The sequence below is a fragment of the Bufo gargarizans genome, chromosome 6, assembly GCF_014858855.1.
Source record: "Bufo gargarizans isolate SCDJY-AF-19 chromosome 6, ASM1485885v1, whole genome shotgun sequence".
Classification (NCBI taxonomy): domain Eukaryota; kingdom Metazoa; phylum Chordata; class Amphibia; order Anura; family Bufonidae; genus Bufo; species Bufo gargarizans.
Window position 1 is genome coordinate 89,319,072 of NC_058085.1, and position 144,179 is coordinate 89,463,250.

At 45.8% G+C, this 144,179-nt stretch overlaps 2 protein-coding genes across 2 annotated transcripts; both read right to left on the reverse strand.

Moving 5' to 3' along the window:
- Positions 1–2,074: 2,074 nt before the first annotated feature.
- On the reverse strand, positions 2,075–14,386 carry DYNLRB1 (dynein light chain roadblock-type 1). The gene is made up of 4 exons (XM_044299915.1): positions 14,307–14,386; positions 12,855–12,930; positions 5,828–5,995; positions 2,075–2,599 (listed from the first exon to the last, which is right to left on the reverse strand). The coding sequence occupies exons 1-4, from the start codon at positions 14,307–14,309 to the stop codon at positions 2,556–2,558; spliced, it is 291 nt and encodes a 96-aa protein (XP_044155850.1). The 5' UTR covers positions 14,310–14,386; the 3' UTR covers positions 2,075–2,555.
- Positions 14,387–20,904: 6,518 nt separating this feature from the next.
- On the reverse strand, positions 20,905–107,051 carry ITCH (itchy E3 ubiquitin protein ligase). The gene is made up of 24 exons (XM_044296775.1): positions 106,930–107,051; positions 78,119–78,206; positions 58,392–58,533; positions 55,785–55,909; positions 52,940–53,068; positions 48,522–48,567; positions 46,548–46,699; positions 42,932–43,109; positions 42,558–42,653; positions 41,736–41,913; positions 40,972–41,032; positions 40,375–40,459; positions 39,124–39,252; positions 38,930–39,002; positions 38,670–38,741; positions 35,807–35,895; positions 35,567–35,726; positions 34,989–35,122; positions 32,832–32,972; positions 27,619–27,739; positions 27,424–27,528; positions 26,821–26,917; positions 24,658–24,730; positions 20,905–23,842 (listed from the first exon to the last, which is right to left on the reverse strand). The coding sequence occupies exons 2-24, from the start codon at positions 78,183–78,185 to the stop codon at positions 23,743–23,745; spliced, it is 2,553 nt and encodes an 850-aa protein (XP_044152710.1). The 5' UTR covers positions 78,186–78,206; positions 106,930–107,051; the 3' UTR covers positions 20,905–23,742.
- Positions 107,052–144,179: the final 37,128 nt, after the last annotated feature.

The following is a 144,179-nucleotide window of genomic DNA, read 5'->3' on the forward strand; positions in this document are numbered from 1 at the left end:
ACACGCTAAATCTCCGGCTAAGTATAAAGCTAATAGTACTTTGTTTTTCTGTACCTAGTGCTAAAGCCGGTGACACTACTTGACCCCACGTGTCATCGGGAGCATTGTTTAAGAGAGCAGTGATATGCCAAAAGAACGCTGTCCACCACTGATGGCGTATGGATCACAGCACACGTGCCCGGCGCTAGGATGTCCATACACAGCCGCTCCATGTGTGGGTCTGAATGTGGTAAGCTGTGTGCCTCCGGCCGCCGCTACGCCAATCAGGAGTATGGGCGTGTCAGCCGACTCTGCCCCCTGATGACGGCGTGCGCAGACAGCGCTGCAGGTAAAGGGAGGGGGGGGGGGGGGGGGGGGACAATAGGTGGCTTGAAAAGCAACCTCCAGCACATGTACAGTGGTTCTACCTAATTGGCACCGCAGACCCAGTTACAGGGGACCAGGGAGGGTGAAGCCACTTTTACAAAATGGTTTGGGACAAGGAACTAAAGATTGTCCTTGAAAATTAGACACAGGGGCCACTAAACTATTAAGCCAGACTTATCGGTGTAAAATATGGAGAAACATAAGAAAAGGAGAGTGGGTGACCACTATAGATTTGGAGTCAAAATTCACATAACTCATAACAAGTTGCATGTAAATAAAGTAAAACTTGCCAACCCACAATCTGATAAGCCCATGTATCAAATAAAACATGTGTAAGAGATAGCATCATTAAGCCCTTTAGGAGACACGGTCCCCAAGTTGAAGATCCATTGGGCCTCTTTACATAGGAGTTTCACTTTAATATCCCCACCACGTTGGGACCTCTTGACACTCTCTATGCCCTGAAACTTGATCATTTTCACATTTTCATCATGGTGATCGCCCACATGATGTTCAATCGGGGTCTCCTTTTTGTTTCTAATATCTGACAGGTGTTCTCCAATCCTTTACTTAAACTCACATTTAGTTTTGCCTACATACTGTATGCCACATTTACATGTAAGTAGGTAAATTACCCCTTTTGTTCGACAGTTAAAGGATCTGATATGATATTTCTTGTTCGTAGCGGAGTTCCTAAACAGTTTGCCTTCTGAAATAAACTCACAGGCCACGCAGAACCCAAATGGGTAAGTCCCTTCTTTGAATGGAGCAGTAGTGTAGATAGTGGTCCACCTCTTCATTTACTTTTATGGGACTGATGTAGACAGCGTTCTGTCAGTCTACAGAAAGGGAATGGAGTGGTGGATTCAGAGAGGGGAACCGGTTCCTAAAGGTTTGACTTCTTCCATCTGATATTTATCACCTGTCCTGTAAATAGCTAATACTTTTTGTAGGGTTTCCTCTTCATGGGCCAAAATTAGGACATGCATTTTTAGCCAAAGCCAGAAGTGCTTCATAAAGAATGGAAATATGTAAAGGAAAGACTTACGCCTTGACTTGTTTTTATCCACTCCTGACTGCACCAAAACTGGATGTGTTAATCCAAGGTGATTATCAACTAACTTTCTAAAGAACATCAAAATGTGTAATAGGGATCAATATGTAATGAAAGACAACTCCAGTGGAAGCCGTTAGGGTAGCCAAATCCAGTGTAGTAAATATGTTACTGCACCACTGCTCGTATCGAGTGAATCAGACCAGTGCTGCAGTAACCAGTTCCCTCCGCTAAACATTTTAGAAACAGCTGATAGGCAGGGACGTGGGGTTCTGGACCCTTGTCAATCTGGGCCTGTCCTATCCTGCGCCAGTTACAGGAGAAAACCACCCCCTGTGGTGGTACTTTACACTGGCAGAGCTTATCTGGGTCTGCTAAGACCCAGCAGCTCTGCTTTGCCTGGAGAACCTGTCAATCATGTAATAGTCAGGCCCAACAGAGTCAGGGGCACTGCAACTACCTCTATTTGCTACATAGGTAAAAATCTTCCTTCTCCTCTATGTCCTGGCTGTCTCTGGCAGCAGAGATCCAAACCTGCTCCTGTTGGACTGCAGGAGCAGGAGAGTTACTGCGACGATGCCAAAAAACATAATTATTCTTTTTTTTTAATCTAAGATGATACAGAGCAATAAAAAGTGGCTGTGAAGGTAGATATAAGCTCTACACATCTATACAGTTTATTTGACAATAAACCAAATCTGTACAATTATTGTAGATTTAATGCAGATTAAATATTACACGACTTTTTGCTGCAACGGGTGAAAAAAAATGTATGCAATGACTTGGCAAAAAGGTTTGCAAATAAAACAGTTTACAGTGTCATAATGGCTGCTGAAAGAAAATGGAAGAAGACAGGAAGAATTCATGGCATGAATGATCTAATAGGGTTAAAGTCTGTATGCAATCCCATCCCTCGGGGCAGCTTTCTATATGGGCCTGGGTAGGATGCTCTTCGTGTATATGGTTCCTCCTTGCAGCGTTGTCCAGGAGAGCAAGCAGTAGATACATGGGTGAGATCTGTAGACCTAAGTCTTCATTCTGCGTCTCCAGCTTTACACCAAGCAGGGCCATATCCAAGCGACATGGGAGGAATATATAACAAGGGGATGAGGAAGGGGGGCATCCGTCGGGGTGATCACTCTGAAGGCTGCTGGATAACAACTAATATGTAGTCTTTATCTGAAAATAAAAGACAGTCAAAACATTATTAAAAAGTAAAGCAGTATATGACGTCTACAATATAGCGAGGTAGGTGTAGTGTGGAAATGACGTTATAGATTGATTATAACTATAGATGCGTTCAATTCAGTCTGAGGATATTCAATGAATAGACCCTTTAAAGGGGTTTTCCGGAAGATCAATACTAATGGTCCTCAGGATCTGATCTGTGGGGGTTGGACTCCTGGTACCCAGCTGCCAATAAGCTTGTTTGAAGAGGCCTCAGCACTCTTCCTAGGCCAGCGACGTCACGTTCATCAGTCACATGGCCTATTCGCGGCTCAGTACCAATCAAATGTATAGGCCTGGACTGCAATGCCAAGCACAGCCCCTATACAATTTGCGGCGCTGTCGTTGGCAGCATTATGTAAAGGAGGCCGCAGCACTAAATCAGAGGAGTAGTGGTGAGGAGGACCTGACCATCATAGGCCATCGATATAAAAAGTACCAGTTTTAGTGTAAAAGTCCTTTTTACTGTACAGCACGTTTTCTTTACACTGGGAGATCTATAGGATCTCTGTAACTGGTTGCACTAGCGGGTGGGGGGGGGGGGGGGTGCACTTACTACACAGCCTCTAGAATGGACATTCCAAGGTGTACAGATTTTTTCTTAGGCCTCATGCACACGACCGTTGTGTGCATCCGTGGCCGTTGTGCCGTTTTCCGTTTTTTTTCGCGGACCCATTGACTTTCAATGGGTCCGTGGAAAAATCGTAAAATGCACCGTTTTGCAGCCGAGGCCGTGATCCGTGTATCCTGTCCGTCAAAAAAATATGACCTGTCCTATTTTTTTGACGGACAACGGTTCACGGACCCATTCAAGTCAATGGGTCCGTGAAAGAACACGGATGCACACAAGATTGGTATCCGTGTCCGTGATCCGTGGCCGTAGGTTGCTTTCATACAGACGGATCCGAAGATCCGTCTGCATAAAAGCTTTTTCTGATCTAAGTTTTCACTTCGTGAAAACTCATATGCGACAGTATATTCTAACACAGAGGCGTTCCCATGGTGATGGGGACGCTTCTAGTTAGAATACACTACAAACTTTGTACAAGACTGCCCCCTGCTGCCTGGCAGCACCCGATCTCTTACAGGGGGATATGATAGCACAATTAACCCCTTCAGGTGCGGCATCTGAAGGGGTTAATTGTACTATCATATCCCCCTGTAAGAGATCAGGGCTGCCAGGCAGCAGGTGGCAGACCCCCCCCCTCCCCAGTTTGAATATCGTTGGTGGCACAGTGTGCGCCCCCCATCGGGCCCCTCTTCCTCCCTCTAGTGTAATAAATCGTTGGTGGCCAGTGTGCGCCCCCCATCCTCCCTCTAGTGTAATAAATCGTTGGTGGCACAGTGTGCGCCCCCCATCGGGCCCCCCTTCCTCCCTCTAGTGTAATAAATCGTTGGTGGCACAGTGTGTGCCCCCCTTCGGGCCCCCCTTCCTCCCTCTAGTGTAATAAATCGTTGGTGGCCAGTGTGCGCCCCCCATCGCCCCCCCCCCCTTCCTCCCTCTATTGTTATAAATCGTTGGTGGCACAGTGTGCGCCCCCCATCGGCCATGGTTACTTAGCAATAGTACAACAGTAGAAGATTCATACTTACCTGCTTGCTGCTGCGATGTCTGTGACCGGCCGGGAGCTCCTCCTACTGGTAAGTGACAGTTCTTTAGCAATGCGCCGCACAGACCTTTCACTTACCAGTAGGTGGAGCTCCCGGCCGGACACAGACATCGCAGCAGCAAGCAGGTAACTATGAGTCTTCTACTATTGTACTATTGCTAAGTAACCATGGCAACCAGGACTGCAGTAGCGTCCTGGTTGCCATGGTTACCGATCGGAGCCCCAGCGATTAAACTGGGACTCCGATCGGAACTCCGCTGCCACCAATGATCGGGGGGGGGGAGATGGGAGGCCGCACACTGCCACCAATGTTGTTACTGCTATAGAGGAAGGGGGGGCCGATGGGGGGCGCACACTGTGCCACCAACGATTTATAACAATAGAGGGAGGAAGGGGGGGCCGATGGGGGGCGCACACTGTGCCACCAACGATATTCAAACTGGGGAGGGGGGGGGGGTCTGCCCCCTGCTGCCTGGCAGCCCTGATCTCTTACAGGGGGATATGATAGTACAATTAACCCCTTCAGGTGCGGCACCTAAGGAGTTAATTGTGCTGATCACGGCCCCCTGTAAGAGATCGGGTGCTGCCAGGCAGCAGGGGGCAGTCTTGTACAAAGTTTGTAGTGTATTCTAACTAGAAGCGTGCCCATCACCATGGGAACGCCTCTGTGTTAGAATATACTGTCGGATCTGAGTTTCACGAAGTAGCTCATATCCGACAGTATATTCTAACATAGAGGCGTTCCCATGGTGATGGGGACGCTTCAAGTTAAAATATACCATCGGATTGGAGAAAACTCCAATCCGATGGTATAAAAGAACTCCAGACTTTACATTGAAAGTCAATGGGGACGGATCCGTTTGAAATGGCACCATATTGTGTCAACATCAAACGGATCCGTCCCCATTGACTTGCATTGTAATTCAGGACGGATCAGTTTGGCTCCGCACGGCCAGGCGGACACCAAAACGACTTTTTTTTCATGTCCGTGGATCCTCCAAAAATCAAGGAAGACCCACGGACGAAAAAACGGTCACGGACCTACGGACCCCGTTTTTGCGGACCGTGAAAATAAACTGTCGTGTGCATGAGGCCTTAAGCAGCAGGATTTGGCAGTCGGGCGGCACAGTACGAGAGGAACATCCAGATATGTTTCCCCAAGGATTGCATTTTAGAAGATTACTGCAGCTCACGTTTAACCCTTTACTGATTTCTTGCAAATATCCATGTTTGAGGTGCAACTGTCTCCGAGGTTTCTTCTCACAGGGATCTAGCAATCCTGTGATTTGCTCTGCATAATTATGTACCATTCTGGGAAAGAGGAATACATTGTGTCCATATTCCTCTCCCAGTACAAGGCACATGAGCACAGAAAGGACTTGCGTTCTTAGGAGACCCATTTTCCTTAATTTGTTTATAGGGCTCATCATGCTGCAAACAAAATCAGATGACAAGGTCACAATGCCCTGTTGGATTAAACTGGCACCCGGTGACTGACTGCTCTAGTGAACTATACGGTGCGAGTGTGGGAAAAAAAATTCGGAAACCAAGCTTCTTGCTGCGGTAATACCTGGAGCAATCATAATTTCATTCTTCTTGGATCGGACCCTGAGGAATGTCAGGTCATTCTGGGGGTCAATATCCCGCAATGAAAATCTGGCCTTTGTCACTAACTGATGCATTAGGCCTGCATATTGTGCGGTGGTGGCATTATCCATGGTGCTCTTTATGGGAATTCCTGAAACGAAAGAACAAATACATTGTATAGAGGTCAAAAGATTAATTTGGCTAAGATTTGTTACCCCCGACCCCACTATACACATGCAAACTCAGCAAGGATGGGGGGCAGTCACAAAATCGTTGACTCCAAAGTTACAAAACATACTTCTCCAAAGTCGTTGACTCCAGCAACCTTTGGCACGCCAGCTGTGGTAAAACTACAATTCCCAGCATGCACACTTGCTTCACTGTTCTCAAAACTCTCAATAAAGTGAATAGAGCATGCTGGGAGTTGGAGTTTCACAGCAGCGGAATTTGCCGGCCCCTGATATGGGATATAAAGAGGACGGGAGATGGGTGGCTACCAAACACCTCTGGCAATGCTTTGACTAAGGGTCCACTTTAAGGTCTGAAACGTGTTATCACCTGCTGTATGCTGCTTTAAAGCATTCAAATAGGGGGGTGGAGCCTGACCTCTATGGCGGCTGCTTTGAGAGAAGCACTCCCGCTACCAAGCTCCTAATAAGCCTGTACCTGAGCACTATCTCACTGGCATGGGGAAGATACAGCCAAAGGATAGCCCCAGGGACACATCTGGCACCCAGAAAGCTGAGAAACTCCAGTCTGAAATGGAGAAATACCTTCATAAACCTCCAACTCATCCAACTGCACAGACACCCAAGATGGCGCAGCAGCGTCCCTGCACGGATCTTCCTTGCGCACAGAGGCTCAGCGGGGACTCTGACGCTGATAGAGTCCCAGAGCTGCCCGGGTTGAGCGATTTTTCATCCCTCACCCGAGATTACTTGAATCAGGCCCTACAGCGGGCGTTAGCCCCATTAGCTGCAGATCTCACGGTCATTAAGGCGGATGTCCGCCATATTGGAAACAGGGTGGAGGCCCTAGAACAGGCGCAAGAAGAGCTGACTATTTTTAACTCCGCCATTAGAGAGCCATTACGGACACATCGTGCAGCCATCAATAACTCTCTGATGCTACTGGAAGATCAGAATAGGAGCCGCGGGAGGAATATTAGGATACATGGTTTGCCTGAGGCTGCAGAATAGGAGGCCTTATTTTCTGTGATGCAGGCCTTATTTACTATTCTGCTTGGTCCTGAACTGCGGCTGTAATTGTAGAAAGAGCGCACAGGGCACTGCACCCCAAACCGTCTCCCACAGAGAACCCCAGAGATGGTATATGTGGGTTCCTGAGCTTCCAAGATACTGAAGCCATTCTGCACAAATCTAGAGAAATGAGGGAAGATTAATTTGAGGACACAAGTTTTCCAAGACCTGGCTCCATCAACGCTCCAGAAAAGGAGGATCTTAAAGCCTCTTATGGATCTGCCGTGCACTTCTAAGATCCCCTACCGTTTGGCTGTTCCCTTTTGGACTCCTTATCGCATCTGGGAATCAACGCCTCACTGTCCGCACACCGGAGGATCTACATCAATTGGATGCCTTACTGTCACTGCCTGCCCTGTGAGAGGTCTGAGAAGATCAGATAGACTTGCAGCACGCGAGTATCTGACAGGTCTTTCTGTTTTTCCTTGCTGTCTGTTGTTGTGGGCAGGATCTCACCTCTCCACAGGTTCTGCTCATTTGTTGTTTAGTGGCTCTATTTATGCCCGCAGACCTTGCGGTTGTTAGTTCCTTCTGGAGTTCTAAGCTGGTTATTAGAGGTTCTCCTGCTTCTTACTCATCTCAAGCTAAGTCTTTTTGTTTTTACTTTGTGTGTGTGTTGTGTTTAGGTCTCAGGGAGACGCTGATCCCTTCATGGTGGAAGGTCCCGGCAGTCTCATCCCCGCTCCTTAATTTAGGGCTTGTGACAGTTCCAGCAGGTCTTAGGTTCCGGTTTATGAGTTCTTCCAGCATTAGGATTTGTTCATACTGTCAGCAGTCAGGGAAAGGCTCAGGGATAACTAGGAGGTTACCATCCACCTCCTCACTAGCTTTGGGGCCTAGTCTGTGTTACTGCTGTAGTTTGTTTATTTGGTGTTCTTCCTTTCCCCACTACCGTGACACTTACGTTTTCCCCCTGTTGAAGTTCCATGATGGCTACCTATCCCTGAGGAGGAGGAGGACTTATCCCCTTTACCCGCTTCAACAGCATGGTCAATTGCCCGGAAGCAGAAGAATCCGAGATCAAAGAGATCTTCTAAGAAGGGTTCATCTACCTGAGCTACAAGATGTTATATGGGGGCCTCCATTTCTTGAGCTAATTTATGGTAGCATCTTACTTTGTGATGAGCTTTCCGCCCCATATCTTTCTTCCCCCTCCTCACGATTCTTCTAAGGGTGGCAGGTCACAGATAGTTACAGCGGTTTATTTTACACTTCAGGCTTACGTTGTGGAAGATTGGCAGATGAGGTTGTACAGATATGTGTGTTTACCTCCCTCCCGCTGGCTCCTTTGTGTCGCCACTTATTTGCTCTGCCTTTTCTGTTTGTTCTAGATTGTTTACTGTGGTTTGTTTTTTGTTGGAGCAGACAGACAGTTCAGTTCAGTGTCAGATAAAGATGGCGGCTCTACAGCTCGAGTTCGCTTCTTTTAATGTACCCGGCTGTAATAACCCTGTTAAAAGGAGCCATATTTTTCAAGTCTTAAAAAAAAAAGCAGAGGCAGATGGTTTTTATGCTCTAGGAAACACACTTTGTATTCCCATCACAGACAATTGGGGCATATTGCCACCTCTGGGACCCCCACCGAGAACGGAAGGTGGAGGATGGTGCACTGAAAGCCCTGGCTTGGGCTATTTTCGTCTGCCCCACAGAAATTAATGAGAGCAGTGGCCGTGCAAACGCGGTGCGCTCCCATTCACTTGCGCTTGGGCACCACTCTCCGCGTAGGTGTGGGTCCCAGAGGTGGGACCCGCACCTATCAGACAATGGGGGCATATCCTAGCGAAATGCCCCCATTGTCTGTAATGGGAATACCCCTTTAAGCTTGGCCACGTACCAAAGCTTTCTCACTCTTTTTACCAGTTTAGGTACTATTCCTGTTATGACCGTTCTGCATCTAGGGGTGTCAATATGGGGATTCCACAGAATTGTGCCTTTTACTAAGACCTCTGATCTGGCCGATCCTGAGGGGCAGTATCTACTGCTGAAGGGTATGTTGGCCAGTGCTGAGGTCATGTTTTATACACATTCAGGAAAATTCTTATAAGCTAGTTACGAAGTCGTATCATCCTCCGGATGTCCATCATAGGATTAACCCATCTCTGCCCACAGAACGTTGGCGGTGTCATAGTGCCGAAGGAACTGCATTACATATTTGGTGGACATAGCCCCCTGATGATTTTTGGAATGCCGTTTCCGATGCCATTAATCAAATTTGTTCACATGTAGTTCCTCGTTCCCCATCTTTAGTTCTTTCTAAATCTATCAGAGTATGCACCTTCTGTAAGCGAGTGCACCAGAAAGGTTCAGGAAATCAGTAGATTGGAGGAGTTATCTAGCTGGGAATCTTTTTCTCACAATAAGTTTCACACTTTGTGATCGCCATGGGTTAAATGGAGCAGAAAATCTACTCTATAGTTTGTTGCATTGAATTGATACCGCCCAGTCCTTTTTCCTTGCATTACCAATGGTTATCTCCATAAAAACAGGGATGGATCCAGGACGTTCATGATCCAAGACAGCCCAATAATTTCCATGAGAGATGTGCAATGTCCTCAAGAGGACCCGTCCCCTCTCCCGACATGTCTGTTTTAGTAACTACTTACATTCCCCATGTTATACCCATTCTGGAGCATCTTTTCTACTATCTGTATGGCATGTCTTTCCTCTATTATTACTACTAGAAATCTACGAATTGTCAGCAGTCTGGAATAAAGGTACACCTGGGTGTTACCATTTAGGAACATTCCGACACTGGCAGCAATGACTGGATAGTGTCAAACTGTGCAGAGAACCCCCCCCCCCCCCTCCCCACCTAGTTACACCCAGTTGTACCTTTATTCATAATCTCCTAGTAGGAATAATAGAGGAATGCCACAACATAGAGCCATAAGAACAGATACAACCCTATGGTAATTTAAAGGGGTATTCCCATCACAGACAATGGGGACATATTGCTAGGATATGCCCCCATTGTCTGATAGGTGCAGGTCCCACCTCTGGGACGTGCACCAACACCGAGAATGGAGTGGGGAAGGTGGCGGAGGGCACACTATGCACGAGCAGCCACCCTCCATTAATTTCTATGGGGCCGCCGAAAATAGCAGAGCGCTGGCTCGGCTATTTCCGTCGGCCCCATAGAAAATGAATGGGAGCGTTGGCCGCGCAAGCTCGGTGCGATCCCATTTACTTGTATGGGGAGAGCGCTTGGCGATAGCCGGGGTCCTCCAGCCACCACTCTCCCCTCTCCGTGTAGATTCTAGTGATATGCCCCCATTGTCTGTGATGGGAATACCCCTTTAATGTGGCATAGAATTATTTACTAAAACAAACAATGTCAGAAGAGGTGATGGATCCTCTTTAATGCACATTAACAAGAGAACGATAAAAGGACTGATGACATCTACTTAGGTGTTAGAAAAAAACTAAGTAGTCCTCTAACATATTGTTCAAAGTTTCAACCCACATAGGGGTCTTTCTCAAGCACATTTGGGTACATACAGGGTATGTATAGGTGCACATAGTAATCATTATGGCATCGTGCGGTCGCAGTCCTCCCCCTCCCTGCCATATTATACTATAGACATAACATCCGATCACAGCGCATCCCCAGAAGACGTTCATCAAAATTAAGCCTATTATCCTTGCTCATTCATATGCAAAACCTGCCCATAAACCTATACTCGGGAAGAGCTTCCCTCACATCATCGTCCCCTTGGCCCTACTGCAGATGCTCAGCGGCCAGATGTCCTGCATATAAATGAGCATGGGGAAGGGGTTTAAAGGGGTTGACTCCAGCAAATAGCATTTATTATGTAGAGAAAGTTAATACAAGGCACTTACTAATGTATTGTGATTGTCCATATTGCTTCCTGGATTCATTTTCCCATCACGTTATACACTGCTCGTTTCCATGGTTACAACCATCCTGCAATCCAGCAGCAGTGGTCGTGCTTGCACAATATAGGAAAAGGAGCCGGCCACTTTGATGGATGGGACCATGGGATTGCACATAGACATGCATGCGCAGCAGCTCCCACCCGGGCCACTTTGTATCTGTGATGCAGGGTAGTCGGAAATGAGCAGTATATAATATCATGGAAAAATGAATCCAGAAAGCTAATGAAGCAACATAGACAATCACAATACATTAGTAAGTGCCTTGTATTAAAGGGGTTTTGCCATCACATACAATGGGGGCATATCACTAGGATATGCCCCCATTGTCTGATAGGTGTGGGTCCCACACCTACACCAACAACGGAGCAGGGAACGTGGCGGAGGGCGCACTGCGAGCCCTGGCTCGGCTATTTCTGTCTGCCCCACAGAAATGAAAGGGAGCAGGGGCCGCGTGTGCGCGGTGCGTTTCCATTTACTTGTACGGGAGCAGATCTCCACCTCTGGGAACCTATCAGAGAATGGGGGCATATATTAGCGATATGCCCCATTGTATGCAATGGGAATACCCCTTTAACTTTCTCTACATGATAAATGCCATTTGCTGAAGTCAGACAACCCCTGTAATTTAACTCCAGGTGGCCATGTGCTGTGACCAGATGTTATAGGTCTACACGCTTATGTTCACCGACAAATAGGGGCCCATTTACGTACAGATATACGCCATATATCGGCGTATATATCGGTCGCAGATTTTGTCAAAAGCCATCTTGCAACAAAATCTGCAACTTTTCCCGGCTCACGCCACTTTCCTGACAAAAACTGGCAACAAAATGACTTAAATATATACACCGACAAGGGAGCTGGCATAGATTTTAGTTTGTCGCACGTCCTGCTGGAGGAAGCAACAAAGTTATGTAGAGGCATGCGGTTCCGCATAACTTTGGCGCTTCCTCCAGCAGCATCGGAACAATTAAGACTGGCGTCTAAATTGCCGGTCTTAATAAATGAGCCCCATACTCTGTATGTACACATACGGTTGTGCTTGAGAAAGCCCCCTATGAGGGGAGGAACAAATACTTTTTGTTTTTTTTTGTACCCCAAGTAGATGGCGATGCGATGTGCGTTTGCCCTTAGGTTCTTTTACACAGGCCAGTAAGATGCTTGTTCACAATCATCACCCCACACACATATGACCAGCGATTGCCTGTTTGTGGGTGATCGTATCTTTTACGTGGGTAGCACTGGCACATCTCCCCGGATGACCAGGGGACGTGCTGCCAACAAATAACTGCAGAAGGGGTCGGAACGAGGGAAGATCATTCATTAAAAACCCATGAAAATTAAAGTAAGGGTTCATACACACGACCGTATGTATTTTGCGGGCAGCAAAAAATATGGATGACGTCCGTGTTGCATCCATTTTTTTTGTAAAACCATGGTAACAATGCCTATCCTTGTCTGCAAATCGGACAAGAATAGGACATGTTCTATCTTTTTTTGCTGGGCTGCGGCACAGAAACACGAATGTGGACAGCACACAGTGCGCATATCCGTTTTGTGATCCGCAAAACACAGATACAGGCTATGTGCATCCCACATTTTCCTTTCCGTACGTCCAACCTTAGGTTAGAGATGTCTATTGTCTGCAAAACGGACAAGAACAGGACACGTTCTATCTTTTTTGTGCGGCCGCGGATCGTACATAAGGATGCGGACAGCACATGGTGAGATGTCCGCATCATTTGCAGGCCCCGCTGAAATTGCAGATCGGATGCAGCCCAAAAATATGGTCGTGTGCATGAGGCCTCGGGAACGGCTGATCTCCAGCAGTCAGAATGACGGGTCACCACTCACCCTCCGAGTTGACAATAATGATCCCCTGCACGCCCTTCTGGCTCTGGATCCTCTTTAAAGTTTCTTCGACGTCTGCCTGCAGAACACAAGCAAGAAAAGATGGCTGCCAAACTCATGGTCTCTGAACGTTACGCTGCTATAGGCAAGGGGACGACATCTAAAGCCTAGTTCATATTTCCATTTTCCGCGGACAGCACACGTACCCCTTGATTTAAATGTCTGTTCACATTTCAGTATTTTGTTACTGACCGTGGGTCAGTAAAAGAAAATAACAAATTCAGGGACATGCACTACTTTGGTCCGTGATACGGACCAAGCACACCCATAGAAGTCTAAGGGTTCGTGACATTCACTGACACACCCTGGATGGCCTCCGCGTTGTGTCCGTGGTGCGTCTGTTTTTCACTGAAGACTGAAAGAAGATTCTTTAGAAATAAATTTTCAGCTGAGCAACTTCTGTGAATTATGGATGACACACGGATGCTAAAAAACAGACACGCGGTCCAACCGCAGATCCTTCACGGATGAAACACATACACTTTTTTTTCACGGAAATGTGAACGGGGCCTCAGTGTTTGGTCAGTGACTGTGAGACAACACCAGGCCTGGGTCTGAACACAGAACAGGCCAGATCTTTCCCTTATCTCTGTGTAGCCTACAGGTCTGGTTTTGGCCCCACAATCACTGATCAAACACTGATAGCACAAATATACGATTGAGACTCTGTAGCACTATGAACAAAAGTGCAATGTTTATAAGGATATAAACAGAACTTTTATAGATCAATTTTAACAAACTGCAATATTTTATACCTGACTGAGATATTATATACTTTGTATTTTATTTTATATTTCATACTGTCTTATTCTATATTATGTATGACATATTGTGATATAATAAATAATTTATTACAAATTGGACCTGATATATAGCAACAGATATTGAGTGCCCACTATTATATCCTTCAAATTGTATATAAGCTGCCTGTCAAGTCCCAGTCCGTAGATGTATCGTTTATTGGAGGAACCCGCTGGCACAATGGGCATGATTCTTCATCTCATCTATACTTGTCTCTCAGTAAATGGTAGGAAGGGCATGCCCCCCAGATGGTGAGTGCCAGAGGGCATCAAGGAGCCATTTCCATTATGCTTTGGCCGAGTGTAGCAATCTGAACCACGTGATACTGGACCAACACCCACCAACCAGCACAATAAAGGGGTGGCTGCTGCCAGCTGCACCCAGGCATTCCCAGGAGCCTCATCAGGAAGCCTGTGACTACTGCCCCCCAGAGGATGCTGCCATAATGGTAGATACACAGTATACAGAGGGGCGGGATATGGAGAGCTCCCATCTGAGGTGACGTGACGTCATCCCCCCGGTAACCGTCTACCGGCGGCTCTAACACCCCGGTGCTGCTGAACAGAACATATCCCGACCACTGACATCACTCACCATAGCGCCCGGCTCCCCTCAGTAAGGCTGTCACTAGAATACACCGCGCATGCGCACAGACCAGCGTCACCCAGCGACCAAACCCTCAGTAGTTCCGCCCTGACTGTGACCAGTGCTGAGCGTTGTCTGCTAGAGAATAAAGTGTCCGACGTGTTGGAGACATGTTGTTGGAGCCGCGGCGCATGCGCATTAGCCACTGCGAAAATGGCCTTTTTTTATTTTATTGTATAACGATCTGTTTCTACTTCTAGGGGTAATAGACTGCTGTACATAACAGAATCTTCATATAACTCCCATTTTTTTTTATACGACTTTCAAAGTGCTATAAAATCTCCGTATACAGTATCTTGGACACATTGAGCTGTGTTTATCAATCCCATGACATAATTGCCAATAGCAGCCAATCAGCTACAGGCTGACAGTTCCAAGATGGCCTCTGAAAAATGAGAGCTGGATTCTGACTGGTTGCTGGATTCATTTGCCCCAGTTTAATAAATATCTCCCTTTAGGATAAGTCTACGCGGCGACATGTTACTCGACAATTCGTGGAGTGAGACTTAGGGCTCGTGCACACAAACTTATTTTTGGTCCACATCCGATCTGCATTTTTTGCGGGTCGGATGCGGGCCTATTCACTTCAATGAGGCCACAAAAGATGCAGACAGTACACCGTGTGCTGTCCGCATCCGTATGTCTGTAATGCAGTTCCCGCAAAAAAATTAAACATGTCCTATTCTTGTCCATTTTACAGACAAGGACAGGACAGCTCCATACAGTGTAGGACACTCAGTTCCGCAAAATGCAGAACACACACGGCTATTATCCATGTTTTGCGGACCACGAAACCGGCCGTGTGCATGACCCTATAATTTGATGTGTACCAGGAGCAGTCTCTTAGGGTGCCTTCACACATGGCAGAATTTTCCACAACAAAATCCACATGTGCAAATTTTTCAAAGTTGCAGTTTTTGTTGCGGATGTGAGTGGATTAAGGCTAGGTCTACACAACATTTGTCGCGCGACCGATAGGGCACAACTACACTGCAACATCTGTCGCACAACAATTTTTATAATGCTAGTCTATGGTGTCGCACTGCAGCAGTCGCAGAAAAATCAATCTTGAATTGATTTTTGTGCGACACCATAGACTACCATTATCAAAATTTGTTGTGCGACAAATGTCATCATGTAGACCTAGCCTAAGGCTACATTTACACAAACCTTTTTTGTTTCTGTGTCTGTTCCGTTTTTTTCTTTTTTTGAGGATAGGATGCAGACCAATTCATCTCCATGGGTCCGCCAAAAATGCCGAGAGCACACCGACACAGTGTGCTACCCGCATCTGTATGTCCGTTCCGTAGCCTCGCAAAAAAAATAAAAAAAATAGAACATGTCCTATTCTTGCTCGTTTTGTTTTTGTTGGACATGGATAGGCATTGTTACAATGGATCCGCAAAAAAATAAAATAAAAATACCATACGGAAGGTATTCAGTTTTTTTTTGTGGACCGCAAAACACATACGGTCATGTGAATGTAGCCTTATTCTATGGATTTCTGTGCAGATTACACCTCCATTGAAATGAGTGGGACATTCAGCTACAGGAAATCTGCAACAAAACGTTATTTGTGTTCCGTTCCTCTGCAGAATGTTAGAGGTTCTCCGGGTGTTTTTACTACTGACAACCTATCCCTAGGCTAGGTCATCCATATCGGCAATGACCATAGACCGCAGCAGAGGACAGGAAGGGAGACGGCACGTGTCTCTTCATACAGCTGATCGGCTATCTGAGGATTGACACTTTTCATCCCCATAGGTGAGGTCTCCCATGTTCGCCTGACATTATGGTGAGGATTTTGTTGCAGAAAATTCATCAGCCGTTGAAGCCACTCTTAACATCAAAGGAAAATAATAATAAAAATAAAATCGGCAAGACCTCAAAAAGAAATGTGGCCCTCCACAAGTCTGGTACATCCTTAGAGCAATTTCCAAAACGCCTTTCTGACAAGCGAGTTTCCCGTCCAGATGTGATGTGTGTAGTGAACGCACAGCCTCCGGACGGAGCGTCAGTTTTCACCCATCATCTGTGTTCAGGAGAAATCGCAGCATGTTCTATATTGTGCGTTTTTCACGCAGCTCTAGCTCCATTGAAGTGAATGGGGCTTGTGTGAAAAACCATTTCACTGATGGTTGCTGGGAGATTATTATTCTGCAGCGTTTCTTCATAGGCATAAAAAAACACATACAATCCGGACAGAAAAAAAAAATGCAACCGCAGACAAAGCTGGTTGAACAGATCCTGACACAATCCATTTCGGAGGCCTAAAAGGTGCCACATTTATCTGTTCAAAGTAAACGCTACTAAATTTACACAACGTCCGTTAAAAAACAGCAAAACATTATTACCAGATTTTTTTTTTTTTTTTTTACTGATGCCTGTCTGAGAAACAGACATTAAATAAAGTTCTTTTCAACTTGTACGGGGGCTGTCGGTCCAGGAAAACTGACTATCATTGGAGCACGCAGTCATCAGTTCTGGAAGGAGACACATTGGGGTTAATTTACAACGTTCGGCACTGGCAAAGAGAATACCTAATTTAGGAGGAGCAGCAGGCTTCACCATAAGTTAGGTTCACTCTGCCAGTCCATGTCCCTGGTCAAAACTGTTCACCTGACTGTTTTACTCCAATTTTACACCTTTATCTAGTTGTAAAGGATAATATGTGTTGGGCCCAGTGTCCCTGCCCTGGACGCTTGCTGTTACCACAGTTTTCTACGATTTGACATTCCCACCATTGTGTACTTCTACATTCTTCTACCTGTTGGGAGTCACTTGTACCTATGAATTTGTCATGGTTTGGTTACAGATTTTTTCCCCTCTTGAGTTCAATAGAAAGTCAAAATCTGCACTTTACCTGCAGATATATATATATATATATATATTAGGATAAATTTATATCTGCGTTTTCCCTGGATTGACAAATCCATTATGTGTGGACACGTCTAACGCTGGGTTCACACCTGAGCGTTTTACAGCGCGTTCCTACGCGCTGTAAAACGCACAACAGGCAAGAACCAATGATTCCCTATGGGAAGGGTTCACACCTGGGCGTTTTACAGCGCGTACGATCGCGCTGTAAAACGCCCGACGCTCAAACAAGTACAGGAGCTTTTTTTGGCGCGTTTGGGCCATAGACTCTTTGGACAACACTGCTGTCAATCACCCAAACGCGCGTCACTATAAAAAAAAACGCGCATAAAACCCGCGACAAAAACGCGCATAGAAACGCCTAGGTGTGAACCCAGCGTTAGGGCACCTTTCACACAAGCGAGTTCCACTCATTAGACTTGCAGCGCGAGTATGCGGCAGCTCCCGTCCTGACCTCCCAGCACCGCTGGGGTCGCAAAGCATTGTATTGATTTATCATTTAATGTAACCCTTAAAGTTCTGGAATGTATTGTATAACACTGACAGTATTATACAATACATTCCAGACCTCTAAGGGTTACATAGCATAGTAAATCAATATAATGCTATGCGACCCAGTCAGTGCCTGGAGGTCAGGACGAGTGCTCCCGCTGACACACGGTGGGGGGGTCCAATGTGTGGAACTTGCTCGTTTAAAAAAGGGGCCTAAGTATATCTTCTGAGCTGTAATATGAGAGGATAGTAAAGTCTTGATAGTTTAACAACATTTATAGCACCAACAGGATAGACCATAAAATGTCTTGCTAGGTGGGTGAATGGGTATTCACCCCAGTTGGGCAGCAGCCTGGCAATGCCAGCTGCCAAGTGGAGGAAAAGCAGAGTAGAGCCGGCAGTACTTTAGCATGGCACCCTATTAGTCACTTTACAATGGATATAATGGATTTAAATGTAGTGGTGTAGTTGATGTCTCTCCTCCTGTGTCCTCCACTGCATTTAGATTGTAGGCTCTTACAGGCAGGGACCTCTCCTTCTTGGATACTGCCCCAGTTGTAAAGCAGTGCAGAATATGTAGAGTCTATAAAAAAAACACATTATAAATATGTTGGATTGCAAATGGCCGATCTTTATATTATGTCAAGGTCTTGTCTCTCCCTCCCCGCTGATGTCGCCAAACAAGTAGCAAATATACAAACATATATCAGCTCCCACTCCCAACAGTGTATAAAAACCCCAATTGCTTAGCTGTGTGTATTAAAGGGGTCGGGCCCATCAGACATTGCTGGCATCTGACTAGAACAGAGCCGGCAAAAGGAAGGAAATTGGACCGTGCATGACTGGCTGCACTTCATTCATTTCCATGAGAAAATTCCAGCAGAAAATTTTTGGAAGTCCCATAGAACAGAATAGGAAGCACAACACACAAGGGCAGCCACTGCTCATTTATTTCTCTGGGGCTGATGGAAATAACCGAGTCAGCAGCTTAGCTATATGGGGGTGGCCGAGAACGCGCGGTCTGCCCTCCTTCACTTTGCAGGCTTTGTTCTAGAGATTCTGGAACCCACAGCTATCAGACATTGGTGGCATATCCTAATAAAGACCAATCCCTAGAAAATGTTTACGGCAATCTATAGAATATGGAGAGGGAAGCGTTCCCATAGCATGCCCCTCATTAGGCTTCTATTGAGCCAGTCTCCTGCAATAAGAAGAGCGAGAGCGCCAAGCGCACGCTTCTCTCTCTTCATTCTAGCGATCATGGGGATCTCAGCACTCAGACCTCCACCTATCAACACCTTTGATATGTTGCTATGACATACCAAAAGTTTCTGGAAAGCTCGGTCACACTTAAAAAAAAAAAAAAAAAAAAAAAGACCTGTCAAAACAAAAACACAAATTACACAACTGGGTAAAATTATAATTTTTTTTATTTGTAATATTTTTTATTTTACTGATAATCTCTTTCAGTAGATCAAATTTTATTCAATCAGACAAAATTTGAAAACAAAAAAGAGGGAGCAGGGAGAGGGATCGAGGATTTAAAAATATTTTGTTACCAGGGTCAACACCTTACCTACAAGAAAATATCTTGCAATTAAGGAGTAAAAAAAAAAAAAAAAATATCCATCTCCCTGCCCCTCTTTAGAGACAAAAGTCCCCCTATATATATATACACATGTATATATATGTACACAAGCAATTATAACGTCTTCCTATATCAATCATAAAAATATTGTAGGAGCCTACCCTATAGAACTAGGGAGATGTCCATATTAATTATAACTTTACTTTGTGTTAAAAATATAGGGCAGAGCGCCGCTGTATCAGATCTGCAAATGATTTACACACCGCTTTAACCAATGTAAGATGTGCGTGGGTTAAGACGTATAGTGACAGAACAGAAATGACGTGAATGGAAGGTGAACGACTACTGGATGCCATATATACAATTACTGCTAATGTCCTTTTCACACAGTTTGGTAGAAATAGATGCAGCTACAATATTCAATGTCTAAGGTTTGAGGTGAAAAAAAAATAAAAAATCCACAGGTTATCGGTAAATTTAAAGGAGCACTAAACTTAAAAGTTCTTTGGATGATTGAGATGTAGTAATCACAGAGGCAGATATTTATCTCACGAGCTGCCCACACACGATGGATGTGCATTGACTGAACTGGCCAATTTCACCAGGACAAGACGCCATCCAATGTGTATGGAGGGGGCCTCCTGACTCTCCCTGCATATAGGGAGAGATGGGGATCGGCTGGTTGGATTTCAAATGCTTGAAACTTTTCTTCTTAGGGACATAAGCCACCACCGGAGGTATCTGGCATTTGCTTTCTCCCATCTCCCCATTGGCCACACATGCCCACTCTGCCAAGCTTGTATGTGTATGGAGGGGTCGGCATACATCAGCCTTAGACTCTACCCTGCCTTCAACTACACAGCGTGTGAAAATAAGACAGAATTTAGGTTTAGTGTCCCTTTAAATGTATGAGGGAACACAAGTAAATGGAGCGCACTAGCTGACATACTGACTGGCGGCTTAGATAACGTCTAATTGTAAGTGTTCCCTGGAGGTATACGGGGTTATACATGAGGGAAGGACGTTATATGTAACACAATTACATGAGATGAACTGCTCTTGCTACAACCAACCTGCCACAGACTGCAATGTACGGTAATTCCCTAATATACTACCCTGTACAGATCCGAGCAGAACACCACTCTAAGGCTGCGTTCACACGGGCGAGATTTCCGCGCGGGTGCAATGCAGTAGGTGAACGCATTGCACCTGCACTGAATCCTGACCCATTCATTTCAATGGGGCTGTGCACATGAGCGTTTTTTTTCATGCATCACTTCTGCAATGCTTTAAAATCGCAGCATGTTCTATATTCTGCGTTTTTCACGCAGCCCTGGCTCCATAGAAGTGAATGGGGCTGCGTTAATAACGCATTGCATCTGCAAGCAAGTGCGGATGCAATGCGTTTTTCACTGATGGTTGCTAGGAGATGTTGTTTGTAAACCTTCAGTTTTTTATCACGCGGGTGAAAAACGCATCAAAACGCATTGCACCCGCGCGGAAAAAACTGAACAACTAAACGCAATTGCAGCCAAAACTGACTGAACTTGCTTGCAAAATGGTGCGAGTTTAACTGAACGCACCCTGAACGCATCCGGCCCCAATCCGTCACGCTCGTGTGAACTCAGCCTAAAGCAGGGATCAGCAACCTCCGGCACTCCAGCTGTTGTGAAACTACAATTCCCAGCATGCTCCATTCATTTCTATGAGAGTTTCACAATAGCTAGAATGCCGCAGGTTGCCTACCCCTGCTCTAAAGTATGTGTCTGCCTTCAAACACAATTTTCTGTTTTTCACCTATAGACTATTACCCATCTTGTACTAGCCCATCCATACTATAGCTCAGAGCGACATTCACAATCAGCATTCCTTGTTGGATCAATCACTGCACATAATTTGTCCTGATAATTTGCACCATGCAATGATGTAGCGGAAGTCTGCTGTTGGATGGCATTAAATGAGCTCAGCTAAGCCATTTAAAGGGGGTTGTCCAAGTTATTTAAATTGATGACCTATCCTCAGAATAGGTCATCAATATCTGATAGGCGGGGGGTCCGACACCCAGGACCCCTGACGATCATCTGGTTGAAGTGGCAGAGCTGCCTTCTCTTCATTGTTTACCTGCTCGCCGTTGCAACAGCAGCGGTAAGCAAGTGTAACTACAAGAAGCTGTCCCATTCACTTCAATGGGACCGCTCCCTCCTATTTAAGTGTATGGTGTCGGACCCCCGCCAATGATGATGGGTCATCAATAAAAATAACTTGGACAATCCCTTTAAGGAACAATAAACACATATAAAAAAAGAAAAATCCCACAACTTCCTCCCTCATTGTCTCATATTACAATGGCAGACATATAAAGAAATCTGCTGTGTGTTGTGGCTGGCTGTAAGACAGCTGGCTGCAGCAGGAGCTTCCCCCCTCGGTCTTGTCTGCAGTGCAACAAAAAGATCCATGTGGACATTTACGACAGCTGCAGGTTACCAGAGGTGGGATTGGCACCTATCAAGAAAATAGGGCTTGGACGCGCACATGTGGCGCTCTCCATTCACTTCGCTGGCATTTCTGGAAACAGCCAAGTACGTTAATTGATTATCTCATATTTACTTTTGTCCTTCATTTCTAGGTTTAGTGTTCCTTTAAGGGTTTGTCCTACTAAAAGGTTAATGCCTGTTTCCAACAACAGGATATAACGCTAGTAGTAATGCAATGTATGTACCAAAGTAACTCAACTTTAAAGGGAATCTGTCTCCAGGATATACACTGATGAAGCAGGCACAACGCCTTGTAGAGCTAGGTTAGCGATCTGTTACATCAGCAAATGGAAGTTAATACAAGGCACTTTCTAATGTATCCTGATTGTCCATATTCCTCCTTTGCTGGCTGGATTCAATTCAGCAGCGGTGGCCGTGCTTGCACGCTATAGGAAAAAGCGCCTGCCTCTCTGATGGTGCGCAGCAGCTCCCTTGTATCTGCGCAGCAGCGGTGGCTGCAACCAATGTGGACAATCACAATACATTAGTAAATGCCTTGTATTAACTTTCTCTACATGATCAATGCCACTTGCTGAAGTGAGACAACCCCTTTAAGTGCTGTGAGGAAGGCCTCCCAAGTCTTTACTGTCAATCAGGAAGGAGGAGGGGGAGCTGGCAGAGGAAGCAGGAGGAGCAAGGGTGCACAGGGTGACTTGGGCCCTCCCTTGGTGCACTTCACTGATCTGCATATGGATTAGAAGTACCTTTTCCTCCAGAACGACGCATCGGATCACTAAGTGAAAGGTATGATCACATTCAGCATATCTAGCTCTACAAGGCATTGTGCCTGGTTTATCAGTGAATTTCCCGGTGACAGGTAACCTTTACGCCACGGACGAGTGGTATAATCACCTCGTTAATCAGCTGTCAGTCACATCATCATCATCTTGCTATATATTTTCTCGACAGTCCAGACACAGTTGTAGGCTAGGAACCATAAGATCCTGCAGTTCTAAAGGAGGTCTGGTTTGGACCACATTCACCGACATCACACAAGTGAGGTTCATGCTCAGTTGTCAGACACATAAAAGCAGGTTATCAGCCTCAAGTAAGAGTACAAAATACACATGGAGTACAGACAGATCTAAGAGCTTAAGACTTCATTCTTCAGACGTTTGCTCTAAATCTCCAGTCGCCTATAAAATGGTCCTCTATGAAATAGAAAGCATGCGCGTTTACGTGATATCTGTCGAACAAACGTAAAATGATCTGTATGAAAGTTACAGTGCTTTTATGTTCTGTACAAGGACCGCAGACAATCCATACAGTAATAAACTAATGGGGGATGAGATGCCTATTAGAAGTCTGCTTCCCGAAATAACCAGTGACTGGAGGCCACTCTGTGCAAGCTCTGAGGTGACATGATCAAGTAGACAAAGTCCCGCTTTCTACAGGTGTAAAAACAACACCCCCTAATTCGAGTAGACCTCGGGGTATTGCTTTCATTAGAAAGCAGGAGAGGTAACTTTCCTCTTGAGCGTCTCTCCGCAGGACACCCTCCCGTAGTGCATAATAAATATGGCTATATACAGCTCAATGGGCTGTGGGTGTCCTGCGGCAGAACTCGGGTAAAGTGGACAGAACTCTGTGAATGTTATCCCCACATGGGATGCATAGTGTCACATCCCTGGAAGACTGTAATAAAACCAAAGCCTCAGCTACATTTACAGAGAGAGCCATGTATCTCCAGGTGACAGATCACAGATAAAGATGTGCAGAAAACGGTCCGGCTGAGAAGGACGTAAAACAGTCTGGAAGATGTCTTGAGACCATATGCCGTCACTGAAGACTGGATCCTTGAGGAAAAAGAACTAATTGGAGAACGGAGGAGGCCAGGGAGGGGATCAGCAGTATACACACTCTCATTGTGCCAGGAGGATATGTCAGGGGCTTCTCACTCTTGACCAAATCCTTCTGTTTCTTCTATTGCAAAGAGCAATTTTTCCTTAAGTTGTTCAAAGCTTTTATAAGGTGGAAGATCCAAACGGTTAAAGCTGAAAATAAGAAAAAAAATAAAAAGTGATTGAGTTGACATCATTGCAGACTGGCTACAGACTTGTTAAAGGGGCTGTCCAATCTGTCAGACTGTAAGGGTGGATTCACACGACCGCAAGTGTTTTGCAGGATACCAGCCGTGCGCGTTCCGCATTATGCAGACCACACATGGCCGGCGCTATATAGAAAATGCCTATTCTTGTCCGTGATTGCGGACAAGAATAGGACATGCTCTATATTTTTGCGGGGCCGCAGAACGGACCTACAGCCCCATTGAAATGAATGTGGAACAGATGCAGATCCATTCATACAGTCATGTGAATGCACCCCAAGACTGGAGGTGGGTGTGTGTCCCTTATGTGGAACATGCACCCCCAATATGAAGGGGAGCACACTGTGTACATGAAGCTTGCTCTTTATTCACTGTTATGGGACTTCTGAAAATAGCTGAGCGAGCATGGCTCTATATTTGTAAATCTCATAGCAGTGACGAGAGAAGTCTCATAGCAGTGACGAGAGGGAGGCCACGAATGAGCGGCACACTCCCTTCACTTCAGGGGGTCTTATTCTGTAGATAGGAGTGGGTCCGAGAAGTGGGACCTGCAACTATCTGACACTAATGGCATATCCTTGCGATGACCCAGATGGGAATACCTTTTAATTATCAGTAATCAGATCAGATGAGCCCATAACAGTTACAGAAGGAGACGCACAAGAATGCTGCCTCCTTGACTTGTTTTTGGTCTAGATCAAGTGATCCCAAAACCTGCTTTCGCCGGTATAAATCAGATTCATGTTAGCACAGTGTATTTACCATGTGTGACTTCTAGGTAGCCAGTTTTCTTTCCCCACCTTCTCAATGCAGAATTTCTGAGGGCCATTGCTCCCTACAAGACAAGAATTTATGTTGGAAGAAAAAAAAAAAAATGTCAAAAGTGGCAACTTTAAATGCACAGCCGTTTTCTCAGTCTTTATGTCATACCTAGCCATTTGATCTAGTTAAAAGGACTGGCTGGGTGACTGTGATACAGTCCAGCAGGCAGAAATATGTCTCTACAGAGTATGCATGTCTGATAGGGGTGCACCGAAATGAAAATTCTGGTCCGAAACCGAAACCGAAAATTCAGGATGCCCTTGACCGAAAACCGAAACTGCCTTTTTGCCCAAATACTTTTAAAATACTTTTTTTAAGTAAAAGAAAAGGAAAGTGAATTAAAATATAAAGTTAAACAGATACATAGATATTATACACACAATGCCACCCAAAGTGGTTATTTTTAAAAAAAATGTCACTCTCATTCTACCCCCCCTCCCTTGTCACTCTCATTCTACACCCCCCCCTTGTCACTCTCATTCTACACCCCCCCCCCCTTGTCACTCTCATTCTACACCCCCCCCCCTTGTCACTCTCATTCTACACCCCCCCCCCTTGTCACTCTCATTCTACACCCCCCCCCCTTGTCACTCTCATTCTACAACACCCCCCCTTGTCACTCTCATTCTACAACACCCCCCCTTGTCACTCTCATTCTACAACACCCCCCCTTGTCACTCTCATTCTACACCCCCCCTTGTCACTCTCATTCTACACCCCCCCCTTGTCACTCTCATTCTACACCCCCCCCCTTGTCACTCATTCTACACCCCCCCCCCTTGTCACTCTCATTCTACACCCCCCCCTGTCACTCTCATTCTACACCCCCCCCCCCTTGTCACTCTCATTCTACACCCCCCCCCTTGTCACTCTCATTCTACACCCCCCCCCCCCCTTGTCACTCTCATTTTACACACCCCCTTGTCACTCTCATTTTACACCCCCCCCCTCCCCCTCCCTTGTCACCTCTAGTGTAGCCTGGCCGAGCGCTGTTCGGTCCGCGGTACAGGAGCATTTGTTTCTTGTAACCGGCCGGACTGAAAGGAAGTGCACACTAAGTGAGCACTTCCTGTCAGTCCGGCCAGGTACAGGAAACAAAAGCTCCTGTACCGCGGAACGAACAGAGCTCGGCCACGCTACACTAACAACAGCAGTAGCACAGAGCAGACACAGCAGGCTGCGCAGCACTGAGCCGGAGATTCTTTAGAGCGGCAAGCGTTTAGGAGACACAGCATGAGGGGCGCCGCCGGCCGGCCGCCCGAACGTATATAACCAACCATATTTTCTGCCGATATGTACCAATATCGGCCGAAATGGATTAGGCCCATTTTCGGCCAATATTTTCGGCCGCCGGAATTTTGGTGCACCCCTAATGTCTGATCATCCGCCATTCTAAAGCCAGACAACTTGAAACCAGGACAGTACATTAATTCACCAGCCGCATTAGCAGCCATGCTGTATAAGCTTGGTTTCCATCTGCGGCCACAGGGTAGTAGTGTGCAGTGCAGCCAAGAACCATGCAGCAGGGGCACGGCGGTCTACTGTGAAATGCCATGGTTTCATGGCAAGCACAGATGAAGCACATGGTCCTGTGATTTTGAATCCCTCATTTCATGAAGAATGAAGCGCCGGCGCCCCGTTCCCAATCACATAAGCCAGGGATGCTCAACCTGTGGCCCTCCAGCTGTTTTAAAACTACAACTCCCATCATGCCCTGCTGTAAGCTGTCAGAGCATGCTGGAAGTTGTAGTTTTGCAACAGCTGGAGGGCCACAGGTTGCGCATCCCTGACAAACATAAATTCAGTGGTCATGGGATGTTGAGCCCCACAGACATCAATAGCAGTGTCATATAAGCCTGTTAAACCAGTATTCCAAGGACATGTTTTGTGGAAAACAGGTTGGTTTGGAAAGATTTCATTCTACGGTTTCAACTGAAGACAAGGTCCTAAAGCAGATTCTCTCCAGCTGTGTATTAAATGTGCAGACTCAGCAAAGTGCACATTATATCAGGGCTGATTATGTCGGCTGAATGATGGTTTAACCAACAGTTACTTCATCTGCACGGCTGCCTTAGTATGGAGAGAAATAGATGATCTACATACCCATCAAATCTGCAAAGCCTCCAACTGGTAATCTGCAAGTCCCAGTGACAAACTGAAGGAGTCTCATGCGCTTCTCATTGTCAATTTCTTTAGCAAACTAAAACGAAATAGAAAAAAATAAATAGTAAATGAAAATAAAGGGAAATTCTTATAAAAAATAAATAAATAATATTATGTAAAACCGTGAACGAATGAGCTGCAATACTGAACACAGCCCATGGACTAACCCTAAGTTCACACCTGAGCGTTTTACAGCGCGTTCAAACACGCTGTAAAACGCTCAACACATGAAAACCAATGCTTCCCTATGGGAATGGTTCTCACCTGGGCGTTTTACAGCGCGTATGTGGCCATAGGACACTGCAGTCAATCACACAAACGCGCGTCAAACGCGCGTTTACTATTACAAAAAACGTGCATAAAAACGTGCGACAAAAACGCGCGTTTGAGAAACGCTCAGGTGTGAAAGCAGGGTAAGTGGTTCTGTTTCTGGGAGAGTAAAACAAGACTTTCATATTCTAATCTCATACAACCTATGTAACATATATGGGGCACTGGATTGTCATATACCTATATCCTATCAAAGCAAGTAAAAATCCTCACCTGCCAGAACCACACTATTTGCTTGCTGGTTCTTGTGTAGTGTCGGTAGATTGCGTTTCGCTGCCAATCGTTCAAATCAATTTCCTGCATCCCACATAGGAGAACCTGTTGGGGGATGAGAAAACAGATTATGTACACATTGTTGACCGCACAGCAGCCTTTACTTGGATTACCATATTGCTATATTCAACTTACTTCCAATTCTTTGGCATCAAAATACTGCAAATACTGCTGGGGTAGAATTTCATTAAAACCCTCAAAAAATGCCTGCGTCTGCCCCTCCACTCCTCGAGATAATCTCCACTCTGCGACAAGCCTGCAGTAAGTGGGTACAAATGGTCAATTGGGATCAGTATGTGTATCAGGAATGCTACTTATTACTTACACCATATATCCTGAGCATTGCCATAGTACAAGAGCTAGAAAGCTATAGCGTGGCAATGCCTATATTAATGCCTGTAAGTGTGCAATGAAAGCAGTAAGCAATACTTTAAAGGCTATGCACACTATTTGGTGGCAATAAAAAAAAAAAATATATATATTACTGCATAGTACACATTTTGAGCTAAAAATCATTTTTTCACTTGGTCTTGAGCCCCTTTCTCTGTACAGCCTTGAGATTCTCTAGTAGCAGGCTCTGCATTTTTACTGTTTTCCTTAAAGGGATTCTGTCACCAGTTTTTGACCCCCACATTCAAAAATATGGTTATGTGCATGGTGCCCTTGTGATTCCTAATGTGGTCTTATAAGCTAAATCTGTAGGCTCATTGAGTGTAAAAAACGTTTTATCTAACCTGTCATTCATCAGATTAAGGTGCCCAGGAGGACGCTCATGTCTCCAAGATGCCGCCCGACGCCGCCGTTCGTGCCTAGCTCCTCCTTTGCTTTCATCAGCGATGTGCCCAGCGCCTCCTTTGCAGTCCTGCTCCAACGGTCTTCAATCTGCCCAAGGGGCGGCGTTTCACCTCTCTTGCGCCCAGCCAGCCTCCCCCAACTGCCACTTTGAAGCGCCGCCCAGCTCATGCATATTCAGTTTGCTGGGCGGCTTCTGCGGTCCCCGCTCTGAAGCGCTGCGCTGAACAGTGCCCGGCGCATGCGCCGGATCTTGTGAAGTCCGGTACAGTAAGCGCCACCCAGCTCATCAATATTCACTTCGCTGGGCGGCGCTTACTGTCCCCGACTTCACAAGATCCGGCGCATGCGCAGGGCACTGTTCAGCGCAGCGCTTCAGAGCGGGGACCGCAGAAGCCGCCCAGCAAACTGAATATTCATGAGCTGGGCGGCGCTTCAAAGCGGCAGTTGGGGGAGGCTGGCTGGGCGCAAGAGAGGTGAAACGCCGCCCCTTGGGCAGATTGAAGACCGTTGGAGCAGGACTGCAAAGGAGGAGCTGTGCACGAACGGCGGCGGGCGGCATCTTGGAGACATGAGCGTCCTCCTGGGCACCTTAATCTGATGAATGACAGGTTAGATAAAACGTTTTTTACACTCAATGAGCCTACAGATTTAGCTTATAAGACCACATTAGGAATCACAAGGGCACCATGCACATAACCATATTTTTAAATGTGGGGGTCAAAAACTGGTGACAGAATCCCTTTAAGGCAGCTCAGCTGACAGGCTTATCATCTCTTAAGTTACAAGCACTCATTATAGCTCATCTTACTGATAAGAATGTGGCTTAAATAAGCGTCAATGACCTTTACAGATAAGGTTTATTATGGCACAAAGTGAAAGTACGATTCAGGTAGACAAACCTTTTGTGGCACAATAATTTTTCAAAAGACCAATTGAAAAATAATATTTTAGCCCAAAATGAAGAAAATGCAATCATAAAAAGAAAGGTGTAGTCTCGGAGACATTGGTGTAACAGCGGCCAATCATTAAAAAGGAGATTTTTGTATAACTTACCAGTAAAATCTCTTTCTAGCTCTTCATTGGGGGACACAGGAGCCGTGGGTATAGCTATGTCCTCTAGGAGGCGTTGACACTAGATAAAGCTGTTAGCTCCTCCCCTGGCAGCTACACCCCCTCCAGCCTGGAGAGAGAGCTTCAGTTTGTGTACACGCAGTAGGAGAAGCAAGCCAACCAAAGAAAAAACATGGAACAGCCACCATGCCAAAGGACCCAATGGGGTTCAAACCAGCAACTGCCCAACTGTGGTCGACATCCAAAAGCAGTCTACAGGGAGGGAAAAACCACAGACCCATGGAAGCAAGCATCCCTGCAGGCATCTAAGAACTGCCGCCTGCAAGACCATGCGGCCTAAGGCAGTGTCCGCCAATGCAAAGTATGCACCTGGTAAAATTTTGTGAATGTGTGTAAGGAGGACAAGTAGCCGCCTTACACAATTCTGCAGCTGAAGCGCGATTCCTCCGAGCCCAAGATGCGCCCACCGCTCTGGTGGAGTAAGCCGTGACACCTAAGGTCGGAACCCTGCCTCAGGCGCGGTATGCTTCAGCAATTGTAGACCGAATTCAGCGTGTGATTGCCACCATGGAAGCCGCCAATCCCTTTAGAGGACCCTCCGAAATGACAAAAAGGGGATCCATACGGCGGAAGGGACTGGAGGCTGCTAAATAGATTTTCAGAGCTCTGACAACGTCCAAATGGTGTAACTCCTTTTCCTTAGGGTGTGAAGGAGATGGGCACAGTGAGGGAAGGACAATTTCCTCGTTAATATGGAAGTCAGAGACCACCTTCGGAAGAAAAGAAGGGACAGACCGGCGAACCACCTTGTCCCTATGAATAACCAGGAAGGGTTCTCTGCAGAGAGCACCGCCAACTCAGACACCCGTCTGATGGAAGTTATAGCAACCAGAAAAACTACCTTCCAGGACAGGAGTCGGAGAGAAATCTCCCGCAAGGGCTCCAGGGGAAGCTTGGAGTGTTGAGAGGACTAAATTCAGATCCCAAGGTGGTAAAGGGGGAACCATATGTGCCACTCCCTGAAGAAGGTCCTTACAGGCCCAGGGGGGCCAGAGGGCGCTGGAAAAGGATAGAAAGCGCCGGCACCTGACCCTTCAAGAACTCCGGGTCAGACCAAGGTCCAACCCTGATTGTAGCAAGGACAGGACCGTGGGGAGAGAAAAACGAAGTGGCAGAACATTTCGGCTCCAGTTCCTGACTAGATCCTGGACGATGCAGGCTTACGGATGACATCCGCCGAAAAAACCTCTTTGCGTAGAATAGCGGTCTTAATAGCCACGCCGGCAAACAAAGAGATCTTAAATACTAACGGAAGACCAGACTCTGCGAAAGAAGGTCATCGCTGAGTGGCAGTGACCAAGAACGTCTCCTAGGAGAACGAGGTCGGCGTACCACGTGCGACGGCCAATCCCAAGGGCGACTAGAATAGTCGGAATATCCTCCATCCTGATCTTCCGTAGAACTCTGGGTAGGAGGGGGAAGGGAGTAAAACGCAAAGGAGGGAGAACCCCTGCCAAGGGGAAATCAGGGCGTCCACGCCGCAGGCTTCCGGATCTCTTTCTCAGGAGAGAAAGGTGGTAAGCTTCCGAGTCAGTCTCAAAGCCCTCAAGTCCACGTCCGTGCAACTCCAATGCAGACAGATCGCCTCGAACACCTTCCGCAGTCCCGAAATACAGAAAGGAGAGGCCGGCAGCCATTCTCTTCGAGGAGGAAGAAGAAATAGAAGAGTGTTCCGTTCCAGGAATGGAACGTTTATCAGCGTGGCAAGACGTGACAGCAACTCCGCTCCGTCTGGTGTGGGGAGTCTCGTAGCCTACCCACGGAATGGGCGGTGGAAAGTATGATCACCAGAGGGCTGACGTGACCTAGACATTAGTCATGTGTTGAGAGGTAATGTAGATACAGGTAGCACACCCATTGGATCGTGCAGGTGGAGAATTATCAACCAAAGGGCCCGGAAGACTGATTGAGAATCCGGAGGTCCTGTACTAAAGTGCGATGGAAAACTATCAACCACACGACGCAGAGGGTGGATTGGGAATACTTCAGCTGTCCTCCATGGATCTGCGCAGGTGGAGGATTATCAACCAACGACCCTGGAGGGCGGATTGGGAACTATGAGAGGTCCTCCTTTGTCCGATATAGGACACAGGCCCAGCCTGGTACCACACAGACAGGGTGGTCCTGCGGTGATGAGGGCTGAGGAGGGGGAGGGGGGTCCGTATGAACGCGCATTTTTCTATATATATTTATTTTATGAAACTAGGATGCCCAGCGTCAAGTAGGCAGAGAGACAGTTAGGGGTTAACTGTTTTAACCTTAAGGCACATTGCACCTGCATGGTCCCGGTCCACAGCGGGGGATAAAGCTGTGACCTGGCATAAGTTTTCGCGCACGGCTAACCGGGAGCTGTCGGTCGGCCAGGGCGCATAGGGACCATGAGCAGAGAGCAGAAGCGGTCGCTTGCGCCCACCGGCCGGGGGTGTTCACCCCGGAATGGGAATATCGCGGGCCGGAATCCCTTGCGGCGGTCGGCATCGTTCGGGCGTTAACCCTTCCGGAGCGGCACTTCATGGTGCCCGTTCGCGAAAAGGGTGGATCCTGGTGGTAGCTGCGGGACCGGCCGGGGACACAACAGTGTATGACCCTGGCCGGCCGAGAGGGCAGCGCGCTCACCTGAAACCGGCTCCCGGTTCGTAGCGGAATCACTAATCCTCTGTGCACGGCCTCCCGCTGTGTTAAGCAGTGCCTGCCAGGATATTATTAACCCCCCAAGTGGCCACGTAGCCGTCGGCCTAGAGGGGAAGTGAGAGGGGGTCCTGGTGCTACAAAATAAATAAAGCCTCATGCCTGTTTCCTGGCGCCCAACCCTAGGAAACTATTGCCACCAAAGAGGGTTCAAACATACTTACCTAATCCCGTGTACTCACCTCATCTTCATCCTCTTCTCTTCACCCTCCTTAAGTGAACCTGCAAGGTCACCTTTTCCAGCAGGGTCACCTCCTCAGCAGCTGGCACTGGAGTGGCAGGAGTCTGGTATGGCGGGAGGGTCTTCTCTTTGGCGGACCTAGGTGACCCTTCTGCTGGCGGGATGCAGGGTAGCGAGCTGGCCTGGTCCACCTTGTCTTCTTGTGGGGGAGGAGGCAGCGTGGCGGACCAACGCTGGTGTGCTCCCCCGGGAGAACAGGAAGGTGAGGCAACCGCTGTTTCCCACCTGAAAAGAAGGAAAAAAAAATAAAAAATCTGCAGGGAGGTCTTGCCTCCTATTGACACTAAAAAAAACTGAAGCTCTCTCTCCAGGCTGGAGGGGGTATAGCTGCCAGGGGAGGAGCTAACAGCTTTTACTAGTGTCAACGCCTCCTAGAGGACATAGCTATACCCACGGTTCCTGTGTCCCCCAATGAATATGGGCGAGAAATGAAGGGTAGTAAAGTAGAGTGCCACTTCATCTTGTCAGACAACAGTCGAGGAATGTATTTTACCTGATGTACTCCTCTTTGTTTTCCTCGGTCACCTGGATATCGCTCCCATCTGGTTTTAGGTCATGGCTTTTAACTTCACCAAGCAGTTCCTTATCCACTGAAAAATACATTTCCAAGCCGCACTCTTCTATGTTGTTTTCTCTGTGAAAAACAATTAGGTTATGCTTTTTTGTGGCGGATTTTCATGAATTTTATTTTTTTTCTATTTCCAAGTCTTAGCATTTTTGTTTCATTCTCGACAACAATGAGTCTAAGGGCTCTTTCACACTTGCGCTTTTCTTTTCCGGCATAGAGTTCCGTCGTCGGGGCTCTATGCTGGAAAAACCCTGATCAGGATTATCCTAATGCATTCTGAATGGAGAGAAATCCGTTCAGGATGCATCAGGATGTCTTCAGTTCAGGACCGGAACGTTTTTTGGCCGGAGAAAATACTGCAGCATGCTGCGCTTTTTGCTCCGGTCAAAAATCCTGAACACTTGCCGCATCGATGGATCCGGAATAATTGCCCATTGAAATGTATTATTCCGGATCCGTCCTAACATCTTCAGTTACGACGCAACGACGGATCCGGAAGTTGCGTCTGCGCCAGGAAGTAGGAAGGGCTTGGCTGGCGCGGAAATCCTGAAGCCAACATCAACGTTTTTTTTGTTGTACGGATCCAGCCCCATACCGGATCCGTACGACGGATCCTGAAAAAAAAAACGTTGATGTTGGCTTCAGGATTTCCGGATCAGTATCTTACCAAAAAAGCTGGAAAGTCGCATCCGGAAAGAAAGAAAAATGCGTTCTTACGCATTTTTCTCGATCCGGCGTGTAATTCTGGCAAATGGAGTACACGACGGATCCGGACTTTTTTTTTTTTTTTTTTATAGTGACATTCACAGGCAGCACCCTGCCATACCTCTACAACCATGCGTGACCCCACTGGGGCTTATTTATCAAAAGGGATTGTGTCACGAAACATGGTCTACATTTTTCAAACCAGCACCTGGATCTGAACACTTTTGTAATTGCATGTAATTAAAAACTTAGTATAGCTAGTGAGCTATTCAATAAAATATATCTGCATAGCGCCACCTTTGTTCTTTTCCTTATTTTTGGTCTGTCTCGCTGAGCTGTCTCGCAAACATAGAAGAGGATTCTTTACGGTAAGAGCAGTGAGACTATGGAACTCTCTGCCTGAGGAGGTGGTGATGGTGAGTTCACTAAAAGAGTTCAAGAGGGGCCTGGATGTATTTCTGTAGTGTAATAATATTCCAGGTTATAGCTTCTAGAGAGGGGTCATTGATCCAGGGAGTTATTCTGATTGCCTTATTGGAGTCGGGAAGGAATTTTCCCCCCTAAAATTAGGGTAAATTGGTTTCTACCTCTCAGGGTTTTTTGTTTTTTTTTGCATTCCTCTGGATCAACTTGCAGGATAACAGGTTGAACTAGATGGATGTCTTTTTTCAGCCTTCTAAACTATGTTACTAATAAAACCTAAACCCTTTATTAGAAAAAATTATAAAAAATTACAAATTGCCATTTTCGGCCTAAAAGTTACAGACCAGGCCCCTGACAAATTTTGCGGAACGGAATTGCAGACCCATTCATTATTTCCGGGTCCGCATTTCCGTTCCCGAAAAAAACAGAACATGCCCTATTCTTGACCGCAATTGTGGACAAGAATAGGCATATTCTATTAATGCCGGCGATGTGCGGTCCGCAAAATGTGGAATGCACATTGCCAGTGTCCGTGTTTTGTGGATCCGCAAAACAGACACGGACATGTGAATGGACCCTAATAAAGGGGTTGTGCAGGCAGTATTTACCGATGACCTATCCTCAAGATAGGTCATCAATATCTGATCAGTGGGTTCCAATACCCGACACCCATGACTATCAGCTGTCTGAAGAGGATGTGTCACTCCATGCGAGTGCTGCCTCCTCTTCCTTACATTGCCCATCGTCTCAGAAGTGAGTGTAATTACAAGTACTTGCTCCATTCACTTGAATGAAGGGAGTACTTGTAATTACACTACGCCACTGCAAGGAAGACAATGAGTAGTGTAATGAAAATTAAGTACCACTCACATGGAGCGACAATATAAATATAAACTGCTTGCACAACCCCTTTAATAAAGAGAAATTATATAGTATTTTTAAGTCAACACTTACTTGATCCAGATGAGAGAATTGTAAAACTCAGGATCCACAGATTCCAAGTCCTTTAGCCCCACCGGCTTATTTAATATGCGTTTGTAGAATGGCAAGGAGAAACCAGTGTCTATAAATTTGCCATGAAATAATGCCTATAAGGAGGAGATGAATCCAACATGACCACATAAGAAATCTTAACTTATTGTACATGTGGAAAGAACTTGGATTGTTTCCAAGTACGTTTTTTAATAATGCACGGTTAATTATTCCTGAGGAAAATTATTATAAAATTGCATCTTACGGTGTTTATCACTTAGAGAATATTAGTTTTCAGTCATTGGCGAGATTCACCACATATCACCCAACACTCTTATTAGTTAAGTTTCCAGCTTCAGGATATATATGGTCTACCCTGAAGATAGGCCACCAGTATTGGACTGGTGGGCAGCTGACTCGTGGAGAACCACAACCCTTTAAACAGCTGATCGGCTGTGGGAGCTGGGAGATGAACCCCATGAGGCCAGGCCATCGATATCCTGAACTTTGAAAACCCATTTACAAGGGTTCCTCATAGACCTTCAAAAACCTGAACTCACCATGGCAATGAACCTGCCAATAAAGCGGAAGTAGCGCAGATGGTCGGGGTTGATATAGGAGGCAGGGTTAATTTGCAAGCAGTAGTTATCTTTTCCAGCATACTCAAACAGGCAATACATGGGGTTAAGGACTTCATGGGACAGGAGGAAAAACCACTCCCTGTGGAGAAAAGAATAAGGTATGAAACATGTATGGGACTTTTCAGTCTGGATACTTCATGCCATAGCTCAGGGTGTTACCTTGCAACTCCTCCATAATCGAGCCCCTCCTCTCCGGGGATGATAATCCAAAGTCTTCTCCTCAGATCTTGTGGGTTAAAGCTCATGATCTAAATGTGACAAGGAAATCAATGGGTAATTAACTAGTCCTACACTGTACAAGTCTATTATTAACAGGAGCAGCATGAAATCCAGGCAGGGCCCCTTTATTACAGACAGCTAGTCATCTGGGTGGCTCCCTAGCCGGCTTGACTGGCAGATCTCTATTTATGTATAGGCAGAGACCTGTTAATCAGGCATAGCCAGGCAGTGGGCCACAGAGATGACTATGGAAGAAAAAACTGCACAGGCCAAACCCTGAAGGCTAGGCTCATACATGTTATACAAAGTAAATTACGTTTTACAAAGTCCTATTGACAGGGGAAGGAAGAATTCAATGTGGATTTTAGGCATGCTGCCCAAATCCACAGCACGCCCTACACATTATATTTTTCTTTTGGATTTTTGCTGTGGATTTCACCCTTTTGATACAGAGGATGAAATGCAAAACTTGCCATCTAATATAATCAGTATTTTGTTGGGGATTCCAGACCATGTGCATAGAGGGAATTATGTGCCACAACTGACCACGGTCTTAAAGTTTCTCCTTCCCAGCTAGGAGAACTGTCCTGTTCCATGGCAAGATACCCCAAGGGATAAATAGGTGATTTATAAACCGCTAATGGTCACATTACAGCAACATTTTCCAACGTAATAATACATTTACAAGATCATTAAAGAGGACCTTTCATGGGATTATAGGTTACAAACTTGTATGCTTACCAGATAGAGCGGCCCCTACAGATGCCAGCTCTTTTTTTTTCTAAAATACCCCTCCGTTAGGTGCCTGATATGTTAATTTACAGTATCGGTACAGGGAGGAGGAGACTGCCGTGTTTCTCAATGGGCATCTCCTTCTCCCTGGCTGGGAGAAGGGGAGCTGTTTTTTCTCCCCATTGAGAAACCCGGCTGTCGACTGCTCCCTGTACCTATACTGTAAATTAAAATATCAGGCGCCGGAACGTAGGGGTATTTTAGAAAAAAAATAAAAATAAAAAAAGTGGTGGCATCTGTAGGGGCCGCCCTATCTGGTAAGCATACCAGTTTGTAGCCCATAATCCCACGAAAAATCCTCCTTTAAAGGGACACTGACAGGCCCAATTAGCATATTTAGGTATATATATGTCAGTACAGGTCTTCTAAAGTCTATTAAAATCATCTAAGTAACCCCCCCCTGTCCACCTTATAAATACCGAAATATAACGTTTTATAACCTGCTTGTCCGGTCACCAATCTGCCCAAGGGGCGGTGTTTCATGACTCAAGTGCCGGGCTCATGCGCTGAAGATTGGACGGAGGACGTGCCCAGAGGATTGAATGGGCCATGCGCAGAATCGTGAGTCGGGAGAGTTGTAGCCGCCGCCCAGCGAAGTGAATATTGATGAGCTGGGCGGGGCTTCAGAACGGCAGTTGGGAGCGGCTGGCTGGGCGCATTTTGACATGAAACGCTGCCCCTTGGGCAGATTGGTGACCGGACAAGCAGGTTGTAAAACTTTATATTTCGGTATTTATAAGGTGGACAGGGGGGCTACTTAGATGATTTTAATAGACTTTAGAAGACCTGTACTGACATATATATACCTAAATATGCTAATTGGGCCTGTCAGTGTCCCTTTAAGGGTTAGCAGTGTTGAACTTTCTATTTAGTCCAGCCAATTGCTTAGTTTTAGCTGTGATATCTTGGCAAGTATGGATGAGCAGACGACATACTGATGTAAAATAGGCATATGGTAGTATTCTAGTATTTAAAGCTTGGGAAACTCTGCCCTTATCAATAGCTGGGCGAATCAATATAATGACCCTTCTTCCCAAAGGTCAGGGGAATATCCTTCCAGACTTCTAATTGCATTTCCTGGCCAGCCAATTGAGATGCCCATCATCCTGGGTTACTGGAACTAACTTACTTCAGAAAGTCCAGACGATATTTAAAGGCCACTAACCTTTGGCCAGTGTGGGAATCAGTGTCTATAGACAGAGCACAACTAGGTGTGGAAGGCAGCAATGCTGTTATGTCATTATCAGGATTTATTGGAAATGATATCTTAACCGGTCCCCTGTGTTTCTGAGATTTGCTCGTTAGGTTTTTTACCAGAAGAACAATGGCCCCACCATACTAGAAGCTTTCTTAGAGACACTGTTTTTAGTCCAGAATAGCCCTGCTCTGGATGACAGATTGCCCTAGTAAATGAAATACTCCTATATGAAAAGGATGTGTTCAGAAAGAGGCGGCCACAGAAGTTTCGGAAAGGTGTGTGGCACTTGCCTCCTTTACCTGTATTTACCCCCGAATGTGTTGATTTTCTTTCTTATACTCTATCTGATATACCAAGAATGATCTCAAGATATTGTAAAACCTTGCCTTGTTCTCTGTATATACCACTCAATAAAACGAGACCAAAAAGTAGAAACCCAGTCAATATGATCATGTAAACTCTTTCGGCACTGCACTGAGATTTCTGTCTAACTTTCTGATGAAGTTGACATGGGTTTGAATGGTCCTTTGCTTTGCAGTCCATCATGTGCAAATGTAAGCCACTACCCTTCAGTAATGTCAATCAGTTCACATTAGGAAGGGAGCTTCTGTACGTGTGTGCCTATGTGCACTGCCATGGTCCTGGCCACCAGACAGACTGGCCCGGGAGGCCAGCTGCGCACCCCAGAGCTCTGGCAGGGGACTCTGACCCCTGCCAATCTGATAATGATGACCTATCCTATGGATAGGTCATCATCATCAGTACCTGGATAACCCCTTTAAAGTGGAGTTTACTTATTTCATGGTTACAGACCTGCTGAAAGGAATCCTCAAACAAAGTTTTCCTATTGACTGTGATCTTGATGTGCTGCGGCATGAAGAGTTGCTGTAATGAAATAGTGAAAACTTTTAATTTAATTGATAAAAAAAAAACAAAAAAAAACAATAGCTGAAATTTAATGCATAATAAAGTTACTATAAAATACAGTGCAGTTGAAAAATGGGGCGGGATTGGGTGCAACTATCTTTGCCCAGATTTAAAAGCTCTATTGACAACTACAAGCATGTACTTACCTGACACCAGAACCTGAAGTACTGCACCTTGGCCTTGAAATCCCTCACATAGGCGATCTGGGGTCCATTATCTCTGTACAAAGGGAGAAAGGAGAGGACTAATGTTTTACGGTTTGTTTTTGTTGTCAGAAAACTAGTAAAAACCAGCACGTGACAAACGAGCGTCACTCTCATGATAAACGATGACTACTCACAAGGCAGATTTTCCAGTCCGAGGATCAATATATGTAGTGGTTCTTCTATTGTGATCTACAAAATATGGAACACCATCCACAGTGAATCTCATCTCCCAGCCCTCTGGCAGTGGTTTTTCATTCAGTTGCCTGAAATACACAACAACAAATGAATACAATTAACACTGCACCAAAAACCAAAACGTGCTGTGAATCCTGGACACATTTTCTGGCACTTGTGGTTAAAAAAAATCCAAATCTTTATTTCAAGCGCATAAAAACATCATCATGCAATACAAAAAAAAAAAAGCTTTGTTTTTTTGTATTGCATGATGATGTTTTTACGAGCTTGAAATAAAGATTTGGAGTTTTTAACCACAAGTGCCAGAAAATGTGTCCAGAATTCCCAGCACAGAGGGTGGACTGGACTGACACAGTCCTGTGGAAATCCAAGAGGTGCGGTCCTGCTGCAAAAGGGTGAGCGAATACACGTCTATTTACTTTACCAAAAAGGCAAACACTAGGCAGGGGAGCTCCTCTATGTGCACCAAAAAAACGCCAAGTGCCGCACAGATTCTGTTTCTGCCATTGTTTTCAATGAGAGGTTGTGCTGCGATTCATGCAGCAACGGTTTATAGCCACGACAAGAAAGGCCACGTTCTTTCTTAGCATGGTCACGGCTGTAAACTGTGACAATGGAAGAATGATTCTGAGCGGCTGACGGCAACGTTTCGGTGCAGAATCCAGGCGGTCTTTCTTTTTTATGTAATGAATCCAAATGTAAAGGGAACCCTTCATTACAACAGACTTAAAGGGAACCTGTCACCGGGATTTTGGGTATCAAGCTGAGGACATGGGTTGCTAGATGGCCGCTAGCACATCCGCAATACCCAGTCCCCATAGCTCTCTGTGCTTTTATTGTGGAAAAAAAACTATTTGATACATATGCAAATTAACCTGAGATGAGTCCTGTCCCTGACTCATCTCATGCACAGGACTCATCTCAGGGTAATTTGCATATGTATCAAATCGTTTTTTTTTTACACAATAAAAGCACACAGAGCTATGGGGACTGGGTATTGCGGATGCACTAGCCGCCATCTAGCAACCCATGTCCTCAGCTCTATACACAAAATCCTGGTGACAGGTTCCCTTTAAAATAACAATATCAGTATGCGAGTTAAAAAATTAAAATAAAATACGCACATACAATGAATACTATGTAAAATTTCCTGTTCCACTACTATTGTTAGTAACGGCCACTTGACTTACCCCTGATTTCTTGGATCCTCCCATTGAGTTGTCCGTGTAGCGTGATTCACAAAATACACCCTGCCATTCCCATCTGTCCGCTTTTCTACAATAAATGAAAGCATAACATTTCATGGTAAATTCAGAGGTCAAATAATGAGCTGGTTACCAGAAACTTCCATTTTTGTGCATTGTAAATAGGGTTTAAAGAGGACCTGTCACCACAACATGCAACGCAATCTGAAAGCAGCATGTTATAGAGCAGGAGAAGCCGAGGAGCAGATGAATATATGTTTTTTTTATACATTTATATCTTTGCTTTTTCTGCCTGAACACCTAGGGGTCATCAGTGACTATGCATTGTCTGTACAAGTGTGCATAGAAAGACATCTGTCACTGAAAACACCTTCCTCTTGTACCGATCGGTATTCACAGGAAGTAATAAAAACCAAACAGGTTTTACTGAATATTTTCATACAAAAATATGTATATCAATCTGCTCAGCTTCTCCTGCTCAATATCATGGGGCTTTCAGATGGCACTGCGTTTTGTGGTGACAGGTCCTCTTTAAAATACCCAGATGTAAACGGATAAGTAGCATCTAACCCGTGTACTTACCCCATCCAGCAGGTAAGGGCCCCAGGGGATCATACTCTTTATTTTGACTATAATCTTGGTTCTGGAAGAAATAAAACAGCAAATGCTAAAACATATCTGTACTAGTATGCACATGTATGTCTTTCTAACACTGCTCATTTGAAATATATGAAAAATTAAAGACAAAGTACCTCTAAAATCAACAGATCCTCAGGACAGGCTATCAATATCATCAACAGGGCGTCCAACACCCTGCTGATCAGCAGCCAGAAAATCAGCTCCAGTGCTGGAGCCACATAGCGCCATCCACTTTGTAGTGAATGGTACTGGTTACTGCAGAGCTGCTCCTGGTCACTTCAATGGGGGGAGAGCGCCAGTATCCAGCTCTGTCCACTACAAAATGGACAGAGCTGTGTAGTACAGGCAGCAGAGCTACTGCAGAAAAGCTACTGTCAGAACCCCACCGATCAGATACGGATGGCCTATCCTGAGGATAAACCATCAGCAGCAAAATCCCAGACATCTTTAACTATATGCACCGTTTCACCCAGCCAGTTATTGGCACCATACTTGTTTTTTTTTTGGGTCCTGCTTTATAGAATAGTATTTCTATGTAGAAAGATCCGGGGGGGGGGGGGGGGGGGGGGAGGGTGTAGACCACAGTATGTCTATGCAGTGACATAAGTTGTTAATCAAATGATGTTTTGCCCTTTCTATATGTGACCAAAGGTTAGCACTGCAATTCCTAGTACAAACACTTCACTGCGGTAATATCAGACACTCACCCCATAGATGAACCTCTGGTTGAACTGCTGCTGCATTGCCCCTTGCAGCTGGTTACGCTGAAGCTGCCACTGCTCGTAGTTACGTACAGATTCAATGGTGGGCCTCTGCCATGTGGTAGTCCGTGTTATGTGGTCTACATAGTAGATTCGCGCCATGTTATCTACACGACGCTCCCACCTGAAAATTAAAACACAAAAAAACCCAAAACTTTTTATTCAAAAGAAAAAAAAAAAAAAGCAGTCTTGGCAATTGAAGAAAAGTCCACAAGAGTATTTGACATTTATTGGCAGGGTTGCTCCACAGTCGGCATTTTGGCTCTGGTAGCAGTATTATACCGTTTTTGACACATGCAGTGCTTGGGGAAAGCAAATGGGTGCCACAGAGCATTGTGCCTTCTGTTGTGAACAGAGCCTAAAGCCTGTAATACACTGCACGATTTTTCAGCAGATAATCGCTAAAGAGCGTTCGCATGAATGCTAATTAGCGATCATCTGGCAGTATAATACTGCTGCCGATTGCACAATGAACGAGCAAACGCTTGATCATTGGGCAATCCCAATCTAATGAAATGTTAAAAAATTCAGGCAGCAGATCGCTGTGTCTAATAAAGATCTGCTGCAGTCAAACCACTATACAACATAGGGACGAGTGATGGCATAGCGATCGCTCCTCCCCATGCTGCAGAGGAGTTCACTGCATGTAAGTGGTCTCTTTCACTAGCTGGGAGGAAACGCTCGCCTCCCAACAATCATCTGCCACATCAGGCTGTGTAATGCATCCCTTAACATAACTGCAGCCTAAACGGATCAATCAGTTCTTACCCAGGGGGGAGAGGCTCTGGTCTGTCCCAGGTCGTCCTTTTTGCCACATGATCCACAAAATACACACGTCCCTGTTGATCCACTCGCTGCTCCCAACTGTGAGAAGGGACAGTAGACATAAAATATCTACACATAGAACACATTTGTGCTTCCCATTGTGAATTCCGTGTATGAACGTGCAAGACATGAAAACCAACCAAAGACTTTCATAATCTTACAATTACAAATGAAAACTTTCACATGACAAACACTGTCCAAATACAGGAATACCAGGCAATCACTGCCTTCTATCATGTATTCCCTTCTACAGAAAGTATGCCTATGCTGGTTGCCAGAACAGACAATATCAGTAAATGACACTTATGCCTTCATACCCGGGAGGAAGGGCTCCTTGGGCGACATTGCCGATTCTCTGGCTATCAACGTTGACAGGAAGAACCTGACTGGAAACAGGAGGGATGCCGGGTGTCGCATCTGTCTCAGGAGGAGGACCGCTGCCTGCCAGGTTTGCAGTGGTTTCTGAATTACTGAAGAGGGCGTTATTAGAAGGGGCTGGAAAAAAGCAAAGAATCACTCATTTGAAGAAAAAATAAAAAATAAAAAAAGGTTTAAAGGGCACCTGTCATAGCATTATACCGATTTATACCTATAAAACTAGCTGATTGTAACAGGTCAGCCGGTGTCATAGGCACAAATCTGCCGACATAGGCCCCTTTAATTTTTTTGCTAATTATCAATAAGTCAATGCATTTATGTGATACCTGAACATGATCATAGAGATGGGAAAGTTGCCTCCATTGTGACCCGAAGTCTGATCATTTTAACACCTTAGCAATCATCTGTCTTGACAGGATAAAATCTGCCATACTGTCTTTCAGTGTCACGTCCAGTAATGTTCCCACAATTCAGCTAGAGTAAGTTGGATCCCCCCACTATGGCCACTTTCAGGCGAGCCGGTTTCACACTGCGGACTCGCAGCGCAGCACCCTTCCTGACCTTCCAGCACTGCCGGGGTCACATAGCATTATACTGGTTTGGAATGTACTGGATAACACTTGGGTGCTGCGCTGCGAGTCCGCAGTGTGACACCCGCTCGTCTGAAAGGCGCCCATCAGAAACAGCCAGAGACCCAGTCTCTGAGCACACAGAGGCAGCTTATTCCAGCTTCCGTCTTCTCTTGCGCTTAATGAGCTCTATGTAGTGGACAGAGGAAGCACAATGCTGCGGTCCCTACAGGACCCTGCAATCACACGACTGCCAGGTGTCCCCAGACAAAGCAGGCCCAGATCAGCTCCGCCAATAATCATGATCACGACAGAGGGCTTTTTATCTCCACCGCCACACACTTCTTTCACTATCTATTTAGTACACCACCTCACTATTAGTACTATTAGTACTCAGTTTCAGCAGAGATCAAGTGAGTACTTGAGCTTCCTCAGACTGGTACTGCATACTCTTTTCTGTATGGGGAATGAGCCATACTTACTGACCTCAAACACCCACAGGGCCGGTCACCCTGCATTACTGCACAGCTGGGCAGACATGTGATCCACATATCTGAGAAAGCAGGGAGACGACTCTTATGGGTGCTTGAATGGTGGCTCTCATCTTTATTTGAGGTCATCCAGCTTTCTATGGCAATATTAAGAAGCAGATTGAGGGTGCTGCCACACGTTGCGGCTATGCTGCGCTTTGAATGTGGGGGGGGGAGGGGGGATGCTAGGTTTTGCAGCAACATACCTACAGTTATGGCGATTTTCTTCCAGGTAGGGAACACACAGCAGATTTCAAATTACACGAATGTAACTCCAAATTTTGTAATTAAATATCATTCAGTTTTGCTCTGTGTGATTTGCCTTTTTCGCATGTATGCTGTTGCGCAAATGGTACGCTTTTTTATCATATTCAAAATGCAGCAGAGCCTCGACGTGTGGCAGCACCCCTATAGCATTTTCCACAATAAGGAAGCAAAGGACAATTTAAAGGTAATCTGTCACTATGTTGTCCAAGCTGAGGGTGGTATAAACTGGTGAAAAATACCCTTACCAAAACGTGGGGTCCCTTACTTGAACTCGCCCAGTTGTTTTGCTAAAATCTGTATTGAGCAGCTCTTGCCTAAGCCCAGCACTGGAAGCCACTCAGTACACAGCACATACCAGTCCTCACAGTCATGAACTCCTGCTCTCCCTGGCTCCTGAAGATGATTGCAATAGGTGAAAAAGATGTCAACTCTGTACAGATTTTTTTAATATTTTTTTATCGTTTGCTTACAAAATGTAAAATTAAACATCTTACTAAATAGTTTTTAGTAAGAAGCTGCTACCATTGCGCATCTGCAGAGTGTGCAACTGCTTCACATGACTGGTGCTGCTGCTGAATTTGACAAATCTAAGTGCTCTCCCTTCCCCCAGTATGAGGCTTCTTGCATACAACCGTATGCCCTCCGAGATATACGGTCCGTGAGCGGGCCATATGTCCCGGAGCAGCATTGATCGTGCGCACAGGATCACACAGCATCATAGATTACAATGATGCTGTGCACATCTGGCCGCCCGCGGGGCTATTGTCCAGCACTCATTTGATCTTATGAGTGCGAGACAATAGTTCCGTGTGTGGCCCGACGTGCACAGCATCGTCGTGTGCAAGAGGCTTTAAAGAAAGCAGCAGGGAGGAGTTTGTACACCGTATGGAGAGGCAGAAAAGCATCACATGGGTTGTAGATAAGGAGGAAAGCAAACACAAAGCAATTTACAGGGGGGGAAAAAAAAAATCACCCAGGCCGCGTTATGAGAAAGAAGAGCTCCGACTGCAGACTCTGCAGTGGGAGGGGAATGATATACTCTTCAGCATCAGCAGGAAATCATTTCAGGAATTAAGCAGTCTTCATACATGAGAGATGGTGAAGAGAGCAACATCCTAAACACACTGAACCAGCGTGTTTTGCTGGGTGGGACACGGCCACGAGAAAAATCTGAAACTAGGAGCAGGTTGCAAACTAAAAATTTATGCAACTATTTAACTGAAGGTAACCATTAACATATGTAATAAAAACAAAACATGTCAGATTTCACTGAGGGTCACATGACCTGTGATGTCAGCTTCTCTCCCTGCTCTGATAAAGTTAGTTTACAAGCCTGTAAACCAGATGTCACTGTGCTGGCCACGCCCCCCTCACTGCCGTCTACTCTCTCTCCTAAGATTCTTAACCCCCTCAGCTGCACATACTGGCTAGCTGCAGCAGTGACAATTCTGGGCACAGGATCTGACAGACTAGAGAGCATTGCACAAGAAGTTAGGGAGAAGAGCCTGTGTGTATTAGCAGTGTCATTATACAAGTGCGACTTGTAGTGCTACACATGCAACATGCTGCTGATTCTCCCAGCAGGCAGACATGTCACTCAGGGCAGCTCTTGTAGCCACTCCCTTAGCAGTGTCATTATACAGATGGGACTTGTAGTTCTACACATACAACATGCTGCTGAGTCTCCCAGCAGGCAGACATGTCACTCAGGGCAGTACTTGTATTCACTCCCTTCGCAGAGCAGGGGGAGGGGCAGAGATGGTTGTTATTGCATGTAAACAAAGGGCCAGAAAATAACCAGGGAAATTAGGAAATAAATATATATAAAAAAAAAAAAATTTTTATTATAATTTCTTTTTTTTTGCATAAAACTTGCTTAGCTCAGTTATATATTGCTGCCAATCAGATTTTCAGTGCTATATATTTTTTTTCATAACTCGGACAACCCCTTTAATCACAGCTTCCAAGTAGTGTTGAGCGAACTTGTGTTTTAAGTTCGGCGTCTAAAGTTCGGGTTATCGAAGTATCCCGTTATGGATTCCGCTACCACGGACCATAATGGAATTTAGAATCCATAACGGGATACTTCGATAACCTGAACTCGAACTTTAGACGCCGAACTTAAAACACATGTTCGCTCAACACTACTTCCAAGTCATTGATTTGAAACTGAAATTTTCTTACCATACCTGAGATAGAAGTTCTCTGAGGGGTAGGTGGTGGTGGCCGCGATGGTCTGGGTGGTCTGCTGGGTTTAAAACCTCCATTGGACAACGATGGTGAATTGGTGCCATTGGATCTGCGATCTTCACTGGGGCTTGCGCCATCTGTGCCATCAGTGCTGAAAAACAATCTGGGTTAAAGGGCTACATGGACCATCAAATACAACAAAGCCACAACTATTCACCAGAGCAACGGTGCAGATACATATAAATTCATTAAACAGGACCGGTCACCACAATATGACGTGTAATCTGCAGGCAGCGTATTATAGAGCAGGAGGAGCTGAGCAGATTGATATTTCATTTTGTGGGAAAACATTCAGTAAAACTTTTAATTTATAGATTTAAATCGCTGATTTTTCTGACTTCAGTTGTACACAAGAAGGCGTTATCAGTGAATCATAGCAATCTCTGTGTAAGTGTGTATACAGAGATAGCTGTCCGTCACTGGTAGCTGTACACATGGGTGGTATTAAGTTCAGAAAATGCAGAAATTTAGAGGTTGTCCGCTTTTTGCTATTGATGATCTATCCTCAGGAAAGGTCATCAATATCAGATAGGCGGGGGTCCAACTCCTACCACCCCCTCTGATCAGCTGCACCTGTGGCGAGCAGGTAAACAGAGCAAAGAAGGCAGAGCTCGTACGTGTGCTACCTTCTCTTCAAACAGCTGATTCGCAGGGGTGCTGGGAATCGATCCCTGTCCGATCGGATATTGAGGACTTATCCTGAGGATAGGTCTTTGATAGTAAAAATCGGACAAACCCTTTAAGGAGTCTCCAGAGATTCTGGCAAACAGCAGGACAAAATACTACCTTTTCCCATTTGTAGTATATTATACCTTGGGAGCCTACAAATTCACTATAGAAAATGACTAGAAATATCTCATAATATATTTACTAAAAGGAGTCTCGTAAACCTGAGCTTACAGTAGGATCAGTTGAGGAATACAGGAGTGTTAGGCAAAGTATTTCAGAGTTTATTCCTGCCAGTGAAGAGGAATATCCTGATTATAACAGCGGCGGAGTCTCACACTGACTTCCAAGGAAAGTAAAAAGGTTTAGGCCTCATTATTATCTGCACTGAAGGATCCATTAGAGCAGTGATGGCGAACCTATGGCACGGGTGCCAGAGGCGGCACTCAGAGCCCTAACTGTGGGCACCCGCACCCTGAAAAAAGTCTACGGTGTACCAATATGTCTTAGACTTTTCCTGCAATTCATTCAGCGCAGGACACACTATAAGCAGCACAGGCAGGGCACTGAATGTAGGCAGGCTATTATAGCTAAATAATAAAGTACATGCAAGATAGACTATACTGGACTGTAGTATTCAGGGTAAATTGCTGTGTTGGCACTTTGTGATAAATAATTGGGTTTTGGGTTGCAGTTTGGGCACTCGGTCTCTAAAAGGTTCGCCATCACTGCATTAGAGTAACAAATGCTGAACAAAGTAGCACAGCATGCAGCACTATCTTTTAAGTTAAATGCCCGGCTCCCTGGCAGAAACTTGACAAAGCTCATTATAGTCAATGGGGTCAGCTGGGGTCTGTCAAGTTAACCAGCGTTTCAGTTGTTTTCCTTGTTCTGCTCCTATCAGACAGCAGAGTGGAAAAACTAACACAGATGTGAACAAGGTCTTCGGAACATATCCTCAAATATAATACTGAAGATGATAATCTAAATGCTTGCATCAGTAGTAACAAGGCGGCCCTCATACGGTTGGAGACAGGGGGCAAAAGTTTATTAAAACCAGAGGGTAAATCTGAAAAGGAACACTTGCCAAGAAATCTACGTTTTTGATATTTGTAACAAGGTCTCTTCAGCTGACAGCTTCACTTTCAGTCCGTCAGTCTGGTATATCAGTCATAACTCCAGTCGTGTGCACATAAACCAGTCACTATTGGTACTATTCACATTTGTACACGTAGCATGGCACTTACCTGGCAGCCGCAGCATCCATCTGTACTCTTGAGTTATCAGTGGAAGCTACACAAGAACAGAATAAAGAAATACCATAAAAATCTAATTCCCCTAAAATAGAGCTGCGTGTTCTAACGTATGTCAACCTGAATAGAAAGCATCCGCTCAGATAAAGATTGTGACTGTCCATATTGCTTCCTTTCCTGGGTAGATTATTTTTTTCATCACATTATACACTGCTTGTGTCTTTGGTTATGACTAGTGTTAAAGGGAACCTGTCGCCTCCAACAAACATCCCAAGCCGGCAGCAGTACCTGACAGTAGCCAGCAGCGTGTTTGTAACGATCATTTTCTTCCTGCAGGCAGAGAAGCAGAAGCTGTAAAAACGATCTTTAATCCCCTGCCCGGCGCGCTTCTCTAGTCAGGCTTGAAGTCACGGGGGTAGCGGCCTCCTTGCTTCAAGTCACGGTAAACACGCCCCGTGCCCCTTCGCTGTGATTGACAGCGCTTATGCACGACAGTTCGGCTGGCTTTATCGAACTGCCGGCTGTCAATCACAGCAAGGGGGCAGGGAAAGGGGGCGTGTTTACCGTGACTTAAAGCAAGGAGGCCGCTGCCCCCGTGACTTCAAGCCTGACTAGAGAAGCGCGCCGGCAGGGGATTAAAGATCGTTTTTACAGCTTCTGCTTCTCTGCCTGCAGGAAGAAAATGATCGTTACAAACACGCTGCTGGCTACTCTCAGGTACTGGTGCCGGCTTGGGATGTTTGTTGGAGGGGACAGGTTCCCTTTAAGCTAATTGAAATTGGGATCCTTGATCCAAAGTCGATTCGCTCAAAACTTCAATCCATCTCCATTTCAGCATTCAAATGTACGGGCTCCGGCGAAGGAAACTCGTTATTCCCAAAGTCTCGGGGGACTTCGGTGAATAACTTCAGGGTTTGAGTTTTTAACTTTAAAAATCGATTGACACCAATAAGTTAACTACAGGGGAGGGAGGGGGGACCCACTGGACACCAATGAGTTAACTACAGGGGAGGGAGGGGGGGCGGACGCACTAGCCACCAATGAGTTAAAAACAGGGGGGGGGGGGGGGTCTGCCCCCTGCTGCCTGGCAGCACCTGCCAGGCAGCAGGGGGCAGTCATGTACACAGTTTTTCAGTATATTCTAACCTGAAGCGTCCCCATCACCATGGGAACGCCTCTGTGTTAGAATATACTGTCGGATCTGAGTTTTCACGAAGTGAAAACTCACCTCTGAAAAAGCTTTTATGCAGACGGATCTTCGGATCCGTCTGTATGAAAGTAACCTACGGCCACGGATCATGGACACGGATGCCAATCTTGTGTGCATCCGTGTTCTTTCACGGACCCATTGACTTGAATGGGTCCGTGAACCGTTGTCCGTCAAAAAAATAGGACAGGTCCTATTTTTTTGACGGACAGGAAACACGGATCACGGTCTCGGCTGCAAAACGGTGCATTTTCCGATTTTTCCACGGACCCATTGAAAGTCAATGGGTCCGCGAAAAAAAAACGGAAAACGGCACAACGGCCACGGATGCACACAACGGTCGTGTGCATGAGGCCATAGGTCCAGGCTGTGCTCAAATTGCAAGGTGAGACAACCCCCTTAAGCATAAAATGAATAGAGCCTTAGGGTACTTTCACACTAGTGTTCTTTCTTTCCGGCATAGAGTTCCGTCCTAGAGGCTCAATACCGGAAAAGAACTGATCAGTTTCATCCCCATGCATTCTGAATGGAGAGAAATCCGTTCAGGATGGATCAGGATGTCTTCAGTTCAGTCTTTTTGACTTTTCAGGACAGAGATAATACTGCAGCATGCTACGGTTTTATCTCAGTCCAATATTCAGGAACACTTGCCGGAATGCCGGATCCGGCATTTTTTCCCCATTGTCATGTATTAATGCCAGATCCAGCCCCGAGTGTTGCGGCAAAACCGATCCGGCATTGCGGACTGCAAAAAAATTTGGAAAAAAAAAAATGCTGGATCCGTCCGGACAGACGGATACGGCATTTTAATGCATTTGTCATACGTATCGGGATCCTGATCTGTCTGACAAATGCCATCAGTTTGCATACGTTTTGACTGAATCCTCTGCCGCAAGTGTGAAAGTACCCTTACTCTGTGGAGAAATTAAAATGGCAGCTGTCGGAATAAAATTCACCTCGTACTCGCAGGCTGAAGCGTAGGAATGGAGACCAGACACGTTCTGCATTTTAATTTCTCCACCGATTGCCCCATAGAGTAAACAAGCCATTATAAATTATTAAAAGACATTTAGGAATTTATCTACAGTTGAAACCAGAAGTTTATATACATTATATAAAAAGACACATATGCATGTTTTCTCAATATCTCACATAAAATCAGAATAAACCTTTCCTGTTTTTGGTCAATTAGGATTACCATAATTATTATTATTTGCCAAATGCCAGAATGTTTTAAGGCATTTTTATTACTTTCTGCAAAGTCAAAAGTTTCCATACACTACGATTACTATGCCTTTAAACAATTCTGGACTGCCCACATGATGTCATGTGTTTGGAAGCTTCTGTTAGGTTTGTTGATTAGAAACACACCTGTGGGTGTATTTAAATGCACACCTGAAACACACGGCTTCTTTGTGTAGCATCATGGGAAAGTCTAAAGAAATCAGCCAAGATATCAGGAAGAGAATTGTGGACTTCCACAAGTCTGGCTCAACCTTGGGTGCAAGTTTAAGATACCTGAAGGTCCCTCGTTCATCTGTACAAACAATTATACGCAAGTACAAACAAGATGGGAATGTCCAGCCATCAGACCGCTCAGGAAGGAGACGGGTTCTGTGTCCCAGAGAGGAACGTGCTTTGGTCCGACATGTAAATATATAAACCCAAGAACAAAAGCAAACGACCTTGTGAAGAGGATGGCGGAAGCTGGTAAGATTGTGTCAACATCCACAGTGAAACGAGGACTGTATCAACATGGGCTGAAAGGCCACTCTGCCAGGAAGAAGCCATTACTCCAAAAGAAACAAAGTCAGATTAATGTTTTCAAATGCACACAGGAACAAAGACCTACATTTTTAGACACATGTCCTGTGGTCTGACAAAACAAAAATTTAACTTTTTGGTCATAATGACTATCGTTTGTGGAGAGAAAAAAGGGAGAAGCCTAAGAACACCATGCCAACTGTGTGGCAGCATCATGTTGTGGGGTTGTTTTGCTGCAGTAGGACTGGTGCACTTCACAAAATAGATGACATCATGAGGAAAGAAGATTATGTGGAAATACTGAAGCATCATCTCAAGACATCAGCCAGGAAGTTAAAGCTTGGGCGGAAATGGGTCTTCCAAATGGACAATGACCCGAAGCATACTGCCAAACTGGTTACAAAGTGGCTTAAGGATAACAAAGTCAATGATTTGGAGTGGCCATCACAGAGCCTTGATCTCAATCCTATTGAAAACGTATGGGCAAAGCTGAAAAGGCAGGTGCGACAAAGGTGACCAACAAACATGGCTCATTTAGGAGTTTTGTCAAGAGGAATGGGACCAAATTCCGACCAACTACTGTGAGAAGCTTGTGGAAGGATATCCAAAACATTTGACCCAAGTCATACAGTTTAAGGGCGATGGTACCAAACATTAATGAAATTGAACTTTTGACTTTGCAGAAAGTAATAAAAATGCCTTAAAACATTCTCTCTCTCATTATTCTGGCATTTGGCAAATAATAGTAATTATGGTAATCCTAATTGACCAAAAATAGGAAAGGTTTATTCTGATTTCATGTCAGATATTGAGAAAAACATGCATATATGTGTCTTTTTATATAGTGTATGTAAACTTCTAGTTTCAACTGTATATTTATCCGACAGAGAACCTCTAAAAAAAAAAAAAAAAAAGTCTGTCAGCAGTTTAAACCATGCTAAACTGCTGATGGCACCAAGTAGGGGCGGGGAAGTGCAATACAAACACACCTTTTGTGGAGCTTTGTCATCGGGAATAGTGTGAATATAAATTGTGCCAGGTTCTGCTCCTGCAAATGCCCAGGGCAGGATTTCACTGTGGAGTGCTCTCTGCACTGAGCCACTTCATTGCAGCGGTCACTCGGAGCAAAGAGTACAGGTAGTGGTCTCCTGGTGAGATGCTACAGTCACTCAGAGCAGCAAGGAGGGGCTGTGAAGCAGCTCAATTCAATGAGCAGAGGGCGCTTCACGGTGAAACCCCGCACTGGGAGCTTGCAAGAGCAGAACTTGGCAGAATAAATGTTCATAAACACACTACACCTGATAATAAAATTCTACAAAAAGGTATGTTTGTAGTTTACTCCCCAGCCCCTACAGCAGTTTAGCATTTCCAAAACTCCCTTTAAAAAATATTTTAAATTGGTCCTCCCCCTTTTCCCCCAAAAAACACATTTAGATTTTACCTGGCACAGAAGTAGCATCTCCATTAGCCAAGAGCTCGGGATCTACCTGCAACCCATTCAAGCACACTGATAGGTCACCCACTGTCTCTCTGTCTCCTTGCAGCTGTAAGTTCACAATCACTTCCTCCACTGAAATGAAAATGATCCAAAATATATTTTATTATCCAAATAATCAATTCTGTACAATGCACTTCTATGTGCTAAAGATAAACCAATGCATTCCTAGATGCTAAAGAGAACAATCACTCAATATCAGTGTATTTTTGTATTTAGTGCCTCATGCACACAACCTTATTTTGGGTTCGTGTCCGATCCACATTTTTTGTGGATCACACATGGACCCATTCTCTTCTATGGGTCAAAAAAAAAAAAAAATGCACAAGGATGTCATCCGTGTGCTGCCTGCATCCATGTGGCTGGGCCACAAATTATAGAACCCTTTATGGACAAGAAAACTGTAGGACCTGCAAAAGTTGAGGGAAGCACACAGACCGCATCTTGTAGATTTGTAATTTGCAGAGCTCAAAACGGATACGGTTCTGTGCAGGAGGCCTAAAAAGAGCTGGCCGACTGCTCAGCATCACTGCCACTAGATGCATGAGGATAGTATTACATCCGTTTGAAAGACTTTTACCATCTTAGGATTCATTCACACGACCGTTGGTGTCCCGTTCCTGTATTGCGGATCCGCAATACACAGGCATCGTTACGTTGTCATTCCGCATCACGGATGCGGACCCATTAATTTTAATGGGTCCGTAAATCCGGAACGGAACACGACGGAAGCACTACTCCCGGGAGAACAAAAGGATTTCCAGAAAATATTTATTTTGCCTGATCTTTCTCTTCCCCGGCGTCATCTGTCAGGGAAGAGTCCCCAAACACAGAGTGTCAGTACAGTACACTAGTGTATGGGGGCCTTAAGGGTTAAACCATTATCGGAACCTGCTGTCCGAGTCAGAAGTGTTCTCTGCAATGGTGAAGTAGACCGAGAGCCAATGATGGACAGACAGACGCTAACAAAGCTCTTCCCAGCTGGATGTCAGCCACAGGAGCTGCTCAATAAGCTCCCCGGTTCATGGACTATGGACGTCTTTTAACACTTTATGTACCGTTGTGCTGTTTGTTTTTTTAAAATAAATAATTCTGTCAGACACGATGGCTCAGTCTGCAGCTCCTCTCTTACCTCTCCTGACACTAATCTGATCAAATTCTATTCGAGTTACATATATTAATTGAATTTTTTTTTTTTATGATTCAAACTTAGATGATCTTTAAGCACCTTACTTCAGTGCTGGGGTCCGTTATACCAGTACACGACACAAAAGAGCAGCAGACTGTTGGGGAGATTTATTATGGCTCTGTCAGTGTTCTGGCGTAGAAAAGTCACAGATTTTGGCTACATGCACACAACCGTATGCGTTTTGCGGTCCACAAAAAAAACGGATAACATCAGTATGCTATAATTTTTTATTTTTTTTGCAGATCCATTGCAAAAATGCCTAAAGCGGACAAGAATAGGACATGTTCTATTTTATTTTATTTTTTTGGCGGGGCTATGGAATGGATATACTGATGTGGACAGCACACAGTGTCCTGTCCGCATTTTTTGTTTTAGCTCTCTCCAACATAGTGTCGCTTTTACAAAACGCTTCCGCAGCCCGACTCATTGAACAACATGCACCCCAGAACACTTGAGCACATTACACCACAAAATGTACAGTAGAAAATTAGTCACTAAGATACGTAGCTGTATTCTTGCGCTGCAGATCCTCAATGTGATTTGGGTAAAATCAGAGGAACAGACAATTCATCAAAGTAGGGGACCGCGCTGCTATCGACACCTCCTCCTTTCACGATACAAGGTTAATTGGTGACACGGGAAAGACCTTCAAGCTCCACGCCTGGGAAACTCCTCTATCCGACACTCCTGTAGGTAGTCAAGGAATCCCAGCCGTAGTGAAGCTCAGACGTCCACCGTATAGTAGAAAAGTTTATTATACCTGTGTGTGTGCACTTTCATGATTTTATATGCTTTTAACAAGAAGCTGTAAGTATAATAAACTTTTCTACTATACGGTGGACGTCTGAGCTTCACTACGGCTGGGATTCCTTGACTACCTACAGGAGTGTTGGATAGAGGAGTTTCCTAGGCGTGGAGCTTGAAGGACTTTCCCCGTGTGGATTATTTGCTACTTTCTCTATTTTTAACAATTTTAAAAATATTTGAGCAGCATATGAATTAACTGCCTTCTAGTAATTAGCATCTGAGTGCAAAGCTAGATAGAGCTATGCCCATCCATGCACACAACTATGAGTTTTCACAGCAAAACACGGATATCGGCCATGTGTGTTCCACGTTTTGCAGATCTGCACGTTCTCCCCTTTGTTATAAAGTCCTATTGTACGTTTTGCAGACAAGAATAGGCAACTTTTTCTTTTTGCAGGGCCGCGGAACAGACCGCGGACCCGTTGTGGGCCGAAACTACCGTCGTGTGCATGAGGCCTTACCCTGTAAGAGAGCACTAGGGTTCTGGAGGAATATTGAGACGGTAAATACAATAAGGATGCAAGCTTCCAATTGGGTTCTTTTTAATTTCGACACTAGAAGAGAGATGCCAGGGGACCAGGTCTCTCATAGCTATGGGTCAGCGTTTCCGTGTAGTCAGATGGATCTTATGAGCCACTACTGTAGGGCAGTGTTAGAGCAACCAGGCGATTACTTCAACCTGATAACATCTGAAGGAACTTTACAAATGAAACAAAAGGCAGCACCAGGATTGGAAAGCCCCTGCTGTTCCTCCTTCACATGAAATGTCACGTCAACAGTAGGAGGCATACTCACGTTTCATGTTATTAGCAAGTAGGGTTTCCTGCAAATTCAGCGATGCGGTGCCAAGGAGGGCATCTGATTTTAAAGTCTGATGGCTCCATACGCGGAAATTTAACACACTGAATGGGGTAACAATGCTGCAAACGGAAGCAAGAAAAAAAAAAATCTTAATACACAAAATATGTACAAATAACAAGGTGCCAACCATAAATTATTGACGCTCTGTGTATGAGAGGTATATCCTGTCCTGAATGCTGCTTCTGTGACATGGACCCACAGCATTATAATGATTTATAATGCTGTGTGTTCCTGCCTGACCTCAACTCTAATGATTTGTACTGACAGCATTATCGGAGTACAATTCCTTGGAGTTAAGGTCAGGCAGGCACACACAGCATGTCACAAAAGCAGCTTTCAGGACAATGTCTCTCACACATGCATATTTCTTGCATTAAATACGCTTGTGTGAAATTGGCCTTCGGGCTGCAAAAAAGTGTGTGTATATATATATATTATTTTTTTGCCTTGTATTAAAAAGTGTCACAATAACTTTTCACAAAAAACTTTTGATATTTCATAGAGGCATCAAAAGTTTTGACCTGTGAGGGTCTGAGTGCAGAGACTTTTTTTTGAAAGGTTAAGGACGCTTTAAACGGGTTCCCCAGGCTTAATATTGATGAACTATGCTCAGGATAGGCCATCAATATCAGATCGGCGGGAGTCCAACAACCCGCCGATCAGCTGTATGAGGAGATGGTGGGCTCAGTGTGTATGTGCCATCTCCCATCTCTCTTGCTGCTGTCTACGGCAAAGCAGAGCAGGAAGCGAGACGGCGTATGCACATTATGCGTGCGGTTTCCTCATACAGCTGATTTGGAGGGGGTAGGGGGGCTGCCAGGTGTCGGACCCCTGCCGATCTGATATTGATGACCTATCCAGTCATTAATATTAGAAGCCTGGTAACATTACAGATTACTATTCAGATAAACTATACTGAAAGTTACTTACTGTGACTTTGGACATGTCCAAAATAATAATATTCCTCTGAAAAGCAAGTCAAATTTACAGCGTCTCTGAAAAGGCCATACTTACTAATACAAGGCTGAAATACCACTTCACTGCAGGACTCCGAAAGGTTATAATGGTCTATGATGAACCCCCACTCCATGAGGTGGTGGCCGATCAGTATTCTAAATGAACAGAGATAAGGTGCCAGTCACACTGTTAGGTGTAGTGCACCATGCTGGCTAAGGGTACAACAGCACAGCATGATCATGTCATGGTTCCGACTTTGCCAGCCAGCATATGTACAATTGACAACTGGCTCCTGTTAAACCAATGAGGAGTGCACTGTTTAGTCCATCTGCATTGCTAACAGCCACACAGTATGGCAGGTGCCTAGCTGCCACTAACAATGCAGTCTGCATTAGTGTTACAGGGCCTAGCTGCAGCCCATACCGCTGAACAGTACTCAATCGCTGTGTGGCTGTGTCACAACACAACCTCGCTGTTTGGTCATACCCTTACATTAAACCAGGCAGGCATGGCCAGCACCATATAAGCACACCCCAAAAGCACTGACACCCTGTTCTCCCCCAAAATCATAAGACCAGGCTGCATCCTGCAATAATGATCTACACTAGGTATTATCTAACATTTTGGCCAAAATACACAGGCTCACAACCCACCAGATCTAACAGGATGGGCATGACCAGGAGGCTGGCAACCAGCGTAGTGCACTACAAATAACTAACTGTGTGACTGGCACGGGATAAGGTGTCTGAGTGGATGCTCATCAAACCTGCACAGTCTCCCTCATATGAATTAGTGGCCTCTCAGCGGCCTGCAGGGACCTGGAGTTTTAAACCTTCTATTGGTAAGTATGGGCTTTTCTTAAAAAAATAAAAATAAAATAATAATCTGATTTCCTTTTCAGTTAAGGGGGTATATTGCTAGGATATGCACCTATTGTCCGATAGGTGCGAGTCCCACCTTTGGGACCCTCACCTACACCGAGAACGGAGCGGAGAAAGTGGTGGCCGGAGGACCGGGTCCGGCCACCACCAAGCACTCTCCCCATGGCAGTGAATAGGAGCGCATTGCGCTTGTGCGGCCACTGCTCCAATTCATCTCTATGGGGCAAACAGAAATAGCTGAGCCAGCGCTGTTCTTAGAGCTTTGCATTGTGCCATGTTATCCTTCCGAGAAGTTTATGAATAAATGGACAACTCTGCGTAACCAGTCCCCGTGTCAGAGGGCTGCTGGAACAGCCTGCCGGTTCTCTAGAGCTAGTATGAAAGTAGCCCAAGTAGGGACCCTCCATAACTGATCACTTTATTCACAAATTTCAAGGAAGAATAACAGAGGAATCCCACAACACAAAGTTCTAGAGAAAAAAAGCTACAGAAATGTTATTTGCTGAGGAACACATTTACTAAGAAAGACATGAAACGTGTGGTAACATGTCCTCATTAAACTCCACAACTACTGAACCCAACACACAAAAGCTTAAAGATAACTGGCGCACACAATACTAGACTGCTGCGCAGCGCCACTTGTAATAGATTGCACAGGTGTCTCCATGTTTGTGTCGTCTCATCCGTATAGATCGCTACTTACACAGTGAGGTGCTGCTTCCATTTGGGACTGTGCGTGTTGTTCCGGGTTTCAGTTTTCTTTGATTGTCCATTGACTGACACTTCCACGTACGGGCTTGGGCCGAACCAGTTCTTTCTGCTGTCTTTCAGTTTAGCAGATATGACTAGAATAGAGAAAAATAAGGATTATGCATTTTCTTCAAAACTGAAAACAGCCCAGATTTATTAATGTGTCTACACCAAAAACCTGTCTAAAGTGGCACAAACTGACACATTTAGGGTTTTTACACCTTCCCCCCCCCCCCATCATCATGCCCCACAAGGAGGAAGAGTTTAGCAGGAAAGGGTGAGGTCTAAGATGCGCCACAATAATTCTGGCATAAAAATACTGTACTGCGGCGGCGGCAGCAGGAAGCGCACGGCGTCATAGCAACCAATGACGCCGTGCGCTCCTGCTCTGAACAGGAATCCAGGCAGTGTTACCACGGACCGCTCTCGGCCGCGGAACACGGCCGTGTGCATTCGGCCTAAGTGGTAGAGTCAGTGAGTGTATGTTGGAATGGAATCAAATGTCCTATGTGTGAAGGTAATGGTGATATAAAGGAGGCTCGAGGACCTCTAGCCTGGATACAAGACTAGATTGAAGGGCTCCATACTCGATCCTGACAGTCGTGGGACCCCAACAAACCTGGATTTCTTACTAAAGACAATACACTTCCAGTCCAGGCTTCTCGTTCACAAAACCACTGGAAACGAAGGCAATAGGGCTGTTACGATACCCAAATTTTGATTTGATTTCGATACCATAAAAAAGTATTGCAATACTTGATACCATGGATCGCCATATCCTCTAATAAGAAAAGATTTTTTTTTTTTATTGAAAAAAAAAAACATTTTGAAAAAATAAATTTAAATCCCGGTATTGTATCGAACCGGGTGAAAAAGTATCGATTTGGTATTGAAAGTTTGATACCCGATGCAACCCAAGAAGGCAATGGTATCTGGCTGTCAATGGCACGACACGGAATGGGCACCGTGACACCGAATTTCCTTCTGCTAAGCACCAGGAATTGGTCTGGGCAAAGACATGGGTGTGCAATAAAAGGTGCCACCAGTGTCTGGATGGTGGGTAATTAAACTGTGGGACCTGCAGATAAAACAATCCTCTCTACTGGTGGTCTGTCTGGAGCCTGTACTTCATGTGTGCGTGCCCTCACGTAACCACAGCCCCCAATGCCTACATCAGAACAACGGCAATTTGCCAAAACGACCATCCTGCTTCTCGATGTGTTTCCTCTTAAAGTTTGCCAACTTGGCAAAATGCCCCCAAGTACGTCGTAGAGGCATGTCTAGCAGTCAATAATCTCTCATCATGAAGTACACTACCCAAAAGTAGCCTCTGAGAGCCTTTTTATAGTGGGGGAAGCACTTTTACGCCCCATGTGACATGACCTAGTGTCTAATATCAGAACACACCTGTAAGAACTTACATATCTGCCTGAGACATAACTGCATGCCGAGCTTTGCAGCAATCAGATTATTTTTTTCACCGTAGTGTGTACTTCTGGTGACAAGGCCAATTCCGATTTTTTCCAATTAACAGATCTCCTGTTTCACGGCTGTATATGTTAGAAAATCACATTTGTGAATTCTGTCATCTCAAACTGAAATAAAGCCCTTTGGCACTGCACTGAGATTTGTGGTACTGAAAATCTGACGACTGTCAAGGACTTGAAATGGACCTTTACTTAGAATGTGATGTCAAGATTTCCAGGAACAGGAATGCTTGGAGCTTCAGATTTTTTCTTACATATATCTTTGACCTTAAATATTAATTCAGTAAGGATTGGCATTCCACGTGTAATAATTCTGGACAATCTTCTCACATCTTTGCTTTGTGCAGTTCCTCTACTACTGCTCCTAGAAATTTATGAATAAACTCACAACTCTTTGTTACTAATTTGGGGGGTGTTCCTACATAGTCTGAGGGTACGACCACAAAGCACGGTTGCGAAGCTGGCTGCGCTTTGGTCAAGTACTACGCAACTGTACGGGCCGCAGTGGACCCTAATTAAACTAATCAGACTGTACTGTTTAGTTGGTTTGCATTGTTAATGGCTGTGCAGTATTGTGGGCGGCGTGCGAGCATTAACAATGCAGTCTCAGGTTAATTAGGTCCCGCGGAGGCTTACATGGGCACACTGCACCCAATGCAACAGGGAGATGACCATGCCACGTGGTGGTACCCCAACAGTGCTGCCAGTGCCAGACTGTGTAGAGACACACCCCTTGAGGAGAATGGTAAAATTCAGTTTTCAATCTATTCATACATTTTCAGGAGGAATAATAGAGGAAAGCTTAAACGCTCCAGAATTGTTATTTCAAGAGAAATACAAGTATTTACTAAAATAGGCATGTCAGGAGAGCGGACAGGTCCCCATAATCAACAGAACATAGTACAATGATGTCACATGGCACCTGTTATTTCACTAGGACCACCCAGGTTTTTAACTTAATGTCCCCCCCCCCCCCCCCAACTACTGACGGAATTTATTCACACACCCAATGTTTTTCAGATCGGTCATTAACTGGAAGGCTGTGATCTCGCATTAACACCCTCAGTGGTACTTCTTACGTGTGATCACATTTTATAGTTCTAACCGCATGGCTTCCTTCTAACCAAAGTGTAATGTCTGCTGTGGAAAAGCACCTAAACACTCAGACCCCAAGGTTTTTGAAAGCATTCAAATTACCTCCCGGCAAAGGCTTCCCTGATGGAATCCATTTGCTTACTTTTACCCATCAGTCAGTTTGTTCCTGCTCTTCAGATTCCATTCACACGTTCGTATGTGTTTTGCCGATCTGCAAATTGCAGATCCGAAAAATACGGACACCGCCAATGTGCATTCTATATTTTGCGGACCACACATCGCCGGCACGGTCATCGAAAATATCCTTTCTTGTCTGCAATTGTGTTCTATTTTTTTTTTTTGCGGAACGGAAGTGCGGATCCGGAAGTGCGCGGATGCGGACAGCACATTGAAAATGAATGGGTCCGCACCTGTTCCGCAAAATTGCAGAACGGATGCAGAACATTTTGCAGACGTGTAAATGGACCTAAAAGAGGACGCCGGCTGCTTTTGCCCACAGCAAGTCATAGTAAACGCGTTGTTTTTTTTCTCCCCCTTTTGCAGGGCCAGGGAAGTGCGGATGCGGACAGCACACGGTGCCCTGTCTGTATGTTTTGTGGCCCCACAGAAATAAATGGGTCCTCTTCCGATCTGTAAAATTGCGCCCACGACCCAGACATGGAATTCATTCAGAGGACTCCTGCGCACATGCACGTATAGGAGAGGACTCCAGGAGAAGTCCTCTCTATGCATTCCACCAGTTTCCCATTGGGAGAAGATCTATACCGCCCCCTTTCTACAAATAGATGGCAGCAATAGAAATCCCTTGGTGTGGAAAAGATATATAGATGACTGCATCTGTATGTGGAGACGTAGTATAGTATACTCGATATATCAATGAAAATGATTGGAATATCAAATTCACTGAAAATATTAGCCAGATGTCCATTAGTCTTTTAGATTTAGAAATTTTTGAGAAAACTGCACAGCAGAACATACGTTAAGAGTGCAGATCGCAATGGCTACATTGACAAACAGCTCTCACTACGGGCCTTGGGTTAGAGACATTCCGAAGGGACAGTTTCAGAGAATTTATAGAAACTGTACTAGATCTGAAGAAAAGGAATATAAAACAGAAGAGTTAGAACGAAATAGAAATAGGAACCAAGCCCATAAGAAAAAGGAGAATGAATAGAAATTTGCCTTTCTAACCCAATATTCTGAGAAATGTCCCCAGATCAAACCTATTATTAAAAAGAACTGGAGGGTCCTTTTAAGTGACCCAATACTGGGAAACTTGTCACCCAAGAATCCACTATTCATCTTCAAAAGAGCACCAACGATTAGAAACAAGCTGGTTCACAGCAGCGTAATGAATGACGAGCCATGCAAGAGTAGGAGCACATTCTCATGGTGCGGTTTTTGCGTGGGGTGCAGAAATAGAACGCAAGAAGATAAAAATAAAAAAAGAGACAGAAAAGATTAGAACCAATATAGGGGATAAGGAGGAGTTAAAAATCTAAGGAGATATTTCTTGTGAATGTGCCGGAGTAATCTACGTACTGGAATGTCCATGTGGACTCCAGTACGTGGGTAGAACATTAAGGAAACTGGAAACAAGGATCGGGGAACATGTCCAGAATATCAAAAAAAAGGGACCAGATACTCATCATGGAAAGAACCCTAGAGGTGTGAGATTATTGGGAGTGGAGTTGGTGAGAAATAGATGGAGAGGGGGAGACCCAGTCAAACATATTAATTTGAAAGAAGCAGAATAAAGTTCGGGTTATCAGAGTATCCCGATATGGATTCCGCTACCACGGACCATAACGGAATTTAGAATCCATAACGCGATTCTTCGATAACCCGAACTTTAGACGCCAAACTTAAACCACAAGTTCGCTCAACACTACTTACAACCCAAGGGCTTGACTATAGAATGGGCTATCAAAGCGGTCTGCATGCAGTAACAGGGTGTACCTCGGAAGTTACAACCGCTAGGTAATCAATATGAGGGGAGGAGAGCGCTGAGGGTAACCCAGATCGCAGTCAGTAGGGGTTTTTTGAATACGGGATGTAAATGGTCTACATATGTGAGCCATGAGAATATGTTTTCACTGTGATTTATTTTAATAATAATGAAATTGTTTTCATATCTTCAGTTTGTGATTATTGAAGAGCAATATACTTCTACATACATTTTTTACCGCAATAAGCAGAAGTGACATAGGCTTTGACGGGATATAAATACCGCCAATACGGATAGACAAACCACGTGACTCCCCTAAAGAAGCGGGGTAAAACCCAGGTCGGGCAAGTTTATATTACATGTGCTGTTTAAGTGTTTTTTATCTAAGTTATGAAATGGTCTCTGCGTGAAGCCTCTGGTGTTTTGGTCTGCACTATGTCCATTCTTTTTTTTTGGAGGACGAACACACGGAGGTCTTGGCCATTTGTGAGTGCAAGCCATCTCTAATTTAACAGCAAGAGGTTGGTGGGAGGAAGACATCTTCCGAAGGAGGGGATTAAGTCGTCTGTGGAGAAACTGAAAATCGGGAATAGGCCCATTCCCATACGTTGTGACCTGCAGCCGTGTGTGTATTTTATTTCTCTTTGTTCTCCTACACAAGCACAGGAGTCCTCTCTGGGTGCAGAGCTGGAGAAAGGGGGCGAGTATCGACATACAAATTACTGAACTTTTTGGGGGTTGCTGGAGGTGAACGATTCCCTTTTGAGGACTCAAAAATGATCACAATACAAATTCAATGCGATATCGCAATATGAAGGCAAAACCCTCGACAGGCTTCACATGATACCCACTGGCACTGGGTCACCACACGAAGGATACATCTCTTGTGACAAAAAAAATTGCAGAAATCATTTTTTTTTTTACCTCTTCCAGATATTTGGCGTACATGTACATAACCAGTGGGAAGGAGTTCCTGTAACATTGCACGCATGTACGTCAAGGTGATCGGCGGCGGGTACAGGAGCTGCATAAAAAGCACAGAGGCCTGGCTATCTCTGGATCCAATTCTGTGGATTACAGAACTCCAATCCTAGATGTTTAACCCTAAATGCTAACCATGGCATCGGTACCTCATCACCCAGCAATGTGATTGCAGAGGAGGGGGCAATAACCCACAAACTTGGCATTGCTGAATCCGTAACAACCTGACCTATAAAAAAAAAAAAAGAATTATCATTTAAGGCTACTTTCACACTCGTGTTTTGGGCGGATCCGTCATACAATAATACAACCGCATGCATCCATCATGAACGGATCCGTTTGTATTATCTGTAACATAGCCAAGAAGGATCCGTCATGAACTCCATTGAAAGTCAATGGGAGACGGATCTGCTTTCTATTGTGCCAAAAACGGATCCGTCCCCATTGGCTTACATTGTGTGCCAAGACAGATCCGTTTGGCTCAGTTTCGTCAAGCGGACAGCAAAACGCTACAAGCAGCATTTTGGTGTCTGCCTCCAGAGCGGAATGGAGACTGGTTGGAGGCAAACTGATGCTCCCTAAGCGGATCCTTATCCATTCAGAATGCATTAGGGCCAAACTGATCCGTTTTGGACCGCATCTGAGAGCCCTAAACGGATCTCACAAACGGTAAGCCAAGACGAGAGTGTGAAAGTAGCCTAATCTGTATAGTAAATGCAAAGAAAATAATTTAAATAAAAAACAATACCAAATATGCAGTTTTAGCACATGCTGCCAGCCCCCAAGTCATATTTACCCCAAACATGGTACCTAGCAAAACAAGCCCTGAAACAGCTGCATCAAGGAAAAAAAAAAAAAAAAAAAAAAAAAAAAAAAAAAAAGTTATGGCTTTCAGAATATGGGGACTCAAAAAAAAAAATGTAAGCGTATTTTTTTGTACAAAAGTATTTAAATAAAATATATATTTTTTTTAAATTAGATTCACTCTCAGAATGAGTTAATCATTTTTTTCAATGCACCCTAAAAGGGTGGCAATACTGTCTGCCGTTGTAAGGGGTTAAAAAAAAAAAAGCTAGTAATCTTGTGACGCACATCTCGGGATAAGTTGAGCCCAGAGCAAAGGTAAGGAAGGGCACGTCTACAGCTAGGATGCAAGCATCACAGGGCTCTAAAGATGAATACTAAAATGTCCAGCTTGCCGGGGAAGCAGTTTCCGCTCCGGTATAGCTCCAGCCCAGCGTGGCGGTATCCAAAAGATTATCCAGCTCCAGAGGCAGAAAACGCATCATTCCTCTGCAGTAAAACCATCCACGGATAGAGGAGGTTCAATATCACAAGTTTTTTGAGCATGCCCGATATCATAGCCATGGCATAATATGACAAGTTTTATGATCCTGATGCTGGATGATATTTTGGGTCACAGGACCCTACAGAACTCCATGCCCCTTAGGCATCATTCAGACAAGGTGTCGATCATGGATGTCACAATACCAGAATTTTGTAAACCCTCCCCATCAAAAATAGTCTGTCTCACTACTGATCCCTGCGCCCTCACCTCCGCAGCCGCCTCGATTCCCTGCGCCCTCGCCCCCGCAGCCGCCTCGATTCCCTGCGCCCTCGCCCCCGCAGCCGCCTCGATTCCCTGCGCCCTCGCCCCCGCAGCCGCCTCGATTCCCTGCGCCCTCGCCCCCGCAGCCGCCTCGATTCCCTGCGCCCTCGCCCCCGCAGCCGCCTCGATTCCCTGCGCCCTCTCACCTCCGCCTCGATTCCCTGCGCCCTCTCACCTCCGCCTCGATTCCCTGCGCCCTCTCACCTCCGCCTCGATTCCCTGCGCCCTCTCACCTCCGCCTCGATTCCCTGCGCCCTCTTACCTCCGCCTCGATTCCCTGCGCCCTCTCACCTCCGCCTCGATTCCCTGCGCCCTCTCACCTCCGCCTCGATTCCCTGCGCCCTCTCACCTCCGCCTCGATTCCCTGCGCCCTCTCACCTCCGCCTCGATTCCCTGCGCCCTCTCACCTCCGCCTCGATTCCCTGCGCCCTCTCACCTCCGCCTCGATTCCCTGCGCCCTCTCACCTCCGCCTCGATTCCCTGCGCCCTCTCACCTCCGCCTCGATTCCCTGCGCCCTCTCACCTCCGCCTCGATTCCCTGCGCCCTCTCACCTCCGCCTCGATTCCCTGCGCCCTCTCACCTCCGCCTCGATTCCCTGCGCCCTCTCACCTCCGCCTCGATTCCCTGCGCCCTCTCACCTCCGCCTCGATTCCCTGCGCCCTCTCACCTCCGCCTCGATTCCCTGCGCCCTCTCACCTCCGCCTCGATTCCCTGCGCCCTCTCACCTCCGCCTCGATTCCATGCGCCCTCTCACCTCCGCCTCGATTCCCTGCGCCCTCTCACCTCCGCCTCGATTCCCTGCGCCCTCACCCCCGCAGCCGCCTCGATTCCCTGCGCTAAAATCCATCAGAGCTGCTCTGACAGCTCCATCTGTAGCCCTTCTCTCTGCTTTCCTGAGCACTGAAACACTCTTAAAAGGGAACCAGTCGTCAACTTTATGCTGCCCATACTAACGTCAGCATAAAGTAGTGACAGGTGAGTTGATTTCAGCGGTCTGTCATTTATAAGTTAGAAGTAAGTGGTTGCCGAGAACCAACATCACAATCATTGCAGACTGGGCCTGGAAAAAGAGTCCCGGCCACCTGAGAAGAGTCCTGGTTATTCATGGATTCCCACCCACCTGCTGATGACTGACAGGCTACTACCTAGTTTTCTCCCTTTCTCTCTAGGAGAGAACTGCCAGTCATCAGCAGATGGGCGGGAGAGCAGGAGATTATGAATAACCATGACTTATCAAGTAGATTTGACTCTTCTCAAGGCCTGTGCTGTAATGATTATGATGCTGGTTCTCAGCAACCACTTACTTTTAGTGACACACCACCGATATCAGCATTTCTGTTACTATTTTATGCTGCCCTAAGTGAGGTCAGCATAAAGTTGATGATAAGTTCCCTTTAAGCTGAATTCTCATGAAACTGATAAGGCTTCAGCTTAAGTGTACTTTCACACTAGCGGTTTTTTTTTCCAGTATTAAGTTCCGCCACAGAAGCTCTATACCGGAAAAAAAAACTGATCAGTTTTATCCTAATGCATTCTGAATGGAGAGCATTACGTTCAGGATGCATCAGTTCAGTACCGGTCTCGTTTTTTGGACAGAGAAAATACAGCAGCATGCTGCAGTTTCCTCTCCGGCCAAAAATACTGAACACTTGCCGGAATGCCGGATCCGGCATTAATTTACATTGAAGTGTATTAGTGCCGGATCTGGCATTAAGTGTGGTCTGGCAAAACGGATCCGGCTTCCCAGTCTGCGCATTCGCAGACCTTTAAAAATGCAAAAATAAAATAAAATGAATACCGGATCTGTTTTTCCCGGATGACACCGGAGAGACAGATCCGGCATTTCAATGCATTTGTCAGACTGATCCCCATCTGGATCCGTCTGACAAATGCCATCAGTTTTCGTCTGGATTGCCAGCAACGGAACTGCCCGCCGGAATCCTCTGCTGCAAGTGTGAAAGTACCCTAAAAAGGTTGTCCCCAATTTTAATATTGATAGCCTATCCTCAGGATTGGGAAGGCGGGGTCAGACACCCTACCAATCGGCTTAAGAGTAGCTCTGGTGCCAGAACTTAATAGCTCCACCCCAACGTGTAGAGGATAGAGCTTGTTACTGCAGTGTTGTTTCCATTCACTTAGACAGGAGCACGGCTACTGTAACCAGCTCAGTCCACTACACAATGGACAGTGTTGTGCGTTGTCGGACCCCAACAAATCAGATATTGACTAACTACCCTGAGGATTAGCCAACTTTATAAAAAGGAGTGGACAACCCCTTAAAAAGGGGTGGTCCAAGTTATTTTTTTTGCTCTTTATATGTTTCTAACTAAGCTAATGTTAGGGGTTTTCAGTTCACTTACTTCATCTCTAGTGGCCCCGTTTTCCTAGTTAGCAGAGGTCACATGACCTGTGAAGTCAGCTTCTCTCCCTGCTCTGATGAAGTTCTGTCCACAAGCCTGAGGGAGCAGGAGGAGAAGGTCTGCCTCTGTGCATGGAACATCACAGTAAAGGCTGTGATAGTTGTAGCCATGCCCTCTTCACCGCCTGATCTGCTGGCCACGCCCCCTGAACTGCCCGATCTGCTGGCTGAGCTGTCTGTCCTGTGTCTTCTTCCCAGTGGATGCTTCAAATTTTAACCCTTACCATAAGCAGCACAGAGTCAGGGCTGGACGCTCTGCCTCGGGTACTGAGCAGCTGCAGGATTTCCTCTTCTCCAGGCAGTGAGGAGACAAATGCTGTGCACAGGATCTTCCCTCCCTCCTCACCCTGAAGACACAGAGCTGACAAAGACTGCAGGAGTCTTCTCCTCTGCTGGCTGTGAGGAAGGGTCTGCAGAGCATTGCACAACAACAAGTAAGGGAAGATCCTGTGTGCATCAGCAATGTGATTGTAGCGTACAGCTGGGACTTGTAGTCCTACACATACAACATGAGTATCCCAGCAGTCGGACTGCAGGCAGAACAGCAATTTTCTTTACTCCCTTTGCAGAGAAGAGGGAGGGGAAAGGCAGTCTTTGTTGACACCCACAAATATTCAGCCAAAATACACCATGTAAGTGCACAATGTACTGATGTTTTAGAAGCGGCCAGCGCACAACTGCCCCTATTTTATCACTAAAATACAGCTGTAATTAAGAAACTGTGATATTGCCATTTCTTAATGCCGTGGTATACCGCTCAGCACTACCTGCAGCCCGCTGAAATGAAAAGTGGCCGGTCGGTTGGCATGCATGCAGCCACTCCATTCATTTCTATGGGAGTTCGGGATATAGCCGAGCACTGTACTCCACTGGGACCCCCACCACAGGATAGGGGAGAACTTAAAGGGAACCTGTCACCGGGATTTTGGGTATAGAGCTGAGGACATGGGTTGCTAGATGGCCGCTAGTACATCTGCAATACCCAGTCCCCATAGCTCTGTGTGCTTTTATTGTGTAAAAAAGACGATTTGATACATATGCAAATTAACATAAGAGTCATATCTTACTTGTGTGACCAGAGAAGAGTCATATTTTCTAACTCTAACTCATCCCAGGTTAATTTGCATATGTATCAAATCGTTTTTTTTACACAATAAAAGCACACAGAGCTATGGGGACTGGGTATTGCGGATGTGCTAGCGGCCATCTAGCAACCCATATTCTCAGCTCTATACCCAAAATCCAGGTGACAGGTTCCCTTTAATGTAACCAAAAGGAGTACCCCTTAAGTGAGAGCGTTTATGACAGTGTAGATAAGAGCCAGCAGAGCAGCTCGCTGATAGATTTCAGCGAGAAGGAGAGAACAGTCTGCCTGCAGAGTCAGGGACAACATTTAAGACCAATTGGAAAAATGCTCCCCCAAGGTGTTTGTAGCCATTAGTTTAACTCAACTAATCCTTAATATAGAATAATAATTTGTGAGTTGCAAGTAATAAATTATCCTTACAGTACCATAATAGAAAATATATCACAGGGCAGCATGCTCAGGAGAGGATAGGAGTGATAGTAGCAAGCATGGTAGTCGTGGTTGTTACTCACAGTTATGATTTCCACAATGTCCTCACCGGGATGTGGTATTCTCGATACAGCTGGCCACATTGTTTTATAATATATGTCTAGGCACTTTAAGACTTAGGCTAGTTTCACACTATTCCTTATAGATCTGGCAGACTGCCAGGTCTCTCTGCATTTCGGCATTGTCGGAAGCTTCTGCTTCGCCATCCATCCCCTTTCACTATAATAGGGATCTGTGCAGATATAGCCGCAATCAGGTAAATATGCAGAGAATCCGCTGGAAGAAAACCGTTGCGCACGGTGGTTTTCGTCCAGCTAAAACAATGCAAGGTTGCGGCCGGATTTCCACCAGTCCCTATTACCCTGGGTTCACACCTGAGCGTTTCCCAAACGCGCGTCAAACGCGCGTTTTTGACGCGCGTTTCTGACGCGCGTTTTTGTAATAGTGAACGCGCGTTTGACGCGCGTTTGTGTCATTGACTGCAGTGTCCTATGGCCACAAACGCGCGTCAAAACGCCCCAAAGAAGCTCAAGTACTTGTTTGAGCGTCGGGCGTTTTACAGCGCGTTCGTACGCGCTGTAAAACGCCCAGGTGTGAACCATTCCCATAGGGAAGCATTGGATTTCATGTCTTGAGCGTTTTACAGCGCGTTTGAACGCGCTGTAAAACGCTCAGGTGTGAACCCAGGGTTATAGTGAATGGGGTCGAAGGGTGTCAGATAGCATCCAGCAGTGCCGGATCCAAACATCTCCGGCAGTCTGCTCCCTGCCAGAGATGTCTAATGCTTGTATGAAACTAGCCTTAAATCTCCTGAACAAGTTTGCTGTAGAACCTATAAAGTCCTTTCAGACAGCTAATCTCCACAGAACTTCTATACGCACCCCCTCGCAACACTGGAATGCTCCTTAAATATATCACACTCTTTTCTCCACTTTTGGTTTAAATACTTCTAGTTGGCTAGCCGTCTGCAGGGTTGTGTTCTGCTCCCTCAGTACACTACACTGTACAGACATCCACCATCCCAGACTGACTGCCGTAGGGCTCATGCACACAGCCGTAGTTTCTGTCCGCATCCGATCCACACTGTTTGGAGATCAGATGCAGACTCAATTTCAATGGGGCTGCAAAAGATGCGGACCACACACCGAATGCTGTCCACATCGGCACGTCTGTTCAGCGGCCTGCAAACAACAAAACACTTACGGATGTGCAGATTAGTTCTAACCACTCACTACGGGGAGGGTGACAATAGCCCCACCTGTGAAAAAACAAAGTGTAGCAGCACAATGGAAAAAAGGGTAAATACTGTTCCTTAATGTGGTGGTGCCAGCCGTGTCGGGAGTCAGTCCTGAGCTCCCCCAGATATACAGGGTGGGCCATTTATATGGATACACCTTAATAAAATGGGAATGGTTGGTGATATTAACTTCCTGTTTGTGGCACATTAGTATATGTGAGGGGGGAACTTTTCAAGATGGGTGGTGACCATGGTAGCCATTTTGAAGTCGGACATTTTGAATCCAACTTTAGTTTTTTTCAATAGGAAGAAGGTCATGCGACACAAACTTATTGGGAATTTCACAAGAAAAACAATGGTGTGCTTGGTTTTAACGTAACTTTATTCTTTCATTAGTTATTTACAAGTTTCTGACCACTTAAAATGTGTTGAATGTGCTGCCCATTGTGTTGGATTGTCAATGCAACCCTCTTCTCCCACTTTTCACACACTGATGGCAACACCGCAGGAGAAATGCTAGCACAGGCTTCCAGTATCCGTAGTTTCAGGTGCTGCACATCTCGTATCTTCACAGCATATGCTGTGACGATACGAGATGTGCAGCACCTGAAACTACGGATACTGGAAGCCTGTGCTAGCATGTGCTGCAAATGGCGCGTAACAAGCAGGAGCTGAAGTATGATAACAACAACATCATGATTTTCCCGGATTTTTCGTCCGAATTACAGAAGCGCAGGGTAACATTCAGCACGGTGAAAAAAAAAATCCAGGAGCAGAACTTATCCTACTCTATGGCATATCCGGCACGATTAAGAGTGGTAGATGGGGAAGTGAGCCGGTTCTTCAACAATCCTGAAGAGGCCACAAACTGGCTGGATGGCAGGGGCAGAAACACCAGACCTCCAAGATGAAAGCCCGCATAGTCCTTCACCGCCAACGGCAAGGAGGGGGATCTCTGGACCTGGACTCTGCGACCTGTGGGGACACTTACACTGACTAAGTATCAGTACTCTCTAATGTTATCGTTTATCACCGATTTCACTTCTCAGCTAAACCTCACAAGAGATAGAGTGATTAAGCCCATAGTTAGTTAAGAAGGGAAATGTGAGATTAGCAGGGGAATTATATATGATAGTATAATGATCTTGTATGTCACAGCTACTGTCTGGGCAAAACAGAGATAGCGTGAGTGAGGGGGGTGTCCCTGTTGGACTACTTACTTGAGTCCTAGGTCTGGATACCATTAGAAGTTAGGGATTGGGTCCTTTGTCACTATGTTATATATCTTCTATAAGTAAGATACGAGTTATATGGTGCTACTGGTGACTCACCATACGCACACCCCGTTCATTTGAACACAACTGGTGAAGTGTCTTGTCTTTAACTGCCAAGAGTGTTATACAGACGTGGACAAAATTGTTGGTACCCTTTGGTCAATGAAAGAAAAAGTCACAATGGTCACAGAAATAACTTTAATCTGACAAAAGTAATAATAAATTAAAATTCTATAAATGTTAACCAATGAAAGTCAGACATTGTTTTTCAACCATGCTTCAACAGAATTATGTAAAAAAATAAACTCATGAAACAGGCATGGACAAAAATGATGGTACCCCTAACTTAATATTTTGTTGCGCAACCTTTTGAGGCAATCACTGCAATCAAACGCTTCCTGTAACTGTCAATGAGACATCTGCACCTCTCAGCAGGTATTTTGGCCCACTCCTCATGAGCAAACTGCTCCAGTTGTGTCCGGTTTGAAGGGTGCCTTTTCCAGACTGCATGTTTCAGCTCCTTCCAAAGATGCTCAATAGGATTGAGGTCAGGGCTCATAGAAGGCCACTTTAGAATAGTCCAATTTTTTCCTCTTAGCCATTCTTGGGTGTTTTTAGCGGTGTGTTTTGGGTCATTGTCCTGTTGCAAGACCCATGACCTGCGACTGAGACCAAGCTTTCTGACACTGGCTAGTACATTTCTCTCTAGAATTCCTTGATAGTCTTGAGATTTCATTGTACCCTGCACAGATTCAAGACACCCTGTGCCAGACGCAGCAAAGCAGCCCCAGAACATAACAGAGCCTCCTCCATGTTTCACAGTAGGGACAGTGTTCTTTTCTTGATATGCTTCATTTTTTCGTCTGTGAACATACAGCTGATGTGCCTTGGCAAAAACTTCGATTTTTGTCTCATCTGTCCACAGGACATTCTCCCAGAAGCTTTGTGGCTTGTCAACATGTAGTTTGGCATATTCCAGTCTTGCTTTTTTATGATTCGTTTTCAACAATGGTGTCCTCCTTGGTCGTCTCCCATGTAGTCCACTTTGGCTCAAACAACGACGGATGGTGCGATCTGACACTGATGTTCCTTGAGCATGAAGTTCACCTTGAATCTCTTTAGAAGTCTTTCTAGGCTCTTTTGTTACCATTCGGATTATCCATCTCTTAGATTTGTCATCAATTTTCCTCCTGCGGCCACGTCCAGGGAGGTTGGCTACAGTCCCATGGATCTTAAACTTATGAATAATATGTGCAACTGTACTCACAGGAACATCTAGTTGCTTGGAGATGGTCTTATAGCCTTTACCTTTAACATGCTTGTCTATAATTTTCTTTCTGATCTCTTGAGACAGCTCTTTCCTTTGCTTCCTCTGGTCCATGTCGAGTGTGGTACACACCATATCACCAAACAACACAGTGATTACCTGGAGCCATATATATAGGCCCAATGGCTGATTACAAGGTTGTAGACACCTGTGATGCTAATTAGTGGACACACCTTGAATTAACATGTCCCTTTGGTCACATTATGTTCTGTGTTTTCTAGGGGTACCATCATTTTTGTCCATGCCTGTTTCATGAGTTTATTTTTTTACATAATTCTGTTGAAGCATGGTTGAAAAACAATGTCTGACTTTCATTGGTTAACATTTATAGAATTTTAATTTATTATTACTTTTGTCAGATTAAAGTTATTTCTGTGACCATTGTGACTTTTTCTTTCATTGACCAAAGGGTACCAACAATTTTGTCCACGTCTGTAGCTGGTTTAGTGTTTTACCATGCAGGCACTTATCACCTATATCAAGGTACACCTGATGTTATATGTTATGTGCCGGGTCGGGAAGGGTAAATTACAGAGAGGGAGACAGGAGGGCAACAAGGTCCTTTTCACAAGATTGACATGTCTGAAATACGTATAATGTCCTGGAATGTTAGGGGACTGGGTAGCGCCAGGAAACGCACCATGGTCTTTTCTGCAATCAGAAGATTTAATCCACATATACTCTGTTTGCAGGAAACCCATTTAACGGCAGATACTACTAGACGTACCCAAAAGCCATGGGTTCAATGGGCACAACATTCATGCCATACCAGCTTGTCTAGGGGGGGTGTCGTTGCTGGTACATAAATCCCTTAGGTGGGAAATGGAGGCCAGCCAGATAGACCCGGCTGAGAGATTTGTGTTCACAGCGGCATACATTAACTGTATACTGTATGTTATACTAGGTATCTACATTCCGCCGCCTTTCTCCTTACAGATTGTTTAGCAGGCAGTGAGTTTTGCAGCCTCATATCCATCGGCCCGTATAGTAGGTCTTGGTGACTTTAATACGACCTTAGATAAGGACTTAGATAGACATCACTTGGCTGAGGCTTCTGACAACCGCCCTAGTAATAAGACATCTCTAGCCACATTAATGGGAGAGGTAGGATGGATAGACATGTGGCGTCTTAAATACCCCGATACTAGACAGTACTCATGTCACTCGACTAGCCATAACATACCATCACGAATAGATTATGCTTTTGGTAACTCAGCTATGTGCTCTCTGACATACTGTATAGAGTACGGACCAAGGGGCATTTCTGACCATTCGCCGATACAACTAGAGGCTGGGAGGGTATAGGATCAGACGCTCAACACTGATTAATCCTTTCTGGCTGTCCCTGTTTGGACCTTCTGATCGCATTCCTGATCAACTGAAGGTTTTTATGGAGGGGCATGGAGAAGTTACAGATTACTCATTACTCTGGGAAACCATGAAGGCATATCTTAGGGGATGCCTGAGATCTACTATATCATTCATCAAAAAAAAAATCAGCAGCTAAACAAGAGGAAAGACTAGCAGCGGAATGCACTAGACTAGAAGCAGCATATGTTGCTGACCCCAATGACTTGAATAGAGAATCTTGGTTCACATTAGGGAGTCAGTATTTGACCCTACTCAAAGAAAAGGCCCAACAGAAAATGTTCTTCACAAAACATATTTTGAATTGGGCAACCAATCTAGCAAATGACTCGCTCATATTGTCAGACAGAATCAGGCATCCCCGACTGTATTACGTATCAAGGCCTCAGATGGTCAGATATGGTCAGACCCTGAACCCATAGCGGGTAGATTTCAATAGTACTATAAGGACTTATATGAGACCAAAGTAAACTATGAGACGGATGACGTCATTCAGTATCTTGATGACCTAGAATTTCCTACATTGACGCTGGAGGAAATAGACAGTTTAGAAGCCCCTATATCCACTCAGGAACTAGAAGATGCTATAGCACAACTAGCTAGGGGTAAATCTCCTGGCCCCAATGGATTACCCCTAGAGGTCTACGTTAAATATGCTGCCCACATCAACCCATTGCTAATCCGTATGCATGAGGATGCATTTCATAAAAGATGCTTACCACCATCAATGTATGACGCCACCATAGTGGTTCTCCTTAAGCCGGGCAAGGATCCAGACGAGTGTTGGTCGTATAGGCCGATATCCTTATTGAATATCGACTATAAAATTATAGCAAAGATTTTGGCCATACGTCTTGGGAAAGTGGCTAGTACCTTGGTTCATCCGGATCAATCTGGATTTTTGCCCGGTAGATCTACCACTGATAATATCAGACGGGTGCAGGTGGTGACCCAAATTGGAGTAGAGAAAGGAGAGCGATGGGCTTTAGTGTCTTTGGATACCGCAAAGGCGTTCGACTCTGTTGAGTGGCCCTATTTGTTTCAGGTGCTTCACAAATTTGGTCCTAATTTTATCCAATGGATAGCTATGTTATACAAACATCCCAAAGCGGGTATATTAGTCAATGGGTTGATGTCAGATAGTCTCAGCTTGGGGCGGGGTACGCAACAGGGATGTCCTCTGTCACCATTGCTATTCGCCCTAGCTATAGAGCCGCTAGCTATGCGAATCAGAGCGGATTCACAATTCCATGGAATTAGAATAGGAGAGCAGGAGGATAGGGTCGGCTTATATGCTGATGACATGGTGCTATTCATGTCACAGACGGAAGCCACACTTCCTAGAGCGATAATTGAAGTATTCAGCCGGTATTCTGGACTGAGGATAAACTGGTCCAAATCGACCTTATGTCCTTTATAGCCACTAGATGATACATTCCCCCAGGGAGAATTAAGAATTACCTGTTGTACCTAGCTATAAATACCTGGGTGTATATATTATATATATATATATATATATAGCAGGGATTACCCCTCTCAGTACCTGGGAGAATCAATTTAATAAAATTGATTATTCTACCTAAGTGTCTATATATACTGCAACATGCCCCCTATGTAGTCCCAAAGGCATTTTTTTCAGAAGCTCGTATCCTTAATGTCACCTTTCATCTGGGGTACGAATAGACCGAAGTTGTCTATATTAAATCTGACGTGTCTTAAAAAGGAAGGTGGCATGTCTCTGCCTGATATACACTTATATTACCTAGCTGGGCAATTGAGAAATATAAGAATCATGGCTATTGCCAAACGGCACTCTGTGCAGACAAGAAAAGCATCTTGCAGAATAGCTAGATCTCACTAATCTATGGCCAGTTCTAGAACAACCTAAATTGTTCCCCCATAGGTTGCTACCGATTCATAGGGTGGCTGTTCAGATATGGTTGGCTTGTAAGCATCTACATAAAATCGGGTCAGACCTAATGGAGACACCAGTTTGGAATAATCCCATGTTTCCTGATCTGATTGTACTGCGGGACGGTGCATTCTGGAAGGAGCATGGGGTTGTCACACTGGGTAACTTATATAATAATAATGTTTTTAATGACTGAGTCCTTGAGTCATAGACATGAGTTGCCCAGGAATACATTCTTTAGGTTCCTGCAGCTAAGACATGCCATGCAAATGCATTATAGGGATACCCCAGTCCTATTGTCCACATTCCCGATAATTGGAGTCATACGTTCTCAAGGACCATGTGGCTTTATATCAGCACTTTACACCCATCTCCTATGTGTCAAACTAAGATGTAACCCGATGCAAGCACTGTCAAAATGGAAGGCAATGATTCCGGATTTGTCTAATGAAGACGATGAGGAAATACTTGAATCCCCCACACTAGTATCACCAGCCATTAACAATAAGTTTATACAATTATACATAATACATCAAAGTTATGTCTCCACGGAGGTTACACAGGATGGGCAGGATTGCCCACTCCAGGTGCCATAGATGTGCGTCAGAAAATGCTCATTTCTGGCATCTTATATGGGCATGCCCTTCCATAAATAAGTTTTGGGAGGAGGTGGTGACTCTACTCACAGATTTATTGGGATGTACAGTGCCACTTCATCCTAAAATATGCCTCTTTGGAATATTGGACGAGATTCTATATTCCCACCATACAAGGATATTCGTGAGCGAAACCCTATTTTTGGCACGAAAAGCGATAGCCATTAGATGGATGGGAGACAGAGCACCTACTCTAGCACAATGGAAGCAATTGGTCAATACTATAATCCCATATAAAAATATTGTGTTCAAGAACAGGGGCTGTATGCCCAAATTTCAGAAGGTGTGGGGGGCATGGTGTTCATCAACACGAACGCTCTATTCAGCTCACAGATTGACAGAGGCTTTGCGGGCGGAACAAGGTTTGACAGGTTGGAGAAGATGGGAAATTGTAGACCTAGATATGCCACTTTAGCTGTTATTATTGCCACTACCTTTTATTAGCAATATGAGCCCTCCCTCTAGAGATGGGATTAATCTTACCGATACGGCACAGGTGTTAAAGGTTTTATTCATTGAGTCATGTATATGTTACTTGCACAACTCACTTTCATTATGCTGATGTACAATATATGGAAGTATTTGTACATGAGTGTCATTATAATTGGCTTTGTGTGTTCAATAAAGCGAATAAAAAAATAAAATAAAAAAAAAGATGGTAGCTAGGGCCTATTAGCTCCTTATGCATACAATACATGAAATATATACATCACAAAGCACATTTTCAACCCTTTTGCAGTGTACCACTGCTGTAGTAGTGGGGCGCTGCGCTGAGACGCACATCACTTACCTGTAACCTGAAGTTGTGATTTCATGGTGACGCCATTTACCGTTGGTTTTGGGGTTCCGCCATCCATTTCCCTTCTTCAAATCTGTGTCTGCAGGTAAAGCACACAGAAGCAAGAGGATTACTACGCAATGTTCTGGCAGATTTTGCAGAATGTATTGGTTTATTTTGCACTCCGTTAACTAGGGAACCTAATATTAATCTTTATAGAGGGGATTTCATTTTGTGCATTACTTGGCACATCAGTATTTGCTTCTAGTATGTTGGCTTCATATGGTTGTTACATTTATTCTATGCGTCATTCTGCGTTAAAAATTCTTCAATGAAATATAGTAACCTGGAAAGCCCCTGTAGACTACAAAGCCTGAAAGCCTCGGGTGTCAATCCCTACAAACCACAATTTATACATTCTTTTGGATCTTATGGGAGAAGAGGACCCCCCCAATCAGTTTTTATGTTGCAAATTTTGCAGAATTTATTTTCATTTCATTGCTATCATTTTGTAGTACACAACCATTTTTGATTGTTATTTTTTTTGGTCAAATAATTCACACAAAACCACAGCAATTCTGTCTTTTATATGGTATTCACTGTAAGGGATAAATTACATGATAATGATATAGGGTTATTAAGGAAGTGGCGATACCAAATATGTGGAGGGGTTTTTATTTTTGCAATGTTTTTCAATGGAAAAAAAAGGTGTATTTGTTAACCTGGCGTTCTTTTTATTTAATAAAACTTTATTTAACTCTTATTTTTACCGCTCCCTAGGACCAAAAGGGGACATGCGATCTTTTGACCACTTAGACAGTACACTGTAGTACTGGTTTGCGGGGCGGAGGCACGGACCAGGAAACATGTGAAAGGGCTTTCGTGACTCCGCTCTGCAAAAGATGTGTCCAATCTTTTCGCCACACCTTGCGGATCACTTCAACGGGTCCGCACGGCCGGTGCCTATATTGGCAGATCCGCAGATTGTGGCTGGCAACACAGGCATGGCCATTCCACAGTTGTGATTGTGCCCTAATTAGGAGGCAAGATGTGTTTTTCCTTCTTTCTTTCATTTCATACAGCCCCCTACTGTTTAGCACTTTTTAAAACCCTTAGACAACACCTTTAAATGAGGACCAGTACCAACCCAGATACTCTAGAAATAAGGGCAATATTTCCATTAATACCACCCTAAAATAAATCTGCGGTAACCCTAAACAAATGCCATTTGTTCTGAAATGCACAATGGCAGGTTTACAACCAGAACGGACTGGTCATGTGAGACCAAAATACAAAAAAATTAAAATACGCCGAATACCCGAATAAACTAAATATTAACTCTGCTGCCGCCCGCACAACCCGTGCATTAATGTATTCAGGAGCGCTCGCTGGAATGTAAGAAATCCAGAAGTGATACTGATAGAGAATGACAGTGCTGATATATAGGAGTGAGCTGTGAATCACACCACAGTCACCGGGCATGTTGTCATACATGGCACTGCTGATAGGAAGGCAGAGACATCTCTACTAATCTTCAACATGAAGATAGAAATAGGAGGTAAAAGAAGAAAGAAAGAAAAAAAAAGAAAAAAAAAAGAAAAAATTTAATTCAATGACAACAAAAGGGAGAACGAAGCGAAGGGCAACACTCAGATCCTGCGCAGCCGCCTGTACAAAGCAGACAATGCGCCATTTAATGGACTCATTAATAACCAATGGCGCTTACGTATACCTGTGCCACAGTTCACAACTGAGAAACGTGACCGTACGTTTCTGAACACTTCCTTTGCTGCTCTCTGAATGGGTGCACAGCGCAGGTTTTTACATCAAGTCAGGATGGCAGAGGCGACGGCAAGAGGTTCTTGGCTGATCTTCAGCGTAGGTTCACACGTAAGCGATTAGCTGACGATTTTCATGTGGTAAATCTGCAGCGTTTTACAGTACCAGCGACATGAGTGAGTTTTTATTTATTTATTTTTTAGCAATTCTCAGATTCTCTTCACACGTGGCAGAAAAAAAATCTGCGGCATCCATGGAGCGGATTTTAAATCTGCAGCATGTCAATTTATACCGCATTTTTTTTCTTGGGGGGGGGGGGGGGGAGGGGGAATAAAAAAATTTAATATGTGGCATTTCAGATCTGTTCATAGGAAATGAATTGCTACACAAAATAGAATACATCTAGTGAGCCCACTCTGATGGCCACGTAGTGTAAATGCAGGCAGAACGTTCTAGAGCTACATGAGTTGACCGGATTCATATATTAGTTTTGTGGAAAAAGATTTAGTATAACTTGTATTTCATTCACTAAACACCCCCCTCCACGCACGCACCGATTAGCCGGAGCTGGGTTCAGACCTGAGGCTGGGTTCCTACGCGCTGTAAAACGCCCCAAGAAGTACAGGCGCTTCTTTGAGGCGTCTTGTCGCGCGTTCCCGTACATAGACTTCCGGGAACGCGCGACAATGGGTGTTCGCTTGTCTCTGTATGCGCGATTGCAAACGCCGGTACAATCGCGCATACAGAGCGCGACATCCCGAACGCTCAGGTCTGAACCCAGGGTCAAGCTAAACAGGACAATACCGTATTGAATGAGTCCAGCTCGGGCTGAGGGGCTCCATCGGAGGTCACTTCTGAGGGGTCTCTCAGGCTGGAATGCAGCTAGAGCCCATCTTGAGCTCTTAGCCATGATCTAGCCTGAATTAGAGCTGCTTGCTGCTCTCACTACTTCCTGCGTGGAGACGGAGGGGGGTAGCTGGAGGCGCAGGGAGAGGAAGAGAATCACGGATGTTCCTCCTGTCCCTGTATGGGTTTAGACAATCCCAGGCACAGGGATGACATTAACGGGGTTGTCCGAGCTTTTACTAGTGATGACAGATGGTCAGATAGGTCATTAATATCAGATGGACAGGGGTCCGACACCCAGCACCCCCGACGATCAGATGCAAGAGGTCTTACAGCTGATCGGCGGGAGTGCCTGGTGTCGGATTCCCACTGATCTGATATTGGTGACCTATCCTGAGGAAAGCCCGGACAACTCCTTTAACTGTTTATGTTCTCTCCCAGGAAAGGTGACAGGTCCTCTTTAAAAGCTATGAATCAACCCTACGGAGCAGGATGCCTGGTTTCATAGGGTGATCCTGCTGAAAAGTGCTCTTTAAGGGGAGTTCGTCACCAGTGACCTTTACATCCAACTGTTTGCATAGACACAAAGCTGTGGTTAACCTGTTTAAAATGCGGTTTTTCTTTCGCTGATGCGAGGCTCCGTTCTCAAGTCATGATACTTTTTCTTAATAGGCAAATTAGGACTTTTGTGCACTGAGGGCGTCACCATTGCACTTGTTGCACCCAAGCACCACTCATTTCTGTGACCAGCCCTTTGATGGCTGCTTTGATTGACAGGGCCAGGAAGAGGCAACACGGCCAGGGATGGGCTGACCACAGAATGGGGTGGAGCTTGGGTGCAACAAGAGCAATGATGATACCCTCATTGCACCAAGGGCCTAACTGGAATATCAAGAAAAAGTATCATGACTTTGATCAACAACAAAAAAGTTTTATTCGGGTGAACCACGGCTATGCGCCTATGCAAACAGTAGGATAGGGAGGTCGCTGGTGACAGATTCCCTTTAAAAGGTGTTGTCTCATTATAGACAATGGGGGCATATCGCTAGGATATGCCCCCATTGTCTTATAGGTGCGGGTCTCACAGCTGGGACCCGCACCTATATTGAGAACGGAGCCCAGCAAGTGAAGGAGGGCACACTGCCATGCGCAGCCGCCCTCTATTTATTTTCTATGGGGCCAGCGAAAATAGCAGATTGAATGAATGGGTGTGCGGTATGCTCCCATTCACTTCTATGGGGAGCCGGCTTGGTGGTGGCCAGACCGGAGTCCTCCAGCCACCACCTTGCGGGGCTCTGTTCTCGATATAGATGCGGGACCCGCACCTATAAGACAATGGGGGCATATCCTAACGATATGCCCCTATTGTCCATGATGAGACAACCCCTATACATACACACACACACACACACACACGCGAATATGTCAATTCAGTGTATGACAGTACCAGCAAGGCGGATAATATTTTAGCAAAACTCATCCACATGCTGCTGAACACATTTGCAGAGTAAATTGCAGGTGTATTACAACCATAGACTCTTACAAGCACGTTTTTCCCCATGATACAGTGCACACACGGCCGGCGCCCGTATATTGCGGGTATGGTCAGCACACAGTTGTGTGGATGAGGCCTTACCCAGAGATTCGCAGGATGACGGGTTTGCAAAAAACTTTTGGGTGGGATCCCACATGCTGCAAATGTTGCGGATGCTCCACAGCAGAATTTAGCGTGGAAAGTCTGCAGCATTTACAGTACAAAGAGACATTTTAGAAATGGTACCCACACGCTGCAGAGAAGACCCACAGCATCAACTGACTTATATCCAATGTATGCTGCAGGTTATACCCACGACTTTCAAACTTTGCAACGCAAGGTTTTAAAACAGCAGAGGACCTGCTGCGATCACTCAGAGAAAAGGCCAGTATGGCTGTTTTTTGATGGGTGTCATTTTTTTCCCCAGATCCACAGTGGACCGGGCACAAGTGGATGTATCCTTATACTTCTATCAGTGAAAGGTATACCTTTGGAATGACGGAAAGCGCAAGTAAATCTGTCATACTTGCACTAGTGCAGGACACAAGGAAAGGGCTGAAAACAAGGCAGGGAAAACCCCAAACTTCCTCCGAGACTGTAAACACCTCGCCCTGTAGTGTTCTTCATACAACCTGAAGCTTATGTAACATTTCATTCACCTTCCAACATGAGATCGGTTTTTAGCTATTAGACAACGGCTATACGGTATAACCATTTCCCCCAATGCCCAATATACATCAGATCATGTCCTTTCCTAATGTGTATGACCCTCCTTGTGCTAGTAAAGTGTTGGCCCGACACACCGATCTCAACAGGACCAGCCATCTAATGGATAAATCCGTCACCAGGTCAGTCCATCAAATCAAGGCAGTTTTTAAGTTGACTGTTCGTCGGCACGCAGCTTTGCCAGCAAAACCGCATCGTCAATAATAATGGATCTAAAAACTGCATAGATCTATAGAAAAACCGCACGTCGGTGTAGTTTTCTGCTGTGCAACGGACTCCTGAGGGGGACTCCTTCTAGGATGTGTATATGCTCTGCGGTTGTCATGGTCTGAGAGCTTTATATCGATTACCTGTGCTCAGGATACATCATCCGAATATTGGGAACCCTGCTGATTAGCTGTTTAAAGAGGCCGTGACGCTCCGGTTTACGCTGCGACCTCTTCCTAGGCCAAGTGACATGTTCACCGGTCACGTAGCCGCGCTGCAGCTAAGTACCTGCAATACCAAGCACAACCACTATGTGGAGAGTGCTGGGCTTGGCAAGCTGCGAGGAAGCCACGGCCTCCTCAAACACCTAATCAGTGGTAGTCCGACACCCAGGATCTGATATTAATGATCTATCTTGAGGATAGGTTGTCAATATCAGAATCTAAGACAACACCTTTAGCAGTTTATGCAGATTTAAAAAAATTGATAGCCTATCTTTAGGACAGCCCATATAAGGCCTCATTCACATTTCAGTGGCCGTTTCACGTCCGTGAGAAAAAATAAATAAGAAAATCATTCTGTGTTATATCCAAGAAGATGTCTGAAGGATCCGTGTTTGGACTATGTGTCTGGTTTTACCCTCCGTGTGTCATCCGTATTCCACATGTGATTTCCACTGACCCAAAAACTTCAATGGGCAACACTGACCAAACAAGTGATTTTTTTTCACTGACCCACAGTGTGAACAGACACATTGAAATAAATGGGTACGTGTGCCGTCTGTGGAAAATGCGGACGGTGGAAATGTGAATAACACCTAAGATTTAAAGGCTCTGACTTACTGCTGGTAAGCCGTCTCAAGGGGCCATGGAGCTGCAGTACCACTGCGAATAGTTGGTCCCCCCACAATCTAATACAGGCACCTATCCCAGAGAGGAGACTGATAAGTCGCAGCCCTCCTTGCGTTGTCCGGTGTATTACTTTTATAGTGAAAACGTCTTCCTCGCTTACACAATAGGAGCTAGTACAGAAGCCAAATTAAATTTTTACCTTGCTAATGTGCCTGCCCGCTGGAGACGTGATCTGCCTGCTGAAATGTTACTCCGGCTAGTGTGACAACAGGGAAAGTATGCCGCACTATTATGAAATGGATACCAGCAACGTGTTGACAAAACACCGGAGTGAATCACGTGGACGCTCATGCTGAATGGGCCGCACGTTATACCAGGGCTTGAAAAAATTTCCTTGGAATCTAGGAGCCAGCTAAAAAGGTTAGGAGCCGTTTTTTTTTTGTTTTTTTTTAACCTTATAAAGCCTTATTTTCAGCGACAAAAAGAACACCTCTTAAATTAACATATAAAGAAATCTAGAACCAAACAACATGGGCATTAACAACATATACAGCGGCAGTGTACAGAGTAGAGTTGTTGTGATACCAAATTTTTTATTCGATTTCGATACCCTAAAAAAAGTATTGCGATACTCGATACCATTCGATAAGACGCAAAAAAAATTTACAAAAAAAGGCACGTGCATCCCGCATTTAAAATAAAAAATTGTGAATTGCGCAGTTTGATTTATTTTTTCTGTTCCGGCGTTCACTGCATAGATTTTTTTCATATTTTAATAGTTTGGACTTTTCTGACGTGGCGATATGTTTATTTATTGTTTATATATTTAATGTGTGAAATTGGGAAAGGGGGTGATTTATACTTAATATTTTGGTGTTTTTTTTTTTTTTTTACACTTTTTATTTAATACCCATTTACCCCCTTAGGCTACTTTCACACTAGCGTTCATGGGTCCGTTCGTGAGCTCCGTTTGAAGGAGCTCACGAGCGGACCCAAACGCCTCCGTCCAGCCCTGATGCAGTCTGAATGGACGCGGATCCGCTCAGACTGCCTCAGTCTGGCGGCGTTCAGCCTCCGCTCCGCTCGCCTCCGCACGGACAGGCGGACAGCTGAACGCTGCTTGCAGCGTTCGGGTGTCCGCCTGGCCGTGCGGAGGTGAGCGGATCCGTTCAGACTTACAATGTAAGTCAATGGGAACGGATCCGCTTGAAGATGTCACCATATGGCTCAATCTTCAAGCGGATCCGTCCCCCATTGACTTTACATTGAAAGTCTGAACGGATCCGCTCAGGCTACTTGCGCATTTGCGGATCCGTACTGAACGGAGCCTCCGTCTGCATTAATATGATCGGATCCGTTCAGAACGGATCCGATCAAGCGCAAGTGTGAAAGTAGCCTTAGGGGCTAGAACCTGGGATATTTTAATCCCTTGTCCTATTCACCCCAATAGAGCTCTATAAGGGTGAATAGGATCTCCTGCTGTTCCTGCTGCCCTGTGCTTTGTGCACACAGCAGCAGAGAGCCGACTATGGCTTCAGTAGCGTCCTGGCTGCCATGGTAACCGATCGGAGCCCCAGGATTACACTGCTGGGGCTCCGATCAGAAGCTGCCACTAATGAAGAGGAGCGGAGGGGACCCTGTGGCCACTGCCACCAATGATTTTAATACTGGGAGGTTGAGAGGGGCGGGCGCACTGTGCCACCAATGATAATTAACCCATAATACAGGAGACTGGTACTGGCAGCAGATCAGCGGCAGTTAACCCCTCAGGTGCCGCAGAGGCAGGGTGCCGGCTATGTACAAAATTCCTGATCGCCATGGCAATCTGGGATTTGTCGAGCCCTGCGTTACACCACCTACTACTAATCCGCACTCGCCGAACCAAAGGGCTATTCCCATTATATCCACGGACTACGTCATAAACGACCCTCCAATATGGAGAATAGGGCCTCGTCTCCGGGCCACTGTGAATGGAGAAGTGGACGTACATCTGTGGCTTTCCATAACACTTCTATGGGAGTTCCAGAAATAACATGCGCTCTTACCAGGGCTATTTTTGAAACGCCCACAGAAATAAATGGAGAGGACCATGCACGAGTGGTCACCTCTCCATTCATAGCAGATGCGACAAGACGTTCTAGCAGCCAGAAGGAACAATATTTGTTGTGCCCTCCGGCTACTAGTGTTATCTGACATATTCTATTCTAACATACCTGTCGGCATATTAAGCTGACCGATCGGCTTAGAACTGGAGGTTTTGAGTCTCTGGATTTACGTGAGAATGTTTCCACTCACTAGTAGAAATCAGAGATCTTGAAAATAGTTCGGGACTGAAAAATGGTTAGAAAAATTGAAACTCCTTTAAAGGGGTTTTCCAGGAACTAAATACTGATGACCTGACCTCAGGATAGGTAATTGGTATCTGATCTGTGGGGGTCCAACACCCGGGATCCCGCCGATCAGCAGTTTGAGAAGGGGTTGGCAGCTTTTCCTAGGCCAGTGATGACACATTCATCGGTTACATGACCTAGGAGCAGCTGAGCCCCATAGATATGAATGAGGCTGCGATACCAAGCACAACCGCTATACTATGTACAGCACCGGGCTTGGTGAGCTCGAGGAGGACTCACAGGAGCGCCGCTGCCTTCTCAAACAGCTGATCGACAGAGGATAGTTTTTTTTTTTTTTGCGGACAGAAAAATACACACGGTCATGTGAGTGCACCCCCAGCAATTTACGAGTAGTATACAGTGGGGGAGACTTATCAACTTGCTTAGTTGCCCATATCAACCAATCAGATTCCACCTTTCATTTCTCAGAGCTCCTCTGGAAAATGAAAGATGGAATCTGATTAGTTACTATGGACAACAAAGCCAGTTTTCCTCAGCATTAGTTTTGATAAATGTCATCCAGCAAGTCTTGCATGTTGCTTCCACCCCGAGCTCGGACTACCTGTACTTGCCTAATAGCCAGTAAGAACTGATCTGCTATTCGCTTTCTATCTAGTGACATCATGCACAGCAATCACCTGCTAGAGAACCAGAAAATCCAGAGACACCGGTGTGACATAGGGAGATTCAGCGACCAGCTATCCAGCGCATGGCATTTTAATTGCTTCTTAAATTCAGAGAATGCACAACGTGACAACCGAAATATATGTGGACAGTCTTTGGCCTCGACCACATTTCCGTTTTTCACTGACGTGTGCTGTCCGCATTTTCCACAGACAGCACATGCACCAATTGATTTAAATGTGTCTGTTTACATTTCAATATATTTTTTTTATTGACCGTGGGGGTCAGTTAAAAAATAAATAAATAAAAAAAAAAATCACAAAGACATGCACTACTTTAATCCGTGATTGGGACCGCGCACGCTCATAGAAGTCTATGGGTCTGTGAAAATCTTGTGTGCGTTTTTCACTGATAACTGATAGGAGTTTCTTTGGAAATAATTTTTCAGTTGAGTAACTTCAGTGAATTATGGATGAAACACGGACCGACCACGGATCCTTGACGGACATCTTCATGGATGAAACACGTATGCTTTTTTTTCCCACGGATGTGTCACTGACATGGAAATGTAGACGAGGCCTTAAAGGGGTTTTCAAGGAATTTTATACTAATGGCCTATCCTAATGATTGATGGACTAAAGTGATAGGGGGTGCCAGGAGTCTGACCCCCAACTATCAGCTGTTTCCTTGGTCAGTGATGTCACAGTCATTGGTCACATGGCCTATTTACAGCTCAGTCCCATTCAAGGGAATGGGGCCGAGCTGCAATACCAAGCACGGCCACTATACAATGTACGGCGCTGTGCTAGGTATGTTGCGAGGAGGTCACAGCCTCTTCAAACAGCTGATTGGAGTTGTACCCTAACTGTTTATTACCAATCCCTAAGATAGGCCATCAATCTCAAAATCCCAGAAAACCCCTTTAATCTAGTATCTGCAACACAAACGACCCATCACATATGGTCCGAGACATCATTTTAATGTGGAATCGCCTGTTTAATTGGAATTTTTAAGACTCAAATGGGTTGTTTCCGTCTCAGAGGTCCACTCATGGTGAACAGCTGATGTAGCCGGGGAGGCCGCGGCCTGCTAGGCATGTCAGGCAATAGCAGTCTAGAAGGCTTGGGTCCACCTGAATAGGAGGCGCTTTTATTGGCTGATTCTATTCCCCCCCCCCCCATATGATATTCATATGCTGTTACAGGGCACATGAAACAACCCCTTTAAATTTGCCTCAAGTGCATAGGAGGATAGGGAAAATGGGAACAATATAAGACCTAGTTCACGCTGGGCAGTTTTAGGATCCATTCCTAGCTTTAGGTAAAAGGACCAAAAGATTGCTAGACCAAAGCACCCTGTGTGAACCTGGCCTGAAGGCTCACACACAGCAATGCCATATGAATGGTCCCATAATGCCTTTGTGTGCCACCATATGGTTAATGGGGTTAACTGGCTGTCAAAAAAAAAAAAGGGTCAGTAAGTACTACTGACCTCACCAATTACCCGCTGCTCTTCTCACGTTTTATGGGTGCCCACCCCCCCAAAAAAAACTCTATTTCATGATCCTTCTCAACAAGGAAACACCCACCATCTGCGGTCACTAACTGGCTGAGAAATCACACTCCATGCTGAGAAGGACCGGGGGGGGGGGGGGGGGGGGGGGTGTCAGGGCAGAAAGTGTCAGAACAGGAGCGGTGGGGGATCGTGAAGAGAGTATCACTATTTTTTAAAGTGTACCTAAGCTTACAACTAAACTTTTTTAAAACCTATTGTAAATGTGCTAAAAAGAATATTCGTAATGTTTTTGTTTTTTTTTGTTTTTTCCTGCGCTCGCTCTGCTCCGCTAATAGCCTGCATATCACATTGGTAGAGGTTGAGCAGGAGCTCATACACCACAAGGCTCCTCCAACCCCAACACAGCCCCCTCAGGAGAGAGCCGCTGGTACAAGCAGGAGCTCATACACCACAAGGCTCCTCTCAGCCCGACACAGCCCCCTCAGGAGAGAGCCGCTGGTACAAGCAGGAGCTCATACACCACAAGGCTCCTCTCAGCCCGACACAGCCCCCTCAGGAGAGAGCCGCTGGTACAAGCAGGAGCTCATACACCACAAGGCTCCTCTCAGCCCGACACAGCCCCCTCAGGAGAGAGCCGCTGGTACAAGCAGGAGCTCATACACCACAAGGCTCCTCTCAGCCCGACACAGCCCCCTCAGGAGAGAGCCGCTGGTACAAGCAGGAGCTCCTACACCACAAGGCTCCTCTCAGCCCGACACAGCCCCCTCAGGAGAGAGCCGCTGGTACAAGCAGGAGCTCCTACACCACAAGGCTCCTCTCAGCCCGACACAGCCCCCTCAGGAGAGAGCCGCTGGTACAAGTAGGAGCTCATACACCACAAGGCTCCTCTCAGCCCGACACAGCCCCCTCAGGAGAGAGCCGCTGGTACAGGCAGGAGCTCCTACACCACAAGGCTCCTCTCAGCCCGACACAGCCCCCTCAGGAGAGAGCCGCTGGTACAAGTAGGAGCTCATACACCACAAGGCTCCTCCAAGCCCGACACAGCCCCCTCAGGAGAGAGCCGCTGGTACAGGCAGGAGCTCCTACACCACAAGGCTCCTCTCAGCCCGACACAGCCCCCTCAGGAGAGAGCCGCTGGTACAAGTAGGAGCTCATACACCACAAGGCTCCTCTCAGCCCGACACAGCCCCCTCAGGAGAGAGCCGCTGGTACAAGCAGGAGCTCATACACCACAAGGCTCCTCTCAGCCCGACACAGCCCCCTCAGGAGAGAGCCGCTGGTACAAGTAGGAGCTCATACACCACAAGGCTCCTCTCAGCCCGACACAGCCCCCTCAGGAGAGAGCCGCTGGTACAAGCAGGAGCTCCTGCAACACAAGGCTCCTCTCAGCCCGACACAGCCCCCTTTAGGAGAGAGCCGCTGGTACAGGCAGCGACGTGCCGGCCTGTAAGGTGCCAAGAGAATCCGTACTGTCATACACAGCGGTGTACGAGAACTTCAAGCAACTATTTTGCTAACAAACGTAAAAAATTAAGAAATCATAATTAAAAGTGCCTCCCGCCCCTTCTACTAAAGTAAGTGGTGTATACTGTGAACGACCTCAATGTGATTATTTGTATCTTCATACTCCTGATGCTATGCTCCCAGAAGCATGCAGTAACACGCATAGGGCAGGACTCTTCCTGGAGTCCTCTCCATCATATGTGCACGCTCAAAGAGTCCTCTCAATGCATTTTATCACTACAGTGGCGAAATATATGAGCATACACAATCAGACTCGGCATATCTTACCCCAGTGATGGCTAACCTCTGGCGCTCCAGCTGTGGTGAAACTACGACTCCCAGCATGCTTTATTCATTTCTATAGAATTCTGAAAATAGCTAAACAAGTGTGCATCTTGGGAGTTGTAGTTTGAGTGCCAGAGGTTAGCCATCACAGACTTACCCTATACACCACTCACTCTGATTTGTATTGAAGGGTCTGGACCTCAGGGAACAGACACGCACAGTTCCAACAGACGGCCTGGTGAGCCGACGTAGATGGTTCGTGGGAGGAATATAGTCCACAACAAAAACGCTAATTCTATCCTGACCCAGAAAAAGAACAGCTCAATCCTGATGAAACTTGCTGGGGGAATTTTTACCTTGAGGCCAGAACAATTTTTGGATTTTCCCTCTTTGCATTTTGGTGTATTTCGGCACTTATATAACGCTGAAATATTCAGCAGCGCTTTACAGATCACTCACTGTCCCCAGTGCAGCTCATAATCTAAGGTCCCTATCAGTGTGTCTTTGGAGTGTGGGATAAACCGGAGAACCCGGAGGAAACCCACATAAACCATACAAACTCCATGCAGATGTCTTCCTTGGTCGGTAAGGCTACTTTCACACTGGCGTTTTGGCTTTCCGTTTGCGAGATCCGTTTCAGGACTCTCACAAACGGTCCAAAACTGATCAGTTTAGCCCCAATGCATTCTGAATGGATAAGGATCAGCTCAGAATTCATCAGTTTGCCTCCGTTCAGCCTCCATTCCGCTCTGGAGGCCGACACCAAAACGCTGACTGCAGCGTTTTGATGTCCGCCTGACGATGCAGAGCCAAACGGATCCATCCTGACTTACAATGTAAGTCTATGGGGACGGATCCGTTTTCACTGACACCATATGGTGCAATTGAAAACGGATCCGCCTCCCATTGACTTTCAATGCAAGTCAAAACGGATCCGTTTGCATTGTCATGAATACATTTTTTTTTTTTTTGTTTTTGTTTTGTTCATGGTAACGCAAACGGATCCGTTCTGAACGGATACAATCGTTTGCATTATAGGTGCGGATCCGTCTGTGCAGATACCGCACCTAACGCAGGTGTGAAAGTAGCCTAACAAACCTAGGACCCCAGCGCTGCAAGGCACCAGTGCTAACCACTGAGCCACTGTAATTTATGTTAATTTTTACTTGGACAAAAATGCTGAAAAAGCCATTTTTTTTTAACATACTGTCAGTAAAATTCTCTGCCATTTCTGCTGTTCCCACAGAGAATGAATGCAGAAGCAGGGCACATGCTTGACGTGCCACTCCATCAGGAAGGGACTTGGCACAATCCCTTTTATTTAAAAAAAAAATAGGACTTAAATTTTATTGTTTTGCAATTTTTTTTAAAACATTTAATTTTCTTTATTTTAGTTCATTGATGACCTCATGGGGATTTTAATAAAAAAATGTTATATATTTTTTTGTAACTATAAAAGTAATGACATACAGTCCTGTTCATCTGGAAAGTGAAAGTGGTATGGAGCGCGTCATTATGCTGATATCAGCACCAACTCCTCCTGTCTGCTCTGCGGTTAACCCAAAAGTTCTTGTAAAATGAAACATAACTGTAGTAGGCAGAAGCTTCAACATCATTGTAGCTTTTGTGAAATTTGAATTGTTGATATAAATCCAAAGATACCTGCTTTTGTTTTTTTATTACTCAGAGTAAGGATCCATTCCCACGTCCGTAGTGTATTGCGGATCCGCAATACACCCGGCCGGTACGCCCATAGAACTGCCTATTCTTGTCTGCAATTGCGGACAAAAATAGGACATGTTCTATTTTTTTTTTCTGAAGCGCTCCGGAAATGCGGACAGCACACTGTGTGCTGTCCGCATCCATTCCTGCCCCATACAGAATGAATGGGTCCGCACCCGTTCCGCAATTTGCAGAATAGACGCGGACCCATTCTGCGGACGTGTGAAAGGACCGTAAAGAGTCCTTTCAAATTGGACTGATTATGAGGCAGATTATAAGGAACAAATCAGATATCGCCTGATCACCGGCAGGGCTGGATCTACATGCAGCAATCGGCGATCGCTACAGCAAACGCTCGTCCCCTTAGAAAACTATTGCTCCTGCTCAGCAGATCATTGCTGCATACAACTGATGATTTTTGGAATTAAAATAACGAAAGTGCAGGATTTAAGCAAATAACGGACAGTACCAGCGCCTAACAGATCCCTATGACTATAATTGGATCCGTTAGGTTTCCTTTTGGAACTTAAATTTTTGGAGTGGAGAAAAAAAAAAAAAAAAAAAAAAAAAGAAGGTCCTGAATGCAGGACTTTTCTCTCCACTATTTTTGATGAATTCTGTGACGGAAGCCCCGAATGGAGCTTCCAACGTAGATGTGAAAGCAGCCTAAAAAGCATCATGTGTGTACTAGCACACACTGCAATACGTGCGTTTTTAGGCGGCGATTCTCATGCGGAACAGTACTAGCATACGTGTATAAGATTATCAGACCGTTTGGTTCATTCCGAAAAAACTGCTTGACGTATCGGTCCGTATAAAAGAATCCTTAGCGCTCTTTTACAAGAGCGGATCCAGTGCGTGGAATCCGCTGAGTGAAGGTGAGCCAAGCCCCGTTCCGGACAGCAGAGACGTGGAGCATTAACATGATTGATAATGCTCCGTGATCTTTTTACTACAAAATGACAGTGAGATAAAGTTGTCACCGTGATTTTGTAGTAAAAAGATTACAGAGAGGCACGGAGCATTTTAGGCTACCTGCACGCGTTGCGGATTACGTGCGCCTTCAGCGCGGATTGTCATACTGAAAAACCGCCGTGTAATACAGTGCCAGCAAGGTGTATGAGACTAGACAAATCTCAACTCCACTTAGCTTTTTTTCAGTGCAGGTTTAGAAAGCTGCAGCATGCCAAGTCTTTGTCCAATTTTTGTGCGGATTTCACTCTTTTCAATGCAAGAAAAAACTAAGTTACACGCGTGGTTTTTTTTTTAATGCCGAAACCTACATGAAAAACCATGCTGATTTTCGGTTTTGAAATCCGCAGCCGTGTCCGGGGAGCCTGGTGGTTTACTAACAGAAAATGCACAGATTTCCATGCCGATTCCTGTACATTTCCAGAGGTCTTAGGTTAGTTGCACTCTAGCGTTCAGAGTTGCGGCAGGGGACCGCGCGCCAGAGCTTTTTGGATCTGGCATTGCTGGATACTGCCTGAATAGCCGCTGGCCCAATTTACTATAATGGAGACCGGCAGAGATCCTGCAAATATGCAGAGAATATCCAGCCAATTCTCTGCCTAGTGTGAAACTAGCCTTAGGGTCCATTCACACGTCCGCAAATGGGTTTGTATCTGTTCCGCAATATTGGGAATGGGGGCGGACTCATTCATTCTCTATGGGGCCGGAAGAGATGTGGAGAGCACACAATGTGCTCTCCGCATCCGCATTTCCGGAGCGCAGCCCTGAACTTCTGGGCCACTGCTCCGCCAAAAAATAGAACATGTCCTATTCTTGTCCGCAATTGCGTAAATGGACTCTTACTTGTGTTTTTTGGTGCGGATTTGTTGCAGATCTCAAGATTTCCACATAGAAAAAAACCGCATGTAATCTGCAACATGTGCAGGTATCCCAAGGGTCCTTTTACACGAACCGATATATCAAGCAATTTTTGGGAATGAACTAGACATATTAATAATTACCTGATAGTCAGTGGAGATGAGGGCAGCATTTACATGCAGCAGTCACTTCTGCTACAGCAATCGCTCGTCCCCATGGAAAACCCTTAATCCTCGTTACGCGGGGCCGTTTCACAACAAATTGTCGTAGTTTTCAGACGTGCAGCCTCTGCAGGTGAGGTGCATTGTAAGTGTAACCACATTAGCTTCACCTATAAAAGCAGTCCAGGCCAAACACAGAATTAGCATACCGCGGCAGTTTTCAGTATAAGTGATTGCCGGGCTACATGTGCGGGCACCTGTCTGTCTACATAACTACTCTAGGAAAATGTGACTGGTAAATTTGAGGAAATTTCATATATATATATATATATATATATATATATATATATATATATATATATATATATATATATATATATATATATATATATATATATATATATATATATATATATATACACACACACACACACACACACATACACATACACACACACACACATTTACCAGATTCTTAATATCATGGATGAGTATTTATAAAAAAATATATATATATTTTTTTTGTAAACTTAAAAAAAAAAAAGACACTTCTTTATTCAAGACCCTTCCCCCCCCCCACCACCATTAACTTCCCATCCGCTGCCAGCACATCGCCATGTGGCAGTACTAGGCATCAGATTCACCTTTGGTACAAAGTCTCTATCGAGATAAGTACTTGCAGAGACTGCGAAACAAATCTAGAAGCTATCTGCAAAGATAAAAGTAGAATAAAGGTCCTTCTACACTGGCCGATTATACAGGCACATTTGGTTCGTCCTGATAATTGCATGACCATGAGCACAGACTGGCGTCTGCATGAAGCAATACTCTCTCCGGTATGGGCATGAATGAACACTACTGCCATCACTTATCCAACACAGAATAATTGCTTGCCGGGAGCACGTCCCTGGTCAAAAATGATGACTTGCTGCCCAAGTAGAGGATTTTTGCTATTGGTACCAGCTAAGGGTAGGATTTTCGGCACGGATTTCAGCGAGGAAAACCGGGCAGAATCTGCGCTGTAATGTCCTTCTACTGTTTTCAACTTTTCAGTTCATGAGGCCAAGGGTTTTTGCCACACAATTTTCAAGACCACGCCAAGAGGGTACAGGTCCATTTTTGGCGCAGTTACCGTGCAGACCCCTCTCAAATCCGCAGTGGGAGCCTGCTCGCAGTGTAGCACCATTCATTGGACCTAAACCTACACCCGTTGCTCAATAAAACCTACGGCAGAAACCACAGCACAGCCATGGGGTACACGTAGGATTTAGTGATCTCTAATAATATCCGATAATTGCCCTGTGTAAAAGGGCCAAGCATTCGTCTGAACGCTCATCCACACTACTCGGTCCATGTAAATGGACTTGGAAGAGCAGACCGGTTCCAGTCACTCAGTCCTATCTCGATACATTTTTAAGACATATGGTCCACTACAGAAACATACATGGGTCCCAGTTAGACAAGAGGGATGTCAACCCTAAAGGGCCGTTCACATGGTAGATTTTGACCTAGGCGGTTTCTGCTACAGCATTTTGAGTCAGACACTACGGACCTGCTCGCGGCTTAGCTCCATTGACTCCACACAACACGCAAAAAAAGTGATGTGTCCCTTCTTGGCATGGTCCAAACTTTTAACTGCCCGGCTGTGAACTAAAAGTTCCAAGTGCAAGATCCACCGTGTGAACGACACCTTATTTTGCCAGCGCTGCCAAAGAACTGAACAGAACTGTAATATACAAGTCCTGGACCTGGCGCCTTCACTGAAGTAACGGATACAGCAACACTACCCTCTGTCACAGCTCAATTTGGTAACTATATGGAGGAAATTATCAAGAATCTTCATACATAAGAGACAAGAGAAACATAGGGACTGCAACTCCATCTGCTCAAGGACTAGGGTCCTACGGTGGTCCATGTTCAGCTTCACTGAACCAAAGGGAGCAGGGATCTTGCGGACACAATATGGAATCTAAAATGGGGCCATATAAAAAGAAAAATCTGTATCCAATATAAAACTATACAACTGTCCAGAATCAGTATAATAGGATTACAGGTTGGCCCCAGGTCAAGACTAACATGTATACGTCACCAGCTTCAGTTCACTTACATAAGGCCGACCTGTGACTGATCCTCTTTATATGTAAAGGAAGAAGGGAAAAAAGAAGAAGAAATAACTTGCACAGCAACGTTACAAGCATAAAGATAATTGTGATTAAAGGAGAGCTTTTAAAGGGACGCTACCAGAAAACTTTTTTAATCACTTATTAACAGCTTATTTATAAATTTTTCTATGGAATTGTTTTTACATGATTTTCTGGATAGATATACATCTCTTCTGCTTCCCTTCCTGCCTCTTAAACGTCCTCCTTTGGCAAACAGCCTCTTGACCTTCAGTCAGGCCATACAAGAGAGGGAAGAGGGGTGAGGGCCTCACTGATAAGTGCCGCGCTCGTCTGCGGACAGCTTCTCTAGGCCTATCAGGAGCTTTCACTGTTAAGGGTGTATCAGACACCCCGATGCCACAGACGATTGTCAGAAGGCAAGAGTTCCCTCCCGGCAGTCGTAAGATAGCTAGTGGAGGACACAGCTGCTATTACATGCAGCAATGTCCTCCATAGCATGGGGAGGAGCGATCGCTATGCCATCGCTCGTCACCATGCAGGGCAGGGGTGAGCCGGTGGCAGATCGCTATTACACAGCGGGATCTGCCGCTGGCAGTATTGTGATTTTTAAGCATGCTGGAAAAAAATTAAAATAAATTTAAAATAATTGGCGATTCATCTTCGGCGGCAGTATTACACTGCAAGATGATCGCTTGTAAGCGATTATCGACGAAAAATCGTCCAGTTTATTAGAGGCTTAAGAATGGGTTCACTATACGAGTTTTCTCTCTCTGTGCTGACTGCTACAGAAGGACAATAGTCAGTGTTTAATTCTCAATGTTATAGTACTGCAAAAGAAAACCAGGAAAAAATTGTTTACATTGTTTCCTATGAATATTAAGTTTATAACACCTTTCTGACGGAAGTTTACATCAGTCAGAGATGCATCCTTCAGCTGCAGATCTCTGCACAGCTCTACGGTGATCTAAAGGTGGCCAGAAAAATTACACCGGACCATAGGGTGGGTTGGACATGTTGGATGCGTCAAGCAGCCGATTTTGCCAGGGAAAGCCGGCTCAATGAGATGGATGGCTGTCCACGTAATACAAGGACCTCAGAGCAGGAGCCGCTCTTATAGACCTCCACGAGACAACCCCTTTTTTAGGGCGCTGTTCTAATGAGGTCAGTGATGGAATGGACTAAAACTTTGCAGGCTTCAATACTGGAAAAACTGTAACCCTCCTCGAACAAGTGAGAGGAGTGAGTGTGCATTGTGACACGAGTGAAACCGCGCTGTCATGGCTATAACCCAGCTCTCATGAGGCAAGCAAAGAAGATCACGCCCTGTACAACGTAGTGGAAAGGTGATCCTACAGAAGGCACGCAAGCTTCTCCCTGCTCAGAAAGATATGCGGCTCACAACAACCGCTTTAGGCTAAAGACCGCATTCTTGTCACCTGAAAAATAGGGGACAAAGAAAAAAGTAAAACAGCAGACTCTCAGGAGAATGGGGAGCGCAGCTAACTTTCCTGAAAAACCTGTTGCCACTTTGATCTCTATTGATTGAATAATGGTGGCACAGCCTCGTGATCTTCTGGCAATCATCTTGGATGAGGTATCCCCAAGTGAGGTTAAAGGGCATCTGTCAGCAGATTTGTGCCTCTTACATGTGCGCTTGGCAGTCGAAGGCATCCGTGTTGGTCCCATGTTTACAGTATCACAAGAGTCAGTCCACCCCGCACACTTTTGTAAATATCTTTTCCTGGGACAACACTGAAGATATGACACGTTGATACAATGTAAAGTAGTCAGTGTACGGCTTGTATAACAGTGAACATTTGGTCTGCCCTCAAAATAACTCAACACACAGCCATTAATGTCTAAACCGCTGGCAACCAAAGTGAGTGCACCCTAAGTGAGAATGGCCAAATTGTGCCCGATTAGACATTTTTCATCCACGGTGTCATGTGACTCGTGTGTGGCGGCAACCAGGTGAGGAGTACAAAGACAAGTACATACAGTCAAGCATGGTGGTGGGAGCGTCATAGTTTGGGACTGCATGAGTGCTGCCGGCTGTGGGGAACTGAGAAAGTGGAGCCTCTAGGTGTAACGGCAACGCCCCCATTGCTCCTAGAGGCTCATTTGCATATATCAAGAATTCATATTTCTTAGCAATGTGGGCACACATGAACACAGGACTAGGGCTGAAACGATTACTCGGATTAATCGATTAATGCGACACAAAAAAAATCCTTGATGCAGATTTTTTGCATCGATGATTCGTTTGTGTCATGTAACCATGGGGTGCGAGTGAAGAGCTTGCTAATACTCACGCTGCGTGGTCACCCGCACAGCGCTGCACTGGATCCTGACGCACACACGCAAGATGACCTGATGCTGTGTGAAGTTAGGTCCCAGTGCAGCACGTAAAGAAGAGGATGGAAGCTCTCTGGAGTGTCATCAGTGCCCCTACAGAAAAGGTAAGTATTTTAGTTCACTGGCACTGTGGCTGGGCACTGATGGCTAGGAGGGGGAGTGGGGATACTGAGGGCACTGGGAGGGGAAGCAACTGATGACATGGGGAAGTTGGTGGGAGCTAGTGGCATTGGGGGGGAGCTGGTGGCATTGTGGGGGGGGGACGATGGCATTGGGGGAAGCTGGTGGTACTGCTGGAAGAACTAATTGCATTGGAGGGGGAACTGATGGCAGGGGAGCTGATGAGTTTTTATAGAAAACGCTCTTTTGATTAGCTGCTTCCTATTAGAGTACCCGATTAATCGTTGGATTAATCGGTAGAATACTTGATTACTAAAATAATTGATAGCTGCAGCCCTACACAGGACCCCCAAAGATGCCCTCAGCTCCCAAGCGCACATGTAACAGGTCAGCCAGTGTCATAGGTACAGAACTGCTGACAGATGCAATTAAAACTCTGGGACTTATCAATAAAGTTTAATGAAGAAAGCACAGGACAGCTTGCCCATTAGGATACCATTTTGTACATGTATTATACAGTATTATCATACAATATAACGTGCAATAAGAAATAAAAATACACTTTACCCTAAAAAACACACTGGGATTGATTTATCTAAATGGGAAGAAGGAAAAAGGTGATCAGTTTTCCAGAGCAACCAATAAGAAGCCCTATGGAAAGTGAGAGCAGGGACTTGATTGGTGGCTTGAAATTATTTTTTTTTAATTATAATTGTAAATACGATTGTGTATGAAACGGGAAGGAAATTACCATTTCCAATCTCCTTAGTTCTTTTTAGAGACAAATACCGATGACTAATCCTCTGGATAGGTCATCTGCATCTGATTGGTGGGGATCTGCCACCCGGGACCCCCACCAATCAGCAGTTTGAGAAGGCAGCAACGCTCACAGTAGCATTGCGGTCTTCTCTCAGCTTTCCTGGGCCGAGTGACGACACATTCGTCGGTCACACGACTTAGGCGCACTGAAGTGAATGGGGCTGAGCTGCGATACCAAGCACAGCCGGTAAACAATGTACAGGGCTCTGGAGAGGCTGTGGCACTCACAGGGGCGCTTCTCTGATCAGCTGGGGGTCCCGGGCCCCAACCAATCAGATACTGATGACCTCTCCTGAAGACAGATCATCAGTATTTAAATCTTGGAAACCCCTTTTATTGGTTAGAACTAGGGGTGGGCGATATGCACGATATGAATTTGTGCAACGATACAGATTTTGTCTATAATCGCCGGACCGCGATATGACCACGGAGCGGTAGTGAATTGAAGAAGCTTCTCACTCGCCGCTCCGTGGCCTCCTGACTCCGCAGTCCACACCGCCCTGTACTGGCCAGGGCCTGGCGTGCACACAGCGTCAGCCCGCTGGCTGCCGCTGTGTGTGACGTCAGGTCCCGCGGCCCGCCAATGCATGCTGGGAAGTAGACTCGACACCTGCCGACTCCATCAGCCAGCTGCTGTCGAGCACCCTGCAGGAAAGGCAAGCATAACAACAGCGATCCTTCTGGGGGAGGGGGGGGGGGGCTGGAGGATCGGGGGAGGGGGGGAATCTATTTGCAAAGGATGGCCATGGGGCTGATCTGATGGCACTGGCTCTGGGGGAGATGTATGAAGATGATGATGGCAAATGCAACGGGGCTGATGGCACTGGCTCTGGGGGAGATGTATGAAGATGATGATGGCAAATGCAACGGGGCTGATGGCACTGGCTCTGAGGGACATGTATGACGATGATGGCAAATGCCATGGGGCTTATGGCAATGGCTCTGGGGGACATGTATGACGATGATGGCAAATGCCATGGGGCTTATGGCAATGGCTCTGGGGGACATGTATGACGATGATGGCAAATGCCATGGGGCTTATGGCAATGGCTCTGGGGGACATGTATGACGATGATGGCAAATGCCATGGGGCTTATGGCAATGGCTCTGGGGGACATGTATGACGATGATGGCAAATGCCATGGGGCTTATGGCAATGGCTCTGGGGGACATGTATGACGATGATGGCAAATGTCCCCCAGAGCCATTGCCATAAGCCCCATGGCATTTGCCATCATCGTCATACATGTCCCCCAGAGCCATTGCAATAAGCCCCATGGCATTTGCCATCGCCGTCATACATGTCCCCCAGAGCCATTGCCATAAGCCCCATGGCATTTGCCATCGCCGTCATACATGTCCCCCAGAGCCATTGCCATAAGCCCCATGGCTCTGGGGGACATGTATGATGATGATGGCAAATGCCATGGGGCTGATGGCACTGACCCTGGGGGACATGTATGAAACGTGTGTCTTTACAAAACTTTTCAATAAATTTTTAATGTGTATTGTGTAACAGGTACTTTTCCAAACAATGTAATTTGTATTATTTGTATACATACAGAAGAAAATAATATATCGCAATATATATATATCACACATTCTTCAAATTATATCGCAATCTAGATTTTAGGCAATATCGCCCACCCCTAGAAATTACATGGCAGCGATCTTTAGAGAAACATTCTTCTTCCATCTGGAGGAGAGCTAATTAGCATAGATTTTCCCAGGAAGCATTGCTTGTAAAACCCCCTATGTCAGCTGGGGGTCCCAACAAAGAGATACAGTATCACCCAGGACTTTTTGGACCTGCATTGCCACACACATTCAATTCAACTTCAAAAAGAAATGTTTGGTCCCAGCACTGTCCATATCAACCAATCTAATCACATGGATACCCTAAAAAACGTACTCTGAAAGACAAAGAGGAAGCAGCAGAAAGGCCACGTCTACACTGCAGAAACTCTGCTGTGCATCTTTCAGACATAGATCAGCATCATGCGTTACAGCTCATCTGTGGCTTTTCCATTCGTAATACAGTGAATTACCTTCCATGAGATGAGAAACCCCCCATCTACTTACACATTCTACATGATCTAGGTGGCGAATCAACACCCGAATCCTGGCAGAATCCTAAACGTGTGAACGTGGCCCTACAGCACTGCAGGAGCCACACATTTCTGGGTATGCAGGCTACCTGCTAATCAGCTTTGTGAATATTACATGCCATCATATTAACGTATTCAAATCTAGTCCGAGGGCTTCTAGGAAGTCTAATACCGCGCAGACGTACGGTTACAACGCAAACAAAACCACAGTGGAAATATTTCACGTATGCAAAATAAAACCTTGCCCTGTAAGAATATTAAAAGGGAACCCGTCACATTGAACATGGTGCCTGAGCTACAGGTAGCGATAGATAGATAGACTTGATTATATATAGGGGGTCATTTATCAAACTGGTCTAAAGTAGAAATGGCTTCGTTGCCCATAGCAACCAGATTCCACCTTTCATTTTTCAAAGGAGCTGTCCAAAATGAAAGGTGGAATCTGATTGGTTGCTATAAGCAATTAAGCCAGTTCTACTTTACACCAGTTTGATAAATGATCCCAATAGTTTTGTGGGAAAATCTAATATATAAAGCTGAGTATATATATGTGTGTGTGCATGTATGTTCGCTAAAGGAATCCGCTCCATCGCATTTACAATCACAAAGTTTGGCACACAGCTACATCAGGTGTCCGGAATGGTTTTAGATCAGGTCTCAGCTCTCTAGAACGTACCGTTCCTGAGATATTCCCCAAAAATCCAAATATCGCACATCACATGACCTACATTAGCCAATACAAGCCTTCAGGTCTCTCTCTTCATATTCCAAATGCCATACACACGGTCACATTTCCCTCATCAGCCAATAGAAGCTCACAGGTCCTTAGTCTCCACATACACACAGTTTTACTCCAGGTTTCCATAACAACCCAGCCCTTTTTCTTCACTGTTCCGCTGTCCGAGAGTGAGCTTTTAAAAAGGACATCCCTGTATCCGTCCAGGCCCTGCGCCGGACGGAGGACAGGGAGTCTGAAAGCCGGACTGTCTGGCCTAAAACCGGAACTCTGGCCAACCTTGGGGCATAGCGCTAGGATATGCCCCCATTGTCTTATAGTTGCTGGTCCCACCGCTGGGACCCGCACCCATATCGAGAACGGAGCCCCGCAAGGGAAGGAGGGCGCACTGCGCATGCGCAGAAGCCCTCCATTCATTTTCTATGGGGCCAGCAAAAATAGCCGAGTGCTAGCTCGGCTATTTTCGTCGGCCCTATAGAAATGAATGGGAGCGGGGTGTGTGGTGCGCTCCCATTCACTTCTATGGGGAGCCAGGTCGGTGGTGGCCGGACCGGAGTCCTCCAGCCACCACCTTGTGGGGCTCCGCTCTCGATATAGATGACTCTGGGACCCGCACCTATAAGACAATGGGGGCATATCGTCCATCATGAGACAACCCCTTTAAGGGGACGGTCCGCTATGGAGGTCAGTGTTAAGGGGGCAGGGTGTTGTGGAAATCACTTAAAGGGGTTATTTCATCTTAGACAATGGGGGCATATCGCTAGGATATGCCCCAATTGTCTGATAGGTGCGGGTCCCGCACCTACAAGGAGAACAGAGTCGGGGAGAGCTGTGGCTGGAGGACCCCGGGTTTCCCGGGGTCCGTCCACCACCAGGCGCAGCTCCCCGCCTCTCCCATTAAAGTGAATGGGTGCGCACCGTGCATGCGCGGCCATCGCTCCCATTCTATTTTCGGCGGCTCCATAGAAATGAATAGAGGGCGGCTGCGCATGCGCAGTGCATCCTCCTCCACTTTCTCCGCTCAGTTCTCCTTGTAGGTGCGGGTCCCAGAGGTGTGACCCGCACCTATCAGACCATGGGGGCATATCCTAGCGATATGCCCCCATTGTCTAAAGATGAGATAACCCCTTTAACGAGATGGGGTACTCTGGGGGTCACTGTTAAGGGGGTGGGGTGCTGTGGAAATCACTGTTAAAGAGGCAGGCTGCTGTAAAGGTCAAAGTTAAGGGGGTGGGCTGCTATGAAGGTCCCATTTTAAGGAGACGAGGCACTGTGGATGTCACTGTTATAGTGAATTCTGTCAATATATTTTAACGGCACACACAAACATTAAATGAAATAGATTAAATATACCAGTGCGAAGACGGGTTCTTCAGCTAGTTTTCAATAAAACTTACAATTTATAAAATGTATATCTAAGCTTGCTCTGGGGCCAAGGAGGCAGTCCGATCAGTGACTGACAGCCTTCCGTCTATGACTGTGTATAGAGATAGCTGTCAATCACTGATAGGACCGCCTCCTTGTCTTCAAAGACCAGAACGAGCAGAGATATAAATTAATAAAATTACAAGTTTTCCCATAAAATTATACATCAATCTGCTCCATAACATGCTGCCTGTAGCTCACACTGCAGTTTCATGGTGATAGTTGCCCTTTAAAGGATTACGCCTGTCTTATAAAGTTATTGGAATATCCTAGAATATGCCATCCCTTTATAATCGGTGGGGGTCTGACCTCTAAACCACCAAGAACTTTAACCTGTCAAGCTGTGCCAAGGCAGCGCCTTCATTCTCAGGATCAGAGGAGGTTCCAGAGGTCAGTCCCCCAGCGATCATAACGCGCCATCGTTTCAGAGAGTCTTCTGTGGATGCACTGAACAGTAAGTTACGATGTTTGCGCAAGCGAAGAAGAGGGTCTCTCCAAGGAATGAGCAGAGCAAGGAAACTTCCCACTGTACCTACATGCTTGGACCCTTAAAGGGGTTGTCGGAGAAAGAATCATGCTTACCCGCTTCCCTACGGTCCTGTGCGCTGGCTCCCGCGTGTCCACCTTCACCCCAGCATGGGTATGATCACCCTCTGGTGGACACGTTACTGGTGTAGCCATTAAATCGACAACTTCGCGATTTCTAGGATGGGTTTTCACACAGCAGTTTGGATGCGCTTTTGAAGTCACCGGAAGACCTCATCAGAAAAACGCATGCGGTTTTACTTCTGCATTACCAGCTGATGAATCCACTATCACCATAAGGTCAGAATGTGAATGAAGTCTAAACCAATCTCAGGTACATGCTGTATGACGGTATTCAGCAAAGCAAACATAACAAAGGTTCCTCAGTGAACACAACCTCCAAAGTCCACTGATAATCCCAGATATATCTAGTTTGCATACATCCGCTACACTACAATGCAAGCCGAGGAAGCAACCATCGTCCTAAATTGTACAGATTATTTGCACAACCCCAAGCAATGTGCACAGGTCCGGTACCAGAGCGACATGTTGCACTATATTTCATTGCAAAAAAAAAAAAAAAAAAGGACTTCTAGAAACCCAGTGATGTAGTGTGGAGTGGGATGGCGGTGGCTGGTGAATGGAGTTGCCAACCAGTGCCCGCCATCTCCACAGAGGAGACTGTGCTGATATATCTTTGAAGGTGGTTTTAGATCACAGCTACCACCTAGCAGCAGTCTGAACCAATGGCGACATCTGCCACCATGACTACCAGTATTTTTTTTTTTTTTTTAACCACTTCTTAGATACAGGCTGAAGCCTACACGTTTCACGAGTGGTTAACATATGACTGGAGGGTCATTTTATAGGGGTATTCCCTTCTGGACATTTATGGCATATTGAAAGAAAATGCTATACAATTCCATTAGGTGTGGATCTGGGACCTGCTCCTCTGTAAATCTACAAGAAGTGCATGCCGGGCATCCTCTCAATTCACTGTTATGTGTCCTTCCGAAAATAGCCGAGCTTGGCTATGTTCACAAATCTCATAGCAGCGAGCGGAGAGACCACTGTGCATGTGCAGCCAGCCTCCATTCACTTCGGGAAAAAGCCAGCGCTTCAGTATTCTTGGAAATCCCATAGCAGTAAATGGAGAAAGATGCTCCTGCACGGCTCGCTCTACCTTCGTGGTGGGGCCCCATTCTCGGGAAAGTAGCGGGTCCCAGATGTTAGACAATTATGGCACATCCCAACGATGAAAATACTCAGTGCCCTCCTGCACTCCACAACACTGCTCAGCTTTCCGGGCTACTCCCAAAAAAAGAATGCTGGGAGTTGTAGTTTCACAACAGCTGGAGTGCCTGACGTCCATGACCCCTGTTTTATTGAATGAATACTTTTTAGACAAACCTGATGGCGAATCGTCAATGCACTAGACTGCAATACATGGAGCAGACGGCTTTGTGAAGCTACGACGAGTACTGATGCCGCATCTGCTGTAGACCCTTCTGCGCCGGCTCCACCAGTGGTCGATAGTCGCTCTAAGACAAGGGCTTCGAGCAGGCGACCTCCTCTACAACATTCATGGGCCCTCACAGGTACCACAGACAGGAGCTGTCAAAATGAGACTACCAGTTGCGACAAGTTATCCCCTATCTCCAGGATATGCGGGGGGGTTGGGGGGGGGGGATAACTCTTAGATCGGCAGGGGTCCTACCACCAGCACCCCTAATGATCATGAAAACAGGATCCTGTACTCGTTGGGCCATCTAAAATTAACGAAGCGGCCTGTTGGGCACGTGCACTGCGGCTCCATTCACCTCTATGGGAGTTCCGGCTCTACATGGCACCACCCTGAGGGAAGGTTCACATAGGTGGCACCGGATCCAGAGCCTGACAGATTTCGCAGTTCACCTCTGGATCCCCATTGACCGTAATGGGGTCCGGATGTGATCTGGCATAAATGCAGTGTTTCGGATGGACAAATACCGCCGAGTGCTGCGGATGTTGTCTAACCGACAGCTACCATGTATGCCGGACCAGGCTGCCAGATCTGAATCACAACTGTGAACATGTCCTTTAAAAGAGCTGCATCTAGGGTAGCTTCAGGAGGCCGTGAGGGTTATGGGTCCCCATTCTGATGACTGGAGCCCCCAGCGGTAGGACCCCCAACAATCTAATAATTATCCCTTTTCCTGTGGATGGGGGAGAACTAGTCACAACCCTCCGATCACCCCTTCCATCTCTGTATTCTGATTGGCTTGTCATTCTGGGTCTAACAGCAGGAATGGCAGGAAGGGAATAAAATCCCAGGAGTCGGTAGTTGCTGACACTTAACCTGTTGTTCTTTATGGATGTCTAGATATTTCTAATGTACTAAAAAAATAAAAAAAATAAAACCGGCTTCTGAAGTTTCTGAAAAAAAACTGATCAGCACTGGGCAGAAGTAACAGGGATCTCTCCACAGTCCACCAGGACCACAGCAGGACTGTCATGAGACCACGTAACAACAGCCACATACTACGAGGACATACCCACCGCTGCGTAGCTCCACAGCACCAGTCACAGGCACATGACAAGACGGAGCCACAAGCCACCGCACAACAAAACGTTTACCCCCCGTTCCTAATGACACTCACCACGCCAGGGAACGGCCTGACACAACACAGCTGGGGCCCGAAGGCGCTGTCAAGACGAAACTCGCGTACTCGACTCTTCCGCCCCGGTGAAGATGGCAGCGGCCGCTGCAAAAGGAGGAAACTACAGTAATCACTGCGCATGCGCAGGAGGCAACACAACACAGACTGTCTCCACGCAATAAAGCTTTTTAGTTGAAAGAGGCGTGCACGGCAGAGGACTTGCGTAGTGGACGCGTTAGTACGACGCATGCGCGGGAGTACTTGCGTCAGCTAGGTGTCAATAAAGTTTTTAATACACTTTTGGCGGGAAGCTTGAAAAGGGTTTTATGTACATTCTAGTGTGGCGCCGCGTTTTAGTCGGTGTATTGAAGCCACAACACTAACAAGCCAAATTCATTATTTGTATAGCAATTCCTAACTATTCACACTATTCAATATTTGAAAATGGAAATTAGTGGCTTAAGAATGGAGACCCTTGGGCAGTGCATGCAAATTAAAGGAGTTATAAAAAAATAAAAAATTCCCCCGACAAGAATGGTGATAAAATGACATATATTCATCAATCACCTCTACCCAACAGCTGAAACCAGTCAGTGGCCTCAGCAGTCATGGTGTAAACGGCAGAAGAATACCTGGCAACTTGCTCCAAACATACGTGAGGAGAGAACTCCTGTTCAGTTTTTACAAAGGAAAATGAAGGAAAAGGACCTCAGTTAGGAAGGAAGGAAGGAAGACTAATGAATCTTTTGATGCATGTGTCTTTACAGGGGAAGAGGTTCTAAGTCAGCTGTCCAAAATTAGTCACAGGGGCCTGATGGGATACACCCAAAGCTATTAAAAGAGCTCAGCGGTGAACTAGCAAAACCATTAACAGATTTATTTAACCAATCACTGGCAACAGGAGTCGTCCCAGAAGATTGGAAATTAGCAAATGTTGCGCCCATTCACAAGAAAGGTAGTAGGGAGGAATCGGGCAACTATAGGCCAGTAAGCTTGACATCAATAGTGTCACGAGGGTGTCAAGAACCACGCCTGACTCCGTTATACCCGGGGTCAGGAAGTCGCAGCGGTTGGCTGCGCGCTCTAGGTAGAAAGATAGGGCTGTTTCTTTATGGTAGCTTTCTGGGTTTGCTTTGCAACCCTTTTTGGCTCACTCAGGGATCCGTAGCTCTTTCTCCTCAGCTGTTCCTTGTCCAGCACTCCCAACCTCCTTATATTCCCCTCTCACACTTCTCTGGTTGCCAGATATAGAGCTTCCTGCCTGGACTTCTATACTGACCCACTGGAGCTGTGTTGCTGCGTTCTCTGGTTGTTGGTCCAGAACGTTTCCCTCGGGGGCGTGGCTTGCTCATGGCAGAGTGAGACGTGTGTCGCTGCAGCTCTCCCGCCATTCTAACGAAATAAGCTATTCCCACGATTCCTAACAGCCTTCAACTGACAGATATGGGGAGGAAAACAGCCAAGAACACGGCGGACACTGACCAGTCCGGGGATGGGGCCGGTATTCAGAAGTTTTTCGGCTCCCAGTCGAGCACAGCGGGACATCAGGGAGCTCCCAAGATGGCCGCCGGCTCCTCCACGCCGCTCCCAGAAGGTGCCTCCCGATCGGCTCCCTCAGACACTGACTCCAGGAGTCCCTCCTCGTGCATCTCCGATATCGGATGGGACCTGCGCGCACAGCTGAGAGCCCTACCTACCAAGGACGACTTGGAGCACTCGGTCTCCCGCCTCGAGCAAACTTACAAGACAGAGATGGAGGTACTGAAGGGGGAGATCGTGCATCTGGGTCATCGGGTGGAGGCCTCCGAAAAAGCACAGGAGACTGTCTTTGATCATCTGGCAGATCACCAGCGGGTGCTCTCGGCCCACTCCTCACAGATATCCCAGATCTTATCCCACATTGACGACATCGACAATCGTCACCGTAGAAATAACCTACGGATTAGGGGTCTGCCGGAGTCCGTCACACCGACCGACTTGGAGGCCTCTGTTCAGGAGTTGTTCAGCTCCCTGCTGCAGGGCTCGTCCGATTCCCCCATCGAGCTTGATCGGGTCCACAGGGCCCTTGGGCCTAAATCTGCTGACCCCAACAGACCGCGGGACATTGTGTGCCGGGTGCACTTTTACAGAGTCAAGGAGGACATCATGAAGGCAGCGCGCCAGTCCGAGGACTTGTCCTATCAGGGGACCCCGATACAGATCCTGCCTGACTTATCAAGGAGGACACTTCAATTACGGAGAGCGGTGCGCCCTATTCTCACCTTGCTGAAGGAAAGGGACATAATTTATCGTTGGGGCTTCCCGTTTCAGCTTCATGCCAGGAAGGACGGCAAGACAGCGACGTTCCGAGACCTGGAGGATCTCCCGAAGTTCCTGGAATCCTTTTCATTGCCGAAGATCTCTCTCCCTGACTGGCCGGTGATGACATCTCCTGCACAGCTGCCGGACAGAGTACAATGGTCGCAAGTTTCTCCACGGTCCGCAAAGGCTAAAAAGTCCCCGTGACTCTGGGGGTTAATCTCCTTTCTTTCGTTAGGCCCACGTACTGGACTTTCTGCCCATAGTCCTATTTAGTCCATTCTAATATGTTGTCGGTTATCTTTTCTTTGTACTCACCTGCACGGGTTACTTGCACTGTTGCCAGACCCGGCCTTGACTAGGCCTTGATTTGAGATTGCCGTACGGGTAGTAATATGGTTATGTAATAGCTGTTCGCCTGTTTTCTGTTTAGTAAAATGGCGGGAGAGTGTTTGCTCATCCTGGGCTTCTACTGTTCCCTCCAGTTAAGTGGTGTGTCAGAGACTTCTCTGAGATGTCATCTTTTCAGATGGTTTGCCACTTTTTTGTATTTAATGTGAGTGTTTGTATTGTCTCCCCTGTTTTGTCTTGTTCTGTCTTCCTTGCTGTTCTTCCCCCTCCCCCTTTGTCCCTGACAATATTGTACCTTGGTCTACTACACCTGCTTTCTTTGATGGCGTCTGTTAGAATTAGCTCTTATAATGTGAATGGATTCAATGAGCCTGCTAAGCGCAATCAAATTCTATATAATATGCACAAACAAAGGGTCTCTATCGCTCTTTTGCAGGAGACACACTTTAAAACTGGCCATGTGCCCTCCTGCAAAAACAGGTATTTCACGACTTGGTTGCATTGTACACATTCCGAGTCCAAATCTCGGGGCGTTTCCATTGCTGTCCATAAGTCGATACCGTGCGAAATCTTAGATACGGTCTCTGACGTCTCTGGTCGTTTCCTCTTTATTAAGGTCTCCCTGTCGTCAAGACTTTTGGTAATTGCTAACGCTTACTTTCCTAATTCAGGACAGTCTCGTTTCGCTTCCAAGATGTGCTCCGCCTTGACTGACTTCGCGGATGGCCTGCCGATCATCCTGGGTGGCGATATAAACTTTCCTCTGGACGTTTCTTTAGATGCCTCCTCCGGTAGGTCCTCTATCTCTCCTGGGGTGGCCCGTAGCTTCAAGAGACATCTCAGATCTCTTAAACTGGTAGATGTGTGGCGAATTTTATTCCCTACCACGAAAGACTACACGTACTTCTCCGCATCTCACAACACATACCACCGCCTGGACTATGTATTCATTTCCCACTCCCTACTTGACCTGCGCCCAACTGCGGGGATTGAACCTGCTTTATTCTCAGATCATTCCATGACATGGGTGTCTCTTGACATTGGCGACCCCTCCAGGACATTTGGTTCCTGGAAACTTAATGACAATATACTAAGGGACCCTATTTGTGCTGCGGACATTAGATCCGCCCTCACTGACTTTGCCTTAAATCACGAATCCGACCCCTCCAGCCCGACCATTCAGTGGGAAGCCCTGAAATGTGTCATAAGAGGCAGATTTATCTCACATGCTTCTAGACTCAAGAAAATTAGATCTGGAGCAGAAACATAAGGGATCACTCTTAAGCGAGGTTTTTCAGGAGCTATGTGAGACTCGCACAGCTCTGAGGAAAATAATAGATCAAAAGTACCTGGGCGCTAGGGACAGATTGCAGAAGCTCTTTTATGGTCATGGTGATAAAAGTGGCAAATTGTTGGCGAGGATGCTGCGGCCCAAATCGAACGCCTCCTATATTCCCTCTCTGAATCGTAGATCAGGTGGGAAAATACATGCTACGAGAGATATACTGCAAGAATTCCGCTCCTATTATGAGGAACTGTATAATATTAAGGGGAAGTATGCGGATTTACCCATAGAAGCTAGAGCTCAGAAGATTAGGGACTATATGTCCAACTTACTTGGCCCAACACTGTCCGTCGGACAGAGAGAGGAATTAGAAGGCGACATAACGGAGATAGAGATCCATAGATCTATTAAGGGATTGGTGGTTGGCAAAAGCCCCGGACCGGACGGCTTCACGCCTCGCTTTTATAAGAACTTTTTGAACGAGATCTCATCCCCCTTTGCTAGAATGTGTAATTCCCTGGCGAAGGGCTCGTCTTTCCCTCCTCAGGCTTTAATGGCCCACATTTGTGTTATCCCGAAACCCGGGAAAGATCCGTTAGTTTGTGGCAATTACCGCCCTATCTCTCTGATCAACGTGGACGTGAAGATCTATGCTAAAATTCTAGCAGATCGAATGAAGCCCCTCATTCCATCTTTGATTCATGTGGACCAGGCGGGCTTTGTACCTGGGAGGGAAACGCGAGATAACACCATCCGTACCATGGCCATTATCGACTATGCTAGCAAGGGGGGATTTCCTCTGTGTCTCTTGTCGATCGACGCAGAGAAGGCGTTCGACCGGGTAGATTGGTCCTTCTTGTCTGAATCCCTAAAGGCGTTCGGTTTTGGCCCCAGCATGATAGATAGGATCTTAGCTTTGTATCGGGACCCTAGCGCCCAGGTCCGAGTTAACGGGTCACTATCGACCCCCTTCCGTATCCATAATGGAACCAGACAAGGATGTCCACTTTCCCCTCTGCTTTACATTATGGTTATGGAATTTTTAGCTAGAGCTCTACGGGCCAATGACTCCATCAGGGGACTAAGTACGGGTGATCTGGAGTCTAAGATCGCAATTTACGCAGACGACCTCCTGATTTTCTGCACGGATCCACTAGTTGGCTTCCCTAATATCCTAAAGGAATTCGTGATCTTTGGTGACCTCAGTAATTTTAAAGTTAACCTCCATAAGTCTGAGGTCCTTAATAGCTCCCTGCCCCAGACACTGGTCGGTAACCTACAATCCTCCTTCCCCTTTCGCTGGGCCCGTGGACAAATATCTTATTTAGGCACGATCATTCCCTCCGACTTGACCAGCCTCTTTTCTCTGAACTTTGCTCCCCTTATCGAGGAGGTCCGTAGGGACTTGAAAGACTGGAAGGGGCTACCATTATCCTGGTTTGGTAGGATTCACACACTCAAAATGAACATTCTCCCCCGCATACTATACCTTTTTCGCACCATACCAATACCCCTTCCGAACACCTTTTTCAGGACTCTATGATCTGTGATCCTTAAATTTATTTGGGCAGGGTCCTCCCCTAGATTGGGGTTGAGATTCTTAACGCGCAGCAGGGTGAGGGGAGGAGTGGGGGTTCCGGATTTACCAAATTATCATAAAGCAGCAATCCTGTCCTACATTTTAGATTGGTTCCACAATGGACGCTCTAAAAGGTGGGTCCAATTCGAGAAGCAGGTGATAGGACTCCCATCCCAAAATCTACTTTGGATTTCTAGGTCTAGGAGACCCTCACGACTCCCCTTACTGACACTGGGTATATTGAAAGTTTGGGACAGAATTGCAATCCCCTTGGGCCTTACTCAGTTCCCCAGCCCTCTAACTCCCCTTTTTACTAATCCTGACTTCCCTTTGGGCCTAGGTTGTATGTCCTTTTTGGGGTTAGATCGCGCGGACAATCCCACGGTTTCTGTGGTCTGGGCAGGGGGATCCCTTCAGCCAATTTCATCCTTCCCGGGCGGGTCGGATAAGGGGGCTTGGCTTCATTACATTAGTCTGAGGAATTTTCTGTCTTCACTTGGCCCCAATAACACTTGGTCCAGAGATCTTTCCCCTTTTGAGACGCTTTGCACCCAAACATCCCCACCTACACATCTGGTGTCTCTAGTTTACGGGCTGCTCCAGGGGAGAGATGATGCTATATCTGACCTTCCCTTTGTGAAGGCTTGGGAACGCGACTTGGGAAAGTCTTTTCCTCCTGCTATATGGGAGAATGCATTTGAGATATCATATAAATCATCAATAAGCAGCAGTCTACAGGAGAAGAATTATAAGATTATGTCCAGATGGTACAGGACTCCGGTCCTGCTGCACTCTTTCTTCCCTTCTTGTCCTAGTTCCTGCTGGCGATGTGGCCAGGAGGAAGGTAACATGTCTCATATCTGGTGGTCCTGCAACAAAATCGCCCCATTTTGGGAGGCTATTAATGATTTATATGATATGGTTTGTGGCAGTTCCCCCAGATGGACTCTCGAGGGCGCTTTGCTTTCTATGTTCCCTAGCACTTTATCTACTCTGAAAAAGGGTCTTCTGAGGTTCTTTGTTCAAGCTGCACGTTTGGTTATCCCAAGATTCTGGAAATCCACACGCGCCCCTCTCCCTGGGGACTGGCTTGCCACCTTTGAAAAAATTTACAGAATGGAGGAACTATGGGCGGAGGACATGGGCAATACTAATAAGTTCCTGAAAATCTGGACCCCTTGGATTCTATTTAAGGGTTCTCCTGAGTTTATCACGTGGCTAAATAGGGGGTCGCCAGTTCCCTAGGGAGATTGCTCGCCCAATTGGATCTTAACCCGCATGTATTTGGCACGCCTAATCAAATATACTTTACACAGTCCTCTCTACCTCGACTTGTTTGGTCAGGGATGCCCCCCCTCCCCCCCCCCCCTTCTCTCTTTGTTCCTCCTGTAGCCCTGTCTTGTTTGTCTAAATTTGTTGTGTGTCCTAGGTGGGAGCTCTCGATATCGCTTCCCCGCAACTGGGTCTTTGTGATGCTTTTATTCTGATGTTGGGATCCTATGTTATCTCTTTGCTCATATTCATGTTTACATGGTATCTGCTTACATTTATTGTGATCATCTACCTGTGTGATGACATTTTGTGTGGTCCCGTTTTATGTTCGGGCTATTCTTAATGTGAAGTGTTTATTTTGGCTCTTGCTAATAAAAGTATTTGAACAACAGAACGTTTCCCTCCGGATCCCTGTTGGACCTTTGTGGTCTGCTGTGGTCGCCCACCTGGGTTTATGTGTTTGTCTGTATTGTCTGTCCTCTCCCTGGTGTTTCCCTCTTAGTGTCAGTGGTGCGGACTAGCGATCCCACCGTTCACTATCTAGGGCTCATTTTAGGGAAAGCCAGGGTTTAGGCACGTGACCGCCGCACGGGTGAGGAACCCGTCTAGGGACGTCAGGGCAGTCAGGTGCCAGCCGCAAGGTGAGTCAGGGGTCACCACCTTTCCCTCTCCCTTGGGCAGGGCTTTCCCTTTTCCCTCCCTGTGCGTGACGCCGGTCATTACAAATAGTGGGGAAATTAATGGAAACCATACTTAACCCCTTAAGGACACAGGGCGTACATGTACGCCCTGTGTATTTTCGATCACTGCCGTGCGGCTGGCAGTGATCGGAACCCGGTGCCTGCTCAAATCATTGAGCAGGCACCTAGGCTAAATGCGCGGGGGGGGGGGGGGGTCCCGTGACCCCCCCATGTCGGCGATCGTGGCAAACCGCAGGTCAATTCAGATCAGAAACTTTAGCATTCGTAAAATATAAATGTATCCATCCCCCCTGCACCCCTGAATGATTTTATCCGGGTGGGAGGTGCAGGGGTGCGGGAGGCGGGCGGTGCGGCAGGCGGGATCGCGATCCCCCGCCTGCCTCCCATTGAATAATCGTTGGCGTCTAGTGGCTATACCAGGGTGCCAGCACATTGCTGGCACCCTGGTATAAACGGCTGACATTGTTGATGCGATGTCAGCCGTTTAACCCTTTCCATACAGCAGTCCGTACGGACCGCTGTATGGAAAAGGTTAACAGCTCAGGGAGCTCCCTCCCTCTCCCATCAGGGGGCTGCTGTGCCTTTGCAGCCCCCCGATGGGAGAGGGAGAGAGCCCCCATTCAGCCCCCCGAAGCCCCGTCCTTACCCTTCCCCGTCTGCGCAGTTCTGACCACTACTGAGCAGACGGGGAAGGTTCCCATGGCAATAGGACGCCTTCTCAGGTGTCCTGCTGTCCATGGTGCTGAACAGATCTATGCTAAAGGCATAGATCTGTTCAGACAAAGTGTAAGTAAAATACAGTGCAGTACCTTATGTGGTGTACTGTACTGTATTATACAGACATCAGACCCACTGGATCTTCAAGAACCAAGTGGGTCTGGGTCAAAAAAATGTAAAAAAAAAAGTGAAAAAAGTTAAGATAAAAAAAAAACACATTTATCACTGAATAAAAATAAAAATACACTACACATATTAGGTATCGCCGCGTCCGTAACGACCTGATCTATAAAACGGTCATGTTACTTTCGCCGCACGGTGAACGCCATAAAGATAAAAACTATGAGAAAATTTTAATTTTGCCCACCTTACTTCCCAATAAAGGTAATAAAAGTGATCAAAAAAGTCGCATGTACGCCAAAATTGTAACAATCAAACCATCATCTCATCCCGCAAAAATCATACCCTACCCAAGATAATCGCCCAAAAACTGAAAAAACTATGGCTCTTAGACTATGGAAACACTAAAACATGATTTTTTTTTGTTTCAAAAATGAAATCATTGTGTAAAACTTACATAAATAAAAAAAGTATACATATTAGGTATCGCCGCGTCCGTATCGACCGGCTCTATAAAGATATCAAATGACCTAACCCCTCAGGTGACCACCGTAAAAAATAAAAATAAAAACGGTGTAAAAAAAGCCATTTTTTGTCATCTTACGTCATAAAAAGTGTAATAGCAAGCAATCAAAAAGTCATATGCACCCCAAAATAGTGCCAATCAAACCATCATCTCATCACGCAAAAAATGAGACCCTACTTAAGATAATCGCCCAAAAACTGAAAAAAACTATGGCTCTTAGACTATGGAGACACTAAAACTTTTTTTTGTTTTAAAAATGAAATCAATGTGTAAAACTTACATAAATAAAAAAAATTGTATACATATTAGGTATCGCCGCGTCCGTGACAACCTACTCTATAAAATTACCACATGATCTAACCTGTCAGATGAATGTTGTAAATAACAAAAAAAAACGGTGCCAAAAAAGCTATTTCTTGTTACCTTGCCGCACAAAAAGTGTATTATAGAGCAACCAAAAATCATATGTACCCTAAACTAGTACCAACAAAACTGCCACCCTATCACGTAGTTTCTAAAATGGGGTCACTTTTTTGGAGTTTCTACTCTAGGGGTGCATCAGGGGGGCTTCAAATGGGACATGGTGTCAAAAAACCAGTCCAGCAAAATCTGCCTTCCAAAAACCGTATGTCATTCCTTTCCTTCTGCGCCCTGCCGTGTACCCGTACAGCAGTTTACGACCACATATGGGGTGTTTCTGTAAACTACAGAATCAGGGCCATAAATAATGAGTTTTGTTTGGCTGTTAACCCTTGCTTTGTAACTGGAAAAAATATATTAAAATGGAAAATCTGCCAAAAAAGTGAAATTTTGAAATTGTATCTCTATTTTCCATTAAATCTTGTGCAACACCTAAAGGGTTAACAAAGTTTGTAAAATCAGTTTTGAATACCTTGAGGGGTGTAGTTTCTTAGATGGGGTCACTTTTATGGAGTTTCTACTCTAGGGGTGCATCAGGGGGGCTTCAAATGGGACATGGTGTAAAAAGAAACTGTCCAGCAAAATCTGCCTTCCAAAAACCGTATGGCATTCCTTTCCTTCTGCGCCCTGCCGTATGCCCGTACAGCAGTTTACGACCACATATGGGGTGTTTCTGTAAACTACAGAATCAGGGCCATAAATAATGAGTTTTGTTTGGCTGTTAACCCTTGCTTTGTAACTGTAGTTTCTTAGATGGGGTCACTTTTATGGAGTTTCTACTCTAGGGGTGCATCAGGGGGCTTCAAATGGGACATGGTGTAAATAAACCAGTCCAGCAAAACCTGCCTTCCAAAAACCAAACGGCGCAACTTTCACTCTACGCCCCGCTGTGTGGCCGCACAGTAGTTTACGGCCACATATGGGGTGTTTCTGTAAACGGCAGAGTCAGGGCAATAAAGATACAATTCAATAAAATAAATAGTGTCTCTGTTAGAAATACTTGTTCCCTCAGGCGCTGCAAATCCAAAGACAATGTGGGAAAAAGTCCGCTAAAAAGGAGAAAATATATAAAGGATTGCGCTGCAGGAGAGAAATCTTCTCTGGGTATTAAAGTTCTCTTTGTGCAATCTTCAACTAATAGGACCACATGCAAACTTCACAGTCCAACACTGGTAGGAAACCTGTAATGTGATGAGAAAGCACACTATGGTGTAGTAAGCACCAAACACCTAACGCACCATGTGAATAGGATATACTCACAAAGCTCCGCTAGTGAAAACGTATAGAAATCTGAATAGTGTCTCTCTTCGAAAATCTGTTGCAAAAAAGATCACTATAGTGTAGTATGTAGCAACACTTTACACGCCTGCAAACAGATTGTACTCACAGAACTTCACTGGTAAGGTGCGTGGATGATGATATTTAGGAGCAACTTCAGCTTGGTGGATGGAGCGGGCGTGGATCGGAGCACGTCGATATAATAGGCCGGTCCAGCAGATTGAATGCCGTTACACCTGAATAACACCAGACCCCAGCTTCCAAGGATCTCATAGGAAGGAAGTCGCAAGTATGGTGAAGTACGCACCAGTGGGTCAGATAAAAATTATTTAATATACTCACAAGAATACAGCTTAAAACGTGTTAAAATGTCTCTATATTGCCCGACCCAGGTTTGGCCGTGATGCTTCGTCTGGGGCGTTAATTGGTAAGTGGATACCACTGGGTTTAAATTAGCAGGGAAACCTCCCCTAAACCACGTCATGATCACATCCAAAAAAAATACAAGGCATAAAACAAACACATACAAACAGATTAAAATTGAATAAAATACAAAGATGATAAAAGTAGGCAGAGGAGAACCTAACTAGCTTGTGGCAAGTATATTCAAACTAAGCAAGCATTAACGTCACATTCAATATTCAATACTTGTGGCTGAATAGTGCCCAACAGGAACATCCACTCAACCTCTTTTTTATTTATCAGAGCAATAAAGTCCCCTCCTCGAGTAGGGGTATGAACTAATTCTAATCCAGTGAAACGCAGACCTCTTGGGTTTTTGTCATGTTTGATCTTAAAATGTAGCGAGACACTATGGGTCTCAAGTCCTTTTTTAATGTTACGGATATGCTCCTGAACCAGAGTCTTGAGACTCCGTGTAGTCCTTCCAACATATTGGAGACCACAGGGGCACTCCAAAAGATAAATCACACCAACATTATTGCAGGAAAATTCACCTCTAATTTTAAGAGTTGTATCTTTCATTTTAGTAGATGTGATTTTGTCAACAAACCTTTCTCGATCTTTTAAGATGCGGTTTTTGCAGGGTAAGCAAAAGCCGCACCATGTGAACCTGCCTTTATTTGTAATAATGCGCTTTTTATTAGTTGCGAGACTGGCACTGCGGACCAATTTATTAGCAAGATTATCGGCTCTTTTACAGACTACTGGTGGTTTAACAGGCAAATCTTTATTGAGTACAGGATCATTCTGAAGGATGTGCCAATTTTTGTGGATCATATTCTTAATACAACCTACTTTGCTGTTATATTGGGTCAAAAATGTATATCTAAAATCTTTCTTTTTCTGTTCATTCTTATTGTTTATCCGTAACTTGATATCAGTGCGTCTTTGTTCTCTATAGTCCTCTAACTTGCTACAATTTTTTGAAATGCGTTGGAACTGGCTTTTAGGTATGTTGTGGAGCCATGATGGGTGATGACAACTATTAAGTTCAATGTACGTATTCACATCCACGGCCTTAAAAAAGGTCTAAGTTTTGAGTTTCCCCTCTTCCACAAAAGTAACCAGATCGAGAAAATCTATAGAAATGTCACTGATATGGCTAGTAAATTTAAAATTGTTAACGTTAATGCCCGCTATGAAGGTATCCAGACCCTCCCTCTCACCTTTCTAGATGAGAAGGCAGTCGTCTATATACCTCCGCCACACTAATAACTGTCCCCTTCCTAGATCTTTTTTGAGGATCTGGTCAATTTTCTCCCTCTCCCACATAGTCATAAAAAGGTTGGCGAGGCTTGGGGCGAACTTCGCCCCCATCGCCACGCCAGAGTGCTGGAGGTAAAACGTATCTTTGTAAAGAAAATAATTATGAGTGAGGCAAAAAGTCACACATTCCAAAATAAAACTTTTTTGATCAAACCCCATGTCCGGATAATTTTCCAGAGCTTCTTGGACCCCTCTAATACCCAAATTCTGAGGAATGCAGGTAAAGAGGGACGATACATCAACTGTGGCTAGCCACAGGGACCCCTGAATGTCACCCATCTCCTCAATGAGATCGATGACACTAGTGGAATTCTTAAGATAGGAGGGTGCCACTGTCACATATTTTTGCAGAAAAAAATCAATATATTCGGAGACTCTACTGTTCAGGGAATCAATCCCTGATACAATAGGTCTCCCTGGTGGATGGATAGGATCCTTATGAATTTTAGGCAAAAAATATATAACAGGGGTAACTGGACATTTTAAAAAAAGGTAATCAAATTCTTTTTTATTCAAAACTTCTTTTTCCAAACCCTTCTTCAAAATAGCCTCCAATTGTTTTTTGAACAACACAAGTGGGTTATTTTTCAGAACTGAATATGTGTCCCCTTCCGAAAGCAGTCTATCCATTTCCAAGGTATATTGTTCGACATCCATTATAACGACTCCTCCCCCCTTGTCAGCCGGTTTTATCACTATCGTATCATTTTTTTCTAACTTTTTTAATGCCTCCTTTACCCCCCTAGAAAGATTCTGGTTTTTGGGTTAACGATCTATCTTCTCTAGTTCGTTTAGAAGGCTTCTTTTGAACGCATCAATGCATTCATTATTTTTATTTTTTGGGCAAAATTTTGATCTATTCCGGAGGTCAGTATGTGAGACCCCCGAAGTGGTTGAAACATTGACCGGCAGGGATGGTTGTGTATTCAAATAATATTTCGCTATATTTAATTTCCTAATATATCTGTGGATATCGAGAAATAGACTAAATTTGTTAATACCATTACTAGGTGCAAATTTAAGTCCCTTTTGTAGAACCAATTCTTCTTCTTTGGATAACGGATGCCTACTTAGGTTAAAAATTCCTATTGACCCCCCTTGCTTCTTTTCCCTCCCGGGATTGGATTTCCGTCCCCCACCTCTATGTCCTCGATGTAACTTCTTTTTTGGGGCGTTCTCATGGTTTCTTGTAATGTCTTTTCTTGAGGAGAGTCCCTCTGGACCCCCCGCATGCTCTGATGGGGAAAATTTTGACTCAGATCTCTCTCATGCATAACCGTTGTTACCAATGCCTTATCTTTAACATCTTCCTTCCCTTTATGATCAAGGACCATCTGCTGTACACTATTGTCATCCTTGGTCGATTTGAGGAGGATGACCGGACCTTTTTTAATGATATCTCCTCCACTGTCCTTCTTGGTTTTTAATGGACTCTTAGTTATTTAATCTAAGTTGTTCCCTGGTGGGATATGAATGAGCATACCTAGATCCATTATAGATAGGTGGATTGTATTGTCCTACATTATTATATTGATGCTGTCTATATTTTTTATTGTTATGATTATAATAATTCCCCTGATTGTGATGAGCTATAAAGTTATCTCTACGTCCATTGGGAATATAATATTGATCGTGATATTGTTTAGAAATTCTTCTATTACTGTAAGGGTCCCTATTCTCATAAAATTGTGGTGGATGCTGTAAATTGTTCCCGATATTACCAATTGTTATCTGTTCTCTATTCACAACTTGTGTAACAGACATATCCATACCCTTTTCAATTAGTCCCTTATGGTCCACATTAGCTGACGATTTCCATTTATACACCCTATCTTTCTGATAGTCCTCACAGACCTTTAAGAACTTTTTGCATTTTTTTGTTTTGACTTCCGTTTCCACCTTCATAACATTCTTTTGGCATTGTTTGGAAAAACTTAAATATTCACTAGTTTCCCTATGTGGTGTCAACAAAGCTTGTAGTCTCTCTATATTATCATTAATCTTCTTAAGTTTTTGTTTCCTTTTGCATATAATAAATGTCATAGCTCTGAAGCTACATTCATTCATTAGCAATTCCCACTCATCTTTATCCTCCTTAACCTCAGAGTTCAAAGGAAGTTGCCATCTTAAACCTTCTGGAATCATCTTTTCTGAGAGATATTTTTCCAAGGACACCACATCCCACATTGTTCTAATCTCCTTGGAAAAATCCCTCTCTAAATCCAGAAAGAGACTCTCCAAAGCAAATTTTTCATTAATGACACCCTCACTAGGAAAAACTGTATCTATATCACAGACTAAATTAGCACAAAAGTCAAAAATATCCATAATCATAAAGTACAAAAACAGAGAAAACCCACAACAACAATTCAATAAAATAAATAGTGTCTCTGTTAGAAATACTTGTTCCCTCAGGCGCTGCAAATCCAAAGACAATGTGGGAAAAACAACCATCCCTGCCGGTCAATGTTTCAACCACTTCGGGGGTCTCACATACTGACCTCCGGAATAGATCCAAATTTTGCCCAAAAAATAAAAATAATGAATGCATTGATGCGTTCAAAAGAAGCCTTCTAAACGAACTAGAGAAGATAGATCGTAAACCCAAAAAACAGAATCTTTCTAGGGGGGAAAAGGAGGCATTAAAACAGTTAGAAAAAAATTATACGATAGTGATAAAACCGGCCGACAAGGGGGGAGGAGTCGTTATAATGGATGTCGAACAATATACCTTGGAAATGGATAGACTGCTTTCGGATGGGGACACCTATTCAGTTCTGAAGAATAACCCACTTGTGTTGTTCAAAAAACAATTGGAGGCTATTTTGAAGAAGGGTTTGGAAAAAGAAGTTTTGAATAAAAAAGAATTTGATTACCTTTTTTTAAAATGTCCAGTTACCCCTGTTATATATTTTTTGCCTAAAATTCATAAGGATCCTATCCATCCACCAGGGAGACCTATTGTATCAGGGATTGATTCCCTGAACAGTAGAGTCTCCGAATATATTGATTTTTTTCTGCAAAAATATGTGACAGTGGCACCCTCCTATCTTAAGAATTCCACTAGTGTCATCGATCTCATTGAGGAGATGGGTGACATTCAGGGGTCCCTGTGGCTAGCCACAGTTGATGTATCGTCCCTCTATACCTGCATTCCTCAGAATTTGGGTATTAGAGGGGTCCAAGAAGCTCTGGAAAATGATCCGGACATGGGGTTTGATCAAAAAAGTTTTATTTTGGAATGTGTGACTTTTTGCCTCACTCATAATTATTTTCTTTACAAAGATACGTTTTACCTCCAGCACTCTGGCGTGGCGATGGGGGCGAAGTTCGCCCCAAGCCTCGCCAACCTTTTTATGACTATGTGGGAGAGGGAGAAAATTGACCAGATCCTCAAAAAAGATCTAGGAAGGGGACAGTTATTAGTGTGGCGGAGGTATATAGACGACTGCCTTCTCATCTGGAAAGGTGAGAGGGAGGGTCTGGATACCTTCATAGCGGGCATTAACGTTAACAATTTTATTCTTAAATTTATTAGCCATATCAGTGACATTTCTATAGATTTTCTCGATCTGGTTATTTTTGTGGAAGAGGGGAGACTCAAAACTAAGACCTTTTTTAAGGCCGTGGATGTGAATACGTACATTGAACTTAATAGTTGTCATCACCCATCATGGCTCCACAACATACCTAAAAGCCAGTTCCAACGCATTAAAAAAAATTGTAGCAAGTTAGAGGACTATAGAGAACAGGGGCAGATGGTCAAAAATAGATTTTTAGAAAAAGGATATGAAGAGGAATTTTTAGACCGCTGTAAAGAGGAAATAGAGCAAAGACGCACTAATATCAAGTTACGGATAAACAATAAGAATGAACAGAAAAATAAAAGTTTTAGATATACATTTTTGACCCAATATAACAGCAAAGTAGGTTGTATTAAGAATATGATCCACAAAAATTGGCACATCCTTCAGAATGATCCTGTACTCAATAAAGATTTGCCTGTTAAACCACCAGTAGTCTTTAAAAGAGCCGATAATCTTGCTAATAAATTGGTCCGCAGTGCCAGTCTCGCAACTAATAAAAAGCGCATTATTACAAATAAAGGCAGGTTCACATGGTGCTGCTTTTGTTTACCCTGCAAAAACCGCATCTTAAAAGATCGAGAAAGGTTTGTTGACAAAATCACATCTACTAAAATGAAAGCCTTAAAATTAGAGGTGAATTTTCCTGCAATAATGTTGGTGTGATTTATCTTTTGGAGTGCCCCTGTGGTCTCCAATATGTTGGAAGGACTACACGGAGTCTCAAGACTCGGGTTCAGGAGCATATCTGTAACATTAAAAAAGGACTTGAGACCCATAGTGTCTCGCTACATTTTAAGATCAAACATGACAAAAACCCAAGAGGTCTGCGTTTCACTGGATTAGAATTAGTTCATACCCCTACTCGAGGAGGGGACTTTATTTCTCTGATAAATAAAAAAGAGGTTGAGTGGATGTTCCTGTTGGGCACTATTCAGCCACAATGTTGAATATTGAATGTGACGTTAATGCTTGCTTAGTTTGAATATACTTGCCACAAGCTAGTTAGGTTCTCCTCTGCCTACTTTTATCATCTTTGTATTTTATTCAATTTTAATCTGTTTGTATGTGTTTGTTTTATGCCTTGTATTTTTTTTGGATGTGATCATGACGTGGTTTAGGGGAGGTTTCCCTGCTAATTTAAACCCAGTGGTATCCACTTACCAATTAACGCCCCAGACGAAGCATCACGGCGAAACCCGGGTCGGGCAATATAGAGACATTTTAACACATTTTAAGCTGTATTCTTGTGAGTATATTAAATAAATTTTATCTGACCCACTGGTGCGTACTTCACCATACTTGCGACTTCCTTCCTATGAGATCCTTGGAAGCTGGGGTCTGGTGTTATTCAGGTGTAACGGCATTCAATCTGCTGGACCGGCCTATTATATCGACGCCCGCTCCATCCACCAAGCTGAAGTTGCTCCTAAATATCATCATCCACGCACCTTACCAGTGAAGTTCTGTGAGTACAATCTGTTTGCAGGCGTGTAAAGTGTTGCTACATACTACACTATAGTGTTCTTTTTTGCAACAGATTTTCGAAGAGAAACAATATTCAGATTTCTATACGTTTTCACTAGCGGAGCTTTGTGAGTATAGCCTATTCACATGGTGCGTTAGGTGTTTGGGGCTTACTACACCATAGTGCGCTTTCTCATCACATTACAGGTTTCCTACCAGTGTAGGACTGTGAAGTTTGCATGTGGTCCTATTAGTTGAAGATTGCACAAAGAGAACTTTATTACCCAGAGAAGATTTCTCTCCTGCAGCGCAATCCTTTATATATTTTCTCCAATAAAGATACAGTCTTGTTTGGCTGTTAACCCTTGCTTTGTTACTGGAAAAAATGGGTTAAAATGGAAAATTAGGCAAAAAAATGAAATTCTCAAATTTAATCCCCATTTGCCAATAACTCTTGTGCAACACCTAAAGGGTTAACGAAGTTTGTAAAATCAGTTTTGAATACCTTGAGGGGTGTAGTTTATAGAATGGGGTCATTTTTGGGTGTTTTCTATTATGTAAGCCTCGCAAAGTGACTTCAGAGCTGTAGTGGTCCCTAAAAATTGGGTTTTTGTAAATTTCTGAACAATTTCAAGATTTGCTTCTAAACTTCTAAGCCTTGTAACATCCCCAAAAAATAAATAATCATTCCCAAAATAATTCAAACATGAAGTAGACATATGGGGAATGTAAAGTCATCACAATTTTTAGGGGTATTACTATGTATTACAGAAGTAGAGAAACTGAAACTTTGAAATTTGCTAATTTTTCCCAATTTTTGGTAAATTAGGTATTTTTTTATGCAAAAAAACAATCTCACAATGGCCTGGATAAGTCAAAGCGTTTTAAAGTTATCACCACTTAAAGTGACACTGGGCAGATTTTCAAAAAATGGCCTGGTCCTAAGGTGAAATAAGGCTGTGTCCTTAAGGGGTTAAGGAGAGGATTGTGGAACATCTAAAACCGCATGGATTGAAAGATGAAAAACAACATGGGTTTACTTCAGGGAGATCATGTCAAACTAATCTTATTGATTTTTTCGATTGGGTGACTAAAATAATAGATGGAGGAGGTGCAGTAGACATCGCTTATCTAGACTTTAGTAAGGCTTTTGATACTGTCCCACATAGAAGGCTTATCAATAAATTGCAGTCTTTGGGCTTGGACTCCCATATTGTTGAATGGATTAGGCAGTGGCTGAGGGACAGACAACAGAGGGTTGTAGTCAATGGAGTATATTCAGACCATGGTCTTGTTACCAGTGGGGTACCTCAGGGATCTGTTCTGGGACCCATATTGTTTAATATCTTTATCAGCAAAATTGCAGAAGGCCTCGATGGTAAGGTGTGTCTTTTTGCTGATGACACAAAGATTTGTAACAGGGTTGATGTTCCTGGAGGGATACACCAAATGGAAAAGGATTTAAGAAAACTAGGGGAATGGTCAAAAATCTGGGAACTAAAATGTAATGTTAATAAGTGCAAGATACTGCACCTGGGGCATAAAAACCCAAGAGCAGAATATAAAATCAGTGATACAGTCCTAACCTCAGTATCTGAGGAAAGCGATTTAGGGGTCATTATTTCAGAAGACTTAAAGGTAGGCAGACAATGTCATAGAGCAGCAGGAAATGCTAGCAGAATGCTTGGGTGTATAGGGAGAGGCATTACCAGTAGACAGAGGGAGGTGCTCATGCTGCTCTACAGAGCACTAGTGAGACCTCATTTGGAGTATTGTGCTCAGTACTGGAGACCATATCTTCAGAAGGATATTGATACTTTGGAGAGAGTTCAGAGAAGAGCTACTAAACTAGTACATGGATTGCAGGATAAAACTTACCAGGAAAGATTAAAGGACCTTAACATGTATAGCTTGGAAGAAAGATGAGAGAGGGGATATGATAGAAACTTTACTTAATACATAAAGGGAATCAACAAGGTAAAAGAGGGGAGAATATTTAAAAGAAGAAAAACTGCTACAAGAGGACATTGTTTTAAATTAGAGGGGTAAAGGTTTAAAAGTAATATCAGGAAGTATTACTTTACTGACAGAGTAGTGGATGCATGGAATAGCCTTCCTGCAGAAGTGGTAGCTGCAAATACAGTGGAGGAGTTTAAGCATGCATGGGATAGGCATAAGGCCATCCTTCATATAAGATAGGGCCAAGGGCTATTTATAGTATTCAGTATATTGGGCATGGGCAAACTAGATGGGCCAAATGGTTCTTATCTGCCGACACATTCTATGTTTCTGGAAGAGATGCCAAACTTCCTGGAAAGCAGGCTTGCATGTAACTGTGGAGCAAGAATTCGTCATCATTAGATGCAGCCCCAACACGCAAAGCCCCTTAAGAGTAAATGCACAGGTTCAGGATTTATGTGTGGACAATCTGCATTGAAATCCGCAGGTGTTCGCAGGGAAATCAGTGTGTACAATCAGCATCAATTGGTGCGGATTTGGTGCTGATTTTCCACCAGCGGATTTTACTCTCCTCATTGAAGAGAATGGAGAAAATTCAGTCAGAAAAAAATAAAATAAATTGACATGCTGCGGATTATAAAATCCAGGTCAAATTCCGCACTGAAAAAAATTGCATTGTGTGCATGAGAATTTTAGGTTCCCATAGAATACAATATACATGACCTATGGTGTGGATTCTCCGCACGCAAATCCGTGCTGAAAATCCGCACACAATCCTGATAGTGTGCATTTAGCCAGAGGGCAGGGAGATTGTCATGGAACCATGAACCAGACGTACAACAGAGATAGGTGGAATAAGAAGGCTTTATTGAAAATCAAGCCGTAGCTAAAGTCCAAACGGATGGCTAAACCGAAGCAGGGTCTTGCGTAGACGGAGGTCAGGAACCAGGAGGGTAGTCAGACGTAGCCAGGATCAGGAACCAACGGGGTAGTCAGACGAAGCCAGGATCGGGAACCAACGGGGTAGTCAGACGAGGCCAGGATCAGGAACCAGAAGCAGCAGCAGTCTTTGAAGCATGTGCACACAGGAGGACCAAGCAAGGAACTGAAGCCACAGACCTTCTATATATATGAGCTAGGCATCCAGCTCCTCCCAGTGGGAAGGAGGAGCCGCAGGGTGGGAGGCTACAAGAAACCCAGAAACCAAGATGGCCGCCAGCACATGTCAAACGAAGGAGAACAGTGAGAAGGTAAGACCATGACAGTACCTCCCCCTCAAGGGCCCCTCCTCCGCGGAGTAAGGAACGGTTTCAGAGGGAAGCGTGCGTGGAAGGCTCGGAGCAACGCAGGAGCATGGACATCTGTGGAGGGAACCCAGGAACGCTCCTCTGGACCATAACCACGCCAATGGACCAAAAACTGCAACCGACCGCGGACCAGGCGTGAGTCCAGGATATTGCTCACCTCATATTCCTCACGATTGCCCACTTGGACCGGACGGGGCCGAGGAACCGAGGAAGTGAAACGATTACACACCAATGGCTTCAACAGGGAGACATGAAACACGTTGGAGATCCGCATGCCAGGAGGAAGCGCAAGGGCATAGGCTACCGGGTTACCCTGTGAAGCACTCGGAAGGGACCAACAAAGCGAGGCGCCAGCTTGGGAGTGGGCACTCGAAGGTTGAGGTTGCGGGTGGACAACCATACACGGTCTCCGACCTGGTAGGAAGGAGCGGGCGCTCGTCTGCGATTAGCCTGGAGTCTCTGGCGTTGCGCAGAGACCTCAAGGGACCTCTGGATCTGTACCCAAGAAGTACGTAGGACGGAAAGGTGATCCTCCACAGCCGGAGTATCCTGGGGAGAGAATACCTCCGGTAACACGGCAGGTTGGAACCCATAATTGGCCATGAAGGGAGACGTCCCAGAGGAAGAGTTCACCGCCGTGTTCCTGGCAAACTCAGCCCAAGGCAGGAGGTCAACCCAATTGTCTTGGTGATCGGAGACATAGCAACGAAGGAATTGCTCCAAGGCCTGATTGGATCGTTCTGCGGCCCCATTGGACTGAGGGTGGTAGGCCGAGGAGAAAGAGAGATGAATCCCCAACTGGGAGCAAAAGGCGCGCCAGAACCTGGACACAAACTGACTCCCCCGATCCGACACAATCTCCTTGGGCAAACCGTGCAACCGGAAGACCTCCCTGGCAAAAATCGAGGCCAACTCTTGTGCAGAGGGTAACTTCTTGAGAGGAACACAGTGGCACATTTTGGAAAACCGATCCACAATCATGAGAATGACCGTATGGCCTCGGGATGCAGGAAGGTCCACAATGAAATCCATCCCCAGGTGTGACCATGGACGCTCCCCGGTGGCTATGGGTTGCAAAAGGCCCAACGGAAGGTGCCGAGGGGACTTACTCTGGGCACAAACGGAGCATGCCGCTACATATGCAGCGATGTCGGAACGTAGAGAAGGCCACCAGAACAGACGTGAAACCGCCCAGGACAGCTGATTCTTTCCAGGGTGCCCCGCGGCCTTGGAGTTATGGTAGGTTCGCAACAACCGAGTGCGCAACTCCTCAGGCACAAAACATTTGCCGTTGGGTCTCCCAGAGGGAGCACCAGATTGAGCCGCCAAAATCTGCTCACCCAGAGGAGAGGTCAGGCTGGTGCGAATAGCAGCCAGGATCTGATTCGGGGGTATGACCGTAGTCGGAATCGACTCCTCCCCGGACAGCTCGGAGTACTGCCGTGATAAGGCATCCGCTCTGATGTTCTTGGAGCCGGGTAGGTAGGAGACCACGTAATTAAAACGTGACAAGAACAGAGCCCATCTGGCCTGACGTGGTGTCAATCTCTTGGCCTCAGAGAGGTAGGTCAGATTCTTGTGGTCCGTCAGGATGAGAACCGGAACCACCGAGCCCTCGAGCAAGTGCCTCCATTCTTTAAGGGCCTGCACGATGGCCAATAACTCCCTGTCACCAATCTGATAGTTGCACTCCGCGGAAGACAGTCTCCGGGAGTAAAACCCACAAGGAAGCAGAGGACCCTCTGGTGTTCTACGCTGAGACAGGAGGGCGCCTACTCCCGTCTCAGAAGCGTCCACCTCGAGGACAAAAGGCAACCCAGGGTTGGGATGCGACAGAATCGGAGCCGACACAAAGGCGGACTTTAGAGCCTCAAAAGCTCGGATGGCCTCGAGCGACCAGACCTGAGGATTACTGCCCTTCCTGGTCAGATCCGTGAGAGGCTTGGCTAGCATGGAAAAGTCCCTGATGAACTTCCGATAATAATTGGCGAAGCCCAAAAAGCGCTGCAGGGCACGAAGCCCACTGGGCTGGGGCCACTGTAAGACAGCCGAAACCTTCTCAGGATCCATGGAGAACCCCTCAGCGGAAATGATGTAACCTAAGAAGGTTACCTGGGATCGGTGAAATTCGCATTTCTCAAGCTTACCGAACAGCTTGTTCTCTCGTAAGCGTTGCAACACTCGTCTGACATCCAGAATGTGGGCCTCCATGGATGCAGAATATACCAAGATGTCATCCAAATAGACCACCACACACTGCTGCAACAGGTCACGGAAAACATCGTTGATGAATTCCTGGAAGACTGCGGGCGCATTGCACAACCCAAAGGGCATAACCAAGGATTCATAATGACCGGTCCTGGTGTTAAACGCGGTCTTCCACTCATCGCCCGCCTTGATCCTTACCAGGTTATATGCCGCCCTCAGGTCGAGTTTGGTAAAGACCGTGGCCCCTTTGAGGCGATCGAACAGCTCGGAAATCAAGGGTATCGGGTAAGCGTTCTTGATCGTGATGCGATTGAGACCCCTGTAGTCAATGCAAGGCCTCAACTCACCGCCCTTCTTTTTCACAAAGAAAAATCCAGCCCCTGCCGGGGACGAGGATTTGCGAATGTGTCCGCGTGAAAGCGCCTCCCTCACGTACTCCTCCATGGCCTCATTCTCCGCTACCGACAGTGGATAGACTTTGCCACGAGGAGGAACGGCACCAGATTGTAACTCTATGGCACAATCGTATGGGCGGTGCGGAGGTAGGGCAACCGCGCGCACCTTATCGAATACATCCCGGTACTCCTCGTATTCAGGAGGCAACAGAGAGTCCGAGGAAGTACACAGCAACTTGACAGGCCCATGGATGCAACTAGCCCCACACTGCGGTGACCACGAGAGGATCTCGGCCGATCTCCAATCGAAAGTCGGATTATGCTTCTGGAGCCAGGGGTACCCCAAGACCACCGAGTAGTGTGGAGACGAAATAACCTGGAGACAGACCGACTCTCTGTGAACGGCACCAATGGCCATCCCCACTGGAAGGGTCTCCTGAGTCACGTGTGGCGGCAGAAGGGGTCTGCCGTCTATCGCCTCAAGAGCCAGTGGGGAACCTCGAGGCTGCAGAGGAATGGAATTGGCGGCGGCGAACACACTATCAATGAACAAGCCACCAGCACCAGAGTCCACCAACGCCTGGGTCGTCACCGAGCCCCCGACCCAGGAGAGGACAACAGTAATCAGTGGTTTGTCAACACGGGAAACCGGGGACGAGGAGACTCCACCCAAGATCTGCCCCCGACAGGATCTCAGGTGCGAGCGTTTCCCGGACGGTTCGGGCATGCCAACCGAAAATGCCCACCGAGACCACAGTACATGCATCGGCCCTCGCGTCTCCGGAGTACCCTCTCCCCCTCGGACAGGCGAGCAACCCCCAGCTGCATGGGTTGACCCCCAGACCAGTCATCCCCAGGAGGCGTGGGAGGAGAGGGAGGCACGGGTGGGACAGCAAACGTAGGCGCCAATCTGTTAGAAGGCCTCCGCAGGCTCTCCTTAAAGGAAGGTCTCTCCCTGAGTCTGGTGTCAATCAAAATCAGGAAAGAAATAAGGGACTCGAGCTCCACTGGTAGGTCCTTGGCTGCAATCTCATCCTTCAAGGCATCCGAGAGACCATGAGAGAAAGCAGCGACCAGAGCCTCATTATTCCAGCCCACCTCTGCTGCCAGGGTACGAAACTCAATGGCGTATTCAGCTACGGATCGTGAACCCTGTCTGATGGACATAAGGAGCTTCGCAGCAGAGGCAGCACGAGCCGGCACATCGAATACCTTCCGAAGAGAAGCAACAAAACCGGAAAACTCGGCAACCACCGGATTGTTGTTCTCCCATAAAGGGCTGGCCCAGGCCAAGGCCTTGTCCGAGAGCAGCGAGATCAAGAAGCCCACCTTTGATCTCTCAGTAGGAAAGGCATGTGGCAGCAACTCGAAATAAATGGCCACCTGGTTAAGGAAACCTCGGCACTGAGTTGGCTCTCCCCCAAAGCGCTGTGGAAGGGGGGCAGAACCGGTCATACCCCGAAACACCGCAGGTGCAGCAACAGGTGTCGGGGTAGACTCTGGCGCAACAACCGGAGCGGCAGTAGGAGCGGGCCCAGGAGCGACAACCGACCCATCGGCAACGGAAGCTAAATGAGCCGTGCGTTCAAGCAGGGTTTGTAACGCCACAGCGAACCGACCCAACAGGTGATCCTGCTGATCAAGTCTGGCAACCAGCGTAGGTAGCGAGGATGGCCCTGTACCGTCAGAATTCATGGCTTGGTCCTAATGTCATGGAACCATGAACCAGACGTACAACAGAGATAGGTGGAATAAGAAGGCTTTATTGAAAATCAAGCCGTAGCTAAAGTCCAAACGGATGGCTAAACCGAAGCAGGGTCTTGCGTAGACGGAGGTCAGGAACCAGGAGGGTAGTCAGACGTAGCCAGGATCAGGAACCAACGGGGTAGTCAGACGAAGCCAGGATCGGGAACCAACGGGGTAGTCAGACGAGGCCAGGATCAGGAACCAGAAGCAGCAGCAGTCTTTGAAGCATGTGCACACAGGAGGACCAAGCAAGGAACTGAAGCCACAGACCTTCTATATATATGAGCTAGGCATCCAGCTCCTCCCAGTGGGAAGGAGGAGCCGCAGGGTGGGAGGCTACAAGAAACCCAGAAACCACGATGGCCGCCAGCACATGTCAAACGAAGGAGAACAGTGAGAAGGTAAGACCATGACAGAGATGCTCATACGGTGGTGGGGCACAGCTCTAAAGGGGCAGGACCTGTAAAAGAGGTGCAGATTTGAAAATAATTTTTTATTTCAAATCTGCGCCTCTTTTACAGGTCCTGCCCCTTTAGAGCTGTGCCCCACCACCGTATGAGCATCTCCCTGCCCTCTGGCTAAATGCACACTATCAGGATTATGTGCGGCTTTTCAGTGGTAATAAAGAGCCTCCAAGGTGCCCAGAGGGGCATTATTCTTCATCTCTTGATCCCAGTAAAGCCCCCTGCAGTGCCCATCCCGCCTTAATTTCAAGCCCAAGCATGCCTACTCATTATGAAATATTGTCCCACAGCCGAGGTGAGCGGATCCGCCCCCTCCGCTACGTCAACTAATACGTTCAAGCTACATCCCTGGCTTCTTTCTTTCGACCACCGGAAATCTCGCGCAGGCGCAGTTCCGCCGACTGCCTGCGCCTGTGCAATCAAATAGATCCTGAGGGCAACAGCTTCAAAAGTGTCACTGGGCTCGGCGCCGAAAGAAAGAAGCCAGGGATGTAGCTTGAACGTATTAGTTGACGTAGCGGAGGGGGCGGCTCCATGCAATTCGATCCGGTTAAATACACAATTGGATCCGGTTCTGTTGTACAGGAATAGGCACACAATTCAATACGATCCTGTTCCAGTGACGCCATTTTTGCAATAGAGCAGGACAGTGGTACGGTGGCCAACTATGCAGTGTGTCAGGATAGATGTATAGAAGTCTATGGTTTGTTCGTGACGCCAATTGCAATGTGCGCAGGGTACTGTTGCAGGGCCCTTTAAGATGTAATAACTCACGTACCAGGTGAGGAATGCCAGAGTGGGGGTAATGTCTCTGTGTAATAGGTATAGTGTCAACGGTGTCTCCTACCTTGGTACGGCTGGACTTCTGGATCCTGGCTCAGTTGCAATAAATTGAGTGTTGCTAATAGGAGTAATTGCGGAATGAATGAGATCCAGACTTGTAATATAATTCAACTTGTCTTTACTGGATGCAGCATAAATCCATACGAGTTACAGCATTAGTCTTGGGTCCCAGCAGGTATTGGCAATATGTGGCAGGGATCAATATGTCTTCTGCTTCTTATCATATGCCTGGAGAATATGGCAGGTATCTATCTTCTGCTCTGTCTATCTTCTGCTTGGTGTGGGCCTGACTAGCTGAGAAGGAATTTGGCTTCTCCTGGACTCTGGATATGTACTCACAGCTATGCTCACAGGGAATGCTCTTCCTGGAGGACTGGAGGTGGCTGCTTGCTTGTCAACCAGCCGAGACTGATGGCTCAGGCTGGGAATGTTCTCTGGTCTCAACCGAGACAGGGTCCTGGTTTGGGATCCCTATTTTCTGGGAGCTCCTACTAACACAACCTTCCCCTAGCTGGGGTGGCTGGTACACTAACTGAACGCCTCCCAGGTGAAGTTTCCTCTGATGTAGATCTTCTCCATTCGGCCCGGACACTTCTGTCAGCCGCCCTGTATCTGCAGAGTGTGACACACAGACATCTTAGGTTCCTCAATTTTCTATACCCCCAAATACTATCCTGAAGAAAAATGAGTGCCATGTAGATAATCTTACCCATAGTAAACGCGCTCCTCATAGTCCCACTAATAGTAATTCCTTTCTAGAATGCCCTCATTAGTAATACTGCCCCCAACAGTGCCTCCAATAGTGATAGTTTTTCCCAAGAATGCCTCTACTAGTAGAAGAGCCCTCCAGTAATAATAATGCCCTTTCAGGGCCCCCAGTAGAAATAAGACCCCCCTATTGTTCCCCCAGTGGTAATAAAGCTCTCTATAGACCACCCAGTAGTAATAAGGCCCTGCATAGTGCTCTTAGTAGAAATAAGGCAGATCTATAAGTCCCTCCTATAGAACCCCCAATAATAATAAAAACGCCTATAATGTCCCCCAGTGTTTATAATGCCCCCTACCGTTATAATGCTTGCCCTGAAGTGCCCCCAGAATTTATATCGCCCCTACCGTTACAATGCTTGCCCTGAAGCACCTCTAGTATTTATAATACCCCCATGTAGTGCCCTCTGTAGTTATATTCCTCTGTTTACTGTCCTCAGAAATTATAACTCCTCAGCCCCTTCACCATACAGTCCCATGTAAATAACATTATTTCCCTTCCTCTGCCATAGAGTCCCATGTAAATACCATCACACCATCTCTGCAGCCCGCTCCAATATACAGTCCCACGTAAATAACATCACTCCCTCCCACAGCCGCCTTCAACATATAGTCCCATGTAAATAACATCACCCTGCCCCAGCCACCTCCAACATGCATTCCCATGTAATTAACATCACCCCCTCAACTTTCACTCCCATGTAAATTACATCACTCCACCCCACTGTCCCATGTAAATAACTTCCCTCCCTTCAGCCCTAACATACAGTCCCAGTTAAATAACTACAACTCCCAACATTGCTCTGCCTCTCACACTGAGTAATCTACCCCTTCACTTAGGGTACTCTTTACTCTTGCGGTAGAGGATTCCGGCAGGCTATTCCGTCGCCGGCAATCCAGACGCAAACTGATGGCATTTGTCAGACGGATCCGGATCCGTCTGGCAAATGCATTGCAAAACCAGATCCGTCTCTCCGGTGTCATTCGGAAAAACGGATCCAGTATTATTATTTTTTGCATTTTTGAAGGTCTGCGCATGCGCAGACTGGAAAGCCGGACCTGTTATGCAAGAACACATAATGCCTGATCTGACACTAATACACTTCAATGTAAATTAATGCCGGCATTCCGGCTAATAGGAGTAATTGAGGAATGAATGAGATCCAGACTTGTAATATAATTCAACTTGTCTTTACTGGATGCAGCATAAATCCATACGAGTTACAGCATTAGTCTTGGGTCCCAGCAGGTATTGGCAATATGTGGCAGGGATCAATATCTCTTCTGCTTCTTATCATATGCCTGGAGAATCTGGCAGGTATCTATCTTCTGCTCTGTCTGTCGTCTGCTTGGTGTGGGCCTGACTAGCTGAGGAGGAACTTGGCTTCTCCTGGACTCTGGATTTGTACTCACAGCTATGCTCACAGAGAATGCTCTTCCTGGAGGACTGGAGGTGGCTGCTTGCTTGTCAACCAGCCGAGGCTGATGGCTCAGGCTGGGAATGTTCTCTGGTCTCAACCGAGACAGGGTCCTGGTTTGGGATCCCTATTTTCTGGGAGCTCCTACTAACACAACCTTCCCCTAGCTGGGGTGGCTGGTACACTAACTGAACTTTCTTCTCCTCCCCATGAGACAGGACATGGGATCGGCCCACTTCTGCTCACAGAAGGGAAACTAAACTGGAATGAACTATTCCAGTCTAGCAATACTAAACTGGCTAAGGTCCTGCTACATACTGCTGCCACCTCATGCATCCTGAACGGATTGCTCTCCTTTCAGAATGCATTAGGATAAAACTGATCAGTTTTTTCCGGTATTGAGCCCCTGTGATGGAACTCAAAAACGCTAGTGTGAAAGTACCCTTAACCTCTCCTCATGTAGCAGACCTCACCACAGCTTCTTCCCAGGACTTCTCTTCACTGCTGAGCCGTCCTCTCCTGCACTGGTCACATAACATATTCGCAGGTCCTTTTCAGCTACTACATTTAAAACTGATCACATGACCTGTGATGTCACCACAGCTCCTTCAGCTCTTGCAGGGCATTAGATTCAATTGTATTATCGTCCTGAGGAGAGCAATACAGTCAGGGGTGTACATACAGGGGTCGCAGTTGCGACCGGGCCCGGCACTCCAGGGGGCCCGGCTGCCTGTGGACCCCTGGCCCCGCCCTGCAGTAGTGCTGTGCCTGCCTGTATAACCCGAGCGGCCGACCCGGGGCCCGCCGCCCAGTGTTGCGTTTCTGCGCTGCAGTGCCAGGCCAAGCCAGCCCTACCCTCCTTGAGTCTCCTACCCGTGCGGGTGCCTCGTCATTTCCTGTTGGGCGGCCGCACCGGACATGATGTTTCCCTAGGCTGCACAACAACTCCGAGACGCAGCAGGGAGAAGGCGCTGGAAAAGCTTTCGAGAGAGCGCGAAGAAGCCGGTGCCGGTCCGGAAGTGAAGATAAGATTTGTAAAAAAAAAAAAAAAAAAGGTCTTCATAATTGCCCACCACATTTATGGTGAGAGTTCAGAGTAGACTCGGAGTAGGGCCTGATGGGGGCGGAGAGGGGCTGGCAGGGGCTGGCTTTATAACTAGCTCTGCTATATTATAGCAACCTCTGACTGCCCAGTTGGGCTGAAACTACTAACATATTGGGTGTAGTAGTTTCAGCCCAACTGGGCAGTCGGAGGTTGCAGGCTACAGAAATATAGCAGAGTTAGGCTACTTTCACACCTGCGTTAGGTGCGGATCCGTCTGGTATCTGCACAGACGGATCCGCACCTATAATGCAAATGCTTGTATCCGTTCAGAACGGATCCGTTTGGCTGCAAGCAGTGTTTTGGTGTCCGCCTCCAGAGCGGAATGGAGGCTGAACGGAGGCAAACTGATGCATTCTGAACGGATCCTTATCCTGAATGCATTGGGGCTAAACTGATCAGTTTTGGGCCGCTTGTGAGAGCCCTGAAACGGATCTCACAGGCGGACCCAGAAACGCCAGTGTGAAAGTAGCCTTAGGCTTGGCAGGACAGCAGGATTGCCATCCAAAATCGGCCTGTCCTGCACAAAGTGGTACTGTTGGGAGGGATGTTGGGTGAATGGTAGGCGGTTTGGGGGTGGAGGGAGGTTGGGGGGAGCGGCGACGGGGAGGGGGGCCCCATGGTTCAGTTTTGCACCGGGGCCCCATGGATTGTGTGTACGCCAGTGAATACAGTTGTATCTACCTGGCAGACAGTACATTCGGGGCCTGGGACAAAACAAGCAATGCCCCTGGTATGGAGTCCCTTTCTTGCTGTTTGGAGGACTTCACCCTTTCTTGGTTTTGAAAAACTAGGGCCTTGATCACCATCTTTTGAAACTAAAGGAATTTCCTTCGCTGGCCTGCAGATCGAAATAACAGGTAAGCATTATACAGTGTCATATGCACAATGTAAACGGACAATTTTTGGTACCTCCTTTGTTTTCTGCATGGCACTGTGCGGCTTCAGCACTTGATATGAAAGAACAACCTCTCTCATGTTTGTTATCACGATCGGCGTGACTATCACATACGTGACACAGAGGGAGGGAAAGAGGAAGGCCCTGCCCAAGTGAGAGGGAAGGTGGTGACCCCTGACTCACCTTGCGGCTGGCACCTGGCTGCCCTGACGTCCCTAGACGGGTTCCTCACCCGTACGCCGATCACGTGCCTAAAACCCTGGCTTTCCCTAAGATGAGCCCTAGATAGTGAACAGGGCGGTGGGAACACTAGTCCGCACCACTAGCTCTAAAGGAAAACACCAAGGGGAGGACAGACAATACAGACTAAACATATAATCCCAGGTGGGCGACAACAGGAGACAACAAAAAGCCCAACAGGGATCCGGAGGGTAGCACTCTGGAACAACAACCAGGATTCACAGCTCCAGTGGGTCAGTATAGATGTCCAGGCAGGAAGCTCTATAACTGGCAACTAGAGAAGTGTGAGAGGAGAATATAAGGAGGTTGGGAGTGGCAGACAAGAAACAGCTGAGGAGGAGAAGCTACGGATCCCTGAGTGAGACAAAAAGGATTGCAAGGCAAACACAGAAAACAATCACTAAGAAACAACGTGATCTTTAGACATAGAGCGCGCAGCCACCCGCTGCGACTTCCTGACCCCGGGTATAACGGAGTCAGACGTGGCTCTTGACACCCTCGTGACATTTGTAATGTAGTCCAGGATGCACTCTGATTTGGGGATAGTGGTAACTCGTACAGGGGTAGGGGAGCTGCTCTTCTCCTGGACTGTGGTCAGTACAAGGCTCCATTCACACATCTGTATAATGGGTCCGTATCCATTCAGCAAATTGCGTAACGGGTGCGGACCTATTCATTCTCTTTTGGGACGGAATGTATGCGGAGAGCACACTATGTGCTTTCCACATCCGCGTATCTAGAGCGCGCCCCCGATCTTCCGGTCCGCGGCTCCGGAAAAAAATAGAAAATGTCCTATTCCTGTCCGCGAACAAGAATAGGCAGTTCTATGGGGGTGGCGGCCGGGTGTATTGCGGATCCGCAATACACTACGGACGTGTGAATGGACCTTTAACCTTTTCAGGACACATGACGTACCGGTACGTCATGATGTCCTGGTACTTAAGGACACATGACGTACCGGTACGTCATGTGTTGTTCCGATCACTGCCGCCCGGCTGGCAGTGATCGGAACAAGGTGCCTGCTCAAATCATTGAGCAGGCACCTAGGCTAAATGCGCGGGGGGGGGGGTCCCGTGACCCCCCCCATGTCGGCGATCGCAACAAACCGCAGGTCAATTCAGACCTGCGGTTTGATGTGCTTTTTGCCGTTTCTGATCCCCGCGGTCCCTGACCGCGGGGATCAGAAACTTTACAAAGGCCAAAATATATATGTTCTTCCTCCTCCTGCACCCCTGAATGATATTATGTGGGCGGGTGGTGCAGGGGGAGGGTTGCGGGCGGTGCGGCAGGCGGGATCGCGATCCCCCGCCCGCCTCTCCTTGAATAATCGTTGGCGTCTAGTGGGTATACCAGGGTGCCAGCACATTGCTGGCACCCTGGTATAAACGGCTGACATCGTTGATGCGATGTCAGCCGTTTAACCCTTTCCATACAGCGGTCCGTACGGACCGCTGTATGGAAAAGGTTAACAGCGCAGGGAGCTCCCTCCCTCTCCGATCGGGGGGCTGCTGTGCCTTTGCAGCCCCCCAATGGGAGAGGGAGAGAGCCCCCAGACAGCCCCCCGAAGCCCCGTCCTCACCCTTTCCCGTCTGCGCAGTTGTGGCAGACGGGGAAGGTTCCCATGGCAACAGGACGCCTGCTCAGGCGTCCTGCTGTCCATGGTGCTGAACAGATCTGTGCTGAAGGCATAGATCTGTTCAGTGTAAGTAGAATACAGTGCAGTACCCTATATAGAGTACAGTACTGTATTATACAGACATCAGACCCACTGGATCTTCAAGAACCAAGTGGGTCTGGGTAAAAAAAATGTAAAAAAAAGTAAAAAAAAAAAGTAAAAATCAAAAAACACATTTATCACTGATTAAAAAAAATTAAAAATTCCCCACACATGTTTGGTAGCGCCGCGTCCGTAACGACCTGATCTATAAAACGGTCATGTTACTTTACCCGAACGGTTAACGCCATAAAAATTTAAAATTAAAAACTATGATGAAATTGAAATTTTGCCCACCTTACTTCCCAAAAAAAGGTAATAAAAGTGATCAAAAAAGTCGCATGCATGCCAAAATTGTAACAATCAAACCGTCATCTCATCCCGCAAAAAATGAGACCCTACTTAAGATAATCGCCCAAAAACTGAAAAAACAATGGCTCTTAGACTATGGAAACACTAAAACATCATTTTTTTTGTTTCAAAAATGAAATCATTGTGTAAAACTTACATAAATTAAAAAAAGTATACATATTAGGTATTGCCGTGTCTGTATGGACCAGCTCTATAAAAATATCACATGACCTAACCCCTCAGATGACCACCGTAAAAAAATAAAAATAAAAACGGTGTAAAAAAAGCAATTTTTTGTCATCTTACGTCACAAAAAGTGTAATAGCAAGCGATCAAAAAATCATATGCACCCCAAAATAGTGCCAATCAAACCGTCATCTCATCCTGCAAACAATGAGACCCTACTTAAGATAATCGCCTAAAAACTGAAACAACTATGGCTCTTAGACTATGGAGAAACTAAAACTTTTTTTGTTTTAAAAATTAAATCATTGTGTAAAACTTACATAAATAAAAAAAATTGTATACATATTATGTATCGCCGTGTCCGTGACAACCTGCTCTATAAAATTACTACATGATCTAACCTGTCAGATGAATGTTGTAAATAATGCACCACACGGATATGCCACTGACTATACTGGCTAGTCATAAATGCAGATATTAAAAGCTGAGACTTTTGCCAATATATTCCTGTCAGGAAGATATCGGAGCCCACATGCACCACGTCACGGTTCTCAGCATGGCAAGGGGTCCTACCACTACGCTACCTATGGTGTGAACAAGGTCTGAAGGTGATGTAATCCAGCTCACAGCCAAGCTTCCACACAACCGCCTAGCAGGACAACTAGTGCAATGTGAACAAAGCCAGACTGTAAGCCACACCCATATCAGACCATGTGATGGAGGCTACCAGGTGCAAAGGAGAGTGTTTGAATGCCAGGTGAAGGCACATACACTACATATAAAACAAGACAAAAACACAGAAATATAGTGGCAAATCTGGGGGAGCTGCTCAACCCCTAACACTGTAGCGTGTTTTTCATTGGGGGAGGAGCCACACCGCATGTGGACCGCAGCAAACGACTATCCCCAGCAAAAAATATTTTGCATACGGTGGAGGATGTCGGCGCGGTCCACATGCACCACAAAGGCATCCTACACAAAACGGAGCATTGTGCGGATGAAAATATAATCATAAATCACAGAAAAAATGCACCACACGGATATGCCACTGACTAGTCATAAATGCAGATATTAAAAGCTGAGACTTTTGCCAATATATTCCTGTCAGGAAGATATCGGAGCCCACATGCACCACGTCACGGTTCTCAGCATGGCAAGGGGTCCTACCACTACGCTACCTATGGTGTGAACAAGGTCTGAAGGTGATGTAATCCAGCTCACAGCCAAGCTTCCACACAACCGCCTAGCAGGACAACTAGTGCAATGTGAACAAAGCCAGACTGTAAGCCACACCCATATCAGACCATGTGATGGAGGCTACCAGGTGCAAAGGAGAGTGTTTGAATGCCAGGTGAAGGCACATACACTACATATAAAACAAGACAAAAACACAGAAATATAGTGGCAAATCTGGGGGAGCTGCTCAACCCCTAACACTGTAGCGTGTTTTTCATTGGGGGAGGAGCCACACCGCATGTGGACCGCAGCAAACGACTATCCCCAGCAAAAAATATTTTGCATACGGTGGAGGATGTCGGCGCGGTCCACATGCACCACAAAGGCATCCTACACAAAACGGAGCATTGTGCGGATGAAAATATAATCATAAATCACAGAAAAAATGCACCACACGGATATGCCACTGACTATACTGGCTAGTCATAAATGCAGATATTAAAAGCTGAGACTTTTGCCAATATATTCCTGTCAGGAAGATATCGGAGCCCACATGCACCACGTCACGGTTCTCAGCATGGCAAGGGGTCCTACCACTACGCTACCTATGGTGTGAACAAGGTCTGAAGGTGATGTAATCCAGCTCACAGCCAAGCTTCCACACAACCGCCTAGCAGGACAACTAGTGCAATGTGAACAAAGCCAGACTGTAAGCCACACCCATATCAGACTATGTAATGGAGGCTACCAGGTGCAAAGGAGAGTGTTTGAATGCCAGGTGAAGGCACATACACTACATATAAAACAAGACAAAAACACAGAAATATAGTGGCAAATCTGGGGGAGCTGCTCAACCCCTAACACTGTAGCGTGTTTTTCATTGGGGGAGGAGCCACACCGCATGTGGACCGCAGCAAACGACTATCCCCAGCAAAAAATATTTTGCATACGGTGGAGGATGTCGGCGCGGTCCACATGCACCACAAAGGCATCCTACACAAAACGGAGCATTGTGCGGATGAAAATATAATCATAAATCACAGAAAAAATGCACCACACGGATATGCCACTGACTATACTGGCTAGTCATAAATGCAGATATTAAAAGCTGAGACTTTTGCCAATATATTCCTGTCAGGAAGATATCGGAGCCCCAAGCACCACGTCACGGTTCTCAGCATGGCAAGGGGTCCTACCACTACGCTACCTATGGTGTGAACAAGGTCTGAAGGTGATGTAATCCAGCTCACAGCCAAGCTTCCACACAACCGCCTAGCAGGACAACTAGTGCAATGTGAACAAAGCCAGACTGTAAGCCACACCCATATCAGACCATGTGATGGAGGCTACCAGGTGCAAAGGAGAGTGTTTGAATGCCAGGTGAAGGCACATACACTACATATAAAACAAGACAAAAACACAGAAATATAGTGGCAAATCTGGGGGAGCTGCTCAACCCCTAACACTGTAGCGTGTTTTTCATTGGGGGAGGAGCCACACCGCATGTGGACCGCAGCAAACGACTATCCCCAGCAAAAAATATTTTGCATACGGTGGAGGATGTCGGCGCGGTCCACATGCACCACAAAGGCATCCTACACAAAACGGAGCATTGTGCGGATGAAAATATAATCATAAATCACAGAAAAAATGCACCACACGGATATGCCACTGACTATACTGGCTAGTCATAAATGCAGATATTAAAAGCTGAGACTTTTGCCAATATATTCCTGTCAGAAAGATATCGGAGCCCACATGCACCACGTCACGGTTCTCAGCATGGCAAGGGGTCCTACCACTACGCTACCTATGGTGTGAACAAGGTCTGAAGGTGATGTAATCCAGCTCACAGCCAAGCTTCCACACAACCGCCTAGCAGGACAACTAGTGCAATGTGAACAAAGCCAGACTGTAAGCCACACCCATATCAGACCATGTGATGGAGGCTACCAGGTGCAAAGGAGAGTGTTTGAATGCCAGGTGAAGGCACATACACTACATATAAAACAAGACAAAAACACAGAAATATAGTGGCAAATCTGGGGGAGCTGCTCAACCCCTAACACTGTAGCGTGTTTTTCATTGGGGGAGGAGCCACACCGCATGTGGACCGCAGCAAACGACTATCCCCAGCAAAAAATATTTTGCATACGGTGGAGGATGTCGGCGCGGTCCACATGCACCACAAAGGCATCCTACACAAAACGGAGCATTGTGCGGATGAAAATATAATCATAAATCACAGAAAAAATGCACCACACGGATATGCCACTGACTATACTGGCTAGTCATAAATGCAGATATTAAAAGCTGAGACTTTTGCCAATATATTCCTGTCAGGAAGATATCGGAGCCCACATGCACCACGTCACGGTTCTCAGCATGGCAAGGGGTCCTACCACTACGCTACCTATGGTGTGAACAAGGTCTGAAGGTGATGTAATCCAGCTCACAGCCAAGCTTCCACACAACCGCCTAGCAGGACAACTAGTGCAATGTGAACAAAGCCAGACTGTAAGCCACACCCATATCAGACCATGTGATGGAGGCTACCAGGTGCAAAGGAGAGTGTTTGAATGCCAGGTGAAGGCACATACACTACATATAAAACAAGACAAAAACACAGAAATATAGTGGCAAATCTGGGGGAGCTGCTCAACCCCTAACACTGTAGCGTGTTTTTTGCCACTATATTTCTGTGTTTTTGTCTTGTTTTATATGTAGTGTATGTGCCTTCACCTGGCATTCAAACACTCTCCTTTGCACCTGGTAGCCTCCATCACATGGTCTGATATGGGTGTGGCTTACAGTCTGGCTTTGTTCACATTGCACTAGTTGTCCTGCTAGGCGGTTGTGTGGAAGCTTGGCTGTGAGCTGGATTACATCACCTTCAGACCTTGTTCACACCATAGGTAGCGTAGTGGTAGGACCCCTTGCCATGCTGAGAACCGTGACGTGGTGCATGTGGGCTCCGATATCTTCCTGACAGGAATATATTGGCAAAAGTCTCAGCTTTTAATATCTGCATTTATGACTAGCCAGTATAGTCAGTGGCATATCCGTGTGGTGCATTTTTTCTGTGATTTATGATTATATTTTCATCCGCACAATGCTCCGTTTTGTGTAGGATGCCTTTGTGGTGCATGTGG

Bases quoted from the DNA above. Each gene is read 5' to 3' on its own strand.
- DYNLRB1 (XM_044299915.1), bottom strand. The intron at 5,996-12,854 runs GTGAGTGGTGAC...CTTTCGTTTCAG, and splicing joins CATTATTGTCAACTCGGAGG to GAATTCCCATAAAGAGCACC. The intron at 2,600-5,827 runs GTATTACCGCAG...TTTTATTTTCAG, and splicing joins TGAAATTATGATTGCTCCAG to ATAAAGACTACATATTAGTT.
- ITCH (XM_044296775.1), bottom strand. From the start codon at position 78,185: ATGGATGGCGGAACCCCAAAACCAACGGTAAATGGCGTCACCATGAAA. The intron at 48,568-52,939 runs GTAAAATCTAAA...GTTCTTGTGTAG, and splicing joins AGATGCTACTTCTGTGCCAG to CTTCCACTGATAACTCAAGA. The intron at 24,731-26,820 runs GTATGTAGATCA...CTTGTCTTGTAG, and splicing joins AGGCTTTGCAGATTTGATGG to GGAGCAATGGCCCTCAGAAA.